This window comes from Nansenia antarctica (genome assembly GCF_963989245.1).
Source record: "Nansenia antarctica genome assembly, chromosome: 3".
Lineage (NCBI taxonomy): Eukaryota > Metazoa > Chordata > Actinopteri > Argentiniformes > Microstomatidae > Nansenia > Nansenia antarctica.
In genome coordinates, this window is record NC_137688.1 from 78761909 (window position 1) to 78906087 (window position 144179).

Here is a 144179-nt window from a genome sequence, read left to right on the forward strand (position 1 = left end):
CTAACAATGATGAAAGGCATCAGTCCGACATTACTCGACAGAGACGCCACCCATTGCCTGTGGATAACGGTGATGGCAGACTTGATTAGAAATGATCACCTTAATTATTAGCTAAGGACTTTGCAAAGCTTGATTGTAGTCTGGCGTTGGTGTTAGTCTGGTCGAAAAGCAGGTTTAACTTTAGGCCTGTTAGAGCGTCCTCCTGAGGGGACATGCTTGCAAATGTTTGGTAGAGACTGGATTATCTAATAGAAGGATGAGCCCCAGGTGTATACTAATTGACGCTCTTGGCGCAGAGGGAGTCTTGGTTACGTTTAGGATCATGTCACATTTCACACCTGTATCTGATTTAACAAGAGACCAGCTTATCGTCATCACACATCATATTTCTGCTAACTGTCAGCAATGCTCATGGCCTTAGTTTCTAGTGAGCATCACAAAACACCTAACAAAGAAGAACCATCCACACACAACAATAAATAACAGAAATATAATTAAAATACTCAGCTAGGATCTAATGCGTATGATGTGTCGCTTCACTATCACATTTTATTCTGGGTTTTAGAGATATGACCCGGTAGGGCGTTTGATTCAACCATAGCTCTATACAGCACTGCACGTTGTTTTGACTGGTGGCATGTCTGGTGGGGTGTGTGTGTCCATCAGAGCTGAGTGTAAGCTGCCTATACAAACAGACAGGGGTTTTCAGAACATTCATATTTTTTACAGAAAGGGTGGGTTTCTTTAACACTCCCTGACCTTATAGCAGAGTGAGATTATGCAGGAAGGATTGTTAATATTCACCAGGTACCGACACATGGCCCTTGACGTCCACAGTGTTCCCAGCCCCCCTCTCCTATTGGCTGTGTGGTGGTCCTATTGTAATGAGAGGAGCAGAAGTCAGTAGGACATAACCATGAGTTATTAATACTTCTTACAAACTACCTCCAGGGGTCTTCAGAGCACCTCACTGCCTCGGTAGCCATCTCTCTCTGGAACCAGGCTCTGACATACAAGGAGTACACAGCTATCGCCATCTATACTTCAGAGTACTCTGCTCTTTCATTTGGACTATTCTCCAGGCTGTCAAATCGCATGCATGTCAACAGTTGCAGATCCTAATTGACTTGGCTTACAATTAATCCTTCCAATAACACAATACAAAGCAGAGTCTCGTGTGGTACCACAGAGTCCGAGACATAGTACTCCCAATTCTGAGCACTTAAGTCTCTTCTTTTTTTTCAAATGCCTACGGTAGATGCTGAGATTGTGCTGCTGTGTGACAGTTCACCAAACCAGCCCTGATGAAGATACAGAGCACCTCCCCGGTCCAATTCCTTATCCCCGCAGCACAGAGGATATACCTTCAGAGAGGGCCCTTTAATCCTGTGTCCCCTCGTCAGCGCATCGGTTCAGCGGCGTACCGGCGTGCCTCAGCCACCTCCGGCAGGCAGACCCCCCTCTCCCTCCCCTCCCTCCCTGTCCCCCTACGGAGGGGCCTACACATGTCTGTTAGTGATCAAGCCGGAGATCTGAGGGTCTCTCCTCTCTCTCCGGGGCCGTGCCTCCTGGAGGGGTGGCCAAGCGCCACTCTTGCTCATTTAACTTCCAGCGTTGAAGAGCATTTGCATAAAGCTGCGTGAGACCCGGCACACTTGAAGTGCCTCTTCATCTCCCCTCTGCCATTAATTAGATATAGCACAATACCGAAGCTCTCCTCTCGAAAGTGGTGTCAGGGGGGGGGCTCTCAGAGCAGGCTTAAAGTTGCCTGCACATGCACTCAGATGGGGAGAGAGAAAGAGAAAGAGAGAGAGAGAGAGAGAGAGAAAAAGAGAAAGAGAAAGAGAGAGAGAGAAAGAGAGAAAGACAAAGATGGAGAGAGAGAGAGAGAGAGAGAGAGAGAGAGAGAGAGAGAGAGAGAGAGAGAGAGAGAGACAGAGAGAGAGACAGAGAGATAGAGAGAGGATGGCTCTGCTCGAATACTCTAGCCAGTGCCCAGGCGTTTATTGGGAAATGATTTTGTCTGAAATGGGATTGTCCATGGCTACTCAGTTGGAACAGCACATTTGATATCTGGGCAGGCAGTCCCTGTGACACTGGTGCTCAGTGTTTTGACTGGGGGGACACAAATTGATTCATCAATTAATTTTGTCTTTCAGATGGGAAAGAGGCAGGCAGAATTCAGAGAAAATGTACATGATATTATTTTAATACAAATAAATGACCTATCAAGGGTTTCGGATCATGATCCATCAAGGCTGATGTTGCTAGTGAAAGCTTGGGCTGTGGGGCTATTTGGTGGGGAAGATTTTGCCTTGTTAGCAAGTCTCATGTGTTAGCATGTCTCATCTGTATTAATGCCATGCTGGGGCTTTAATGATGTAATGAAGTATTTGTTTTAGAAGCAGCAGCCAAATGAGATTTACTGGTGGAGGACAGGAACGATAGAGTGTTGCTCTCAATGACTACGTTTACATGCACACCATATTCCGATTAAGGTACATATTCGGGTTATTGTAATATTACGAATAACGTGTATATATGCGCGGTAGCAACTGGAATATTCCGTTTACATGTTAGTTGTCAAAAGAATCTCTGGCCACATGGAACCGCGTATTCAGGTACACTGGGCATGCGCGTAGCCTACTGGTAGACCCAGAAAATGGTTAAAATATAATTGAGACAGTACCGTAAAATAATAGAAATTCATTAACGTTCATTCATTCGGTAGTATCGTCAACTCCCGATCAATCTCCACTCCACTTGCATTACGTCTGCATCTCCAGATATGGCATGTATACGTTATTCATCCGTGTAAATGTAGGTTGTATAAAAAGAGCTGATGCATAATAAACGTGATAATTGTTGAAGGGCCTCTGGCAGCTAAGCTGTTTCTAAGAGGATAAATAATATCACAGCACTGGTTTATGGCCTGTAGTAACTTTTGCTGTGATATGATGGGACAATTTCTATTTTGGGGGTGTGGCTTAGCGATAGGTCTATTTACGTTGGGACTGTGAACTACCCCCACGTCGTGTCATGTCCGATTTGTTTTGTATTGTTGTTTTGCTACATATTAAAATCCTGAATGAAAGGGATACCCTGCCATCAAACGCTTGGGCTCTTCTACCCCATGCTGACAACACGGTGGAACAAGCCACTAGCCGGAAAGCCATACCCCTGCTACCTACCTACCTGGGTGCTGTCATATAACCCTGAGCTAGCTTACACACCTGCTGCCACCTACCTGGGTGTTGTCATGGTGACCAGTGCTAGTGAACTTGCGAACAACACGCTCACTCGAAGGGGTCAAAAAGTTAAAGTGAAACTTATTGTGTCAACAATATCTAGTTTTCGTTTTTTTTTTCATAACACCAACTTGAAGTTTTAAAGTTACAGTAAACAGTTTAACGATCACTAAATACTTAATAATTTGTGGATTGGATTCACTGTTCTCGTTTGTCGGAGGCTACCGGTAAGTGATAATGACAATGATAAGGACACGATAATTGTTAACACACTTTCGATTTAGGACGTGTTCAAAAGCAATAACTGTGTGTTCACCTAGTTATGTGTAGTTATCTGTTTTTAGCATGTCGATGTTCTCTCAGCATGTTGTGATGTTATTAAAATACAGTTTAGACGTTCATAGCGATGTGTTTTGTTAGCCGCTAGCTGTTAGCAGCGTTCGTAGCTGTGGTTGCGTTTAGTCACTTTTCTCCCATTCAGTGTTTGAGGTGTACCAACATTCAAATACGCCTGTCGTGTTACATTTTTCTCCGATTACAGAAAGAAAGAAAAAACGACAGAAAAATTACTTTAGCTACTGGTTGCACATTTCACTGTCAGCAGCTATTATAACCCTGAGCTAGCCTACACACATGTGTCAGGCCTCTGTGTGGGAAGGATCTCTTTGATTTCAGTGTACATGCAGAGCTGTTGAGTCGTGACACTAGTGCAGTGTTCTTGGTCGTTAGCTAGCTAGCTGTGTATTGATTGTAAGTCGCTTTGGAATAAGGCGTCTGCTAAATGCCAAAAATTTAAATGTAAAAATGTAGCTAGCAAGATGGAGCACAGTCTGAAGCCAATGTGTTTATTTATTTTGGTTCAGGGTGATTTTCTCCGCTATTTGATTTGAGGTGTACCAACATTCAAATAAGCATATCTTCAACTATGTATGTTTCAATGTATGACAGACACATAAAGAACAGAAAAATGACCTTGCCGACTTGGTCCACCTTTCTTTTTTGAACCCCCGCTGGCCACATGTCAAGGTGTCCTTGGGCAAGACACTGAACCCCAAATTGCTTCCAATGAGCGGGCCGGCTCCTTGCATGGTAGCTTGCCGCCATTGGTGTGTCACTTCAGTGTCAGTGACTTGGTAAAAATGTAATTGCATGTGTGCGTGCCCCCTCGCCCACAGTATTTTACTCAATATGCGCAAAATTAAATGTTGAAATAGCAGTAATACCACGTATTACCATTTTAGGGGGGGATGCCATCCCCCCTCAACTCGAGTGCTGGATAGAAGTCAGGACTGCCCCCGTATCACGCAGCACGTCGGCGCACGCGACGGAGTATATTAGGATGAGGTGTTTGACTGTTTTTCTTCATGCTGTTAAAATACAGCCCTGTGTCTGCCTGCCTGCCTGCCCAGGGCTGCCTGCTTGGTTAATTGATTGATTGTCCAGTATGTGCTCACATCTCTCCGCCTTGCTCTCGTTGCTCGCCCAATCAGTCAGGCGCCTTGTTCGGCAGGACAGCGGCACTGCATTAAAGCACCATTAGTGCTGCTGGCCTCTCCCGGGTCAACGGCTCAGCAAGCCCACGGTAGAGACCCACAGGTTCTCTGCTGACCTGCTGGAAGCCCCATAGTAAACCCAGAAATGTTGATTCTTATTTACTTTTATGATTTGAAATGTTATCTATAGGCATAGGCCTAGTGGATGAAATTCAACTGCCCAACATGCAACTCTTAGCAACCAAGTTGAATTTCATCCACTAGGCCTATGGATAACATAAAAGTTCATAAGAATCACCATTTCTGGGCATAAAAGTTCATAAGAATCACCATTTCTGGGCATAAAAGTTCATAAGAATCACCATTTCTTGGGTCCAAGAAATTTCCAGTGAGCCGTGAGCTTGCATTCATCTGCGGAACACCTTTTGGCATTTATTATTCTTGAAAAGCCCACATTTCTATCCTGGTGAGGTTCATGTTTTCTTTGTTTGGCACCTAATGGAAATGTGTTGAAGTGTTCATATTTGGACCATGATTTGGTCCGAATCCACAGGTCCAGTGGTCAGTGGTGTAGCGCAGTGTTTCCTGCCACAGGCCTGTGTTGGTCAGCAGCTGCCAGGGCTGTGTGTCCGTCTGTCTCCACCTCATGCCTGTGGGCAGCTGTCTGGAGGGTGTCTGAGCCATGAAAAACCTCGTCACTCATAAAGACTTCCTATAAATCAGCCTCCCATGGGTCCTAAGGAATGCAGGACATGCTGTAAAAGGCATTCCTCTAAGCCTGTTAATTCACAACAGACTTGGCCTGCTGCAGTGGCCCCTGCATGGCCGTGTGATGAGACGCAGTCGAACATGTATATTATCTCCACTAATAACACCATGTGTCGTCTGTAGACTGAGCGTTATGGGTTATGTACAGTATGTTAATGAAACATTAGGGGTGCCAAATAGTTTCCTAACTCCTTGAATTATTAGGCTAGTATTTTTTTTTAAATGCTTGTGCTGTTTAACATCTTGGGGCCCACCTGTTTAATGAAGCTGTAGATAGTTTCTCTAGACTGAAGGTCTGAGCTGAGACTGGGCCTATGTGTCTCACAGGGGGTGATGGGAAACGTCAGGCTGACAGATGTGGGAGACTCGGAGGAAGGGGGCAGTCGGCGTCTGTCTGTTTGCCCGTCCGAGGGAGATCTGAGGGTGAGAGGGGTTTCTCAGAGCTGGATTTTTCATTTTATTCAGTCTGTTGTTTGCTCAAATTTCCTTTGAGACCAGTATTGTAACAGCATTGCAGTGTTTGAATCTGACGATGAACAATGCCGTTTTATAGAAATTATTCCTGTTGAATTCTGTTGAACTGGAATTCAATCCCATGATATCTATGACTCCCCCCCCCCCTCCCCCCTAATCTACATTTATTACAGTGGAAGTCAGTATTATACCAAAATATTTCTCATTCAATTAGCATTACCAACACATTGAGGTGTTGCGATTCTCTCTTTAACCTCTCACTCTGTGTCTGGTAAGACTGTGTATCGTATCCTAAGGCTATTTTTCCCCCCCTTCCCTTCTCTGAGCGAATAAGGAATTCCAGTGGCAAAAGCAATCAAAAACTTCAGATCAAACGTATCCTCGGCTGAATTAACTGCCAGAATAAAACCATGTGTTCCTCCTGCTAACACTCAGCGCCTTGTCCCTAGACCTCTCTCCATTCAACCACTGTGTTTTATGTGGTCTCCGCAGCCTTCTCCTTTGAGTAAATCTGCCACTGTTCATTTTGGAGAACATGCATGGCTAACATTAGCAACTGCTCTCTATGTGTCTGGTGTTTCTCATCTGTTTTTGGAGATAATTAATATTGTGTCCATGCTGATCATAGCGAGGGTACGGCGGGGTCAGAGGGAGCTATTTCAAAGCCATAATAATTACCTTGAAAGACACCTGGTGTCTTTTCAATGTCCTACTACATGATCCGAGAAAAATGCATTGTTGGCAAGGGATAGCATTCGGCTTCAAAGAATAAAGTTTGCTCCTGCATTATTTAAGCAATCAACACTCATATACTTTGAAGATTTAAGGAGGACTGGAAAATAACAGTCCAGGCTCTGGTGAACGCACTGCAGTCTGCCTTCAGTGTATCACAGAGAGGGATGGTACGTTTTCATGTCAATGGGAATTAAGGGATACTGTAAGTAGATGGCCTGAGTGAATAAAAAAATGGTCGAATATTCACTTATGTGCAGGGATATAACTCAATAAGCCCGTTTTTTTGGTCACTTCAGTTAGTGATGGTGCATTGGTGGGACCCGACCCACCCTGGGTACGTACACTTTACCAGGCTGCCCTCGAAAAGGCGGTTCAGGACCCTGGCCGCTAAGACTAACAGACTGAAGAACAGCTTCTACCACAGGGCCGTCCAGGCCCTAAACACAGCAAAGACCTAAGTTCTGGGCCCTGGACAGTCTGGACGGATTGTATGGCAGCTGCTGGACTGAAAAAATCAGGTGTAGTGCTGAGGCACAAACATGTACATTTCAAGCCTGCAAACTGTGACACTTTAAATAACGTGAAACAATACTATTGTGCAATATGACAACCCTAGTCGTCTATCTGTACAGTATAGTACAGTGGATTGTGTACATAGCCTTTATTTATGTAAACCAGCTCCTTCCCTTCTTGTGATTTTTTTTAAAAAGTTTTTTTTTTCCCCCTTTCCTAACACCAGGGGAGCCACCCCTCCTAAATTTCGTTGTTTGGTACCTGTACTGTAGCAATGACAATAAAGTCCATTTATTCATTCATTCATTCATTCATTGGAGCGCAAAAGTGAAGTAACACTTCACTAACACAGTAATTTTCAGATCCTCTGAGAACATGCTTTCAAATGACTCACCACACAGCACTTTAGTAAAAAAAACAACAACAACAACATTATTGTATTTCATACAAATGTACAAAAGGTATAGGCTATGCATATACAGCACAACAAAGTTGCATTGTAGTGTACAAAAGAGACAGCTTTAATTCCTAGCATGGTATCTTAGAATCAATGGCATTATAGGGCTGTTCCTTTACCCTTTTCACTGAAAAAAAAAATCATTTTTGACTCCTCGTAATCCATCATTGCGAGTAATGGAAATCTCATACCCAGAATATGTATCAAGTATTTGCATATCCATTTGAAATAGATCTCTAATTCCAGTCACAATGCACGTCACCGAGACCCGACACAGAAATGTCACTGTTAATCTCAATAGTCGAACTTAAAGTAACAGACACGTAAGACAATGGCTCATAGAAGACAGTGAAAGTAAACCTGACATGACTAAATAGATTAAAACGATTTCTGAGTCTAACATTGAATTCATTTTCTCCAATACATTTTGGCAGTCTCACTGACAAAAAAAACTCCTGCACAGATGAACGAGTTTTGAATAATCAAATCCTTTAGATCAAGTAATTCACATCATTTACAGATCAGATTTTGTGGTATATGTATTTAAATAACTAAATAATGATAGGACATTCCAAATAGGTGCTATATCATTCAACATTGCTGTGTTTTATTATGAGTTAGGTCATATGCTCATGCATATGCTTCGGCTTAGCCAGGCACTTGGTACATTTTGTTTTACTGCAGAACTCTAGACACAATCTCATGTACAACATTAGAAAACAATTGTGCTGTGGTTTTTCAATCTTATCTACTCATCTTAGGCAAAAATATGGCTTTTCAATAGATTAGGAAATTGCCATCTTAAATCCTTGACAAATAATACCGTATAGTATAATTAATAGGAAGTAAACACAAAAAAACATAGAGGTGTTTTGGCATGAACGGTGACGAGTTCTTTTAAAATGTAATGTTCTTTATGTTCAGGTGAGTGGTCACGTGCTGAGCAATTCACCGGTCAGGTCTTCAACACCTCCGCAACACAGTTACCTCTCCTCTTCCGGCTCACACCCGTTGAACATGTGGCTGCCTAAGACCTCAAGTTAAGGAACTTGCTCTCCTCCGCCAGAGCTGACAGCAGGGAGCTCATGTCTCCGATGGCCATGTTGCCGACCCCTCCCAGGGGCACTGACGGCACCGTGACTGAGTTGCGTGGGGTGGTGAGCCGGGAGGAGGTCTGGGAGAGACTCTGGGAGAGGATGCCGGGGCTGAGGGTTCCTGACAGGAGGCTGGAGTGGTCTCCGTCGTCCAGCACCGTGTCGAAGTCTATCTGGGGCTGCTCCGCCATGTGAGAGGAGGAGTCCCCGCTGCTGGACACCTGGTTGGTCCCGGCCCCAGGGGAGGCCATGGTGCTCTCAGTGCCGCCTGTGACACACTGGGGAACATTCACCGTTGGAGACATTAGCAAGTTGAATTTACTGTCGGGGTCAAACACGTGAACCCGTCCGGTGTAGAGCATGGTATCGTCCTCCATGTCGCCGTGATGACAATGATGATGGCCCATATCCGGAGATGTTTTGGCTATTGCCTCTGAGTTGCCGAAGCTTAGGTTGACGTTGAACTGAGGAGGCCTCTGCATTGTCGTCGTCCCAGAACGATGTCTGCTTACAGATCTGGGGGCTGCGGGTATCCTGGGCTGCATGAAGACTTGATTTCCATTTTGAATGGAATGCTGCGATGCCATATTATAGTTCTGTCGATTTGAGATTGCTTGTGAAGAATCTCCACTGCTGTCCTCATATTTGAGTTGCAATGTTTGATTAGTTTCAGGCTCTTGTGTTCTCGTCCTGTTATCCTGCATGTCAACAGTCTGCATGGTCTGCATTTTGCTGTTGGGACTCAACATACTCACATTGTTGCCCCCTGTCATGTTACTGCAGGAGGACCGCTGATGGGCGTTACCGTTAGCGTCAGAAAGACGGCCCTGGTTGAACCCATACTCTAGCCTCACTTGTTCATTGAGGTTCATGGGCTGCTGAAGTCTCTGTTGCTGGACACAGTTCGTCCTGACGCCTGTGTTCTGCTGCACGTGTCTCTGCTGGGCAGCATGTGCTAGGTTCTGACTCATTTGTGCAATTTTTTGGTTTGAGTTCAGATTTTGGAAAGAGCCAAAGTTTTGTTTTTGTTGGACCACACCGAGGTTCTCTCTGACAAACTGCTGCTTGGTTTGCATTAGAGGGGCTTCAACAGTCCCTGAACTGACCTCGTTCCACTGGACGGGCATGTTGCTCTTGCTCGTCCTGGGCAAGGTGCGAAACTCGGGCTTCTTGCCCGGGCTCATGTTACAAGGAGGCAGACCCTGTACCGATGGGTTCATGTTGGCATCCACAACAGCCGTCCTTCGCTGGTGGCGATACTGCTGTCCCTGGGGGTTCATGTGTTCAAGGAAACCCGCTTGTGCTTGTCGGTTGTGCGTCGAACGGTTCGCATCTTGGGCTGTCTCTCCGGTGTGATAGGAGAAGTACTGCCCGGGCAGTACTTTGTCAGGCAGCACCGTGCGCTCTTCGGTTCTGTGACCGCTCATGTCGGCGGCCATGTTCTCCATGGCCACGTTCTCGGAGATGCTGGGCGGCCGAGGTCCGTAGGTGTAGCGCTGGAGGGCCGGGTGGCAGGGCCCTGCCACAGAGCCAGAGGGGGGCTGGGGGTGCATGCTGCCCAGGCTGTTGTACCGCTGCGCCTGGGCCAGGCACAGGGGGTCCATAGCCGGCCTCCTCACAGGGTCACTGGCCCGACGGGGGATACCGGAGGGCACCTCGTGGGGCATCATACTGCGGGCAGCGGGGTAGCCTGTGTCACTGCAGCGTCTGGGCAGGGACGGGGCGTTACAGGGGTAGCCGGAGGAGGAAGACTGCTGGGAGGGGTCGCCATAGAGGGCCATGCGGGTCTTGAGACTCATGCGCTCCATGTTCGGCAGCGGGGTGGGCGGCGCCCCTCCAGTCGCGGCGGCGTACCTGGCCTTGAGGCAGTAGTGCTGGGCGGGGGTGAGGCTGAGCGGCCCCCCTCCTCCAGCCACATCACCACACGGGCTGGCCTCGCTGGAGCGGCGCGACAGGTCGGCGGAGATGGGGTCGTAGGAGTCGGCCGAGCTGACGTTGTTGTTGTCACGGCAGCCGTTGAGCTGGGAGGCCTGGCTGGAGCGGCGGCTGGAGGAGCAGGGGGAGATGCCTGAGGAGCGGCGGCTGAGGGTGTAGGCGGAGCTGGCCGTGCTGGCGGTGCTGTCTCGACGGTCACACCACTGGTTCAACACCGTCATCGTCGTCTTAACGGGGCGCGGCTCGCCCAGGCCTGGACTGGGGAACAATCGCCCACCGATGTTTGAACTCTCCAGAAGGGACCCTGAAGTACAGGAGGAGTCACGTTAGACCAGAGTATTAGCAGTATACAGCCGTTTGTACTGAATGTTTCATTGACACATTGGCTGTTTAATTTAAGAACTACACATTATATGTTTTATACCATCAAATTGTATGTGACAGCGGCTGGTGAAAGGGGGGAACAAGTCGGCAACCAATCATGACTTTTAGTTAATTTTAAGATCACAACACACACTCGCTAGTCAAGCCAAAATATAATATTATAATATTATTGCAATGCAATGGATTCGGTGAGTAATCCCCACTGCTACCTAGTAACTATACTACTAGTTAACTATAACACTACATTGTTAGCAGGCTCACAAAACAAGCTGTGCTAGTTGACTAGCGAGTGTGTCATTGATTTTCAACAACCCTGAAATGTATTTACATTTCTCGAAATAAAAAAAGTCAGAAGATTAAATCACCAGCAGTGGTCACATAATACAACGTCCCTTTGTCTGTCTTTATGTGTTATGCTTGTATACAAAAAAAAGATAAACCCACAATAAAGATAATATTCGAAAATAATAATATCATACCAAGATGGAAACCCAGTAAACAAAAAGTCCAAAAGACGTCCTCAGGGAAGCCGGAATGTGGGTTCAGATATGGCTATGGACTACAGAAAGACGTCACCTGGACGTCCTAGAAAGACGTCACCTGAACCCACAATCCGGCTTCCCTGAGGACGTCTTTTGGACTCTTTGTTTACTGGGAAGTATGATTACATGCAGTGCTGTTTTGTGAAAGCAAAGTGCCTCTGGACTCACTGCTGGCTGGTATGGGAGGCAGCCTGAAGCTCTGGCCTGGAGGTGCCGGGTCGGCCCAGAAGCAGGAGTCCCTCACGGTCATCAGTGTCTCCTTCTTCAGGTGTTCAAGTCTGTGGCTGGTGCTCAGGTGTTTGCGCAGGCGGAGGCCGACGGCCACAGTCCCCCCGGGGGCCCCTGAGTCCACCGTGGGAGGGTCCTCCAGGGCCGACAGGTCCCCCAGGCTGCCCCCGCTGTACACGGCCATCTCTACTCCACTGTCATTGTTGGTGGCACTGCCAAGTGGTGACGGCTCGCTGCTACATGACGACTGACCACCAGGGCTGGACTGATACATCTAGAGGAAGAGAGGGAAAACACAGCCGTGTTTACACACAGTCTGAAACTGGTACAGATCCAACCCGTAGGATATTTATTACAAAAAAACTCCATAAGATTCTTCGTCATTCTTATGGTTAACATTGTACATTTGTACATGTTTGGCTTTATATGTGAATACTCAATTTGGATATGTATGTGTCCCTTATATGTATACATTCATGTGGTCATTTGAATTTTTTAATAATGTATGACATACATATATATGCATAGGGGTGTAGCAGTGCTAACCCTAACCCTATTACATATATATGTATATACTGTACACATAGGGGTGACTTATATGCTGTTATTACAAGAAAATGCTTTATGCAATTATTACAAGAAAATGCTTTATGCAATTATTACAATAAAAAAATATTTTTGGACAAAGGGAACTAGTAAACAAAACACTTACTTATCATATGGATTTCATAGTATTTTTTCTTTTTTAAATACTGAAAAAAACCACTACATTTTGGATTGGAGCTTTGACGAATGTAATCTGTTTTGGAACATACTATAGCTACTCAAACTTATCCAACTGTGTATGATACCACCAGATAACTATTCAGAGCATAATGTAACTAAAATGGAATTCAAGGAAGTGGAACTGAATTCAGCAGAAATGTAAATAAATTCAACCCATTTAGAAGGCTTTACCAGATATTTAAGCTTCTTAAAAACCTCTTCCACTTCTCATGGCAAACAATGTTCATACTATTTAGAGAAGAACTTGATTTGAATGTTAATGTGAGAGGGTTTCTACCCTTGTGGCCTTTACACTCAAGAATGCCTAATCAGTATGTTTTGATACCAAACAAAATAGAGGTGCAAGCTTCACTAAGAGTAGAGTGGTAAAACTCCTAAATAAACATGGTCGGGGAGAAGGGGTTCAGAAGTCCGAAAAGAACACCTCAAACTGCCCCAAAATACCCCTAACACCCAAATCACTGCAGACTCAACCAGAATAACCCATTGCTAAATTCAAATGCTTAAACTGTCCCAGACGAAGCCCAAAAAAACCACACACAGACACAGACAATTAATTACTCCAAACAGCCAAACTTAAAACTATACAGCAGAGTCAAACTACCTCATCATGGGGTTGCAAAGGTGCGGAATGCTTCCGGCAAATGTTAGAATGAATATCTATTACCGGTATATGATTGTTACCGGCCACACATGTACAACTACATAACATGGGATAGTTCAATATGACTTATTGTGCAATGACAAGACAAAAATCTCACTCGCTTGGCTAAATTTTAATCTCTGCAAAACTATATCCATCCCTGCTTACAGGTTCCATATCCAACATTTAGGAATGTTATTCTATTTTCACAACTCCTTTTCATGTGGGAGACCTTACATGTATTGCATATGTTTATTATAAAATTATAATTATAACTGTTCTGTATGTCTACAAATTGCTCAACGCGTATAATATACACGATGAGCAATTTGTAGACATACAGAACATTTAATACCATGAATATAAAATGCATATTATATCAGACATGACTACAAGCCACCATGCATTTTATATGCCATATGCATTACTTGTAAGTTCAATGTAAAATATATATGTTTCCTAAAGATGTTTTATTAAACATTTCCATATCCGAATCGAACTGGGAGAAAGTAGAACAGTGCTAACAAGCAGATGAAAATCATGCAGGGTTTTATTCCCCAACATAATTGTCAATAATACGTGTTGGGGAGCTACTGTACAGATTATAGCTCTCTTAGACAGTTTGTGAATAAAAAATGTGCACAATGAAAAGCATGCTTGAATACATGGAAACAGACTGGGCTAGTAATCTGTTGCTGTTAAATTGTTAGGTCCGACTCCCTCTTTAATACCACCCCCGAGAACTGGTCATAGGTGAACAGGAAACTAACCTCCACAGTTGTCAACCGCACGTTTCCATGTGTATCGCTAATTCTCTTTTATTTCATCTCAGTTTGGTCAAGATTCCCCAGTGATTGTCAAAGTAAGCCAGGTTAAGTGGCTGACAATGTATGACTTGTATTGTATCACCACAGCGTTCTTCATGAATCATGTATGTGTCTGGTGGGTTTACAAAGGAAACAACTGACTAACAAGGTGAGCTGTCTCTTTGGATCAGAACCATCTCCCAAGCCTACCGGTGACACATATATTCTCCCCCAACGAGACCTTAAAAGCTGTTTTGATCACAGCATGATCATTGGCACTATTTGTTCAGCGCACAAAAACAGTCCCACGGTTTGAATATTAATCCATTAATGGCTTTTTATCATAGTCGGGCAGAGATTTCTGTTAGATCTCCCCGCCACTGTGGAGTTGAACTGAAGGCCTAGAGAAGGAGGAGGAGTTGGGGGAGGGGGGGGTCGTCCTCAGGGGAGGGGATGGTGCTCAGAGTACTAGAGTGGCTCATACCTGTCCAAATATTTGAGAAAGTCCATAACAGAGTCTCCCATTACACATGTAGAGAAAAGTATGAAGAGTAATATGTGACAGCAGCTGGTGAAACCGGGAACAAGTCGGCAGTCGATCAAATGTTCAGACTTTTATTCAGAAAAATGTTAATACTTTTCAACGTTGTTGAAAATCAATGACACAGCTAGTTTTGTGAGCCTGCTAACAATGTAAAGTAGTGTTATAGTTAACTAGGTTGTAGGGGGGGATTACTCACCAAATCCATTGCACTGCAATATTTTCCTTGACTAGCGAGTGTGTCATTGATTTTCAACAACGTAGAAATGTATTTACATTTTTCAGAATAAAAGTCTGAACAATTTGATTGGTTGCCGACTTGTTCCCGGTAATTAAAACCGTAATCTACTGTAAATGTATATGTTTATCAGAATACTTAAATTGAGATAAAAACCCAGTGTTCCCTGGTTTTACATGACCATGCAGTACATGATGATATGGAGGGATGTTAATTATGAAACGGTGTTTGATGATTGAAGCTGTGCTCACCTTAGTAATGTCTGTCCTTAAGGAAGGTTTGAAGGAAAGAGAAATCAATACATTCAAGCAGCAGGCAGAGAGTGTTATAGGAAGGGACAGAGACAAGGCTTGTTAATGTAGCTAAGATTTGCATGCTATTGTTAGTATGGACTCAATGGACAGTTACTGTAATATTCTTTGAAATACAAATCAAATTGTATATCTGATAGCACCCATCACCATTCAGCAAACTATCAGTGTTTCCTGAAATGTGTATTTTTCCTTGACATTTCTCCTACTCGATGTAACCATTGTCGGCTCATTCCCAGTAAACAAAGAGTCCAAAAGACGTCCTCAGGGAAGCCGGAATGTGGGTTCAGATGACGTCTTTCTAGGACGTCCAGGTGACGTCTTTCTGTAGTCCATAAGACGTCCTAGAAAGACGTCATCTGAACCCACATTCCGGCTTCCCTGAGGACATCTTTGGGACTCTTTGTTTCCTGGGTTGGTAACCCAACGACATAACCCAACCCTCTTACCACAGAGTGTTCTGTCTTTATAGACTTGACCTGCAGGTAGTCTTCCATGCCTCTAGGGGGGCTGTGGGCCTCCCTCCTGTCCTCCGTCCCACGGCTGCTCTTCTTGGAGTTGGCCTCGTTCTCGCCGTTCTCCTTGGGCGCCTGCGGTCTCGGGGGCAGGTCGCTCCGCTGCTTCTTGGTGACGTGGGCGTCGGGGCCGTGGACGGTCTTCACGTGCTTCCTGAGAGAGCTGGGGTCCGTGTAGCGCTTGGTGCACCCCGGGATCTTACACACGTAGGGTTTCTGTGGAAATAAATACCTTTTTATATAGATACATATATACAGGGTTTCCGCACTGGTCTTAAAAAGCCGTAAAGTCTAAAATCCAGCAATCCAGTCCATAAGGCCTAAAAAGGTCCCAAATATCAGTTCTAAAAACGAGGTGCTAGGTCTTAAAAAATTAGATCCTGCATGGAAATCAGTCCGACCACATCTATTTACGCGGAAATGAATCAAGCTGGAACCAAAAAAATGTCAAATCCCTAATTTCATCACCTCGAGAATGACAAAAAGCTATCATATGGTGTCGCTAATAGGTCTAAAATTATATTCAAAGAGGTCTAAAAAGGTCCTTGACTTGTTGAAACCCGTAGGAACCCTGTATATATATATATATATATATATATATATATATATATATATATACTGTATATATTGTGTGTGTGTGTGTATATTATATAATATATATATAAATGTTGTAACATTGAAATGGATGATTTGGAATTAGAGTTGCATTCCCTCCTACTTACTCAGATTAGCTGTGACTTGCTGTTGTTGTAAATATGCAATTAGAGGTATAAATTATGTATGGAAACAAGTGACATGCTGATTGCCTCTACAGTATCACTATGAATCATGGGACCCGGTAATAAAGTTAGAGTTACTGTTGGAACTATGGGATGTTATGATCCCCCACACCTTTGCTCATCGGGCTGATGGATGGTCTGAGGCTGGAAATGGTTCCAGGTTTAATTTTGTATTCATGAGCTGCAGGTGGTCCCCCTCCAAGCGGGGATGCGCGCTTGATTCTCACTAATGCATTGTGGGCTGCTGTGCTCATTAGTTCCGTACCTCATTATTTACTTACACACACACACACACACACACACACACACACACAGAGACACACACACAGACAGACACAAACGCATACATGGGCACGCACACACACAGAGACACACACACACACACAGACAGACACAAACGCATACGGGCATGCACGGGCACACACACACACACACACACACACACCCAGACAGACAGACACAAACGCATACACGGGCACGCACGGGGGCACACACACACACACACACACACACACACACACACACACACACACACACAGTACACATCCCTGGTTATTGGGACAAGGATGGGCGTCTAAGAACAATCACCATGCGTGATGAGAAAAAAAAAGCTCTTTCATCTGGTTTCTGCTTGTAACATTTGGCAGATAAGTCAGCCAATGGCGAACTCAAGACGCATTTGATTGTTTTTAGTTTATCGAAGCCACAATACTTTGGCCTCGGTGCTTACCTCACTGTAAGTCACAAAAGATAGTAGTAGTAGTTTTGCCTTGGAGGATGTCTGAGAGAATTTCTAATGGAGTGTATAAGTGAGTCTGTGTGAAGTCCTGGCAGCAGACAGCTGCAGCGCAGCGTCGGCGCGGTATGAGGGATGGTGAAAGGCCGTACCTCGTTGGAGTGGGTACGGTTCTGGTGCTTGGCACGGTCTGAGGCGTTGGAGAAGGCTTTGTTGCATCCCTCATGATCACACACATAAGGCTTCTCTCCTGTGTGAGACCTCAGGTGGGTCTTGAGATTCTCTAGACGGGAATAGGCCTTTGAGCAACCCTCAAACTGCAAGAGAGAAGAAGAAACACACACAAACACACACACACACACACACACACACACACACACACACACACACACACACACACACAAAAAGAACAAGCAGTCAGATACAGGATCGTTTCCAACATTTTACTGCTACAATATATGAAGACATAATTCTGAAGAGTAACAGCTTTTTCACTTAAGCAGATATTAATACTCTTTCATACATTTGCTTATGATTTTGTTAATCATTTTAAAGCTGATATAGCTCTGTAAAGATGATCTACTAAATAATTATAGTGTAATGGACAATACATTTAGAAAAACTCTCTGTATGTATTACAGCTTGAAAAGAGGAAATACTTAAGTGTTTCCCCTGAGGGATTCATTGTACAGTAATTTAATAATTTTGCCATTTAGCAGACGCTTTTATCCAAAGCGACTTACAATTACGAATTACAGGGACATTCCCCCTGGAGTAACTGAGGGCTAAGTGCCTTACCCAAGGGCACACTAGTAGTGGTGTGGCTTCAGGCGGGATTTGAACTCACAACCTTCCGATCCCAAGTCCAACTCACTATCCACTAGACCACCACTACCCCTATAGTAGATGCCGTAGGTGTAAGTAAGGACCCATGACTCAATGTCTAATCTATAAAGTCAAAACTGACACTCAGACCCAACCAATGAGAGCTTTTCACATACTTAATTTAAAAAAAAAAAAATATAATAATAACAATAATAATAATACAAAATCATAATAAAAATACTCATAATCCAAAAATATGTTCTGCCTAAAGGCAATATGTGTTGCCTTTAACTAGACTGATACTAGTAGCAGCCATAGCTACTACATGTATCCATGTACACAATTCAATACTGTGCTCGACAAAAAGCTCACCACCACCAGATGAATGTTTATGTTTAGAGTAATAATAATAGACTTTTCCCCTTTCCCGCGGGGGATACGTATGTGTTTGTGAGTGTGTGTGTGTGTGTGTGTGTGTGTACAGTATTGAGTGTTAAGAGAGACGAATGCTCCGTGGAGAGCCCTGAGTGTGGCCATCCGTTACTTACTGTGCACTTGTGTGGCTTCTCCCCAGTGTGCCTGCGCATGTGAACCACCAGCATGTACTGGGCCTTGAAGGGCTTCTGCTCCCGCGAGCACTCCTCCCAGTGGCACACAAACTCCTTCTTCTCCCCATGGATGTGGTCATTATTGATGTGCTGCAGACACACACACACACACACAAAGAGAGAGTAAGTCCCTATCTGGAGCCCTGCTGCCTGGAAGAATACAGGTTCCCCTGGAGGTCTCTGAGGTCATCACACGCAAGTCTCTGAGGTTGTCGACAGTACATTGTCTTTGTGACATAGGCAGTCATTGTGTGTGTTGTTGTTGTTTTTCACAGTGTTCGCATCCTGCTTAAAGAACATTAACATTGAAAGTGGGAGACATCCCCTCTCTAATAGGGGGCTTGTATAGTCTCAGGTTGGAACAGAGTAACAGAGCATCCATGAGTAATGTCTTCAATCCAGGTTTTGTTGTTTACTTTCCGTTTTTCAGATATGAACAAAAGTAAATAAGCAAGTAAAACTTTATTTCTATAGCGCCCTTCACAGCACGAATGCACAGGGTGCTTTACATCAAAAATAAGGGATGAAAACAAACATCGTCAAAAGAGGACAAAAATAGAGGAACACACCCCAAAAAGACAACATAAACAGAACATAAACAGGAACATCAGATGGCTATAGGTGACTACCGGCCTGCCTAAACAGCGGAGTCTTTAATTGACGTTTAAAAATGAGTTCTGGACATGATTGTGGTTTTTGGTGGGCTCAATTTGGTGGTTTGTGGCAATGGGTCTGTTGTGTTTGACAAATGGGTTCCTCACGAGAAGGATTCTCTGGTTAGAAAATTAAGCTCAAATCAATTCTCAGGCAAATCTTTGGTTTGGAACACTTTACACATTTCAAACTCTTATCCAAGATTGATTTGGTATCCCTCTGGCGTAGCCAAGGGCGGATGGGCTTCAACAAATATCGTGCAATTGAAAGCATCCTCTCATTAGAGCTGTAGTGTTGGAGTGCACAGTACCACTCAGAGGATGTGTGTGTTCGGATTACCCAAACACCACTGTTTCCTGAGATCACTTAATTACCACAATTGCTATAAACGGTCTAAAAAAATACCCTACGGATATCAGGCACATGAACAAGTAACCAACTGCTCAGGTTTCAATGCAGCAGCTGAAGCTCTTTTTTTCTTATTACCTTATTCACTATTGGGATATGCACTCATTTCGTTGTTTGGTACCTGTACTGTAGCAATGACAATAAAGTCCATTCATTCATTCATTCATTCATTCATTCATTCCTGCGTTCCCTATTTGCTGAAACCCCGTTCAATCACACCTGGAACAGATCGGGAGCACTTTGAATGGCTGATCCCGCCCACGTCCAGCCTAGAAAGGGCATTAGGCTTTCTGACACTCGTTTAATTCTGCGAACCACCTCTTCAGGTCAGTGCAGTCATCACAGAGGAGAAGGGATGGAGCTACTCAGCCAAGGAGACCTCCACGGGAGGGAGGAAGTTCCAGTCTACTGACTCTACATCAGCCAAATCCAGGTGGCCGTAGCCAGGCCTGATCATTGTGGAGGTGAGGGGCTTATCCCAAGTGGACTGTACCAGGGTTAAGCAGTCTGGGAACATAGGCATGCACACACACGCACGGATGGGGCTTCATCCACTGAGGAGAGACCAGCCAGCCTAGTCGTGGGTGGGGGGTGGCGCAGGAAGCTCAACATTGATCGCTTCCAAGAATGTGAGAAGTGTTGAAAACACAAAGGAGCAAAACTCAACTTTTCTTTTCCCTTAGTGTAGGAAAATACTGAGATGGTGGTGTACATAAAGAAAGCTCACCCACTCATCAGCTAGCAGCAAAACTAACGAGGCACCCGAAAGGCATGAGAGAAAGTAGCTAGGCTAGTGACTAATTCTCTTGTTGACGAACCAAACTAGAAATCACTTTTATTGTAAAGAGTGAAGCCTTCGCGTGAAGTGATGAGGATTCTTAAGAGGAAGGGTAAGCACCCTAACGCCCTGAGGAAGGCTGTTCACTTTCCAGTGCAACAGATCAGCTAGGTAGCTAGGTTCTGTCGGAACACTGCAGACGTGCTTGCCAATAAGCAAGTGAAAAGCGTAAAGAATGAAATGGCCGCGCAATCGGCTAGGTTGAAGCCAGCAATGAAAAGAGCTCCCGGTCTGTTCCAGGTGGGATTGAACAGTTATTGTTTTTCGCGAATAGGTAAGGCAGGAATGCATATCTTATAGTGACGAACTGAGTCGACTGAAAGAGAACAAGTAGTTATTTATCATGAACCTAAACCATCCCAGCCTGTCATTAGGAGGGATTTCCAAGAGCAACACACATTCAGCGGTGTGTCATTTAATGAAAATCCAACCCAAATGAGCCCCTTGTGACCGAATGAAACAATAAGGGTCGATATAATGGAGGCCATAGCTTTAGAGGTCAAAGCTGCCAGTGTAACAGTGGCCTCCAACCACTGAGTACTTGCTAACACTAGAACAGCCATGGGTGGGGTCATTTGATCCTGTGAGTAACTTTTCTTTAAATATCTTTGCACTTGATCAAATTTCCAGACCCTCCTTTCATGACTTTTCCTAGATATGTGCGTTATACCACCCCAGTATCCTTACATTCTCAAAATCACATCAGGATAAGCTAGTATAATGCTATTTTGCAGTTTTTCTGTGTAGGAGGCAGGCTAATTTACAAGGCGGCCAACTAGTGGTCGTTGTGTGTAAGTAGCAGCTTCCCATTGTAAAGGCTATGGTCATTTGACCCCCTCATTTGGCTCTTATAGTAGGTAAAAAAGGCACAGCTGTTCTAGTGTTAAAAGCTTGATTCGTGGTTTCCAGACCGACAACGTTCGCTGGTATGTGTATGGCTCGACACGACTGTACAGTAGCTCCTACGACGGCTCTAAATAGCAAAACTGGGAGCAAGATCAGAGGATTGTAATACACGACAGAGCCACACACACAGCAGGTACGTGTCAGGTCACCTCCCCCTCCTCCCTCCTCCCTCCTCCCTGTCATCGGAGGTGACAGCCCCTGTCCCCGGCCCCTCCTTACATGGACCAGCTGGTCCTGGGTGTCGTACTCCTTGTAGCAGGCCTCCCAGTGGCAGTTTGTCTCATACACCACCTCGGGCTCCTGCTTGCATTCATCTTTATCCAAGTCCTCCTTCAGGTCCAGCATCCCACCCAGATGGTCCTGTGTGGGGAAAGAGAGTACACATCAACACACAGAGAATATTGATTTTAAAAAATCCATAATAATACAGTAGTAGTATATTAGTATATAGCATACAGTAGTATATTGCTGCTGTTGAAATTACAGTTTTTCTGCACCTCCACCTTGGTATTCTTATCAACTTTAACATAAAACATTTTTTTTCCCAATTTAAAATCCCTCTATAATGTGGGATCGGACATGGATGTGCCCCTTTCAAAGCGCTGGCATATACAAGCCTGATCTGAATAGAGCAGATTGACGTGGAGAAACAGCATTGTGAGTGTCGATCGTACAAAGACAAGGGGTAGCAGGAAGGGAGGGATTCACACGTGAGGCTGAGTCTGAGCCTGTTCTCAGGCTGCGGGCCTGCGGGCGGTTTTGATGTGCAGCCTGTCCTCCTGCTTTCCTGCGCCTTGCAGTGCCTTGCCTCCACACACCCCCAACGTGCTGACTGCAGCATGTTTATCTCTGCCCCGTGCGCTATCTTCATCAATTCTACTGGCCCCAAGACGACTGCACGCGCCGCCATCCCCATGCATCAAGCCCAAACCTGCCTCTGAATCGGAGAGGAGCCGCAAATTTGTCAAAAGACAGAGAATGAGGCAGGAAGAGGAGGAGAGGAAGAAGAGGGGGAAAATGCACTCAGATGACAATAACGGCCGGCCAATATTTCATTAAAATGAAGTGCTCTGGCACAGTTTACAGTGGCCAGGGAAGGGAGGAACGAATGGTTGCAAAGCTCTTATCACATGGAGTTTTTCTTTCAGCCGTTGCTGAGAAGGGGGTCAGGGGACTACCAGGGCTCCCTGGTGTGTGTGTCATGCCATTGATCAGGACCCGGTATTTGGGGAAGAATTACTCTTTTGTGGATAAGAGGATACGTAGGAAGTTGTGTTTTTTTTGGTTCGGTCCAAAAGGATTTATCTTTCTCTTGTTATGACCTTATCAAAGCCTTACCGATGAGCAGGGAGACACAGGCCTCAGCCCATCCACCTCCGTCTTCACCTTTGACCTCTTGCTGATCATGGGATTCACTGTGCTACTGACCGCCGAATCCCCGCTCGGGTTCTGGAATGGAGAAGAAGAAAGGAGAAGGAGAGGAGTTAAAAAAAGGACCATGTTGTGTCGTTGCTCCAAGTCTGACAGCCAGAGCCATATTTCAGAGGTGACCCACCACAGAGACTTAACAGTTTAGGGTTTCTCTGAAGTGTGTGTGGAGAACATGAAAACACCACATTAACAGAGTGTGCACAGGACTACACTATAAACCTCCTGTGACTCTGGGAGACACCGGGGAGAAGGGAGGAGGCCAACTTCACTGGCTGGCTATGTGCACAATGTGCTGACTGGTGTGTGGGATTGTGTGGCTTGTGAGAATGAGGTATTCATATCTCCAGTGCTATCACTCATGCACAAGTTTACCTTCAGTGGGTCAATTCAGTGAAGAGTATTGTAATAAATTCCCTGGCAGACACACCGCAAACACAAACATGACCACCCACATGATGTAGGCCTATACAGTGGCTGAAGGAAGGGGACAGTTAATGTTAAAAGTTGAAAACATCAGTGGAGCCTGATGGAGGTAGAAATCAGAGGACGGGCTCCTTATAGTCTAATGCTATGGAATGGAATGAGGAACGGTACTATTATCAAACCCAACACGTATCTAAACCACTGGGAACCATCTCCTGTGAGCACTTAAACACACAGAGGGAAATTGTACGGTTTGTTTTTTGTCGTTTGATCAGTTGATCCCACTCAATCCCTTCCCAGAGGTCCGATGGGCAGGCCTCACCTTAGCGTGGGAGTCGTTGTGGGCGGAGGGGGGCAGGACAGAGAGGCCCAGGGCAGGCTGGCGGCTGGAGAAGGTCGGTGAGGGCTGGATGAGGGGAGGGGTGTGGTTGAATGCGCTCAGACCCCTCTGCTGGGACAGGATGTGCTGGTAGGCCATTGGGTTGATGTGGTGGGGGAAGGTGAACGACGGGCTGGGTGGAGAGAATCAAAGTAAGTAAGTAAAACTTTATTTCTATAGGGCCCGTCTCAGCACGGATGCACAGGGTGCTTTACATCACAAATAAGGGATAAAATGGGTAACATGAGAGGCGCAATCAAACATCGTCGAAAGAGATTAAAAACTAAAACGGAGGAACACCCCAAAGGGACAACATTAACAGAACATAAACAGGAACATAAGATGGCTATAGGTGACTAACAGCCTGCCTAAACAGGTGAGTCTTTCATTGAAATTAAATTAAATTTAAAATGAGTTCTGAGGGAGCGGCTCTCAGGTCAATCACATGAGAGACATGTCACTCCGTCTAATGTAGTACATTACAAACTGCCCCTTTCAACCCAATATGTTCCCTTCAGTGACACGTCAACATCTGTTTATTTTCGTTTATTCTTTTAATTTAACTTTAATGCCAGGGGTGACTTTATTCACCAAAAATGCATACATTATGATGCTTCATTTTGTAGCGTAGCCAATCAAAATATTGTTGCTAGGTAAACACCACATAAAACACTTGGCACTCTAGGTGGTGAGTGTTCTGGAATTCTTTGGCAGTTGGTGATTTAATGAGTTTACTGTGTGTTATGGACCAGTATCATATCCTTGCTAAGGCTACAGCAGTTATTCCAACAACTGTGTCATACCTGTCAACATTGGGATTTGAAAATAAGGGATATTTCCCCCCAAATAAGGGAAAATAACGGATTTTAAAACGGCGATAATCGAGGCTGCGTTCGTAAATACGCTCTGGAAATCTGATCAGCACTCATGGAATGCCTCTTGTCCAATCAAATTACTTGGTCCCTTTATGACGTTGCTCCTCGTGTGCGTTCCGGCGCTCTCAGAGAAAAATTACGAACGCAGCCCAAGAAACGAACGGAGACAAGTCAACTCCGACATGGATGTCGCGATTGTGCGCATGCGCCAACGTTTAACAGGTGCCTACCATTCACATCTTAACATATTCCAAAAATGTGTTAAATTATAGAATAATATATAATAGGTTAAAAATACAGGAGATTTACGGGAACATATTTAAACGGGAGCACAGCGGGAAAGAAAGGTAAAATAAGGGAGAATCCCGGGAAAAAACGGGAGGGTTGACAGGTATGGAGGGTTGACAGGTATGGACTGTGACAGGTATGGACTGTTGACAGGTACGGACTGTGGAGGGTTGACAGGTATGGACTGTGACAGGTATGGACTGTTGACAGGTACGGACTGTGGAGGGTTGACAGGTATGGACTGTGACAGGTATGGACTGTGTACAGGTATGGACTGTTGACAGGTACGGACTGTGTACCTGATGCCTCCAACGGAGAGGTGCCCGTAGGAGCTGCTGGCTGCCGAGCTGGAGCGGGAGTTGTTGATGTAGGCCACCAGGGAGTTGGGCGACGTGCGGATCATAGTCTGCAGGTCGATGCTGGCGTCTGAGAGGGGCGAGATGGAGAGAGCTCTCTTCCTGTTCAGCCTGGGGGCAAGTCTGGGGCTGGAGAACCGGGACACTGTGGAGCACACACACACACACACACACACACACACACACACACACACACACACTTTATTTCAAACTAATTCAGATAACGCTTCTCCTCTTAGCGTATTGTGCCTCCATCTCTCGTTGTCCTACGACAGGTGGCGTCGTTCTTACACAACATTCGGAGCCTCGACCATCAGTGCAGACAATGTCTCCCTGATCACATGATCTTTTTCTTTTCTTTTAAATTATGTTTTTAGGGCATTTCTGCTTTATTGGGATACAGACAGTAGAAGGTGACAGGAAGGATGGGTGAGAGTGTGGAGGGGTGACATGGCAGGACAGGTCGATGGCCAGAATCGAACCAGGGACCCTGCGATTACGTCCGCCCTAATCACACACTCTTTAACTGTTATCAGTTCATCCATTCATGGGTTAGGGTTAGTCTTACTCCAAGACAAGTTAACAGCACAACTCTCCCTGGGGGGGGGGACCCATTTACCCACTGAGATTATGAATGTTTGGCAACTTTAAAACAAATAATTTCATACAGCCGAAATCTATGGAGTCACTCTGAGCTGCCTGGTGGTGTCATTTCCCATCCTGCCCAGCGCTGTGCTATTTCGAGAGCCACAGATTCTGGTGGAGGAGCGCTCCGACCCGGGACCCGGTGATTGATGCTCACGCAGCCTCCCTCCGACACTCAAACCCCCTGGAAATAGAACAGCCCTATCAATAAGTGCTCAAGATTGATTCCCAGCTAATACAGTAAACAATTTGTATGAGGTGATGAGAACTGTGGCTGGCAGGAGATATTGTGCTGTAAGAAAACCCCATCTCTCTCTCTCTGTCTCTCTCTCTCTCTCTCTCTCTCTCTCTCTCTCTCTCTCTCTCTCTGTGTCTCTGTCTCTGTCTCTCTCTCTCTCTCTCTCTCTCTCTCTGTCTCCCTGTCTCTCTCTCTCTCTGTCTCTCTCTCTCTCTCTCTCTCTGTCTCTCTCTCTCTCTCTCTCTCTCTCTCTCTCTCTCCCTCTCTCTCTCTCTCTCTCTCTCTCTCTCTCTCTCTCTCTCTCTCTCTCTCTCAGAGGAGGGAAGGCATCCACTGGATTGTGCAAGATGGAAATGAATAGAAAAAAAAACGTCTTCAACAATCCTCAAATTCCTTTAATGTGCCCCAGTGGCACACATTTAGAATGTATGATGACCTAGAATTATAATAAATCGGGAAACAAATGTCTCCTGAATGAGAGAACGTACGTCGTTGAGTCTGGTAGCGTTGGCATCTTTCCCATGGTGACCTCATTTAGATTCAGATACAGAAGAATCAATCCCTCCCCAATGATGGTGGTATAATTACTTAGATAAAAATCTCACTGTCAAGGGTTGTACTTCACATTGTTAAATGAGGGCAATTTAGAACATTGATTTCAAGTTAAAAGTAATTTATGCAGAGTGTTTTTGATACCTCTTGTTGTTTTAATGTACATTTGTTTAATACAAGGTTGTATTTTGTTTAATTACATGGTGGATATACACCCACCGAATACTTTATTAGGAACACTATACTAATACTGGGTAGGGCTTCCCTTTGCTCTCAAAACTCTCAATTCTTTGTGCCATTGATTCCACAAGATGTTGTAAACATTCCTTTGAGATTCTGCTCTATGGTGACATGATTGCATCATGCGATTCCTGCTGATTTCTCAGGTGTACTTCCAAGCTGTGAATCTCCCATCCTACCCCATCCCAAAGGTGTTCTACTGGATTCAGATCCGGTGACTGGGAAGGCCACTGAAGAACACTGAACTCGTTGTCATGTTCATGAAACTGGTTTGAGATGACTTTTGCTTTGTGACATGGTGCATCATCATGCTGGAAGTAGCCATTAGAAGATGGGTACATTGTGGCCATGAAGGGACGCATATGGTCAGCAACAATACTCAAGTAGGCTGTGGCATTCAAGCGCTGATTGATTGCTGTTAACGGGCCCAAAGTGTGCCAAGAAAACATTCCCCGCACCATTACACCACCTAATAAAGTGTTCAGTGAGTGTATAATACACATAATATATGTATTTGGAATTCATTAAAAAAAAGCCCTATAACATATCATTTAGTACCAGGGACCTACCAGTTGTGGGGGAAAATGAAAAGAAGAACCATTGTTGTATAATTTCACTATTACACTACTTTATTCCATACTTAGATATATTATTCTATCCTGTAATGCGATGTGTAACCTGGAGTTTATCTAGGCTATTTCTGGGATGAGTAAGGCCACAGCCTGGGGGTGAGTTAGGCCACAGCCTGGGGGTGAGATAGGCCACAGCCTGGGGGTGAGTTAGGCCACAGCCTGGGGGTGAGATAGGCCACAGCCTGGGGGTGAGATAGGCCACAGCCTGGGGGTGAGTTAGGCCACAGCCTGGGGGTGAGATAGGCCACAGCCTGGGGGTGAGATAGGCCACAGCCTGGGGGTGAGTTACACCACAGCCTGGGGGTGAGTTACACCACAGCCTGGGGGTGAGATAGGCCACAGCCTGGGGGTGAGTTAGACCACAGCCTGGGGGTGAGATAGGCCACAGCCTGGGGGTGAGTTAGGCCACAGCCTGGGGGTGAGTTAGGTCACAGCCTGGGGGTGAGATAGGCCACAGCCTGGGGGTGAGTTACACCACAGCCTGGGGGTGAGATAGGCCACAGCCTGGGGGTGAGTTAGGCCACAGCCTGGGGGTGAGTTAGGCCACAGCCTGGGGGTGAGATAGGCCACAGCCTGGGGGTGAGATAGACCACAGCCTGGGGGTGAGATAGGCCACAGCCTGGGGGTGAGTTAGGCCACAGCCTGGGGGAGAGTTAGGCCACAGCCTGGGGGTGAGTTAGGTCACAGCCTGGGGGTGAGATAGGCCACAGCTTGGGGGAGAGTTAGGCCACAGCCTGGGGGTGAGTTAGGTCACAGCCTGGGGGTGAGATAGGCCACAGCTTGGGGGTGAGTTAGACCACAGCCTGGGGGTGAGTTAGACCACAGCTTGGGGGTGAGTTAGGCTACAGCCTGGGGGTGAGTTAGGTCACAGCCTGGGGGTGAGTTAGGCCACAGCCTGGGGGTGAGTTAGGCCACAGCCTGGGGGTGAGTTACACCACAGCCTGGGGGTGAGTTACACCACAGCCTGGGGGTGAGTTAGGCCACAGCCTGGGGGTGAGTTAGGTCACAGCCTGGGGGTGAGATAGGCCACTGCCTGGGGGTGAGTTAGGCCACAGCCTGGGGGTGAGTTACACCACAGCCTGGGGGTGAGTTAGGCCACAGCCTGGGGGTGAGATAGGCCACAGCCTGGGGGTGAGTTAGGCCACAGCCTGGGGGTGAGATAGACCACAGCCTGGGGGTGAGTTAGGCCACAGCCTGGGGGTGAGTTAGGCCACAGCCTGGGGGTGAGTTACACCACAGCCTGGGGGTGAGTTAGGCCACAGCCTGGGGGTGAGTTAGACCACAGCCTGGGGGTGAGTTAGGCCACAGCCTGGGGGTGAGTTAGGCCACAGCCTGGGGGTGAGTTACACCACAGCCTGGGGGTGAGATAGGCCACAGCCTGGGGGCGAGTTAGGCCACAGCCTGGGGGTGAGTTAGGCCACAGCCTGGGGTTGTGAGTGTGTCAGCGGGAGGCAGGGCAGCCAGCCAGTTGCTGCGGGGCTCAACAGGTGCTAAACATTAGCTGCGGTGGCCATGGAGCCAGAGCAGCAGCGAGGCATGTCATCATCTTTATGATGAACCACTGAGGGTCATAACTAAAGGTTGCCTCTGGCAACCGGACAAGGTCCGTAACGGCTCTATCACATGTGGTGCCAACAGCAGCAGCTTTACTGCATCCCTCTCCGCCTCCGCCTCTGGATTTCTGGAACCTCTGGCTGCTGCTGCTGTCACAGACCCGCTCTGGCTCCTCCTGCTTCGATGCTTCCAGGACCAAGGAGCTGACGGATCGCTGTCGTCGTCGGAGTTATTCTTTCCAAAACAGTCCCACATCATCCACATGTGCTCAGTGTCTCAGTACTGCAGAACACACTTTCTAAAACGTTCCGGGGACATACAAATATGGACTTCAGATGACGTAACACATATTTCTCAAATAGACTAGCCAACGCTTCGGGAATATAGTATCTTAAAATAAATTTCCCATGAGCTGGTAAAGACATTGAGCATGGGAAAGGGGGGGGGGGGCTTGGGAGGATGTGTACGGTATGTCTAATTTTAGGTAGTTAACTCATGCTCAACGCTAACTCAAGGTCTTCCGGGTAAAAAAAGCTGAGGCGAAATTTAAAGCTAAGTATTTGCATTGCGTTATTGGCTGTGTTTCAGTGACTGGGACGAGCCATTAAAAAAATGGCAGCCTTATTTTTCTCTGTTACTCTCTCACCTCTAGGGAGATGTGTTTATTAATGTGCCACTTCCCTTGATAAATGAGGAAATGGAAAAGCCCAGGCTGGCTCTCACCTCGCCTCCTGGTTTCCCCCAGTGATTTATGTCAGCAGGCAGCGGCGGCAACAGCAGCAACAGCAGCAGAAGCAGAAGCAGCATCCGGGGCTACGGGGCTGTGGACTCGGACACACCTCCTCCACTGGCCCTGAGTGTGGCCATGGCACAGTCAGGCCTGCCTCCTTGCTCTGGCCTTCACTGGGCCCCAGAATGAGAATAGTGCTATCTGCCCGATCCTCCTGGGCAGTTTTTTTTTTTTTTTTTTTAAACCGTGTTAAAGGATGAGAGAGGTTGTGTCCATCGGGTTATACACCCACCCACTTCCCTTCCCTGCTAACCCACACTGACCAACGTCATCCATCCATCGCTGAATCCATTCTAGGGGGACTGGAGTGATCTTTCCAGTGCCTCTTCTGAGCATAAGTGTGTAACCCGGGTTGTTCAGGCTGTTTCATTTAGGGGTTGTGAGCAGTACTCAAGTTGTAAAAGAAATTCAGGGGGGATGGTGGATTTGATCATATGGGGACAATTTTAGCATCCCCACAGCGTCAGTGACTTCAGTATCAGTGACTTGGTAAAAATGTCATTGCATGTGTGCGTGCCCCCTGCCTCGCCCACAGTATTTTACTCAATATGCACGAAACTAAATGTTGAAATAGCAGTAATACCACGTTCATTGATAAAATGACATAAGGGATGGAAAGGGGGGATGGCAGTTTTAGAAGAGGGATGATTTTTACTGTTTTTATTTTAGGGGGGATGCCATCCCCTTCATCCCCCCTTATGGAGGAAGCAGTGGCAAGTAACACCTTCCTGTTGAGTCGAGACTTGCCTGTGAGCCGCCACCCCGTGACGGATGGCGAAGATGTCCCTCCGTGTCTGATTACAGAGCGAGAATCAATCCACCATTATCTCCATCGCCTGCCTCTCTATCTGTGTCCTTAACTCCTGCCACTTCGCCTGCGTAAATGTCATCCAGTGACAGGAGACTCTATCCGCTACAGAACAAAATGACACTGTTGTTGTTTTTCTTCATATACTGTACTTTCAAGTGAAACTGACTGCATGCTAAGAAGCCGTCCTCGATTCAGTAAATGTCAGTTTCTGAAACTGTCAGTTATGTAACAGGGTTTCCGCGCTGGTCTTAAAAAGTCTTGAAGTCTAAAATCTAGGTATTAAAAATGAGATTAGCTAGGAAATCAGTCCGACCACATCTATTTACGCGGAAATTAATCAAGCTGGAACCAAGAAAATGCCTTTTTTGTCTGTATGGCAGTGAAATCCCTAATTTCATCACCTCAAGGATGACAAAAAGCTATCACATGGTGTTGCGAATAGGTCTAAAATTCTATTCAAAGAGGTCTAAAAAGATGTGGGTGGTTTCATGCAGGTACAGTAGGTGTCAATGGTAATGAATGAAAAAACACAGGGCTTGATAGATGATGCTTCAGTCCTGGTATTCATCGTAACACCATCCCTCCCTCCATAATCCCTCTCTTCCTCGCTGCCCTTTTAAGGTGAGAGGAAGTAGAGGATGAATGTCGGCATTCATTACATTAAACACACCTCTGACCCGATGTCTACGCTCAAAGAACAATCTCTTACACGAAATGTCATCTTGGTACAATCACTCTTGTTGTTTATGGAAAAGTCCTGGCAAAGACTTGAGAAATAAATACTGCACATACTGCCGTTACCTGGGGATCCCTCCGTTTGAAGTCGTTTTGAATAAAACATGTATCCAACCCTTTTATATGTTGCTAGTGCTGATCTCAGTTTCGTCATTCACCTGGGGTTATCTCAAAACAATCCCTAAGTTACAGACTTCTCCACTGAAAGCTACAGTCAATGCAATGATGCAACAGAAAGCTCACTGCCCCCTACAGTGGGGGGGGAAATAAGTATTCAACACATCAACAACTTTTTAATTCATCGTATTTCTATTGACGCTATTCACATGAAATGTAGACCAGGCATTGGTATTAACTCAATAAAACTACACAGCTAAAGAAATTGTAACACTCTAACCCATAAAAGTAGAGTGGAATGACACAGGAAAAAAGTATTGAACACAGTAGGAAAAAGCTTTCAACCAGCTTTTCCTGCAAGAGACATCTCATGATGGGTAGAGGCAAAGAGCTCTCCCAAGACCTTCGCAACAAGACTGTTGAGCAGCATAGTAACGGCTCTGGTTACCAACGGATTTCTAAATTCCTAAATGTTCCTATAAGCACCATTGGGGCCTTTATCCGCAAGAGGAAGGAACATCACTCGACCATCAACCGGCCACGGACAGGAGCTCCTCGCAAGATATCAGACTGGGCAGTCAGAAAGTTAGTCAGAAGAGTAGGCCCAGAGCCCAGGACCACCCGAGCAAGGCTCCAGAAAGACCTGGAAGCAGCGTGTACAGTTGTCACAAAGAAAACAACAGGCAATGCACTCCTCCGCCACAGTCTCCATTCGCCATCACCCTGGAAGACTCTCATTACTGAAGAAAAGGCATGTTGAAGCTCGTTTGTAGTTTGCTACAGAACATTTGGAGAAGCCTGTAGATTACTGGGAGAATGTAGTCTGGATGAGACGAAAATCGGACTTTTCAGCAACAATCCGAAGCGCCATGTTTGGAGGGGAAATGGCTCTGCATATGATCCTAAAAATGCCATACCTACAGTGAAGTTCGGAGGGGGAAGCATCATGATACGGGGCTGTTTAAAATCCAAATTATCGAAGGCAAGATGAATGGAGCCATGTACTGGGAAATTCTCGAGAAGAATCTGTTCTGCCATCCACCAGGATCATGAGGATGAGATGCGGGTGGATCATCCATCAAAACAATGATCCAAAACAAAAGAGACTCTCAATTGGTTCAAGAGGAAGAAAATAAATGTGTTGGACTGGCCTCGTCAATTGCCAGACTTAAATCCAATAGAACATTTGTGGAAGGAACTGAAGATCAAGACTCACCAGCGGGTCCCCTGGAATCTTCAAGATATAAAAACTGTCTGTGTTGAAGAATGGGCCAAAATCCCACTCGATCACTGTGAGAGATTAGTTATTTCATACAGGAAGCGTCTTGAAGCTGTCATTGGAAACAAAGGCTTCTCCACCGAGCATTAAATACATTTCAGTTAACGTGTTCAATACTTATTTCCTCTGTCATTCCCCTTTATTGCACATAACTTTTTTTTATGGATGTAAGTGTTATAATTTCTTTAGCTGTGTAGTTTTATTGAGTTAATACCAATGTCTGGTCTAAATCTCAGCTATACAGCCCCAATTTGCTCCCGCTAAAGAGTGCTGCACAACACTATGTTTCATTGGGCATAACCGCTAAGTTGGTTTTGTTATTCAGCAAAGTTTCAGTTAGCATAGAGGCAGACGGTAGGCCTCCTGCAATGAGTGGGTGGGGATAACGACAGACGACAGCTGCTGCTGTTATAATCAAATAAGCGTAAACTTTCGCCTATGGTTAACCCTTGAATGTGGAACATCATAGGTGTTTGAATATTCCAACTCCCCCTGGCACACCACAAAAAACTCCTATTTACCGCCTCAACTACATTGATGCAGTTTGTGTTGGCCGGGACAGATGCACTTTGCGGTGACTTTACCAAAGTGGTCTTTGCACATGGTTTTAGTGTTTTGCACAGCGCTCTTTAGTGGAAGTAAATGGGGGACCATCGGCTACTTGGCCCCTGTCTCTAGTTGTCCCACAGTCACTTACCATCCACGGGGGTGATGTATTCAGGCAGGTGGGCGGCTCCGGCCCCCTGCATGAGCAGGTCTCCGTAGGGGTTGCGATGGCTGGCCATCAGGTGGTAGTACTCGGCAGGACTGGCTCCGGGAGAGGGCGGGGGAGGCAGGCCAAACAGGCCACGCTCTTTCAAGTGTTCATGGGCCACTGTGGGGGGGAGGAAGGAGTCAGGAGTGAGAATGAGTGAAGCAGAGACGGCGTTAGCCCTGGGCACCCGAATGTTTTTCTGAATAGACCCGGATCAATCTCCGGATCTTGGGAAAATAAATGAAATAAATTGCAATCTACCGCATCGGCATCGATTTAGCACATCGCCGTTGTTTAGCAACCACCCGTTAATCACCCCCCCACCCACCCCCCCGCCAACGAAATGTGGGCTGGGCTAAGCCCCGATGTTTCGAGATCCTAACAACGGGTCTGAGGACATTCCAGACTGACGGGCTGCGCTGCGACGTGACGACACAGAGACATGGATGCGGGACAAGAGGAACGGGAGAGAGAGAGAGAGAGAGAGAGGGCCAATGATGTGCAACGGGGCGTGTCGGCGCTCCTGGAGAGATAAAGGCGAAAGGAGAGTGGGGCCTCCGCATTCCTGCGTTTCCTCTGCCTCATAAACAAAGTCGTGGAGATGCCTTTCTCTCTCTCTCTCTCTCTCTCTTTCTCTCCTCTCTCTCTCTCTCTCTCTTTGAAAACACAGACATGTAGTTTCCAGAGTGGACAGGCAGGCCCTATGTCCTACAGTAGTAGTGGTGCTCCGGTGTTAACATCTGCACCCTCTAAACTGCTTTTAAAAGTGTCAGTAGCAATAAAGAGTGAGATATCCATTCGTTTTAACACGGCCTGCCGTTGTATGGCAGTCTGTCCCGGGGCATGTAACGCTCTATCTGCCCCTGTAGGCGGTTTGGGAGAGGAAACGTCTGCTCTGGTTAAGGTCGGGGTGGAGAGGAACAACCTGCCTCCCCTCTGCCCCCGCCGAGTCACCTCCTTCAGCGTAAGTGATCTCTCCGACACAATTAGGCTGCGCTGCTGTTAGAAAAGAACAGGCATCTGCTTGTGCTGGCTTCATAGCAGCAGAACACAGACCTTCTTTCTCTCTCCATCTCTCTCTCTCTCTCAAGGCCAATGCACACAGCGTGCGATTTCTGTTGCGCGTCAACATTCCATTTTGAAGTTTGAATGGAAGTCTATGAGAACATCGCATTTCAACACACACGGCCCCGATTTTAATCGCACGGCGAAAATTCGATTCCATTCATTTTGAATGGGACAAAGCACACGGCGTGCGAGTTTTGTCGCACTGTCAAATTTGTGCTTTTTCCCATTCAAAATGAATGGAATCGAATTTTCGCCGTGCGATTAAAATCGGGGCCGTGTGTGTTGAAATGCGATGTTCTCATAGACTTCCATTCAAACTTCAAAATGGAATGTTGACGCGCAACAGAAATCGCACGCTGTGTGCAGAGCCCTTCAGTGTCACTCTCTCTCTCTCTCTCTCTCTCTCTCTCTCTCTCTCTCTCTCTCTCTCTTTCCCAAGGATCACTTGACCACTTAGATGGAGTCATAAAATAAGGCTAAAATAAGGAGCATGCCATTGCCTATAGAAGCAGATAACGGGAAGTTGAGTCTTTGTTTAATCAAAAAAATAAATAATTGGGGGGGGGAGAATGTGAATGAGGAGTGTAACACAGCAGAGTGCACACCCAGAGGAGCCCTCTCTCAATGCTAATGTCATTGTTGGAGCCAAAAAGCTTTATATTATTGTTTATGAAAAACCTTTCTTGAATGGTATTTTGAAAGTGGTACTTTGGCCCAGCTATCTATGAGATGGATCATTTGATGTAAAACAGAAACAGCAAGAAGAAACAGCAGCCGATCCTCTATCCACCTCGGTTACGTCGTTCCAATACAGTGTTAATAATAATAATAATAATAATAATAATAATAATAATAATAATACTAAAAATATTAAATAATAATTCATTATATTTATAAAGCGCTTTTCAGGGACTCAAAGACGCTGTGTGCTAGCAACAACGTGTTGTTGTCACGCCACTGTGTGCTAGCTAGCCAGCGATAATGATAAAGTCATTTGTTTTACTTTCATGTATCCAATCACATTGAGGAAAGGACCACGATTCCAAATTCACAAACAAAAAGCCAGACAACGACACGGTGATCCTGTCTTAAATGTCCCTTGAAAAGGGTCACCTAGTCACCATACATAAAACAAAATGGCCTATCTCTACTCAATGAAAACCCAAGGCCTTCTTCTCTCTACCTATTTGCATTCCCTTAACCTAAAATAGCCTCCATCTTTTCTCTTTCACATAGCTTTATCACTGCGGGATCTCCAGCACGCTGCTTATTTAACTTTAAAGGCACAGGCACATTACTGTTGACAGACTGTAAAAGGTGATTTATTTCCCATTCTGGCTGCTCGCCTCTGCCTGTTATTGTAATTCAGCTCTGAAGAAAGACTTGTCATCACGTCCGGGGTAGATTTGGGGAATTCTGTTGGCCTGCTTTTTCTTTTATCAATTTCCGTAGCTTTCCAAGAACCCCTTCGAGTACCGTACGCCTGGGACCAGAGGTCAAAGCGTCCCATAGTGCAATCTATGGCATGTTAGGCCAATTCACACATTGCCGTAGTTTGTAGGTGTCTAACCTAATCTGTATGCTCACACTCACAGACATGCTACTACTCCCTGCTAGTGACTGTGACTGTTTACTTTATATTCACTACCGCAAATCCCCACCACCACACCACCTTGAAAACGATCACACCCCTGCATCCCTTTGGATCATGAGAGGGAGAGAGAGAGAGAGAGAGAGAGAGAGAGAGAGAGAGAGAGAGAGAGAGAGAGAGAGAGAGAGAGAGAGAGAGAGAGAGAGAGAGAGAGAGAGAGAGAGAGAGAGAGAGAGAGAGACCGACCTCGATTTCGAGGCGAGACGATTTCCTATTTCTTATGTTCAATATCCAAGTGTGTGGATGGTGGTGGGTAGAGGATGTCAACGTAGTGTTAGCAGGTTTACGTGCGGTCGGTAACTCACGGTCTGCAGGGCTGAGTCCTCTTGCGGCTGAGATCATGGAGAGGGTGGGGCTGCCGTGCATGGTCCTGAGGTAGTGCTCCATGTGGGGGTTGACGTAGGGGTGGGGGGCGCTGAAGGGGGACTCCCCTGTGACAGCGGTGTGGGGGGACAGACGGATCAGAGAGATGTCTGAGATGACCGGGCTGCCCGCTAGTCCTATAGGCCTGGAAGGGGGGAGAGAGAGAGAGAGGGAGGGAGGGGGGGGAGAGAGAGAGAGAGAGAGAGGGGGCGGAGAGAGAGGGGGGGGAGAGTGAGAGGGGGGGGGAGAGTGAGAGGGGGAGAGAGAGGGGGGGGAGAGAGAGAGAGAGAGAGAGAGAGGGGGCGGAGAGAGAGGGGGAGAGAGAGGGGGGGGGGAGAGAGAGGGAGAGGGGGGGGAGAGAGAGGCAGAGGCAGAGAGAGAGATGGTGGAGGAGAAGAGAACATTCACTTAACACAGCCTAGTAGCAATACTTAAAACACTGTGGCACATAACACTGAAAAGAAAGACTAAAATGAAAACAAAAGGGCCCCTTTACTTGACTCACCCTGTCTCAAAATCTGTATTGCCAATGACTGCATGGCCTAAGCTACAGTTATCTCTACTGAACCGCGGTGCCATGCAAAACAGAGCACTGGTTCACACACACACACACACACACACACACACACACACACACACACACACACACACACACACCACACACACGTATCTAAGTATCTAAGACTACTACTAAAACTCTGCAGGCAAGTGAATCAGGTCTGAGCCTGAAGTAATTAATCAGTGAATCTGATATGATGATGTCTCCTTTCCTCTGTTATCGTAGACTGTGATGGAAAAAAAAAACGAGATCATGTCTAATACCGTTCCTCAGTATCTCTGGCTTTGATCTGGATATGAGTTGTGACTGGATATGAGTTGTGACTGGATATGAGTTGCGAAGGTCTCCGGTGAGACGGGGTCACCCAGTCGTACAGACAGGGTGGGCGGACCCTTCCTATGGCACGCAACCATGTAATGAGATTACACATCCCCCAGGCATTACCTAGTGACTCACTCGTTTTACCTCAAGTTACCTCATCCGCCGAGAAAATAGACTGTAACACACACCTCCAAAGTTCCTCATAGAGTCATCGCAGGGTTAAGAACGTTATATTATATTAGTATTTGGCAGCCGGAAGGCTCAATCCCTCCACATGAGAGTTTGGCGGCTGAAAACCCTGTAGCCAGTTTGAACAGGTTCCTGACATTGTTTGCTTTTGCCCCAGACACGGCTGGCTCTTTGAAGATGCCCAGCTTGTGTGTGTGTGTGTGTGATATGAGGTCGGATCTGGAGAGGAACCTCGAAGGCATGTCAATGAGAGGTGTGTGCCTCAGCGGTCGCCCGAAAAGACTGACAATAGGAGACAGTCCGTTTCCTACGACCTGCTTTTCATTCAGCACCTCGCTCCAGACACCTCCACCAGAGTCTCCAGACTCTCTACTGTACCTAACGGCCTATTATTGACCCCATACAGGAGTCTAAAAGTACAATAGTGACAACACTACTTCCTAAAAAAAGAACAGTCCTAGCCGTTTTTAAACCGTAATATTTTCCCCATTTTAGCCCAGAAATAATCAGCCACACTCTCGTCATCAAGAGCGGACTGAAGTGGAGTGAACGATAAGACAATCAACCTGAATCATGTATTGTTCCAAAACAAAAAATTGCAATAACACTTGCAGTAAGTAACCTCTTGACTACTGAAGTAAGATGAGGTTTGTTGGGAGTGAAAATCCCTTAGCAGACAGTTGGCCAGTGTGTCTGCGAGTGTGGAGAGGTGGTTCTGAGACCCAGCGTGACCCAGTCCAGGTTGACCTCAATCTCTGATTTATCCCCACTGTCTCTGGTGGGGTCAGTCTGCGCGTGACCCCAAGTCCACTCCATTTCAAGTAAATGCCTCCGGATTACAAGGTTCGTGCCAACTTTCTGCCACGAGGCCTAGCATCTGGAGGACCATAAAGGGCTCTCTGTCTGGAGACTGAGAGGAAACAGACATCCCAGTGAGGCTGAAGCGCACCTCACAGCATTACACAGCAACTTTACGTGTCCTCCTGATAACACGGACTGGCACCTAAATGCTCTGATCTGTCTACCTAGTTTATAGAAGAGTCCACTCTCCTCAGCCTCTGACTCTGACCACAGACATCTCTCCAGCGGCCTTCCTGTCAGACACCAATGAGGCTACAGGTTGGGGGAGAGCACTGTGACTGACATACAATAGTTGCGTCATTTAGGAAAAAGCGCTATGGTTTGATATACAACACACTGAATATTGATGATTCTGTTAACACAGTAGACCTTTATCAAGTCAATATTGAAGTCACTCGTTGAAGTCACTGTTATAAACCCTATAAACCCCAGTTTAGCCGTGTTTCACAAAAGTCTTCGTAGCTCAGGTGTGAGCTGTGCCCTCCAGCTTCACTTTGGCAATACACCACAAACATAGAACTTCACACATCAACAATACACCACAAACATAGAACTTCACACATCAACAATACACCACAAACATAGAACTTCACACATCAACAATACACCACAAACATAGAACTTCACACATCAACAATACACCACAAACATAGAACTAACACGTTTAAATATGGCAGATTCCAAGATGTAGGTCTTTGCAAGCAAAACAAAAACTTTTAGGCTACACATAAAAAAAAAAAACTCTTAAATGTTTTTACTTAAACATGGACGTCTGAACATGTTGACTTATTGTGTGGCATATTGATAAAAATGCTGCTTCTTTTTACAGCACAGCATTAAGTCAACATGTTGTATTTAGTGCTTTGTGTATGCCTACATTTTGAATCGTGAACTGTAACAAAGCAAATCATCATCAACATGATTATGATAGCCCACTCTGTGATAGCATTTCTTTAATTTTTTAAAACAAAAGCTTACATTGAAATTGCATTGAAAGTGCACTCCTCAATGTCGACATAGACACACATTTCTTATAGGAACTGGTCCAATGTCAGTCTTCTGTATTAAGGTCAGAATTTCAGTGGTGAGAGCAGCTTGTCTGGCCTATCAACTAGGCATTGATCGATACATATTCCTATCCACTTCAAGACGAAATTCACAAATGTGTGAGTTACGAGGTGGTTTGGGAAACACTTGCCAGACTACATTGCATGTTAGCTAAGTTCTTGGTGAAGCGGTTTGTGAAACTCAAAAGATCCATTGTTATCGGGAAACTCCCCCCATTATTACTTTGTGGCTATGTTATCCAATGTCAGTGGTATTCACAGTGATTAAACTACAATACATCCATAGAAACATAATTCATGGGTCGATAAACACTACACTACACTAAATATTTCCTATTCAATGACTCAACACATAAAACAATGGGCTTATTATTTTGCAGTGCTATAGCACGAGATGCATCATAGGCGAAACAAACATTTTGTTCCGATCAGAGATACTGATCTGATGGACTCTGCATTATTAACACTTAATCAGCCGTGAGTAAAACAAATGTTTATATCTTTGCACTCGATCAAATTTCAGGACCCTCCTTTCATGACTTTTCCTAGATATGTGTGTTCTACCACCCAGTATCCTTACATTTTCAAAATCACATCAGGATAAGCTAGTATAAAGCTATTTTGCAGTTTTTCTGTATAGGAATCAGGCTAATTTACAAGCGGACAACTAGTGGTCGTTGTGTGTAAATAGCAGCTTTTCATTGAAAAGTTAGTAGGTAAAAAGGCACAGCTGTTCTAGTGTTAATAGTCATGCTGTTCTAGTGTTACTAGTCATGCAGTCCACGAAATGCTTTGCTCAAACAAACCCCATCCATGAAGAAGAGTACACCTAAAACAACCCATGATGCTTAGCACCTAAATAAGTAATATTTAGCAATATTAAAAAAAATTAAGTCCTGCCTGTGGAAAGTGTTTTTCATTACAATGCAGGGTTTCAAACAGTGGTGTTTGGTGCCACGCAGGCAGAGACCAGGCAGGCAGTGGGTTTCTCACGACCCAGGACAGGACAAGACAGGACAGGACAGGACAGGACAGGACAGGACAGGACAGGACAGGACAGGACAGGACAGGACAGGACAGGACAGGACAAGACAGGACAGGACAGGACTGGACTGGACAGGACAGGACTGGACTGGACAGGACAGGACAGGACTGGACTGGACAGGACTGGACAGGACTGGACAGGACAGGACAGCATCATCCTCTCATAGCCTTCAGATCATCATATTTGGTGTGTGTGTGTGTGTGTGTGTGTGTATGCGTATGTCTGAATAGAACAGAACTGAACAGAACTGAACTGAACTGAACAAGGGCTACTGCCTTACTAAGGGGCCATACCAACATCATCCTCTCATAGCCTTCAGATCCTCATATTTGGTGTGTGTGTGTGTGTGTGTGTGTGTGTGTGTGTGTGTGTGTGTGTGTGTGTGTCTGTCTGGCATGTCCATGCGCAGGGCTGGTCGGCGACACTAGAGATGAATTACAGTGTGACACAGTCTCGTCTGTACCTCTGGGGTAGAGCTCTGATTTAGATAAATCACATCGTCCGCAACAGCGCTAGAATAAACTCCTCCTGTACGTTTCTGGGCATGCAACATGATATGGATGGCTTGGGCTCAAATTTAACAGGCAATATGTTTGCACTCCTCCCTATGCAGAGAGAGAAAGAAATGACCTACATCCAAACAAACAGTTCATTGGATTGAGTTTGAAACTGTAACTTAATGACAATATAGGCATTTCTGAACCTATGGACAGCAGTTCTTCTTGACTCTGGTCCGCTCAGCATGTGGATCCACCGCCACACTATGCTCCAACCGGCCACCCTGTGCAGTAACAATATCTGTACTGTAAATTGTTCGAACATCACCTAATGGACCTATCACTAAACCACACCCCCTTTGAAAACTCGGACAAACAAACAACGCTTCACTGACAGTGACTGACCGACCGTGACTGAATTACATTCAATCAAATCAAATTTTATTTGTATAGCGCATGACTTACAATGGCGGGAGTTGGCAAATTTCTGATTTCTGATTTACCACAACAAGTAATAGACATGTTTTTTAAAGATGACAAGAATATTTTGTCTAGAAGGTTTTCACCATAGCGAGTTGTTTGTCAGAGTTCTGCCTGTAGTGACTTTTGCTGTGATATGATTGGACAATTTCTATTTTGGGGCGTGGCTTAGCGATAGGTCCATTGTTGTGTTGAACAATTAGATGATATTTGAACAATCTACAGTACATCTTGTTCCTGCACAGATTCTGTATAACCCTAGAAACTGTCTTTATAAGTAAGGCGTGAAAACGTCCACTTTTTGAAGACTACAATGTGGCCATTTTTTAAAAAAATGTTCATCTTAATTGGGGAAAATGCGGTTATAATCATAACATCAGCAATCTCTCTGAATCGTCATCGGCTGGAAATCGGACGCACGCTAGTTATGCTAGCAGGCCTAAGATCGGCGGTTCGAGCCCCGGCTGGCCACATGTTGAAGTGTCCTTGGGCAAGACACAATCGAACAGATTCTTTCCAGAGTAAAAACTTTAGATGACGCTACCGATGGTTCCGAATGCCCTGATTGGTCACAGTGGTCACAGTGCAGTGTATAGCCAGTGTCACATGTCCGTCCGTGTGGGTGGCTGATGGCTCCAAGCCCGCTGCCTCTCCTCCTGTTCAGAGACGTGAAGACAGAGGGGGCTAACCCCAACGCGCTCCGTCTGAGGAGGAGGAGGAGGAGGAGGAGGAGGCGCTGTGGCTCAGGACTGCTGTCATCTGCTACGCCGGGTAACAAAAACAAGCTGTCCTCCTCCACACAGTGGGGAAAAACCCAGCTTCCCGGTGCCGCGGTTTTTATGACAGCTTTGACAAAATAACCAGCACCCTCATTATGTTATATGCAAACAATGATAAAGGGGACTGTGCGGAGATGTCATGTTAGACAATCAAGGAAGAGACCTCTGACTCGACGCCACGAGTGTATAATAAAGTGCGGCAGCTCCCGACAAATGACACCACACTTAATTTGCCGGGCAATGTTCCTGTAATTAGATGAATTTGGCGCAGGCAGAGGAAACGACAGTTAGATCAAGGTCTTGATGAATTAGGGGTCCACTGTCAAGATCAAATCACATTAATCAAGGTAGCCGAGTACAGAGACAGGTTTGTTCTCCCCCTGCTTCCCTGCTCCTGTGATGAATAGCCCTGCTTCGGCTAGGCACACAGTATGTATCACCATCAAATCTGTGAATTTAAATGTAAGAGCACTGTTTCCAGAATTTTATTATTTTTTTTACTAGCGTTTTTTTTTTTTTTTTTAGATGAAGGTAACTTTGTCACAGAAAACTCTAAAAACATTCAATTTCTTTTTTTCTTCTTTTTTTAAGTGTGCCATGTACATGACAATCCCAGTGACCAGGCTAATTATCCAACGACCCACCCAGTTAACTAGCGTTGAGCCGCACTGCATCAGTGACCTTTGTACTGTGAGAGTTTAATTATTGTGTTAGCCTGGGGCGACAGATTAGCTTCACTGTAACACATTAATGAATATAAAGGGCTGTTGTAGGTTGTATGTGCTGTATGTAATGTGTGATGGATCCCAGCACTGCAGAGTACTAATGGAAAGAGGATGTCTATTGGCCACAGGCCTCTGGGTTCAATACAAGCCAAAAAGCAAAGCTGTCCCACATAATAAAACACCAGGAACTAGAGATGTGAGGGGATACATGTTATCATTCTCTGTAACTGACATTGGCTATTCGTTTTCGCTTTTAGAGAATATGTTTCATCTGTCTTTAATATTAAGCTGGCTAACACGTTCCCTCTCATCATCGTACGCCCTGGACGGTTGCCCTACTGGCGTGAGTCTGTGGTCTTACGAGTTAGAAAGTCAGTGTTGTTCAGCCAACAGTTTGAATGTGAAATCCTGGTTTACACCTGAAGCCTTCGCTCCTGCTGTGCAGAAGGTTTGAAAGACACACATAGGAATATCGCTTACTCACGTATGAAATGACGGATGTGAAGTGTGAGAAGTGAATCAACTCTCACCATCGCCATGGAGTGTTTTGTTATATTTAAAATAATACTTAGGTCATAAGTTAGACATTTGTTGGACCAACTCATAAAGATAATACAGTTGATCAGTCTTTGCCTTTATAATGTATACAGTATCTATCATTGACCAATGATAACTGCTATGAAATGACGGATGTAAAGTGTGAGAAGTGAATCAACTCTCACCATCGCCATCGAGTGTTTTCTTATATTTAAAATAATACTTAGGTCATAAGTTGGACATTGTTGGACCAACTCATTAAGATAATACAGTTGATCAGTCTTTGCCTTTATAATGGATAGTACAGTATCTATCATTGACCAATTGAAACAGGAAGTGGATGTGTGAATGTAAGCTGGGGGACTTACCCATGCATGGCATGGAGAGCGTGAGGCTCATAGTGGTATCTTCCTTCGTGGTGACGCATGTCGATCGGGATGGGTGTGTGGAACGTCGGGAATATCTGGTGAGGGGCTGCAGAATAGAGAGAAGGGGAGAGGAAGAGAGAAAAAAAGACATTTAAAAAAAAAAGAAGAAAAAAAAGCTTGGCTTTCAAAAATAAATTTCAAAGGCGAAAGGGCTTACAATAAAGCAACATGAATTTCAGAGCAAGCTGAGCAGTTTGGTGTAAACTATTGGCACTATCACACAAGAGAAGTGGACTAAATTAATAATCAAAGTCATCCAAAGAAATCCTACATCTTGCACATAAAAGATATCCAACTGGGCTTTTGACAAAGACCTGCAGCTAGACAAGTCTTTGAACTAGGCGAGATGATGGACTGTATGAAAGAAAGCTGCCGCCCGACGCAAACTGGAGCTGGCAGCATTGGGAAAAGCCTTCTTCTTCCTCTCCTCACCACCTTCCCATCCCAACAGCCCCCTCCCGGCCTCAGGACGACCAGCGGCACTAGAGACAGCACAGACAACAACAGCAGCACTGCCAAGCCTTTCACACACGCATTCAATCACTCCCATGCACCGCACGTAAACAAACAATGGCACACTCTAATTCCCGAAATGCCACAAAAATGATTGAGCAATTATTATGGATTACTATGGATTTTAGGCCATCAGTGTGAGGGCCGGATGAAACACAAAAGGTGCCTCTGCTGTTTTAGTAATTGGAAGCTTTTTTTTGTGGTTGTTTTTATTTGTGACAACAAGTGATCAAAATTAGTGTTTTCCTATCATAAAACCTTTTGGGGGCTCTTGATATCTTATGAAAAACAACAGCTCTTCGTTTTTGTTGTGATAACAAGAAACCACAGCTGATGTTTGAAGCCTCTTTTACTGCCATATAAAACGATTTTTTGGGGGTCGACTCTTAACTGTTTTTTGTTTCTCATTAGATGTTTTTATTTGTTCTTGTTACTCTGCCTTTCTTTTTCTCCTGGATACGTTCCACGAAGAACATTAACTCTCTCTCTCCCAACTTGTTTATCAAAGTGCTTGTCATGAACTGGGAACATTTCCATCCCTTACAGTTTTCGACCCTTTTAATTGTAAACTTGTGTAACATTTTTTTTTTTTGCTTGCTTGCTTGGAAGGAGAAGAGAGAAATGCCAGCTGATCTCTGGATCATATTAAAATTCTTTGGTCGTCATGCGCACCAGCGGGAGTCAGGGGTGACCTGGGAGCAGGTCAGCAGAGAGGTCAGACCCACGGATCATTATCTGTACCTGCCATGCACAGGAGGGCCTCGGAGGCCCAGCGGAGAGGACCTGTGTGAGTCAGCATTCCAAGGCCATTGCTCTCACTCTGCGCCTGACAACATGATGGACAGGCCCCCTGTCCCTGAGGCCAGGAAATGGCCCCATTCCAGTGGGTCTGCACAATGCCACAGAGCCTGATTTAAGAGGGCTTATTTCAGGGTATATATATGTGCTTGGTCTCAAGATGGCCGGACGGACGTTTTAGCCTCTCCTTTCTGTCTGAGCTACATTTAGTTTACGGGAGGAGAGATGCAAGCGTGTTCAGTTGGTGAAAAATCCAAGCCGTTTCTCCATTTTGGACTTTCAACGAGAAAGGTTATAGCTCTTCCGTGACCGAGCGCAAAGTGACTTAGTTTCCAGTTAAAGCAGCATATTGACAGGGTTGTGTTTTTTTGGGGTGTAAAAGCTGTGTGTGACTCATGCTTAGGTTAGGTCATATTATTATTTCCCAGTTCAAGTGTTTGTCATGGAAAAAGACCCCAGGCTTGTGTTTAATTGAACCTAAAACATCATAAAGCACACCTGACATTGAAGACTCCAGCAGCACCGCAATAATGCTCTGCAGCTGTTTGTAACACAACATGGACAACGGAGCATGGCTATAGCTAACTCCATCTCCCCTCTGTGTCCATATCCCTGTCTACTCCATGCTGCAGTGGTCCTATCTGAACCAGCTGACCGGCCTCTGTGCGTGGGGCAGGAGGACATTCTTGGCGGTGATGCCTTGTCACCAGTATAATAGCCCTCTGTGTGACTGCATAGGGTGGCTGAGTGGGGGCAAACCAAACAGCCCCATTCACAGGGCAGCTCAAGTTAATGCACCATTAATAATGGTTGGGTGCATTATCAGAGGGGATAATGGGGTGGGGTGGGGGTAGAGGGGTTAGAGAGAGGGGGGGCGGGGGGGTAGAGAGGGGCTCAAGAAGGTCTGACAGAACTAGGTCACCAAAACATGACAGAGAAGATGAACTCCTGACAACACTGGATCTATTTACATTTATGACAACACTGGATCTATTTACATTTATGACAACACTGGATCTATTTACATTTATGAGAAGTGAGATAAAAGGGGCAATCTGGGATGTGAACTTTTACACATGGGGTAGTGGTGGTCTAGTGGATAGTGAGTTGGACTTGTGATTGTGAGTTCAAATCCCGCCTGAAGCCACACCACTACTAGTGTGCCCTTGAGTAAGGCACTTAGCCCTCAGTTACTCCAGGGGGAATGTCCCTGTAATTCGTAATTGTAAGTCGCTTTGGATTAAAAGCGTCTGCTAAATGGCAAAATTATTATTAAATTATTAAATTATTAAAATTAAAATTATTAAAATTACATGAATGATATACAGCCATTTATTCTTGAAGAATAGATAGATAGATAGATAGATATACAGACAGATAGATAGACAGTATAATCGTGTTTTTCTCCGTTGTTTGTAAAACTTTTTTTAACAACACTGTATAGCTTCACAAGTATCATTTTGATCTTACGGATGGTCAGTCCTTACAAATCCATACCTCTGTCTATGAATTTGAGAGTGGTTACATTTCTCCAGCTCCATCCCTCAGCTGCTCACCCAAAAGCCTGGTGGGGTGACCGCTTTGTTGTTGTTGTCTGTTATTCTGGTATTCCCCAGGCCTATATTTCTCTTGTGTAAAAAAAAGACAGGGAACCTAGAGGCTGCAGGCGGGCACCAGTCAGCACAGCCCCATCCCCCCAGCCCCAGCCCCAGCCCTTACACCCCAGCCCCAGCCCTTACACCCCAGCCCCAGCCCTTACACCCCAGCCCCAGCCCCAGCCCTTACACCCCAGCCCCAGCCCCAGCCCCAGCCTCAGACCCAGCCAAACACAGTACCAGCCACAGCGGCCGTTGGGGGGATTTGACCGAGCAGGCTTGTTCTATCACCCAGACAGCCCCATTGTTCACACACCACGGGAAGAACAAAAGGCGAGCGCTCTGGAGAGTTCAAGAGGCACGTTTACCTGATTCACTGGGCCCAATCCCCCCTGGGCAAAGCAGTGTTGGAATGTCCCGCTTAGGCCCTCAGATCTATTAGTCTTTGGGTGATAACATTTGTTTTCACATCTGGCGCAACATAGCAGCAAGGCCCCCTCACTTTTTCATAGTCACCCCCTCCTCCACACATGCAGAAACTCTGGGTGCTCTCATGAGACCGTACCACTGCCTGGGTTTTGCTGGAGGACTTAAGATAGAAAATTGATGGTGGGAAAATGAAGACTTAAAAAGCGTGTGAATGAGATGCATCTGTCTGAGTGGGTTAACTCTCCAGTGTCATGGTGCTTAAGTTACCTTCTTTTTTTTTTTTTTTTTTTTTTTACTGCATTTGACTCTGAGGTCATGTTCTCACATGAAAGTCTGAATCCGGACCCGGAGCAAGTGGATGAGTTTGCAACATTGTTGCATAATTTCTCTGATTTGCGTTCTTACAGCCCTTTGTGTAAACGAAGTAACATACGCAATCGAAGCAACAGACGTGGTAGTCGATTGGTCCTAAAAATTTAAAATTGCCCGTTCGTCCCGCTCTTATCCAGATCAACACTCCTAAACTCCGATTCAAGTGAAGCAAATGTTCTAGTGAGAACACACCCTATGTCTTTCGTGCAGGGATATTTCCACAGTTATGGCCCTTTCTGTGTCTGTCTTCAGGTGAAAACACATGGAACTTATATCAGGTGTTGACAGTCCTATTGCTTATATATATTTATTTATATATATATATATATATATATGAATTGAAAGGTAAACAGAAACCCTACTCATGTGTCTGAACGGACTTCAGAGGCTCCTTCTCGGAGGAAGTGCTCGATGGCAGTAACGATATCCTTAGAGGCGAGACCTCGCCTGTCAAATTAAAACAGCTTTCTGTCTTACTTACAGAATGACGGGAAATTAGACTTAGACAGGAAATTCCAGCAGAATAAGCTGGCCTGCGTCCCAACTACACAACGAAACGGCAACTTCTCCACGCGAGGCCTCGCGCACGCTGCACTGCATCCTGGGAAATGACAGGGAGAGACCCAACCGTTTCTGGCTTCTGGAGCCCTCAGTTGCCTGTCGCTAACACAGGCCCCGCTGCTAATGACGAAGACGTTTTCCTGATGGAGAGAGGATACCTGATTCCACTGCTTCAAATCACCATCCTTTTATGTAGAAATGCTGCTAATTCAGTTGCTATAGCTGTGTAGTAACATTGTAATTTGTTGTAATGTGTGTGTGTGTGTGTGTGTGTGTGTGTGTGTGTGTGTGTGTGGGGGGGGGGTTATCAGCATTTGTCAGCTGGGCTTAGGCCACCTACTAATAACCTCCATGCATCACAGTGCTGAAGGTGAGAACGCGGCGGTTGGCATTAACAAACGGAGCGAGGCGCGGCAGGCTGAGGGGCCTCCGCGGCACCCCCCACGACAAGCGCCGTGTTGTTAGCATGCTGTTTGTGTAATTTAGGTACTTAAGACTGCAAGGGTCCCAAAGAGTGATTACACCGCGGAGTAATCACCCACCTCACTAGCGCCCTGATTTATCGCCCCCTCGTTTAATAGCACTGCTTAACACACAGGTTTGTCGAGATTAAGTAATTACCTTAAACCAAAAGTTTATTATCTTTAAGACTGGCCAATGATAAAAGGTAGGCTGTCGAGAGAGAACCAAGGAAGAGGTGTACCCCGGTGAATGAGAGTGCTAATTAAAATACAATGAATTAAATTGGTGCAACTGCGGCTGTCACCGTGCTCCCTGGCTAACATTCATATTACCCCACTGGCACCCTTCCTAGGAGGCAGCTGGGATTACGCTTCGCTGAAGGGTACCAGCTGAACGGGGGAAATGACTCCAATGGCTCGTCAGTAAATTAAAAACAAGGACCGAGTTCCAGTCAGAGAAGGGAGAGGAGAGAGGCTTCCGGTATGATGGTGGAGTGAGTAGACACGTTATTTTCAACCTCTCTCAACTCGGCATAAAATAAATAAGCCCTCAGAAATCATATCTCAACAAATAAATTCAAGTTAATATAGAAGGGAACTAATAAAGAGGTCGGTTAGACAAAGAAATATCGAGCCAAAAGGTGATTCGGGTTCTGACAAGAGTGCGGGAACACGAGGAGAGAAACAGGGGACGGGTTCAGAGCCAGCTACCCTAAACCAACTTATTGACTTGCTAGCACCCATAGTCAAAAAAGGGAGAGGAGAAAAAAAAAGAAGACTTATATCTACCTAAAAAGAACCCCTGAAAACAATTCACTGTTTTACACATTAGCTCTGAGCAACCCCACTGCTGGTGTTAGGGTCAGGTTCCCTGATAAGAGCAACCCAGCGCTCGTGTTAGACGAGGCCGTCGAGGTTCCTTGATAAGAGTCGACGATCTCAACGATGTAAGAATGAAGGGAGAAACACAATGGAGAAAAAAAAAAACTAAAAACAAAGCCTGGGACTGTTTTTGAATGGTGCGCAATTCTTTTCTTCTCCTCCTCCTCATTGTATACGCCCCCAGAGCAGTGATTGATGGTTCACACGCAGAAATAGCCAGAATGTCCTGCTTCGCGCCTCCTGACGCTCCTCTCCTGCTCACGAGAGACCTATTCCTCTAACACACCGAAATAGAACGGTAGTCTAACGGCCCTGTCGTAAGCACTCTTACAAGCCTCCCATCTGACTCCACAGGAAACTGCCTGTGACCTGTCAGGTAAAATGTGCCCACTACTCCTACGGTATTGGCGACATAGAGTCAGAGTCAGAATCTCACTGTACAAAAGTACACAAGAGTACAATTCTGTGGCTTTGGTTCCTCAACATTGGCATTGTAGCTGAAAAAAAAAACAGACTAAAATAATAATAATAATAATAATAATAATAATACTTATTATTATTATTATTATTATTATTATTATTTAAGTCGTTTTTTCCCAATTATTTCAATTATTATTATTATTATTATTATTATTATTATTATTATTATTATTATTATTATTATTATTATTATAAGTAACGTAAGCAAAAATAAGTAACCCTACATTGATGAAGTCATAAAGTGATGGTTTTACAGTGGCTTCCACTGACACTGTAGAGTTCCAACTGTGTCCCACAAGTACCACTGTATTTGTATTAGAAACAGGAGGTGTGTGTCTATATTTATATCACCGTCCCCTGACCCGACTGGAGCGCCGCCGTTCTGACTTCATCTCTGGCTTTGCTTGATGTGGCACTTCACCGCCGGAGGTGATGTAAAACAGACTCCCCCGCTAGCTTCCAGGGATGTTTAAAAAGTAGCTCCAAGTCTTCCCAAAATGGGCTGCTCCACTTCAGCTAAGCTCATCAAACAGCCTCCGCTCTGTGGCCAAACTCTGTGGCCACATTCAGAGTGGTAGTGTGTGACGGGACACACAGCTCTTATTTCAATCCAAAGGACTAAAGCTCAACTCTGTGAATGCATGCGTATGAGCCTATTGGCCTGGCTCTTGTCCTTCTCCCTTGTCCTCTGACCTCTCTGGCTTAGCTTATCCAAACCCCTGGCCCTCCGTACAAAGAACTGTTTCAGGTCCTTCAGAATGACCGGGCACATGCAGCACTATCTCCATTAAAGAGAGGTGTGGTCAGGAGAAAGACGGAGAGGGGGAATTCAGAGTCTAATCCTCATTGAAGTCCGTCAGATCGCCCCCACAGCAAATACGGGGGGGTTGCGGTCAGAGCTGTGGCGTCGAAACACGGCGTACACAGCTGAGCAGTCCGTCAACCGGCTCTGGACGAAAACCATCTCAACCAGAGGAGAGACCATCTCAGCCAGAGGAGAGACCAGCTCAGCCAGAGGAGAGACCCGCTCAGCCAGAGACTTTCTTATAAAAGCGAAACGAGTAACAGCTGCCGGGTGTGTCTCCCTCCCTTTACGTTTGGATCTCTGTGTCTTTGCAGGGGGGCTTCCCAGCTGGAAACCCTCTCCTTGACTGTCTGCTTGGGGGCCCTCAAATTTGTCTCGAAATGCCTTACATCCAGTACGCTATTCTAAATTGTCTTGCTCCTCATAAAAGCATGACTTCTCTGTTTTCTCTCTTTCAATTTTCCATCCCAGGCCAGCTGTGCTCTCTGTGTTTCCGAACATAAATAACACAATGACAGCAAGACCCGTATCCCTGGGCCTGGTTTAGCTTACAGCTTACAGACTGTAAAGCAGATTTTTTTTAAGCTTTCAGTTATTCTGATAACATCGATACAGCAACACAACATTGAAAACCACCTTTTTCTAAAAACATCCACTATTGTTTATATGAACAAATATTACATTGATGCTTTCCAAAGTATCTTCTTATTTGCGCAAATAAAACAACAGTCAACAGGACTGACTTATCTTAAAGTCTCTAGTAAAACTTCTCAGTTCAAAAGTAGAGAGTATGGCTACACTGCATGTTCCCTCAGAGTGGAGCGGTGTGTCGCTGCTGGCTGCCCCAGTGCTGAGCAGACGTGGCAGGAGGCCTCCTGTGGTCCTGACTGGACCATACATCACTGCCTGACCCCGGCACTCCACTGCCTTCCTTCCCCTCACAGGCCGCTTTGCCCCAAGCAGCAGCAGGCCACACAGTGCTGCAGAGCACCGCTCAGCCTGGAGGACATCTTCACTCTCAGACCCTGGGAGCCAGGGAGGGAACTCCTCAGAAGCAGCTAGGCGGCATCGTTTCAACTGCAACATTCTGGAGCCACAGTCCACAAGAAGGACGAGAGCATCGAGGTAACCCATCAACAGCTGCATGTCTATGACTTGTCTATGTCATCAGGATGGAGAAGTACGGTACACACTGCCTGGCTGAGCTTTGCTCACACACCACTCAAAGTCCCTCTAACATGCTAGCAAACACCGCTGGGGCGGCTGTGGCGCAGGAGGTAGAGCTGGCGTCTTAAGATCGCAAGGTTGGCAGATCGGCGGTTCGAGCCCCGGCTGGCCACATGTCGAAGTGTCCTTGGGCAAGACACTGAACCCCAAATTGCTCCCAATGAGTGGGCCGGCGCCTTGCATGGTAGCTTGCCGCCATTGGTGTGTGAATGTGTGTGTGAATGGGTGAATGAGAGGCCGTTGTAAAGCGCTTTGGAATAAGGTGCTATATAAGTCAGTCCATTTACCATTTACCATTGGACAAACCAGTCCACAACTTGCAACAATAAGCAATAAGTCCCCTCAGCAAAGTGTAGTATTGATCTTGGGCTGGTCGAGGGGTTTGGACAGGTCTTCATAAAGACTGCAGGGACTCCACGAGCCTCTCCGGCAACTTCTCTCCTACACATCCCCAATGGGCCACCTTTGACCCCCACAATTCAGCGGCTGAATACCAATGGCAGATGCACAAAAGCAGGCAAACAGTGCTGTGTGTAATGATAAAGTGCTTAGTGGGGAAAAGAGCTGCCCACACAATGGTAGCCGAGTACACAATTAAACCCTGACTCCAACCTCTCATCCCAGGGAGGAAGATCCACACAGATCTCAATGACTCACAATCACATATGGGATCTTTAAAAAAATAAAATAAAAAGAAAACGATGAAAATGTTGCATATAGCAAGATGTATTTAAAGAGGTATCATGCATTACATAATTATACCCACGATGAAATTGCTTAATAGCAAAGAAAATGGATATACGAACAGAGCTAATGCTTTCTGACCCTATTCTAGTCTGTGTCTGGCCTGGTTTGGTGGCTAATTAGCTTGTACACACTCAAGCAAGGACATGAAGACAAAGCGTGTTACACCAACAATTAGTCTAGTCTGAGAACCGTTGCCCTACTAAGAAAGGCACTGTAGAACCAGTGGTAACATTTCCTGATCACAGTTGAGCAATAATAGGAATAGTGGCAGCAGCTGGTGTAAGCGGAAACAAGTCGGCAACCCGTTCCCGCTTTCACCAGCTGCTGTCACACATGTAAATCATCATAGACAGAAAAAAATGCTAAATTTCACTGCCGAGAATTGAAAATAAAGAGACATTTCCTTCTAACACTGTGCATGGTAGCTTAATGACACAAGCTCTTTTTTCTTTTCTTTTTTTTTAAATAGTGTAGGTTTACCCATTAAGACCCACATTGTTAGTCATCAGACTCTGCTGCTTGTAACGTTCCAGAGCCAGGGTACCAGGGTAGAGACTCCTAATTGCAGAGTTGAGTTCAGAGGCTCCAGTAATTGAACAGAGGAATCCCCTTGGTTGTGATTATGAGAGGCTGATCCATGGGGCCCGCTGGGCAGGGGGAGGGCCGTGAAACCTGACATCCCACCAGAGACTCAGAGGAGAGAGCCAGAGACCTGTGCTGTGCTGGGCCCACTGCAAAAACGTCAGCTCTCAAAAAACAAGACAGAAAGCAATAAAATAGAGGAAATATTAGGCTTAAAATAAGCAAAATCATCTGCCAACAGGACAGGAAAATAATATATCTTAAAACTAGTGCAGTCATATAAAGAACAATAAAGAACAATAAAGACCATTCATTCATTCATTCAACAAGCAATATTGCCTTTTTTAAGATTTAAGATATTTCCACTTACTTAGATTAACTTTTTTTGCAGTGCCTTATCACTTATCATCAGCTCTACTTCTAGTAAGAGAGTAGATGGGTTATCAGCTATGATAGAGTTTTACTGTCCATGAGACGTGTCACTCAGAGCATGTCAGCGTAGGAAATTAACGTTTCCAGGGCACTGGAATTCATAGATTCGATTAGAAAAAACGTAATCTATAAAACTTTCTAATGTTTCGGGTCAATTGGCAAAAAACACTTTGGCTACAACCAACATGTACCGGTAGGCTAAATGTACATTATTGTTATTCAGTTTCCTTAATGTGCGAGCTTTAGAGATGGTGGACTTCTCTGTTTGTAGAAATGACCCCATTAGTGATCACAACTTTGCACAAAGGGTTGACTTGAGGCAGCATACACCTTCAAGTGCCGCAGACCTCACAGCGCCGTCAGGGGCGGGCGCAAGTCGCAACGCTGCAGACGGACGGCTCTCTCATATTTAGTGGCCTCGAGCCCAACTCAATCTGTTTTTTGACGTTTTGACGGTCGAGTGACTCGGCTCAGCTGGAGAAGAGAGTTATGTTGGCATCATTTTCTAGTGCTGCCAACGATGGTTGTGCGGAGAGTAAACCGCTCCATCACCAACGACTAACTTCATGTGGCCAAACTACCTCAGGTAACTGCCTGACTATCAAATTGAGAAGAAGAGGGGAGAGGGCTTGATTACGATTCGAGATATGTTATGGGTACACTGGAAGGCAATAGGTGTTTTGTCCATGACACAAATATCTGTTTATCAGTTGAAATAGCCTGCTATCTGTCTATTGGTTGTTGACGATATTTCTTATATTCTTAGCTTTCTTATATAAATCATTGTAAATGTGTCACTTTGAAGTTGGGGGGAGCACATGGACTAAGTCTGGATAGCTTCTCATACAAAGGAGTTTTTTTATTAAGGCTGGCTAATGGGGAGATATTTACTTCAGATATTTCTTATATTCTTAGCTTTCTTATATAAAGCTTCTACTTAATTCTTTGAAAGTATTCCAAAGAAATTGGGGATGTGAGTAGAGTGGAGCATGAGTGGAGCAGACGTCATGTGACCTGAGTGTGAGCATGTATTAAAAACACAGCAACGTCAGCCTTCTCTCCCGTTCCAATATCACTCACATCAACAAGCTCAGGTCCTGATCCACAATTTGAATCTTTCAACTTTTTCTACGACTAAAAGCAAGCCCACAGTGTTTCTTCTGGAAGTTATTTTTGTGCGTAGTTGTGCTTTGTCACTCTAACTGTAAGATTTGTTTTATTTAAATGTTTTATTGTGTTTCAAACTATTGTACGGTTGTAAATTGTATATTCTGAATAACTCAGTCTCTGTTGAATGCAAGCAAGAATTAAACAAATTCAAACTCAAACTCTGATATTACGTACAGAGACCTGGAATTCCCTAACTGGCTTCTGGCCCACATACAAGATGCGTCTTTCACTTTCAAAGCCAAAACACTTGCCAAAGAAGAGAGGTCTCTAACTCTACTATATTCTCAACACATTGTTGAAGTAATCTGAACGGCTGCCATGTCATTACTGAAAATAGATCAATCACTATTTACGCCCTTCTCACCCCCTGCCCCCCCCCCCCCCTTCCCTAGCCGTACCTTGGGTAAAGCCTTGCCACTTCACTCAAGTGCCACTGGGTATTTTGATTTCTTCCAAGCCTGTATTTCCAACTCAATGGCAGTTCCTTCCCATCCTGTCCCATCCTGTCCCATCCTGGGCCTGTTTTAGGAGACTGATGATGGGGGATCGAGTGTAGCACTGGGGGGGAGGAGATGGGGCAGTCCAAAGTGAAAGTACAAAGGCCCTCATTCAGAGGCCTTTTGTAAGCTAGAAGGGAAGAGATGTCTTCTACTAGAGGCGATGATCACCTTATGGAGACCCAATTTTTTGTCAGTTCCACTGAATCCACATTCAGTAGAGAACACAGCCCTACTGGGAACAATCGACATTGTGAAGGATGACTTCCAACACTGCCATGGGGGGGGGGGGGGGGGGGGGTTATATTATAACAAGTATTTTAGAAAGTTGGAATTTATTTATAAGTACTGTATCTATGCTATGACGTAATCATTGTAATCATTGTAAATGTGTCACTTTGAAGTTGGGGGGAGCACATGGACTAAGTCTGGATAGCTTCTCATACAAAGGAGCTTTTTTATTACGGCTGGCTAATGGGGAGATATTTACTTCAGTGTCTTTATGAGGGAAAATATTCCTCAATACGGTTTATGTTAAATTAGAGAATTGCACTGGCTTAATAGTGTTTAACAGTTGGCATTGGCCAGTGATGACGTGTAGCTGGGTCAGGTTTAACAGAAACACGTTACTCCTAACAGTAGTGGCACACTGGAAGACTCACACTTTGGCTGTGCTGTTAATATCTGTAACAACCTGGTCACTTGTAACAATTTATAATTAACAGACTAATACACTGCAGTATTTCTGTCCTCAATTGTGCTTTGATTTCCATGTTAAACTAAAGCAGTCATAACTAGACGTCATTGCTAATCTCCAGCTGCTAATCTCCAGATGCTAACAAGGCAATTAGTCTGTCTCCTTTTATTTAAAAATAATAATAATATATATAGATATATAGATATAGATATAGATATATATAATAAAGCAGAAATGCCCCCAAAATATATTTAAACAAAAATAATAATAATAAATTAACCTTTTTTAATAAAAAAAACGTATTAAGATATAGTATATTATTTTATTCTTGTTATTTTTGGGCCATTTCTGCTTTATTGGTATAGAGACAGTAGAGGTTAACAGGCAGGATGGGGGAGAGAGAGGAGGGATGACATGCAAGAGCTGGAAACTTTCAATCAGATTTTTTGCCTATCTTGAAAGGTGTGCCGCAGGGTTCTATATTAGGCCCAATCCTCTTCACTCTGTACATAAATGATATTGCCTCCGCACTAAAAAAACTGCCAAACTCATTTTTATGCTGACAATACGATGGTCTACTCTACTGTGTAGCAGATTCAGTACAACTGGCCACTGAAAACTGCAGCTTGCGTTCTTCAAGAAGCACTACTCAAGCTTAAACTGGTTCTGAACGCTGGTAAAACTAAATTAATGTTATTTAGGAATACCAAAAAGATTGATCATGATGGTCTATGTATTAACCACAGTTTGAGAGAGTCTCAGAGTACAAGTATCTTGGTATCTGGATTGATCATAAACTTCAATTTAAGTATCATATTGATAACCTTGTCAGCAAGCTGCGTCAGAAGGTTGGCTTTTTGTACAGAAACAAATCCTGTTTTCCTTTGTCGTACAGAAAAATAATTGTGGAAGCAACTTTCCTGTCTGTCTTGGACGATGGTGATGTGATCTATAGACATGCTGCGTCTTCAACGCTAAAGCCACTTGACTCAGTCTATCACTCTGCCCTCAGATTTGTCACGGGTGCTAACTACAACACTCACCTTTTATATAACATGGTTGGTTGGTCTTCCCTGGAAATGAGGCGTAATAGGCATTGGTATCTGTTTATTTATAAGGCGCTTCTTGGAAATTTGCCACTGTACATTTCTTCACTGTTAAGTCAGAATCTTGGCCCTTACCTCACCCAATCAAATAACTGTCTTACTCTAAAGGTCCCCTGTATGCGTACAGAACATGGAAAGACTGCCTTTTTATTCGCTGCTCCACACTCCTGGAACCTGCTACAAAGCACTTTTAAAATAGACTCTCTCCCATCTATTGGTGAATTCAAGGCAATGACTATGGACCATTGCATATCTATTTGCACCTGCCTTGATTTTTCCTTGTTGAAATGTGTCATTATTATTGTTATTGCTCCTATTGTGTTTTCATGGTTGCACATGGTTGCACTGTATGTATGTTTATGTATTTATTGTGTTGCAATGTATTTGTAAATCCTGTACACTCGGCCGCACCGAAAATGAGGCACTCCCTCTCAGTGGTCCCCGAGTTGAAATAAAGGCTTGAAATGAAATATGTCACGGGCCGGAATCGAACCAGGAACTTTGCGATAATATGCGCATGCAAAGTGTGTTATGCCACTAAGCGCCCGTCAAATAACTTCCTGACATAAAGTTCACAACACTCCTAAAAACTCATGTTTCAAATTAACACAATGGCTTTTCCCCTAACACCTATTCCCTACGGTAATGTCTCAAAAAGAGAATAACTGACAAATGTACAAATTGAGAAAGGAAAAAAAGAAAACCTTAATATCATGAAATATCAAATATCCACGCGATAACTCATCCATTTCATTCCGATGGCGATACAGAGATAGATGGCCTCATAAAACCCACATTTTCCTCTCTGTATGGGGCAAAACCGCATGGGAAGCAGTGGTGGTGTTCCCGCTAACCAGGCTTAAATCCAAACCAAATCACATGTCATTATGATGGACAACTAAAGCAGGGGGATTGAATAGATGTGCGGTCTCATTGTTGATCCAAACTAAACCCCCTGTTCCTCACCCACCCACCCTGCCTCCCGCGGCTCTGCCTCGGCCCGCGCCCCACAGCTTTCTCATGTCTTGCCCTCCCGCCCTTTCTTTCTTTTGTCAGATGAAATTAGAAACGGACCCATGCTGAGTATGGGAAATATTTCCTCATCGAGTCTTTGTGCCAGCCACAACGTATTTGTATCAGCCTGACTGCACAACCTCTTCATAATGATCAAGGCAAGAGGACGGTACCTACGGTATTTATGTTTTTATGAGGGTGAAGGTTTCCGGAGTGTAGGGTCCTCTTATTCATAAGTTGCGTTTAGAGGAAGAAAACAATGCTACATCACAAACCAAACACTGAACCCTCTCACTCCGATGCTGTCTCCCATGACCCAGGCCCCACCCAAGGGTGTCCTCGTGTCCAGAGTTTCTCCTCAATTCTTGGGGACCCCAGGGCAGCATATTCCAGCCTAGCACTAACAACCCTGATTCAACGAATCACGGTGTTCATAGTTGATTGAACCTGATGTGTTAGTGCTGGACTTGAACCGTTTATCATGCCCCTACCATGCAAATGAGGAGTGTTTTACACACGCACACGCACACGCACACGCACACACACGCACGCACACACACAAAGAGCCTCCACACACCCTGCTGAAGCCACAGTGATATATTGGAATGCTCAGTAGTTCTAGATCTGTTCTTTTCTGTCTGGACACAGAGGTCAGTAGCACCTGAGTCAAATCAAATCAAACCAAATCAAACCTAGTAGGTCTGCTGTCCAGTTGACCCCTGCTCAGGGGGGAGGAAGAGCACTATGGCTCACCGTGTGAGACAGTGGAGAGAGAGAGAGAGAGAGAGACTATAGATCCCAGTGTGAGACAGTGGAGAGAGAGAGAGAGACTATAGATCCTAGTGTGAGACAGTGGAGAGACGGCGAGTGCCAACTTTGTCGACTCTGACCGACAGTTTTGTCAAGGCACTGCTTGCTAAGGATGGGTGTTACAGCCGTAGTGTTACAGCCTACACTGCAGCCTGGCAATAAGCCTTTTCTGTTATCAAAACATATGAAACGTATATACGTAAACCCCTCAAAAAAAGTTCGGAAACGTTATTTCGGTCGATTATTCATCCCCTTTAATAATACCAATTGGTACTGTATTTTATATCGTTGGAAAGCCTGATTAGTCACCTTTACAACGAGGCACAACTTGTAAGGATCATGCATTCGTGGAATGAGCAACACAGCTAAACGTGTGGGTAGCGGCCCAAAAATATTTGCCAAAATCCCCATATTCTTCTGCTGGTATTCACTCTCGTTTTGAGTTGCTTGGTGGATTGGATGATTGCATTCTCCCACAGTAATAAGGAAAAAACAACACAATGTTGGCCATTTTTACACTTTATTCATTTGACACTGTCAGGGACCTCAGTAGCATGTGGAAGATCCATACGCAGTCACAACAGCTTCTCACCTCCTCCTCATGCTGATCATTCCTCAACCAGGATTTGCCGCAAGTCAGCCAACATGGTTGCGTTGGTCACTCTGGCACGTACAGCACGCCCAAGCTGATCCCACAAGTGTTCAATTGGGTTGAGGTCTGGATTCACGGCAGGCCATTCCATCCTCTCCACTCCCAAATTCTGGAGGTACTCTGTGATGATCCTGGCTCTGTGGGGGCGAGCGTTGTTATCCTGGAGGATGGAGTTAGGTCCCAGATTCTGGAGATATGGGATCGCCACTGGCCCCAGAATATCATTCCTGTCAATTAGGTGCCATTCAGGTGCCAGTCACACACCTGTGACTGACATACACCTGCCAGCACTTGAAGCTCAAAACGAGAGTGAATACCAACAGAAGAATATTGCATGGGATTTTGGCACATTCTTTTGGGCCGCTACCCACACGTTTAGCTGTGTAACTCATTCCACCAATGCATGATCCTTACAAGTTGTAAAGATGACTAATCAGGCTTTCCAACGATATAAAATACAATACCAATTGGTAATAAAGGGGAGGAAGAATCGACTGAAATAACGTTTCCAAACTTTTTTTGAGGGGTTTATATATACTTGTATAAACTCCCTCTACATACGTTTAGTATATCTGTATAGCACAAGAGTGCACATATATACTGCACATATGGGACCGTCACTTACCCAGGATTGTACTTGGTGGTTACGACTTTAAGATGTATTTGTTCTATCTCCACCGTTTTCATTCTGTGTTCAAGACATATAGGACACATAGTCATGGGTGAAGAGACCCTCAGTTTATGACCGGGGTCGACCGTTAAACATGTGGTGTTTTTATTCCGCGGAAGGCAGATGTGTCTGTGGGCCGCAAGAAAACTTTGGTCAGTCTGGTCTGAGGCTAGACGCCGCGGCCCTTCCCGGTTCCCCACGCCCTGACCTGTTTACACAAGGAGGTACAGCGCTCTCCCAGTCCACACTCGCTCCCCTCACGCTATCCTCCCCCCACCCCCCCCGATCTGTTTATTATTATTGGGGTAATCCGCGGCTCTGTGGCTGCACTGTCAGACAGTGAACTAACATTCTAGGGCTGGGGCTGGATCTCTGACTCACAGCACTGGCTGGAGATCACTGGGGCTCCTGGCTTGGGTGGTGCCATCTTCTTATGTCTTCTAAACCTCTAAAACTCCCTCTCTTTCCCCAGCTGAGGACAGAGGACAGCACCCTGCCCTGGGTCTGTGCTGCAGAGGGCTGGGTCTGGAGGAGGGGGGGACCTGCTCAAATCCCAAAGATGCTGGGGCAAGGAGTAATTTGCAGGCAGGGCTAAACGGGAACATGCTGGGAATGGCATGCTGCTTCTTGAATGAGAAAAAAGGAGGTGGGGGAGTTTGGCTTAATCCCCTAAAGCATCCATATATCGCTCCCAACCTCTCTCCCAACACTTGTAAATCTCCAGGAATGTAGCATGTTGTTTTTGGGCTCAGTGCATGCAAACTCTAATGGCTTTGAGAGATTTATGTCTTCAGACATTGCCCCAAAGCTCACTATTACGTACTTTGGGCTCTGGCAGCACTGGGAATAAAGTGCACCCAATTTTTAAACCGTAAAAAAAATAAAAACATGCTTTTATTTTGATCCTTCTGTGTGATAGGCAGAACAACTTTGCTCTCCATAACAAACATCCTTCTGTCAATCTAGATACGTTCAATACAACTGCAGTGGCTCTGCATTTCCTTCAGTGCAAATTTCGAGGAAGACAAAATGACATACAGTAACTGTCTCTCGGGTATCTGGAGTATCTGGGCCATTCATTTTAAAGCACATTTTTAAAGTTGAGGTCCCTTTAATGACTGGGTCTCAGGCAGTCACAAACAGTTATTGCAAGAAAAAAAGAAAAAAAACATGTGTATATTAAAAGTAAAACGTTTTTTTATCCGGGCAATCAACTTGCCTGCCTATAAATGGACAAAAGAATGAGAAAACACTCTTCTTTCACTTAGTATGTGTAATCTGAAAGGCTCTCCTGGCCAGCCAGTTGCCCCAAGTGAAACTCAAGATAAAAGGAAGAGGGCATCTTGCAAAGCCATCAAGCTAAAATGTTTAAGAGCCGCAGAATTGTATGTGTGCAGAAAAATCCCATTACCACAATGGTTCTGTTTTCTCCGTCAGTACGGGAGTGTTTCCATGTGGGAGAGATGGAGATACGTGGAGGAGACACAACCAGAGAGCTGCTACCAATGACTTGAATGGAACACTGGTTAATAATAATAATAATAATAATAATAATAATACATTAGACTAATATAGCGCTTTTCTAGACACTCAAAGACGCTTAATGGTGCTAATATAATCCACTGAGGACTCTGATAGCTGTGCTGAAGTGTGCTGTTCATTTCTCTGCAATAATAAGCCGAAAACTACATTTTATTTAGTGAATTGTTTTGTGATTAAAATCATCCCCCTCACCCCCATCACATTTTGTAGGCCTTATCCAAGTGTTGATGATGACAGTTATGGTAGCATGCTAAGATCAGAGTCGCCAAGGAGGCCGTTCTGAATGAGAGAGAAAACATGTCTGTGTGGAAGGAAGCGTTAGCCTTCCTCCCATCGTCTGGGGGGGGGGGGGGGGGCTCCTTTCTCCTCCTCCTGCGTCTCAACAAGGCCTGTGAACCCTCCTTGGGAAGGGCCTCATTTAGACAGAGGGGGAGAAAAAAAAGATCTCAGGAAGATTAGTGGCTGTCCTTTTGGAGTAGGGAGGTGGACGCAGAGCTTTTTGGGGCGCATTTTTCTCTGCCAGCGGCCTGACCCCCCGAGTGCTCCCTGCGCAGCTCGTAGACCGCGGCGGCGCTGCGCTTCCAGCCTCCATCAATTACTCACTGTCGCGGCCCAGACTTCACCGAGGTGATAAAGAAACTGTCCTTATCGCTAACACACCTCTCTTAAAACACTATTTACACAGCCAGGCTCCTCTCCATCCATCTACCCCAGGAGCCATTGTCCAGGAGCCTGGGTTACCTGGGTTACCTACCTCGCAATCGAACTCATCTTCTAGTGTAGTGCTGAGGCACAAACATGTACATTTCAAGCCTGCAAACTGCGACACTTTAAATAAATGTGGAATAATACTATTGTGCAATATGACAACCCTAGTCGTCTGTCTGTACAGTATAGTACAGTGGATTGTGTACATAGCCTTTATTTATGTAAACCAGCTCCTTCCCTTCTTGTGATTTCTTTTTTTTCTAAAAGTTTTTTTTTTTCCCTTTCCTAACACCAGGGGAGCCACCCCTCCTAAATTTCGTTGTTTGGTACCTGTACTGTAGCAATGACAATAAAGTCCATTCATTCATAGTCGTCTATACTCTATAACGAGCACCTGGCCAACTCTCCACCTTCACACCGACTCCAACCACTTAAATAGTAACCGTGTTTAGCCGAGCACAGATAGCTACCTATGGTTGTCATGGTAATAATACCACATGTTTATGACCCGAAAAAAAAACCTGGGTAGTAGTGTTAGTCCTCCTCGGCTCGGTACAAGTGAGCAGGCCTGTCCCATTGTTGTGTCCCTGATCTCTCCCTCCCACTCTGCCTCCCTGGGGCTGAGGGATGCTGAGCCCGTTTAGGCCTAGCCCCAGGTCCAGGAGCCAGACTGAGACTGTTTAGGCCTAGCCCCAGGTCCAAGGAGCCAGACTGAGACTGTTTAGGCCTAGCCCCAGGTCCAAGGAGCCAGACTGAGACTGTTGAGGCCTAGCCCCAGGTCCAAGGAGCCAGACTGAGACTGTTTAGGCCTAGCCCCAGGTCCAGGAGCCAGACTGAGACTGTTGAGGCCTAGCCCCAGGTCCAGGAGCCAGACTGAGACTGTTTAGGCCTAGCCCCAGGTCCAAGGAGCCAGGCTGAGACTGTTTAGGCCTAGTCCCAGGTCCAAGGAGCCAGACTGAGGCTGTTTAGGCCTAGCCCCAGGTCCAGGAGCCAGACTGAGACTGTTGAGGCCTAGCCCCAGGTCCAAGGAGCCAGACTGAGACTGTTTAGGCCTAGTCCCAGGTCCAAGAGCCAGACTGAGACTGTTTAGGCCTAGTCCCAGGTCCAAGGAGCCAGACTGAGACTGTTTAGGCCTAGTCCCAGGTCCAAGGGGCCAGACTGAGACTGTTTAGGCCTAGCCCCAGGTCCAGGAGCCAGACTGAGACTGTTTAGGCCTAGTCCCAGGTCCAAGGAGCCAGACTGAGACTGTTTAGGCCTAGCCCCAGGTCCAGGAGCCAGACTGAGACTGTTTAGGCCTAGCCCCAGGTCCAAGGAGCCAGACTGAGACTGTTTAGGCCTAGCCCCAGGTCTAGGAGCCAGACTGAGACTGTTGAGGCCTAGCCCCAGGTCCAAGGAGCCAGACTGAGACTGTTTAGGCCTAGTCCCGGGTCCAGGGGCCAGACTGAGACTGTTTAGGCCTAGCCCCAGGTCCAAGGAGCCAGACTGAGACTGTTTAGGCCTAGCCCCAGGTCCAGGGGCCAGACTGAGACTGTTTAGGCCTAGCCCCAGGTCCAGGTGCCAGACTGAGACTGTTTAGGCCTAGCCCCAGGTCCAGGAGCCAGACTGAGACTGTTTAGGCCTAGGTGCTTACTACTTGACATCTTCTCTACAGGCCGGCTCGACTCAGCAGAAGCAGGCAGGGGGGGAGCAGGGAGGAGCAGGGAGGAGCAGGGAGGAGCAGGGGGGAGCAGGGGGGAGCAGGGGGGAGCAGGGAGGAGCAGGGAGGAGCAGGGAGGAGCAGGGAGGAGCAGGGGGGAGCAGGGAGGAGCAGGGAGGAGCAGGGGGGAGCAGGGAGGAGCAGGGGGGAGCAGGGAGGAGCAGGGAGGAGCAGGGGGGAGCAGGGAGGAGCAGGGAGGAGCAGGGAGGAGCAGGGGGGAGCAGGGAGGAGCAGGGGGGAGCAGGGAGGAGCAGGGAGGAGCAGGGAGGAGCAGGGGGGAGCAGGGAGGAGCAGGGAGGAGCAGGGGGGAGCAGGGAGGAGCAGGGAGGAGCAGGGAGGAGCAGGGGGGAGCAGGGAGGAGCAGGGGGGAGCAGGGAGGAGCAGGGGGGAGCAGGGAGGAGCAGGGAGGAGCAGGGAGGAGCAGGGGGGAGCAGGGAGGAGCAGGGGGGAGCAGGGAGGAGCAGGGAGGAGCAGGGAGGAGCAGGGAGGAGCAGGGGGGAGCAGGGAGGAGCAGGGGGGAGCAGGGAGGAGCAGGGGGGAGCAGGGAGGAGCAGGGAGGAGCAGGGAGGAGCAGGGGGGAGCAGGGAGGAGCAGGGAGGAGCAGGGGGGAGCAGGGAGGAGCAGGGAGGAGCAGGGGGGAGCAGGGAGGAGCAGGGAGGAGCAGGGAGGAGCAGGGAGGAGCAGGGAGGAGCAGGGAGGAGCAGGGAGGAGCAGGGGGGAGCAGGGAGGAGCAGGGAGGAGCAGGGAGGAGCAGGGAGGAGCAGGGGGGAGCAGGGAGGAGCAGGGGGGAGCAGGGGGGAGCAGGGAGGAGAAGGGGCGCTCCCCATCAATCTCCCTCACACATGACAAACTCACTCCCGGCAAGATATGTCATGAGCCACCACAGTCAGTTAATCAAATCATTACCATCACCCACTCAGCTGGCGTAGTTTACAGACATACAGTAGGCAGAGACAACAGAGAGTCACACAATAGCTTAATCCTCTGGAAAAACGTTTTTTGGCGGTTTTTAAACATCTGTTACAGATCTCAATTTCACCAATTATACAAAAACATGACGAATCACATACAGTTAGAAATTGTATAGATTATCTTGCTGGTAAATATTATTTTTTTCCAAATGTGTATTATTCTAATACATAACAAATACTAATATACAGAAATAGTGTTTCTCGACATACATTGTTAAGTGTTATAGAATACGAATCATACGTAGAGTCATTTTAGAAAATCTCAAGTACAATTTCCACAATAGATGATTTCTCTAAATGTCCTCCAAATTATGTGTGGATTCGAAATCATAAAAAGTCCATGAGATCGCATAAAGCCTTCCAGTCTGCCCGGCCTCTCTAACCAGACAGATGCGTGCTGTCAGAGGAAATAGAGGTGCTCATTTAAATTCATTAAGGGGAGCCAGAGCCCCGTGGATGGCGAGGGCAGTGGTGTCCAGATCCAGCAGTAAGCGCTGAAGCCATGTCTCAATAAACGACACGGGCTGCAGTCCAGGAGTCACGGGCCAGCGTTTTTTATAGGGCCGTTTCCATCACACTCCAGCAACATAAAAACAGAGCAGGGAGCAGGGCGCTAGACACAGCAAGAGGAACATCATCAAAAGGACCAGACAGAGCCCCAGAGCACCTGGACCCATTTTAATTGACTCGAGTAGTGTTTTCACTTTTAAACAAAGTGACTCTTACTTGAGTTCATTATATGCACCCCATTTCCATAGACCTTTGGGAACGGGGGGCCTGGGCTGCTAACATAAAATAAATGACCGCTCCATGATAAATGGTTCTATTAGCAATCCAGATTGTTAAACTCTGATATAACAGATCGGAGGGGAGCGGTGGCCCATTCATTTTCCTTTCTGCACACATACAGAGCTGTAAATAGCTTGTTTTTATGTGTAAATAACATATTAAAACTCTGCATTAGCCGTGTCCTTTGATAGAGAGGAAATTGTTGTGAATAAATAAGCTGGGACAGGAGTATAAAACACGGTGGCTGTAATAGCGCTGGCGCCTGCTCTCAGAGGTGGGCATGACTTAGGTGACAAGAATCCTGCAGCCCGTAGTAAACTACACACTGACAATAAAGTGCTGGAACAGGGGCAGTATATTAGAATTGTCTACTTTTCCACGGAGTGTGCTTGGGAATGTGCTTTTGAAGGGACGGTTTTCATGTTTAGGTGAAATATCATCTTGCCCTGAGTTGTCCTCATAGAGCAGTAGTGAAAGCTTCCCTGGTGTCGTGTCAGAGAGTGTTCCCTTGTCAGATAGTGTTCCCAATATGCCCCCCCAAAATATTATTGTTATATTTCAAATTATTGTAAAATAACAATGACACTTACACTTACGACACTGGGTCCTCCAAAGCAGTTTCATGAGGACTAATTATGATGTTATTGACGATACCATGAACCCTAATGGTTGATTACTTTTGCAATCACGGATGGATTACTACTTCAGTAAAGATTGTCAATCATGTTATACTGTTGTTTATCAGCCTTGCCTCAAATGCCCTGTAAAACCACAATTAATAGAGGGGGAACACTATCTGACAAGGGAACACTTTACTGACACGACATCGGCAACTTTTTTGTTCACTGCTAGTAATCACTCCACGGTCGAGGGCCTGTCGAACAAGGGGAGTGCTTGGTTGCTGAAACCCAAACCAAAACATAGTGGCTGTGTGTGAGTCTATGGTGAGGAAATACTTCCGGTTCTCAGCAAATCGATTAAAGAGACTGTCATTGTTTGATTTTCACATTAAAATCCTTTCAAGTGTCACTCGCAAATAAGCTTTGTTTGAAGTCTATCTGAGGAGATGTTGGCATGCAATTTAAACGACGCTAACTTCAGGGTCTGTCAGTATCCTGTCTACTGGAGGAATTGCTGCTAACTGTTATTTAGCCTCTGTGCTGTGGTAGCTAAACAGAGAACAGAGAACTACCGTCCTATGAGGAGTCATATTCAGGTTAAGATGATATTTCACCAAAACCCCCCCCCCAAAAAGGCTGAACCATCCCTTTAAGCTCAAGGACCTTGTCTCTTTCCCCTCCTCTCATACTGCATATTCACTTATCTGTGTCTGGCAACAGGAATAATAATGCATATTACTGTGATAAGTAATTGCTCTGTCTTGGCGTGTTGGCAGACAGCTGAGGCGTTTAGCACTAACGCGGTACACAATAAGCCAGTTCTCTCACATGCTGTTGGACAACATGGGCCTGGTGTGGGAGGGGTGAGAGAGCATGGTGCTTATTTAGATTACACTATGGTGACACTTCATCCTTACGTAATAGGACAGAGGAGAGGGATGCAGGTTCAGAACTACGATATGGCAGTTGTACTCTCGAATACTCTATCTATTGGATGGTAGCGATAATGAAAATGATAATATGTAAAATAAGTCTGATAAGGAAACCATAAGGATGATTTATATCAAACCCTTAAAAGAAAAGAGCTTTATTATTCAATCTTTATTCATTTTTACTTTTAATGTGAAATAGTCATTTAGATTGGCGCTTTTTACTCTACTCACTACAGCGTTCCCAAGCTCTTTCTCTCTATGTTGTATGTAATATACCCGAGTTCAAATAAAGGATATTAATACGAACTAGAATTCACCTCGTGTTCATTGTTCACAAGATCACGTTCATCAGCCGCACAACGTTCTGACCGGGCTGTTCTTCCTGATTTATCTTTGTGAGAGACAGAGATCAAGACAGAGATCCATCATAGATCTCCTCTCTGAAATGGAAACCAGCTGCGCAATGCTGGGCACCCAACTTCCCCTGCCCGTGTAGAGGAACGCCCAGCATCATGTACTGTAATGTGTTCCAGCCACACAGCCAGGTGTGATCACTCAGAGACCCACACCGGGAACCTAGCCCTGGCTCTGGGCTAGCAGGCAGAGCCTCACCCTCACCCTCACCCTCACCCTCATCCTCATCCTCACCCTCACCCTCACCCTCACCCTCACCCTCATCCTCAGCATCATCCTCACCCTCACCCTCACCCTCATCCTCACCCTCATCCTCATACTCATCCTCACCCTCATCCTCATCTTCATCCTCATCCTCACCCTCACTCTCAGCCTCATCCTCATCCTCAGCCTCACCCTCAGCCTCACTCTCAGCCTCATCCTCATCCTCACCCTCACCCTCACCCCCATCCTCACCCTCACCCTCCGCCTCACCCTCATCCTCAGCCTCACCCTCACCCTCATCTTCACCCTCACCCCCATCCTCACCCTCACCCTCCGCCTCACCCTCATCCTCATCCTCATCCTCATCCTCATCCTCACCCTCACCCTCAGCCTCATCCTCACCCTCACTCTCAGCCTCATCCTCACCCTAATCCTCACTCTCAGCCTCACCCTCACCCTCACCCTCACCCTCATCCTCACCCTCACCCTCATCCTCATCCTCACCCTCACCCTCACCCTCAGCCCCACCCTCACCCTCAGCCTCACCCTCACCCTCACCCTCACCCTCACCCTCACCCTCAGCCTCACTCTCATCCTCACCCTCATCCTCAGCCTCATCCTCACCCTCACCCTCAGCCCCACCCTCAGCCTCATCCTCACTCTCATCCTCACCCTCATCCTCAGCCTCATCCTCACCCTCACCCTCACCCTCACCCTCACCCTCAGCCCCACCCTCAGCCTCATCCTCACTCTCATCCTCACCCTCATCCTCAGCCTCATCCTCACCCTCATCCTCACCCTCATCCTCAGCATCATCCTCAGCCTCACCCTCAGCCTCACCCACAGCCTCACCCTCACCCTCACCCTCAGCCTCATCCTCACCCTCATCCTCAGCATCATCCTCAGCCTCATCCTCACCCTCACCCCCATCCTCTCCCTCACCCTCACCCTCACCCTCATCCTCATCCTCACCCTCAGCCCCACCCTCACCCTCACCCTCATCCTCACCCTCATCCTCACCCTCAGCCTCACCCTCATCCTCACCCTCAGCGAGGCAGGCGGTGGCACAGGGGGGCGGGGGGGGGGGGGGCTGGGCCTGGTAATCACAGCAGCTCTCCAGGCGCCTTTGAAAGTTGAATCAACCTTCTTTAAAGCTCCTCTCAGAGGACTTCTCCACAGAAGACGATTGGCCAAATGAAGGCCTTCACCACAGAGAATATTCAAACATGACCAAACCAGAGCATGTGTGTGTAAGTGTGTGTGTGTGTGTGTGTGTGGTGTGTGAAGGGGGGGGGTGAATTGGTTCCATTGAGTATGATTAAATTAGAGGGCTGATCACATAAAGAGATTATGATTTCAAGTCCACGGACGACCAAATGTTTTCTTCATAAACCAAGACTGAGGTCTGAAACGTCAACAAAAAATCCATGGTGCATGCTTCTTATTAAAACCATATTTGAAAGTTCAGTGCCACAAAGATGATTTCAGCAATTGTAGACAACATGAAGAAAAAAAAGCTAGAAATAAAATGACCAGTAGTGAAACGTGACATCAATGAACTACTATTGGTCTAAAGTAAAGGATTACAACACTATCAAAGTTGTTCAGATTTAGTACATGTTCTACAGTGCATACATGTTTGGGTTTTTGTCAAAAAAACCTTCTCTCATCAAGAATTAATCACCATTTCTTTATCATGGCAGGCCACCAAGCTCTTCATTAAACAGTAAAAATGTCACTAAATCACACGTTGTATTAGCATTTCAAAGGTAGCCTTCAATCTGCATCTTTGTCAATCTCTGAAGGACCATGTCGTCCACCACCCTACCAGCCATTTTTACTAATTTATGACTTTTATACTCTGGAGGTAAGAACAAGGTCTTTCAATCTCATTATAGCAGGCTTTCATCACGCATTCACTGACATCTTTAAAACATGCATTCTCTCTGTGTCTCTCCAAAGCTATGGACACACTTAAATGCCATGTAGAAGTCAAAATATGCTAGTTATTAGTACCAGCTCAAATATACTTAACATTGCTTGTGCCAGCCAAATATTTTAATTGGTCAAATTAATGAATTAACCTTAGTTATGCTCCTACAGTTAAGTTCTATGATTCATTCTTGAAATGAGAGAAAGAATTCTGGATTCAGTAAGCTGAAATAACCTCTGTCAAGGCCAGTAATACTGGACTAGTAAAACGTATGTAGAAAATGTAACACGGTTTTAATTGCCATGTGTGTACAGTATGTTAACCTGTTAGGTGCTCTGAACATGCAAAAACAATAAACCTTGGTTTAAAAACGAAAATGTTGTGGGAGTCCCTGGCAGATAGAAAACTCCGACATCACAGAATTACCAGTTTTGTTGCTCCATTCAAAATGCCTCTCTATAATGAACAAATATACAGTCAAAAATAAGGAGAGAAATAAGAAAAAGGGACTACTGCACATTTCACAAGAGTATGAAAATGACTTAAGTTGGCTATTTTTCTGGCATGACATCAGTGTTCAGGCAAAAATGCCCCCATTTTCATCTTTGTTCTTTCTTTAACAATTAATGGAAATTTCTTGATGGCAGGCCACCAAGCTCTTCATTAAACAGTAAAAATGTCACTAAATCACACGTTGTATTAGCATTTCAAAGGTAGCCTTCCATCTGCATCTTTGTCAATCTCTGAAGGACCATGTCGTCCACCACCCTACCAGCCATTTTTACTAATTTATTACTTTTGTACTCTGGAGGTAAGAACAAGGTCTTTCAATCTCATTATAGCAGGCTTTCATCACGCATTCACTGACATCTTTAAAACATGCATTCTCTCTGTGTCTCTCCCTCTATCAGGGGGGGCTGTGAAAGAAGCGCAGTGCTCCTCTTCATTAATTCCAACACAAACACCCATTTTACCTGCCCCCGCCCTTCTCTTCATATTAACCATTAGCCGCAATTATGTCGCCAAACGGGAACCAGGTGTCTTTCTTTACGTGAAGGCTCCCTGTCACAGAGGTGTTGTGAGCATACCTGCTCAGTATTAATGATGCTCTTTTAGAGCCAGCTTACATTACCATTCATATCAGTGCTCTACTGTAAGTCACCTCTGACTGCAGGTGCTTCTGGGTAGCCTTATCAGGGTGGAATGGAGCCAGGAGCATCTCCTCCCAAGACAGCATTTTATCTTTGAAATGTATATTTCATGTGCATGTTCATACCCCCTCTTGCCCTATCCTTCTCTGTTAAGACCGTGGATCGTTTGCGATTGCGAATGTTTCCTTAGAAAACCGAGAAAACCGTGGAAATCAGAGAAGGGTTGTTTTGGGCTGTGAAAGATCATGGCAGAACGTGTACAGTACCTCTCAAGACTGATGAAGGGGAGGGTTTTTTAGGGAGGTCAAGGAAGCCGTTCCCGTCCATTTTGTCTTTCTTCTCGGTAGCAGTCAGTGAAGAAGTCTCCATGGTGGACAGCTGGGACTCTGAGAGAAAGAGGATATGAGGGAGAAAGCGTTAATGTTGTTCATGATACCACATACTGAAGGCGTGTTTCCTCCTTCTGAACATGTAAAAGAAAACAGAGATGTTCTGAAATAATATGCCAATTCATGAAGAGTTTGTTGTCAGTAACACACGATTTTGTTCCTCGATCTCCAAAGAATTTGAGAGGATCTGTACTAGTAATTGCATCTATGAAAGAGGTCTGACCCGGTCAATCATCAGGTATCACACCCTCATCACTGAAGTTTGCTCTCTCATCAGAAACAGAGGCAATGCATAAAGGCACCCTCTGAAACAGCAGGGAGTTTATTAGGTATTAACTATCTTCATTAATATTGTGCGAATTTAAATAAAGATCATGCTATCGAGACGGAAGGACAACAAACTAAATAAAAGATGATACAAATACGTTAGGTCTTAGAGCTCATAGTGAGACTGATTACTTACATTGGAGGAGTAGTGGTGGTCTAGTGGATAGTGAGTTGGACTTGGGATCGGAAGGTTGTGAGTTCAAATCCCGCCTGAAGCCACACCACTACTAGTGTGCCCTTGGGTAAGGCACTTAGCCCTCAGTTACTCCAGGGGGAATGTCCCTGTAATTCGTAATTGTAAGTCGCTTTGGATAAAGGCGTGTGCTAAATGGCAACATTATTATTATTTTATTATTACATTCTCACAACAACACCTTCGGTCTGGCTTTGAGCTGTAGAAAACAACTATATGCATGTTTTCCCCTAACAATTAACACTAGAACAGCCGTGCCTTTTTACCTACTGAAAGAGCCGCCTCGGGGGTCAAACCCCCTCTTTACAATGTAAATCTACTATTTACACACAACGACCACTAGTTGGCCGCTTGTAAATTAGCCTGCTTCCTACACAGAAAAACTGCAAAATAGCTTTATACTAGCTTATCCTGATGTGATTTTGAAAATGTAAGGATACTGGGTGGTAGAACGCACATATCTAGGAAAAGTCATGAAAGGAGGGTCCTGAAATTTGATCGAGTGCAAAGATATAAAAAATGTCTTTACCCCTCATGGCTGAGTAAGTGTTAAAAACATCACTGTCACTTCAGTCAAAGCTGAGGGGGGGTATCCTAAACTATGAGAGGCAGCATAGCGTCAACGGAGCGCGGGCGACCCTGCCCTGTGGCTCTCACTGGCGCTCGTCAATGTGCTCAAACAGCCGTCTAAACGGAGGACGACTTGGCAGCTCATAGTTTGTTTATCTTTGTTGAACCGACAAGATTATCCTTGTTGTAGAGCAAACATGTTGAGGGTTTTGTCCTGAAAGGAAGCCTCGTTCGGGGGCTCCTTTCTTCCCGGAGACCCGTGATTCATGGTCTTGTTTGCTCCCTAGCAGGGGGGCTTAGCATTGCATGTCGTCAACGTTTTATTTCACTGTTGACCTTTTTATCAGCAGTATTTGAACTCATTGTGTGGCTTGGTGAGAATAATACAGCCTTAATAATACAAGAAGGCGTTCTAAAAACACTCGAACTCTCTGGATGATGTAGCCTAGAGTACACAATATGATGACACAGTATAACTATGATGATGGTATAACGTATGATGGTGCCTTGGTTTCAGTGGTCCACTGTAACTTTTGTTAACTTATATGTTACAATGTTTTTAGGCACTGAATGCTATGCGATATGATGCTGTGAGACTGACCATCTTGTTCAATTGTGAAATATGAGCACATATATTTATTTCCAAGATTGAAGCCCTCCCTTTTACAACAGCCATGCCCTTCCCAGCCCAGCCCAGCCCAGCCCAGCCCAGCCCTGCCCAGCCCAGCCTAGCCCAGCCAGGATGTGTGTGTGACCCAGAGCCTGATGGGACAGTACAGGTGTCAGACAACAGCCAGAAGCCAACCAAGGTAAATAAAATGCCATGGCTCCCACTGCTCTAGAGGCTGAGCCTCAAGTATCTCCCCTCCTTTTCCTATGGATTTCTATTTCACTCAGTGATGAGAAGCTAAATCTTTGACATGCATTGGTATTATTGTGCTCACCAATGCCAAATATTGAAATAAAAACAATCTGACCAACCTGTGGAGCCGAAGGAGCTGTCCATTCAAGATGCTATTCTTTACGCAATTGTTTTAGTAGCATTCTTGACAGCCTATTTCATTTTCACAGACCCGAGTCACGAACCCTAGAGTGAACCAGTCAAATAGGCCCGACTGAGACATTTGAAATAGTTAAAGCCGTTTACTGCCATTTGAACAGGGCATGGCGAAGCCTGACAGGCCGTTTGTCTGCTGTCTTTATTGCTGTGATGTCACTGTTAGAGCCAGTCTAGCAGGTGTGGTTGGGGCCCCTAACATTTTTCTACCCTAAGGCACCGAAATACTGTAGTTTGAGCCGGCTGGATATAACGATCTGTTACTAATTCATGACAAACGACTGGATGACTTATTTAAGCATGATCACTAACAATGCAAGGCTTACAGAAAGGTTATTAGTGTGAACAACAACCCCCTGAAACCACTTTTTCCTCTTCGGTCCAGCCTTAGTGTTGAAATCAATTCATGTTTGTTTGTTTTAACCCCACGTCCTTTCCCTGACACCCCCCCCCACCGACTACTGTTCCACAGTTCTGCTTTCAGGAGCACTGAGAGGAATGCAAACAGATATCAAAGAGCAAACAGATATCAAAAGCGCTTTCTTCTTTTAAGCCCGACAGCCTCCCCCTGGTTCTTTTTTCACTCTTAGCTATTGCTATTTTGAATAGGTACATATGCCCCCCTGCGTCTGCAGCCCCCCCCCCCCCTCTAGACCTAGATACAACACAAAATAATGACTTCACACGAAGATGGATCACTGCTCTCACAGTGTTAACCCTTTGCATCTTTTACAAATTATTTTTGTTAGTATACTTATTACATATCTATGGTATAAATGTCATGTAATCGTATGCCATTAAACAAATACTATATCAACATACATCTGGAACGTTACAGTAGGTTAACAAAACATGGTATTATCGGAGAAAATGGCTCCTCATGCACTAAATGTCAGCCATGCGTTGTGTCACTGACTCGCGTGTCTGTGGCCTTTATACATGCTGTCTACAAATGTCGCCCATGACTCAGGTGCAGGTTGACCTACTGCACTTCTGAATCATCCAAGAAATGCTCTCATAAAACTACTTCTGGTCAATACTGTTTCATTTGAAGGTGGGAAAAAAAACACCTAGGTAAGAGAACCAGTGAGATGCGATTCATTTCACAAGGGGGGTCAATTAACCTCTCTGTTTCCTGTGTGTGAGAATGTCATCATTAAGTCATAAAAACATAGCTGGACTTACCGAATGCATAGGATTTAACCACTGTTGAGAGACCGATGGAGAGTTGATCCCCTTTAGTCCTCTATTCATTAACACGTATTTCATTCTACAGTATGAGTAGAGTATTAGCTTCATCAGCTAATAGCATGAGATCACACATGTTTGTAATTGTAAAGACTTCGACTATACACACACACACACACACACACACACACACAGCGCTCTATGGTATCACATGTTTAATGAGCAACATGGATACCCGGGTATATCTCAACTCTGAGTTATTCCGACATGTATGTACTGTATTATTCTTGAGAAAAGGGCCCTGAGACCTAGAATTCAAATGGCCTGCAGTGAGGGGGTATTCCCAGTGTCAGGGAAATTAATGGATCTGTGTTCCAGGTGCAACTCAGCGAGTACCCGAGTGCAGTTTGGCTCATCACAGAGTATTACTTACAACATCCCACCGACCATCACCCTGAATTATTACACAACCACCTGTCAAGCCAAACAAATGAGTCTGACTGAACTCTGAAAGGTCACAGTGAGCTGTAGTAAAACCACAGTCAGTTCCTCCACTCAGCCTCTTTTGCCTGCGACCGAAGAGGCACTTTCTGGAATTTATGGTTAGGCCTACAACGTATGTATTCTCTTTTGAAAAATCGTAACCCTATAAAAAGCAGATGCTAGTTTTAAAATAAGCACAAGTGCTGCTTCGAAAGATGAGAGATGACTCGTAAATGCGGTTCGAAATGCGATGCATTATACGTTTTTCGGTCTGAACTCAGCGCATTGCACGAGCATGACTAACTGGTTCAGTCATTTAGAATAGTGTATAATACAGCACCAGTCAAAAGTTTGGACACACTTTTCCCATTGGGTTGTACTGTACATTGTGGTTGTGGCTTATTTAGTTTTGACACAAGAGCAGATGAGAGCCTCTATGACAACATGGGAGAACTCGAGACATGTCAGAGTGGTGCTGAGGGCCAGTGATGGGGTTCAGCCCCCATGTGTGAGACGGGGGCGGGGGGTGGGGGGGGGTCTGGTGTGTTGGACAGGGCCGGAAAGGCATAAGGTATGGCTACGGTTCAGATCACATCTGCTGCCTGTAAATGTAATATCCCGTGGGTCTCCTCAGGTTCTGCCAATGCCTAACAGATAATCCAGCTTCCAGCCCCAGCATTGAAATTCACAAGAGAAATCCCCTAACTGGAGAACTTATCCTGTCCTTCTGATTCAGCTTGCAGAATGATGTGCCTCTTATGTTGCCAAATAGGATTCAGGAGACAGGGAGGGAAGCTCTTCTCTCAACATGGAACATGACTGCTATCACGAGGACTACACTCATCATCACCCAGACAGTGACTGTTGGGGATCAACATCATGATCCAGAGGCCCAACGGTGTTACAACATAGAAACACTTGGCCTCTGTCCGTTCGTATGTTGCTCATCACACTTTATCGCTAACACCAGTGGGACAATTTTGAAAGGTGTGTGAAGGATGTGTCTTGCCATACAGATGCATACAGCATTTACAGATTTAACCTGATTGGCCGACGTGGGTGGATGATGCATCTTGCCATAGAGATCCGTTGTTAGGAGTTTCAAAGTCTCATGAAGGTAAATTGATAGGTTGTTATCACACAAAAAACGTGGGGGTAAGATGGTACAAAAATTAGACTTTACAACCCAGAGTGCAACTTTAGGCCAACTCATTCTTTTTTTTTCTTGCTCAAATAATACTGTCAAATCCGTGGACTGCCTTCAAATAAATTTAAAATAAAAATAAAAACGTTATAAGAAGCAAGACTGATAATTAATCAGATAAGTACTCCACGTTCCGGTAACTTTCCAGTCATACATTTGAATAACTGTCACCAATTCAGATGAGGGGCACTAGCTCCATAATTCCTGGAGACAACATGTTTACTGTACATGTTTACTGTACACTTGTTTTCCTAGGGTTTGACTCGTCCACACAGACGCCATTGGTTGAGACCATCTCACTCCGGTATGTTCCGGTATGTTCTGTGAGTTCCTAAGCCCATCTTCATGCTGATCTACTGTCATAGACCTAACGTAGAACCTAACTGACGTAGGTTGCGTGTCATACAGCATTTGACAGTCAAGGTTCTAAACGGGTGAGCACGCATCAACCCGATCAGCACCGTGATCTCCCTGTTTAGCTCTACATTAACCTCTTCACCAAGCTCCTGCTTAGAGGAAGCGGTAGCCACGGGGAAACACCCCAACCGGAGAGGTTTCTTCAAACGGCCGTGGGGCTGTGAGGCTGTAACCCGCTCTCTGCTCCAGCAGCCACGGCTGTCAGACAGCAGCAGAGCAGGGCTCACCCGAACTGAGGCCGTACTAATGGGCTCTGACATGTAGAAAAGTCTGACAAGGCTCTGTTCCTGCAGCGTGCGGGAGGCACGACGCCGGTCCCCAGGATGAAGACCGTCTACTCTACGGCCTCCGACAGTCCTTCCCTTCCACGGGGAGTGGCAGGCCTCCACAGGGCCTCACCGGGTCCTGACCCCGAGAGCCTGATTGTGGGAGTGCTTGCGGGGAGGAGAGGAATTGATTGCTAAAGGATAACACATGGCTGCTCGAATACCACATGTAAGACGGGCTCGTCCGCCAGTCTGTCAGTCAGGAATCTGTGGCTTGGCCAAGTTTCAATGATTTTTCAGTTTCATCACTTGGTGTTATGGACCTAATGAAGAACATACACCTCAAGCTTTCAGCTTTGCTGTCTTTGTGGCTGTCGAATGCAGACAAATAAGCTACCAAATCTTGTGTTAGCAGCCTTAATAGCCAAATGATGAGATCTTTCCTTTGTAGAAGTCAAAGACTGTGGCCACTGGCCAGCACCGTTCAAAGTTCACTGGTTCACTGGCACTAGTCACTACTAATATTAAAACAACTCTTTAGATATTTCTACTACTGGTATCATACACTCACTCCCTGTAGTTGTCAAAAGAGTCAGAAAAGATCATCGGCGGGTCCCTTCAGGAATTAATTAACTGATGAATCAAAGCCAAGCCAGTGGAACTATGTGTACACACTACACACCATATTTTATGCTAAGGGGAGCAGCAGTACAGGCCCCTAGGGGCCCCTGGTCCTGAACCTTTGATTTCTAATGTCTCTTAGTGTGTGTGATGTCATGAAATGAAATGGAGCTCTGTTTTCATCATGTGAAGTGTGCGTGATAGCTGGGCTTCTCTGTCCAATGTGGTCGCTTCTATCATCCGTGATCCTTCCTTAAATGAAGAAGCGGCACTATCTGGGACTAAGTAGTAAGGAGTAATAGTAATAGTAATAGTTGACCACTGCATACAGTACACTATATTTTACCAGTGAGAATCTGCAGAGAATAATTAACATTTACTGTATGTGTGTGCACAGGTGTGTGTGTGTGTGTGTGTGAGAGAGAGCGAGAGAGAGAGAGAGCGAGAGAGAGAGAGAGAGAGAGAGAGAGAGAGAGAGCAAGAAAAGCAGAGATGAGAGATAGGCAGTGTAACTGTTCAAAGTGGAGACTGAGTTATGTTTGACACTGTGTGTGAGTGTTGACGTCTATGACTGCTCCTACAGAGATCTTAGATACTAGCACATAATGTTTATGTTAGGTAAGGAAGTGAAATAAACTGAAAGCTTGTAAAGTGTGTTTTGCTTAGAATTACTTATAATGCAAGATACGTATATATAAGTATATAGATAATACAATATCTATATTGTCTTCTTTTTTTCTTTTTTTCTAAAACAAAATATGAATAAAATATGAATATGAAGTCATGAGTGTATTCACTGAAACAGTAAGAGTTTTCACTGAAACAGTGCTCTAGTATATAAATACTAAACACTGATTACAGTGTGCAATGCAGATAAAAAATGATGCTCATTTGAAGCTAAAAATCTCCAGAAAAAGGTTGTTTTGAGCGGAGGCAGAGGTGGTGATGATGAATCCAACATTCGTCCAACATCAGTGCCTTTTTCCCCGAGCCGAGCCAGACACTAGACACAGGCGAGCTGGAGAGGTGAGTAATGCCCTTTTCGTGACGGTGAAAAATCGGAGGATTAACACACAGTTCAAAGCTCTCGCCAACGTTTTTCCTAGAGATTTTGGGGAGGACAACATTTACATGCCCTGACAAAACCACAGAATAACCTCAGACCAGCTGCCATTGTTCTAACATACTTTTCTCTCCTCAACAACCTTCATCTTCAGACTCCTAAGCACAGGACACACTATGAACACGTGATGAACTGTACATTCACCACTGCCATCTGATGTTGAAGTGATGTTTAAAACACTGGATCCATACAGGATACACACAGTAATCCAATCATTGTTTGCGAAAAAAAAACGAAGAAACACACCCGAATCAACAATCAGTGGCTAACGTCACGCATAAAGACTGTAGACCTGTCATCAGAGAGGTGTGGGTTGACAGTGGTTATAGTGGGCGTCTACTCAGTTGAGAGACAGTTACAGTTCATGCCACTGGATGTGGATATACTGTAGCTCTGCTGGGGCGCAGACACACCCTCCAGGGGGGTCCCGCTGTGGTGAGGTGGCTCTCTCTGAGCAAACAACAACATCAGGGCTCTGGTGTGTGAGAAGGACGCGGGAGCTCAGACTGAGGGAGAGGAGGGTTGCAATGTGGTTTGGTTTGATTGTAAGGCCCTTAATAACACTTGGACATCTGATAAAAAATAATCCAGTAGGGCTGTGGAGAACACCATATGGTTTAAGTGTCTGACATTGTCTTCAATAACATAACAATGAATATCAACCCAAAGAAATAGGAGAATCATATTAATATCTCACCACAATTCCCTTTCAACTAGGCAAATAGTTGTGTCATTCGAAGGCAAGATTTGTGCTGAGTTATCTACAGTATCAGTCATGAACACCTTGTTAGGTCTGGCAACAAAGACTAAGGCCCTGAATTAAAAACAACTAACCACTAGAAATGTCTTTGTTCGATGTTTAGATGTATCTAAAGTAAAACTTAGTGTGATTGGACAATGAACATATGGCCTTGATTATATGGCATGTGGTGTCAGCCAAGCTGTCACTATGAGCTTGAGGTATTTCTTCTCTCAGGACAAACCCACAGGAACTGCTTTCTATGCCAGATAGCTTAATTGGTCCAGTGTTCTTGTTTGTGAGTTACAAGACTTTTGAGTGTTCTCAGGGGGGTGTCTTACTCACTTTCATTCACATTTCTCCTGTTCAGCTTCTTCCGGCATGCCAGACTCCACTGGCATCACACTTTTTCAAGCACTTTAGAAAAAGGCCCCATTTTTCAGTATTTGATTTATACAATTTTCCACAGATCTCTAGAGAACAAAATGTTAACTCGATAAAGGGCGACTGGAGCGGATGTGTGAAAATGGGCTCTGCAAAATGGCGCTTGGTGTGATGACATCCCCATCATAGGTCTCAGAGGTTGATCAGATCATTTCTGCACATCTTTTCACTCTCACGCACAATGGAAAATGCACTAAAACTTTTTTTCTAATGCAAATGACACACAACCAGCCGTTCACATGCAAAAACACACTCTGTTTTGATTTGGGGGATAAGAGTGGTCACATTTAAATATTTCTTTGCTCCTTCTGGTCGTATTCTTAATGGTGCACAGTATATTTCAGAGGAATGCTTATCTCCCTATAAACACTCACCTCAAACTAGTTAAGAATAAAGAGAATGGCAAATGCCTTGGCTTATGCTTCATGTTTGGAATTTTAAAAACAACCCCATTTTGAAATAAATATTGTATTCAGTTTCAGATAAAAGTGTGAGGTTATTTGCCTGCATCAGACTGACAGCAAGTTTCTGATAGTTCAATTTAACTAACTTTCATCTCATTCCATGTGTCTGTCTGTTCAATATACGTGCAAGAGATTCATGCAAGAGAACTCAAATGAGAAATATTAATGCATTTAACATTATAGGTGTGTACTATTGACACTATTGCATAAGTATACCCAAATTAGGCCTACAGAATAACTCCATTCATTATGATTGGTGCTAATACATGGCTTTAAAATACGTTTCTTCTTCTATTTGCAAGATAGTGGCAAATATTTAGCTACAATGAACTATTTAATCAATGAAATCTACTTTTTTAAATATCAATAAACATCCCAATACAGCATCATCTTATCTGATCAAGCTCATATAGCCTATGCTTTGCATAAACACCAAGAGAGCACTTGTATGATACGAAATAAAGTTGATCACCAATTACAGCGCATCTGTGTCCAAAATATTTGAAAGACCAATCAAGTCAAGTCAGTTTAGAGCGCACATCATGGCAATGTTCAAGGAATTCCGAAGGAACAGTTATAGTTATATGCAATTGAATTATTTGCAATTGTTTTAAATTACACCTTCTTTTACTTTATGTTATGTCAATACTACACATTTATTTCAAAACGATGACTGCTACATTCAGTAACAACTAACGGAAATATTTACAGAAAATTACTATAAATAATAATCCCTCCTGTAAAATCATTACTTTCTAATAGTGTGCTGTTATTGACATCACATGCATGTTCAGTGTACCTACCTCCCCGGTGGAGTGCGTCAGTCAGTCAGCGCTGTTCTGTGGGACCAACTCACGAACTCTCAATTGAGTTTTGTCCAATAATCTGCGATTCTCAACGCGATAGAAAGATCGAACCGTTAAATCGAACTTTCTCGGTCAAAAAGTAAGAAATAACAAATCCCTTCCAACGTATTAAGGAAATCCATCTAAGGTCCTAGGCTAAGAAACACTTTTTTTTAAAAAACACTAACGTAAGTTCTTCTTCCACTCTCATCAGGGGATCATTCATAAAGTTCAGGAGTTTCTGTTCAGAGCGTCTGTTCAATTTCTGCAATCCATCATAGAGAAGCTAATGAACAACTTTTTTCTCAATCTACACTTTATCCCTTCAAAGAAAGCATTGCAGAGCTGCAAAACATTTCAAGTGGGGTCGAGTCAAAAAGCCAGTTTTATTTAACGCTGGGTTTCTAACAGACGTGTAGTAGCCTATTGAGACTCGAGGCTGATGTGTTTTCAATCCGGTCCCCCTCTCCTCTGTTCCCCTCTGTCTCTGCCCCCCTCTACCCCCCTCTACCTCCCTGCCCCGGCGAGTGGAGCCATTTGCTGTACCAGATGGGCCGGGCTAGGGAAACCAACTGTGAGCATGAAGGAGTTAGGTAAAGTTACATTCATGTATTTTTTTTTGTTTTTTTCAAGTATTTTTATTCAAAAGTTACACAATACAATATGATTAAACATGTTGATTTTTTTTTTGGATTTTTTTACACATTTCTGCCCTAAAGGGCCCTAAAGTTACATTAGCATAGTAATAACATTAAAAAAGGAAAAAGAAAACGTTGTTCACACTGGACAAATGATGTTTGAAAATGATCAGGATTTGTTTAAAGGAATTGTCTCTAAACAAGCAAACAAGTTCGAGGACAATATATACATGCCTCATACATTTAGCTACCTTGGAGATTAGGCTACATTTAATTAGATGATCCTGATGAGGTAGAATTGTAGGCCTAGGACATTTGTATAGGTCAAGCCGGATACAATTAATGTCTTTATTATATGGAATTTACTTTAAAGCATTTGAATTGACTATTACGTTAAAAGCAACCCCCCCCCCCCCCCCCCCGCCCCTAACCCCAATAACCGTCTTGATTTTGGAGTGGAAAAAATAAAATTTACCTGATTGTATTCATTTTCAGTAGGTCTACCATTAATTACACTTACGATAATAACAAACAATTACAATTACAACAAGAACAAAGATGATATTTAGGCCTAGATCATGTGTATTAAACAGTTAATTACCCACTGTTACTTCCCACATGCTATGTGTGTGCATAATATGTCTATGCTGTTATATATCTTTAATTAATCTGTTCACATTTGGCAAATCTTATCCATTAGCAACATGAAGTGGTGTGTGCCCAATGTGATTTAGATTATTTCTAAATGACAAAAGCCCTGTGTTAGTTACTTGTGTTTTTGTTTAACAACATATAAACTGAATCAACACAACGTGCAGACAAATTTCATTGACACCACTCCCATTTCCATTTCATTGCAATGAGATGTTTAATACAGATGTTTTTTCCTAATTCAATGGATCAAATGGTTAATGGTTATGGAATATTTATATGACAGCATTCATGCACTTTCATCAATCTTCAGGTACTGTGTGTTTATAGCATTCTCTTCTCCTTCTGGACCATGGGGAAAGATCATCTCAGGTCCATAATAAAGACCAGTGACCGAGGCTTCAGAAGAACAGTCAGTCTGCCAGTGTTATCTAAGCACTTCACATCTCAGTGTTTGGATCTGTAGAATTATGTTTCGGGAAATACTGAAGATTTATGAGCTGTAACAACATAATACAATTGCAGGAAAAATGTAAGCAATATTTAATTCAACCGGTGCAATTTCATACACAATGATGACATCTAGTGGAGGAATAACCAACTTGCATGGACAACGACAAACATGTTTGTTTTTTTTGATTGATTGAAAACTTTATTAGAAGATTTGCAGAAGTAGGTACATGAAAGTACATATTACATACAAGGTCAACTAACAGGATAAAAACCCAAGAAAGCCACTGGCTTATTTCAATTGGGGTCCTTGATTGAGGTCCTTGTTGAGGTATCAGTGGCAAGAATGATTTTGGATTCAGTGATATAACATTATAGTGTAACATATTACACCAAAGTTGACTGTAGAGTTCTTGCTGACATTGAAGTTACCCCATCAGTCTCCCTCAAAATGATCACGCCAGAAATCATACTAGGCTCTGTTTACATTGTAACTATTTAGCAGACACTTTCATCCAAATACAATTAGAGATTACAGGGACAGTCTCCCTGGAGTAATTTAGGGCTGTGTGCCTTAATTAAGGGCACACTAGTGGTGGTGTCCCCAGGTTGGATTTGACCATGATAACTCATGACCTTCTTATCACCAATCCAACTCAATACCTTCTAGCCCACCACTACTCCCCCGGTCAAAGACAGGAATTTAAATGATTGTGTTCAAAATAAAGACGTGAATTAGGCAGTATTATTCTATGGTTACAACTAGGACCCATGGGCAAATCTGTGTTTTAAGAACTAGGATCAATATTGTCTTAGTAAATATTGTCTTAGTAAATCTTGTCTTAGTAAATCCTCTTCTTATAAAACACTGGCTGTGTTCTACAGTGCACACACATATCCATGTCGGCATGGGTTCGAATCTGGCTCATGCCCTGTTGACATGCCCACTCCTCCTTACGTTCTTGTCTATCTGATATACATATAAGAGTGGGACTGTCCCAAATTACCTTTTGAAAAAGAAACCACTGGCCCTTCCCCCAGATGAGGCAGAGGGGTGTCAGTGTGAGGTTGTGGTGACACACTCAAATCCAGACATACTCATTCTGAGTTCAAGGTTGTGAGATGTCCCCATATGATCTCACACATTATTAAAACAACACCACCACCTGTACTGAGATAGAGCCCACACAACCATACATGTCTGCAGCTGGGGATTTTAATAGCAGAACCATAACTGAATGAGATTTAAAAAAAAATAATATATATATATATATATATATATATATATATATAAACCGAGAGTGAATACCAACAGAAGAATATTGCAGGGGATTTTGACAAAACATTTTGGGCCGCTACCCACACGTTTAGCTGTGTTACTCATTCCATGAATGTATGATCCTTACAAGTTGTACCTCATTGTAAAGGTGACCAATCAGGCTTTCCAACGATATAAAATACAACACCAATTGGTATTATTAAAGGGGAGGAATAATCAACCCCAAAAAAAATAAAAAATAAAATAATGTGATCAGTTTGATCCATAACATATGATGTTCATGTCTTCATTTAATGGCAGTAGAAGTGGAAAATAAGACTGAGCATGCACTGATAAAATATATTATTGTTTAATTTGTTTCTCATGTAATACTTCATTATTACTATCCAACTATCTTGCCATATTGGAGTAATGTTAATCCAGTCCAGAAATATAATTAGAACATCTAGTGAGATAAATCCAATTATACAGACCTTTTATTTTCCAGGAGGTACAGAGGGTTAAGAGTATCCTTATCTGTCTGTCTTTGGTCTCAGAAAAGCTGCCTGGTTAGATTTGTATTTACATTTCAAAATATTGCTTGCAAGTCAATATGTTTTGCATATGAAAGTTATTGTACTTTATTAGAATCTGCTTGCAACCCTCTGCTTGGAACACCCTCCAGAAAGATTTAAACCTGGAAAAACTGATCTCGTACGATGCGTTTAGTGGAATCTTGAAGGACCTTGAACAGGAAAGTACTAGAGAGTGACTGTACTTAACGCAGCCACCTATGCATTCCTGATACTGCCTTATGTTCAATGTTTTATACTGTATGTCTGAAACTTAAATGCATCTGCTTTTTATATGCTGCTCTCTTGGCCAGGTCTCTCTTGGAAAATATATTTTAAACCTCAATGAGTATTCACCCGGTTAAATAAAGGTATATATATATATATATATATATATTTTTTTTTTTATGTTTGGCTCCAGTGTTGAACTGATGTCTCAGGCAAGTCCAAGTGCGTGCAGTCTGAAAACCAGAAAATCCGTTTGTAAATGTCGCCACCTAGTGGTATGAAAAACGTTCACAGATCCCAGTAGCGTATCTGTATAGTGATTTCAAAGACAGACCTTTTTAAACAGTTATATCGTAGATTACATTTACTAAGACAATATTGATCCTAGTTCTTAAAACACAGATTTGCCCATGGGTCCTAGTTGTAACCATAGAATAATACTGCCTAATTCACGTCTTTATTTTGAACAGTTTCAGCTCAGTAGATGACTTTGTGATGACTTTGTCTTTGTGTAGCCTAGTCTTCAGTAACTCTATCCCCTGAACACATGCTAAATGACCTTTCACCTTTAATATCCGCTGTTCTCCCTGTGCCCCCCCCCCCCTGGCAAGTGCGTATTAAATCAGATATGCTGACTGCATGAATAATGCCCCCCTTTTACTTAACCCCTCATTACCTCAAGTTTCCCTTAGTAATTGATTTAGACCCAAGTCTCAGCCTTGTTTGTTTTGAGAGAGCCACACTATTGACCTAAATGCCAGGGGTAGATTAATGCACAGTGGAGAACCACAGTACAATCTGGTGTTGGAGTGTTGCTTCACAAGGGTGGGATGGATAGAATGACATCACTGTGAAAACAGGATGTGGAGGAGTGAAAGCTCCTGAAGGTATATTTATATATATATATATATATATATATATATATGGAGATGGTTCAAGGAGACAGGGAACACACTGCTCACAACTGCTGCAGTCAAGTTCATTTAGTTCTGCCCTTATTTGGAAAGAAATAAGAGTATATAGTTCTTACAGAGTATGTATGTTTCTTATTGAATGTAGAGAGAGCTGTGTGGATTCCCTAGTAGTTATAGGTGTGTTCATTTTAATGGGAGCTTAACGTTAGTCTAGTTCTGAACAAGATGAATGTAATTTCATGGTCATGGTATTTCCTTAGGCAAGGAAGTCAACCACAATAATCCGGACTGGGACAACAATATGTCCTCTGCTGCTGTCAGGTATTGAGTAGCTGTCAAGTCCTATGTTCCCACAGACACATCCCATAGGGTACTGTCTGACTGTCTGCTGGCACTGGACCAGAGCTCCCACTCTGAGGGACAGACAACTCCACCAACCAGCTCGAACAACAAAGCCCCACCAACCCAGCCCTCTGTGAGGGACAGAAGCAGCAAGGAATATTCAGCATATATTCTCCTACTTTCTCTATACTTACATTTACATTTTGAGCATTTAGCTGACTGTGGCTTACAACAAATACATTTGACTTGAAGTAAGTTTCAAGTCAGTGAATAATCTATCCAACAGTCATCGCAAGAGAAGGTCATCTATGGCCTGGCCAGGGGCCAGTGGCAGTCATAATGGTAGAAGAAGGAAGAATTCATTTGTTTATTTATTAAAAATTACAGTAGAGAAACTGTACAGGGGGATAGAGGTTTCAGTAGGGACAGCCTCATAGGAGCCAACGGACCCCGATGGGCATCCGAAGTGATATAAAGAGTTTACCTCGATCAATTCTCTTCATCGATATCAAAAAAAAAATCACAATTTTGCATGCTATACGATGCCACAATTTTTTTCCCGAGACGGTAAACACGGCCTAAGTCACATCCAGTTTTCTCCAACTGGAGAATGTGTCATGTCCGGTTTCAACGCCGAAATTCCATACCATTGGTCGGCCAACCCAAAAAAATCCCCCCCCCCCCCAAAAAAAAGAAAAGAAATCTGATACATGAGAAAGGTCAAAGGTCAAAGATGGTGCCAAAATATCTCCAAATGGCCTAAACATATAGGTGTCCGCCTAAACATACCTGTACTAAAACAGGTACAAAGTTGCATTTGCTCACATTACTAGCATCGACTTTGGCACAAGTACTAATAAGACCCTGGAGTACTGATTCCTAGATGATTTGGGCTTCGTTATCAGGTTTCCAAGGTGATATTCACTGTAAAAGCTGTTTATTTTTTAGGCGGAGACTGAATTTGAGATGTTTTATAATGTTCTAGCTCTATTTGCTCTGACACAGTAACATATATTTTGATTCTGACACTTCTACAGCCACCCCACAGGTTTTAGCTTTCATTTGATAACAATATCATTATGAAGGCCCTTGTGATTGTGGAGATATTCTATATTCACTGTGGGCATGTCATTTCGAGCAGAAAACCAGAAAAATTGGTTGGTGTAGCCTACATCAGTACAATAATAATGTATTTAAAATAATGGGGCAGGCACACAAATATTTGATGATATTCTAGTATCTCAAGTTTCATTTGTAAGTACTTACTGATAACAAATAAATATAAAACAAAATAAATATCTAGCACGTCAGTTTTTTTGGAAGGACAATAGCTGTGTAAATAGAAGATTGATGAAGAAGAAGTTCTGTCCATTTGACGTTGATGGACGGCTGGCAAAGATTCATCATACAGCTCAGCATAAGCCGAGACAACTACAGTACAATCAACTTTTCGGTCTCCTGAATTTCTGTCAAGTAGTAACTTGGGTGAGTAGAACCAATATTTCTCAAATGGATCTCCGGTTGGATAACAATTAGACTGAAGTCATCACTTGATCGGCCTTCGCACTGAGGAGTTCACAGTCACTTAAATAATATCCTGCCAGATTCAACAATTTTCATCACTCCCTACTTTGCTCATGCACTATCCCGTCATGCACTGCACATCAGCCCGTGTGCCTTACATAGAAAATGGACGGAGGCCCTTTTCATGCTGTATAGATATCACAGTCACGGCAGTTGTCTTCTCGCCTACTGCTGGTCCCAGTAGAACAGCTCATGCAACCGTCTGAAGGTCTTTGTGACCTCGAAGTGACCAATACCTGGGGGTCCAAGATGTGCCTCCAGCACCTTCTCAATGAGCTTCTTGGGTATCACTACTTGCCAACCGGGTTCTCCTGTTGCAGGCTCCTGCCAGTACCTCTTCAAGACTCTTGGAGCTCTAATTCTGGCCACTGACACCATAAACCACTGATGGTAGTGGACCTTCTTCTTCTTCCCAGGGTGGTCGGTATCCTTCGTCCACTCAACCCACGACCATCCTCAGGTCTGGATTCTCCAGCCCAGCCTAGCCTACCTGTCTCTCCGGCTCTCTGAAGAACAGGAGCCACTTAACACTAGAACAGCCATGAGTGTCTTGTGAGTAAAGAAAAAGTTTATATCTTTGCACTCAATCAAATTTCAGGACCCTCCTCTCATGACTTGTCCTTGATATGTGCGTTCTATCACCCAGTATCCTTACATTTTCTAAATCACATCAGGATAAGCTAATATAAAGCTATTTTGCAATTTTCTGTGTAGGAAGCAGGCTCCTGGTTTGGCCACCACTCTTAGCGAGTATCCTACGATACAAAGAGGGGAGAGGAGGGTAACCAGAAGGTGAACATTGGTGAACATTGGTGGGAGTGGGCCGATCCCTGACAGCTGCAAATTGTCCTGCTTGGTCATGATCTTCGCTTGGCTTACTCTCAACCGAAGGAAGGAGTCCTCTTTCTGCATACAGTTGCACTTCCCTGGTTGGAGCTTCAGGCCAACTTTTTGTAGGTTCCCCAATGCTGGGCAGGCAGGGTGGTGGGGAGGCAAGGAGGAACATACTGGGTAGAGGCCAGTGCATTGAACCAGTGATATAGCTCCAACATCGGTGACTGGAACAGAAGCTGAAGGTGGGTTTGCCTCCCTGAACACCTGCCTGCTTTCTGCTAGGTTGTGGGCCGAGGGGTGGAGTTAGAGAAGGCTTCAGCCGTAGGGTCCAGGGACGTGGGCGTGTGGAGGAGGGAGGAGTTCACAGCTTCACTGGTGCATTGCGGTTTGAAGGCGTCTTCATCTGAGCATGAAGGCCGATGACTTTTTCAGCAATCAGGGTGCACTTGTTGCATACAAAAGTCTTATTGTGGCGGGGCGGCTGTGGCGCAGGAGGTAGAGCCGGCGTCTAATGATCGCAAGGTTGGCAGATCTGCGGTTCGAGCCCTGGCTGGCCACATGTCGAAGTGTCCTTGGACAAGAAACTTAACCCCAAATTGCTCCCAATGAGCGAGCCAGCGCCTTGCATGGTAGCTTGCCGCCATTGGTGTGTGAATGTGTGTGTGTGAATGGGTGAATGAGAGGCCGTTGTAAAGCGCTTTGGAATAAGGCAGTCCCATTTACCATTTATTGTAATCCTCTTCAGCTATGACTTAAAAACATTTCGCAGAGCTCACATCTAACAGAGGGGGACTGAGGCTTGACTAATCCCACTTCTTAAGCACCAGTGTAACATTATGGGTCCACTCCCTGTGCTAGCTATTGAATGAGGAGGCGGTAGGTCAAGTAAACTTGAGACCCAGATTTTAATGCCCTTGAATTACAAACTAATAATGGGTTGGAGAGTGGACTGTGGACTATCCAAAACAAAAAAGCTGTGCTACCGTACTAGCGTACTCATTAACAGCTGTCTGAGGCGCATCTTCAGAATCAGGTGGCCGGACAAAATCAGCAACAAGGAGCTGTGGCAGAGAGGGAGCCAGGAGTCAGTAGAGAGCCAGATCCGGAGAAGGAAGTGGGGAATGGATTGGCCACGCCTTACGTAATCCAGCAGATACCACCACCGGGCCCTGACTTGGAATCCCCAGGGGAAGCGGAAGAGGGGAAGGCCCAAAAACAGCTGGAGGCGACGGGACACGGAGGCAGAGCTGAAAAGGCATGGTACCAGCTGGGGAGAGACGGAGAAGATAGCCCAAAGCCGTGCTGGATGGAGAAGAGTCGTCAATGGCCTATGCTCCACTGGGGCCTAAGTAAGTAAGCGTACTACTAAAACAGTGGTCACTGATAACTTCAGTAGGTCGAGTGTCTCTTTGGATCTCAAATCGGGGTCTCCTTCGTTCCCATGGTCCCAACCCAGTATTGTCACGGTTCCATCTGGACACTAGGGGGCGGCAGAGACCGCCTCATGAACTGATAGCCACAAAGGTTCACCCTACTGTTTAATTAAGACTGTTCTATTTAAATGGTGTGTTTTTTGTACTTAGTGTGGTAGGTTCAGTCTTGTCAGAGGTTAGTTTTCTAATGATCCTTTAAGTCTTTGTAAAGATTCTTTAGTGTCCTGGTTTCTTGGGTTGAGACCTATTCTCTAGTTTGTTCTGTCTACCCTGTGGATTATTTCTAGTGAAGTGGCATTTGCCTTTCAACTTCCCTTGTCTGGTCTCCACTCTGCACCTGGGTCCTACACCACAAAACCTCACAAGTATGGAGTTACATAGCTGCACTGTAATGTAATATCTGCAAATATAACCCCTCTGTTACAAATACAGATTAACATTTAAGCCTTCGACTCTTTCTCTCTTCACAGGTTTGTGCACCATTCTTCTACGACAGTACACTTTCATCACTTTTGTCAGTTATGCAGCAACAGCAAACAATACCAATCGTACATACAGTTGAAGTCGGACGTTTATAGCCAAATACATGTAAACTTTGTTTTTCACAATTCCTGACATTTTATCCTAATAAACAGTCCCTGTCTTAGGTCACTTAGGGTCACTACTTTTTAGGTAAAGAATGTGAAATGTCAGAATAGTAGTAGAGAGAAAGATTTATTTCAGCTTTTATTTCTTTCATCACATTCCCAGTGGGTCAGAAGTTTGAATACACTTTGTCTATTTGGTAGCATTGCCATAATTGTTTAACTTGGGTCAAACGTTTCGGGTAGCCTTCCACACGCATCCCACATTAGGTTGGTGGAATTGTGGCCCCTTCATCCTGACAGAACTGGTGTAACTGAGTCAGGTTTGTAAACACACTTTTTCAGTTCTGTCCACATATTTTCTATAGGATTGATGCCATCTATGTTGTGAAGTCCCTCCTGCAACAAAGCACCCCCATAACATGATGCTGCCACCCCTGTGCTTCGCGGTTGAGATGGTGTTCTTCGGCTTGCAAGCCTCCCCTTTTTCCTCAAAACATAACGATGGTCATTATGGCCAATAAGTTCAATTTGTGTTTCATCAAAACAGGAAACCTCTCCAAAAAGTAAGATATTTTGTCCCCATGTGCAGTTGCAAACCGTAGCCTGGCTTTTTAATGTCAGTTTTGGAGCTTTTTACATTTACATTTTTTGGCATTTAGCAGACGCCTTATTCCAAAGCGACTTACAATCAATACATTTGACTAAGCAAGTGAATCATCAATCCACCAGTCGTAGCAGGAAGAGTAATCTAGCTCAGGCCCGGGATCATTGGCAGTCTCAGTGATAGAAGGATTTTATTTTATTTTTTTAAATATATAGACACTGGAGAACAGAGAAACAGTACAAGGGGGGCAGTAGAAGTCATAGGGGACACAGTAAAGGGGAAAAGCGGGTGTCTCAGGAGTCGCACTGCTGGGGGGTAGTAGATGTCTCAGGAGGAGCAGTTAAGGTGTAACCTGAAGAGAGCAATGTTTACTTGCCTTTCAGGTTATGTCGATATAGGACTTGTTTTCCTGTGGCTATGGATACTTTTGTACTTGTTTCCTCCAGCATCATTACAAGGTCCTTTGCTGTTGCTCTGGGATTGATTTGTACCAAAGTACGTTCATCTCTAGGACACAGAACGGCGCGAAATCCTCCCCGAGCCGAGGTGGTGAAACAGGCGTGGGAAGAAGTAGCAGCGGCCGTGTTTGAAAACGTGCATGAAAAGTCTAGCGCCTAAGAACTTTTCAAACCACTTCTTAGTGCTGCGCAAAGTCAGATCGCATAATAGCAGGGGCGCCTAACGCACTTCATTAACATATGAACACTCCCACAATGAGTAATATATGCACGGGAGTCTTACGTCTTATGTGTGGGCGCCTAGGGATACCTGCATAATAGCAGTAGCGCGTATGAAGCGCATAATAAGGGTGGCGGTAGGTCTTAACCTGGCGGTGCGTCTTAATTAAGACTTAAGACGGCAAGTTAAGAAGTGCATAATAGGGCCCAGAACGTGTCTCCTTCCTGAGCGGTGTAACAGCTGTGTGGTCCCATGGTGTTTATGCTTTTGTTTTTGCAGATGAACGTGGTATCTTCCGGCATTTGGAAATTGCTCCCAAGGATGAACCTTGATATTTTTTTTCTCATATATATATATGATTGATATGATATGATTATATTGATATATTGATTTCAACGGTAGGATATGAAGTCCAATTATAGGATAATTGATGCCTGATTGCTCATAAGCGACATCTGCTGGTGGAATGACTGCCGTTGTATTGCATTATGCATTGGACACACAGCTCTTAATTTGGCAGTTTAATAGATCAAGGAGCAGCAAATGTGACTGTATTGAAAAGCACACCCTAGGCATTTTCTATTTCTATTTTCTGCGGGTTTGTCATTGGGCATGGCTTTGTCAGTCAATTTGGCTTTGTCAAGTAATTTAAGAAAATGCTTCATGGTCGACTAGTAATGCCTTCAGGTTGGAGACCACTCTACATTGTCTATGATTTCGGACTCCTAGCGTCAAATAGGATGTGTATGGTAACCACCAAACACTGGAGTGTTTTCTTTCATGCTGCTGCTGCAGGGCTGTTCCTTCCCATGTGCTTTTACAGCATGTCGGAGCACTTGTCTCAGTCCACTGCGTCCGTGTGCTATCTCTCTGAACACGGGTGACAACCCGACAATGCGTCTCACCGTCGTCGTGGTGACTGACCGTGGGACGCCACACTGAGCAGACGAAAGGGGAAGTCACACTCAAGTGATCAGCTTGTATCAGATGTAGATGAATGTCAAGTGGGTAGGTGAGGGTCTCGTGGTGCTCCCGTCACATCACCACAGGCAGTCCCTCCATAAACCCACACCAAATCTGCTCCATAAACCCACACCAAATCGCTAGGCCTGTCGAGAGCCACTGCGTTTCCTCCTCTCTTTTCTCCTCCAGGCTTAGGGCCTGCTGCCTAACTGCCTGCCTCACCATTCATTCAATGAGTGTTCATTTTGTCCTGCAAAGGGGAGAACATTCAGAAAAGCAATAAATGCCTCATTGTGTCTTAATTATGCAATTAAAGGTTTCCCTGCATTGAGTAAGGCCCTCTCTCTCCAACATCAATACGCAGCTAATTTGTTGGGGGCAGGCAGAACTTGAATCGCAGCATTTGACCGAGGTTGTTTTAGGATGGGAAATTCTGTGTCGTTGTTAGCGCCATTGTGTGAAGTTAGCGCATGGTGGGCGCCCGGCTCGGAGGGCCGCGGCCTGAATGGTGCGAGGCACCGCTAGAGAACAGGGGAGAGAAAAGGGATTAGACCCCGAGTGATAAAGACAGGTCTGGATCATTGTCCTCGGCCGGGGGGAAACGCCTTCCACACAGCAGTGGGACATCTTCCGCTGCTCATTGTGAGAGCCGCGGCGCAGGTCCTGAGAGGCTTAGGGAGCCCGGGAATCCTTTTGGTGCAGAGTTAACCCCCTGACGTCCCTCCACAGACACACCGGCTCCCAGGAACCTTTCCTGTAACAACACATTTTGGCTACAGCTGTTTAATGTTTTAATTAATACTGATGTAATACTCATTTAATGTAATAGTCATTTACAGTTTTTCCCAATTGCTAAAACACAAAAGCCAATTCTCTAAACCAAAATGACCAGTTCTCTAAACACATTTAATAAAACTAGCTCCCATTTGCCAAAACCATAAACACATTTCACATGAAGACACAATTCACAAAACACAATCCTCCTTTTCTCATAAATCTAAACACATTTTGTCTTGCTAAAACACAAGTTGCAAAAAACTCTTACGTAATTCTCAAATTAAAGCTCATGTGATGCAAAATGCTTGCTACAGTCAGCAAAATTTGAACACAATGAACACACCTGGCTTCAGTCATTAAACATAACGACTCAAAATGTAAAACACTTGTTGCAAATGATTGTGGTGTGTGTGTGTGTGTGTGTGTGTGTGTGTGTGTGTGTGTGTGTGTGTGTGTGTGGTATAGTTCCATAAATAAATAAAAATACATCACACCCTGAACATTGTTTTCAGTGAGTATTGTTGTGTGTAATGGATCCTCTGTAGTGTTTGCATTGAGTTGTGATACAGTACAGTAGTGTACATGTTACGGTACATGTGGGAATACGGTACATGTGGGAAAACTAGGGTTAGGATTAGGGGTAGGGTTAGGGTTAGGGTTAGGGTTAGACATGCCAGCATGTACCAAGTCACCCTAGCACCTAACCCTAACCCTAGTTTTCCCACATGTACCGTAACATACCGTACATACTGTATTTTCTGTAGATTTACATACTGTTCATATGAAACACACACATCTATGAATGCCCAATACTCTACAGTGATATATTCTGAGAACAGATACTGTAAGGTTTCTAAAAATGTGCTTTGGCAGTTGTGAAAAAAAAGAACATTCTCACACACTGAACATTGTGTTTTCAGTTGTTTTGTTGTAGTCTGTAATGATGCTTATAGTGTTTACATTTGTGCAGGCTTTGAGCAGCTGTTTTGGTGTGAAAGTTTGAGTTTTGAAGAGTGAAGGTGTGGTTTTGATTATGTAGCTTTAGAAAAGTGTGTTGTGTTTAGAGTTTTGGGAAAATGGAGGAAAGTTTTGTGAAATGTGTTTTAGCAATTGAGAAAAACTGTAATACTGAAAAAGACAAGACCAGACAACAAATACACCAACACGCAAACAGACAAATATCCCATGTGCTCACATATCACAGGCTGTAAAATAAAGGTTTACAAGAACTCTTTGCTGTAAATGTTTTGCCGTGGTAACTAACAAGGGAGATTGTGCCTTTACATCTCAGTGTGAGTGTTATTGCATATGTCGGTACTGCATAGGGAGACAAGTTGATGCAACACAGAAAGAAAAAGAGATCAAAAACAATGAAAAAAACCAACAACTCATCTAGCACTCTATTAGACCATGACAGCAAACTAGAATTGGTACATTTCATGCACTTTGAAGAAAAAGATTTGGCATTCTGTTGAATCTTGAGAGTTGTGTCCTTGTTCTGTGCCTTACTGACTTTTCTGAGGATTTGTGCAGGCTAAGTTGATTAGTTAAGGATCTTGGTTTGAGGCCCTCCCTCAGCTAGCCTAGAGCTTATGTTCTTGACCACCAGTGAAGACGCTACCACAAGGACGTTCTGAAACTTTAACCACCTTGAGGTCTTCAAAGGACACCGTTAGACATTTGGATTGAAACAGGATCGATTCAGTTATATTCATCAGTAATATTTGGTGGTTATGGTTGTATTAAGTCAGGGCTGGTCACGGGCCAAAGAAGAGTTCATCTGTGGGCATCTAAAAGTTAAAAAGAGAACTAAGTTAGTAGTGGGGGTGGTTCAGATAATAAAAATAAAATAAAATAATAAAAGACATTATTCAATGCTTTCGGATAGAGCTTTAATTGTTATCTTCCCATTTCAAAGCTGATCTGTCCATTAAAAGTGGGCGGCTGTGGCGCAGAAGGTAGAGCTGCCGTCTAATGATCGCAACGTTGGCAGATCGGCGGTTCGAGCCCCGGCTGGCCACATGTCGAAGTGTCCTTGGGCAAGACACTGAACCCCAAATTGCTCCCAGTGAGCGAGCCGGCGCCTTGCATGGTAGCTTGCCGCCATTGGTGTGTGAATGTGTGTGTGATTGGGGGAATGAGAAAAGCGTTGTAAAGTGCTTTAGATAAAGGCGCTATATAACTGCAGTCCATTTAAGTGCAGTCTGATTGGACCTTCCCGCGGCCTGGTTCTGTCCCATGGGCCGTATCTTTGACACCCTGTATTAAGCCATAGTTGTTTTGAGCCGATATAAACTGACACTAGAGAGCACTAATGAGCCATTGGATGTCATTAGCCTCAGCTCCACTCTGCCAACCAGAAGACATTGAACTTGAGATCTTCTGTCTTCTGGTCTAGAAATGATGGTGTGTTGATGAGATTTGTTGAAGTTATACATCCATGTGGACTTCGATTGAGTTTAGGGTCCTTGCTCCCTGTAATGTAACTACATATAAATCAAATGGTTTTCAAATTGTATTCAAATATATACCGTACAGTGTGTGTGTGTGTGTGTGTGTGTGTGTGTGTGTGTGTGTGCGTGCGTGCGTGTGTGTGTGTGTGTGTGTGTGCGTGTGTGCGTGTGTGTGTGTGTGTGTGTGCGTGTGTGTGTGTCAGTGTGTGTGTTAGAGAGAGGGAGAGAAAGAGAGGGAGGGAGTGAAAGAGACTTGATCGTTAACCTCTTGGGTCATCATGGTTGAAACCGAACCACATTATTGTTCCTAGAACTGCGTTTTTTCTCCCGTAGCCCTGAAAGGACCACTACAGTTCCTCTTGTTAGTAATCGGCTTGAATGCACAATGATCTGTGTCTCCCCCAGGTGCCTGTGTACCAGGGGTACCCAACCGACCTAAATAGGGATCATTGTGCACCTCCAGAGTGATGTTTTTGAGACCCCTATGACTAAACAAATTGCTCCATGACCCCAGCGCCCCCATACTTACTTGTGACAGGTGTATAAATTACAGCCCCGGCCTCCCCACCCAGCCGATTACACGCTGCACTCTGGGCCTCTTTGTGAAGTGTTCCCCGACATGAGAGTGTCTAACCTTTGACCCCTCTTCTCATATGGGTCCTCTCCCCTGGACGTGCCCATCAGGGCCCCCAAACCTGCCCTGTCCAACAGCCTGATTTATTCTCCACACACTCACAGTGCTCAATGACTCCCTGACCTCCACATTGTGCTGGATGAGGAGGCAAAGGGGACAGCCTTCACTCCAGGCCAAATTACTGGCCAGGACAGGTAAAGGTCAGGACAGGCAAAATATCATGTATCACACACACATTTATCACTGGCCAGGGAATAAGGTGGAAACCTGGGTTGTTTCCCATCTGGGGGAGTGTGATGAATAGTGAGAGAGAGAGAGAGAGAGAGAGAGAGAGAGAGAGAGAGAGAGAGAGAGAGAGAGAGAGAGAGAGAGAGAGAGAGAGAGAGAGAGAGAGAGAGAGAGAGAGAGAGAGAGAGAGAGAGAGAGAGAGAGAGAGAGAGAGAGAGAGGGGAGAGAGATAAAGAAGGATATTTTTAATCACCAGCAAATGGCTCTCGAAGGAGATACTAGCTACTAGGTAGTAGCATCTGATACTACTCCTGTAGGTTGTTAAAGTTGATGATATTAATGTTGTGATAAATCAGTGGCCTATGACTCGGGTGAGTAGATCCCAAAGGCTCACCCCCCCCCCCCCTCCCCATGTATACGTTTTGTACGTGTGGAGAGGCATGTAGGGCAGGGGGTGGGGCACAGGCGACCCAGCTATAGTATCATCAGCACAGTGGAGTGCGAGTGGGAGTGGGACAGTGGCGAGCCAACAGAGGCGTGACCTCCCGTAAGGCTGGGACTGATGCTTAGACACCCATCACACTGTGCTCATCAGTGTCTGTCACAATGGCTTGGCAGCGTGGCCTGTCACAACCTATTAACACACTCGCCCACTCTCTCTCTCTCTATCTCTCTCTCGCTCTCTCTCTCTCTCTTTCTGTATTGTATTGTAACGGATATGAATATATCGGAGTAAGGAATTGTGTGTCATACTTTCCCTTAGTGTACTGTATCACGCCGTTCGCAAATGAGCAGCTCTTGTGAAGCCTCCTCCACACACACACACACACACACACACACACACACACACGCACACGCACACTTTACCACGGGTGCCCGTTCTTCTCTCAGCTGCTGATATTTCAATCAGCCTTTGTTTACTTGGCACCATTTGTGGCCTTGCGAGATCAATGGCGGCGCCTCCCTTTGTTAGTGCTGTGAAATGGCTGGAGGAGGAATGTGAGAAGGGAAGGAGGGGAGTGAAGGGAAAGGTGAGAGCGGAGGGACATCCCGTACGCAGTTCCCCTTTTGTCCCCTGGCAGCTCCAGTCCCATGGAGTAGGACTCTGAGACCAGAGGACAGATAAAACAGCCTAACTAATCACGGGCTCCCTCCCTCCCTCACCCCTGTCTCACCTCTGGTAACCCCTGGTAACGTCTGGGTCTCTTTCAGTTCAGACTTGGTTCGACCCCTCACTATGGGACATGCACTCTATACCTATTCGCTGAAGACCCCCTATTCAATCATGCCTGCGAGAACCTGTGACATTTGCAAGCAGGTAGCCACGCCTACTGCTCTAGCCAATAAAGGCGGCTTTAATTACTCCCATTTTGTCCTTTCCACTAGGGGTGTGCTGAATACTCATAAAAAATGTAACCCGTTACGGATTTTGGGCATTTTATGGATACCAGTATCATCCGATCATGGTCAGGTATTATCTGTAATCAGAGAGGATTCCTTTCAATCGAAAAAATAAGTATGCCATTGGGTAAGCTGTCTGTAAACCAATGAAAATCCTATGAGTCTCCAGGGGCGTAAAGTTGTCCCTACGGTTTCAGCTCGACATTCAAAAAGAACATTGAAGAATTTGGTTCAACAGTTTTCACCTTGTTCTAAACTGCTTCTATCTGAGTTAGCATGCTAACACAAGAAAGTCAATAGCTAGCTTAGTGCCTGCAATTCCACAGAATTAGCTAGCTTTGAAAAAACATTTATTTTCCTTCCCTTATGGAGGAAATATAGACAATCGTTCAGAGGAAGGTTATCTAGTTTGGTGTTCATAGTTCTTGGACTACTTGAGCCCTCACTAGTTCAACATGATTCCTAGCTGGCTACTGTTTGCTATGTCTCTTGTGTGAGTTTCGGCTAACCACTTGGAAAGTCTTTGAACGACTTGAGCATGCGGCTAATCTACGCTTGCACGAACAGAGCTAGCACCCTCTCCTATGCTACTTATTGTGCTCAGACAATTGGCACACTAGCTGTCTTTCTGCCATCTTAGTGAAGCTTAACTGTACTATTTTGTTATGTGTACGAGTGCTACATATCTCTCATGTGAGATTTCCTACCTGAACCAAGAAACGGCACCCCAAGGTAGTCTGCCTGAATGGATGTGGTCATGCCTTGTGGAAGCCGGACTTTCACAAAGTCTGTCTACCGTGCCATGGTTTATTTCATGCATGGAACACTATTCTGGAGTCTACGAGGGGAAGGCAAGGCGCAACTCCTCTGGAGATGGCCCCGTCGACTCTTCCTTTGTTGTTGAGCCCCCCCCCCCCCTTGAGTCCCGCTCTTCTAAGGCTCACAATGAAGTTGAATGAGGAGGAAGCTGGCAGCGAGGCTAGAGATATCTGGCTGTGCCTCACAGAGTTCTCCGAAGAGGATGGAAATGTCATCTCTGAACTAGACACCCTCTTTTATGCCTTACAGCCACTTGCAGGGACATGGGAGGTGAAGGATGTGGTGCCTTATAGGTCAGACTCAGCTGGGCTATTTGGGATCCCCTTGGCTGGAAAGACAATGAGGTCTCCTCCCTCCTCAAGATCAAGCCCCTGGGGTCTGTTGGTTAGGAAGTCTAGGATCCAGTTGCAGAGGGAAGTGCTGAAACCAAGGTCTCTGAGTTTGGTGACCAGCTTGGAGGGGATGATGGTGTTGAATGCTGAGCTGAAATCAATGAACAGCATCCTAGTGTAGGTGTTGCTTGTGTCGAGGTGGGTCAGTGCCTTGGAGATAGTTTAGGGGGAAGATGAGCTTTTAGGTGGGCCAGGAGCACATTCTCGAGGCACTTCATGGTGCCGGACGTGACCGCAACAGGGCGGTAGTCCTTCAGATTATTTGGCACCGGCACGATGGTTGTTGCCTTGATGCACTTGTGGACAACTGCCTGCACCAGTGACAGGTTGTAAATGTCAGTGAAAACCGGGGTCAGCGGTCTAGCTCCTATCCTGAGCACCCAGCCAGGGATGCCGTCAGGGCCTGCAGCTTTTTGAACATCCACATTGCTCAGTTGGTAGAAGATCTCATCTTCAGAGAGCGTGAGTGGCTTGGTGGGGCTCGGCTTTGGTGGCTGTTTCTTTGTTGTCCCGGTCGAAGCGAGCGTAACGAGTGGTTGAGCTGGTTGAGCTTGTCGAGTAGGAACGCGGTGCTGGTGGGAGGGATTCTGCATTTTGGGGTTTGTAGTCTGATGGTCTGGATGCCTCATTTGAATTGAATGGGAAAGTGTGTCCAAACCTTTTACTGGTACTCTATGACAGGGTCAGAGTTGCTCTTTAAGTGGTCCTCAAACCGCAGTTTGTGGTTAAGCTTGGCCTCCTTGATGCCCCAGACTAGCCCTGGCTGAGCTAGAGGCCTCTGTGTCACCTATGTCAGCAGTGAACGGACCTCTCTCTTCATCCAAGGTTTCTGGTTGGGGAAGGTTCTTACCTTGTCGGTGGTGACTCTGTCAGCACATGTCTTGACGTAATCCATAACGGAAGAGGTGTACAGATCAAGGCCCGTGTGGTGGTCCAAAGTGGCCTGAGCTTTGAGCAGGGGCCAGTCCTTGGTGTGAAGCAGTTGCTGCAGTTTAGAACTAGCTTCCTCTGTGCAGGTTTTAACCGCCGGTTTCAAACGTTTGATTAGTGGTGTGTACTTGGGGAGTAGGAACAAAGCGATGTGGTCAGATTGTCCTAGTTGGGGGAGGGGAATGGCTTTGTAGTCCTCAGCAATATTCGTATAAACATGGTCTAGATTTTTGTCTCCTCTGATGGGGTAGAAGACATGCAGGTGGAATTTTGGGTGTACAGTCCTCAGATTACAGTGGTTGAAATCCCCTGAAATAATGAAAGCACCCTCTGGGTGTGCAGTTTGTTGGTTGCTAATGGCAACATGCAGCTCTTTCATTGCTAGCTTAGCATTAGCAACTGGGGGGGATGTAGGCAGTGCTAATGATGATGGGGGCAGCTGTGGCACAGGAAGTAGAGCCAGTGTCTAATGACAGCAAGGTCGGCAGATCGGCGTTTCGAACACCGGCTGGCCACATATCGAGGTGTCCTTGGGCAAGACACTGAACCCCAAATTGCTCCCAATGAGCAGGGCCGGTGCCTTGCATGCATCCATTCAGGCAGGTTGCAGGGCTCGCCTACTTGGTGCGGTATCTTCTGCATCTCGTCGAAACCAGAGCCTAGATGTCTCCTGCGGGAGAACACAGAGACACATTGGTTATTAAGGAGGTTGGCACACACACACACACACACACTAGAGCGGTAGCGGGGGCCAACAACTAAAAGAGTAAATTCTGCCTAGAGAGAAAAAATATTTATTTTTCAGAATAAAAGTTAGAACAGTGCCGTCACATTTTGTACTAGCTGTATTCAACGAGTCACTTAGTTAGTTGACTGTCAAAGTGCTTGCCGTAGCCCACACACAGTACCTAGCTATTCCTCAGGTTATAATAATAACCTGAGGAATTATCATCAAGCTGGCAAGGGTTCTTACAAAGAATTGCGAGCTCAAAGACCAGCTACAGACCTTCTCTTGTTAGCCTGAGTGAACGATTGAATAGGGTTCTTCATCAAAACGTACACAAGAGTGCATGTCCTATAGTGAGGGGTCAAACTGGGTCAACTGATAGAGAGCACATTAATGTCTGCAAAAAGCAGAAATATTAGGCATGTCTGACCTGCACAGTGTTTGTCTTATTCTGTACGACTGGGTGCGGCTGAACTTTAAATGATGGCCTCTTTCTACATTCCAGCATCTCCTCTGAAATGTCATCCAATAAAGTGGACTGCACATGTTTGTGTAAGAGGGAGAGCAACATCATATCATCCACCTGGAGGTCTGCAAAAGCAACACAGACAGGAAAAGTGTCTGTCTACTCTCTGGCTCATATCTTCGCCCCAGACAATGTTTTCCTTCCCACAATTCTACACAGACTCCGTAGATCAAGGCATTTCCTTATAACCCTACTGACATCTCAACCAGCTTTCATTAAACTGATATTGCAAAGCCCTCTGTTGGTCGTTACTATATATACCATAATTCAGCTGTATTACCAGAGCACTTTGTTTCAAGGTCATTTCACTACAGGTCTGGAATTCCTACGGCAATATCGAAGGAAATGAGACTGGAGTTGAAAAAGGTTATACCCGGTGAGGCTCTAAATTCTTCTGCCTTTTATCGCTGGTATATTCGCTGGTTGATCTAACTCAGACATCTCTGGTGCAGGCGAAGAGTTACAAAGAGAAAATCAATGTCAAGAGGAGGGCTCTCTGTAAATTGAGAGGAGGCATGCTATTTGCTCTATCTCAGAGGCTGCCCTGCTCACTATCTCCATGGGTCTGTGGAGGGGGTAGAGGAGGGAAGGGGTCAGCAGGTTCCCTTTTGTTTTCCTCTCTTCCCACATGGCGGTGATGATGAATCCCACTCACACGGCCCTTCTCTGGCCCTCTTTGAAGTTCATGGCAGGCGGTGGGCGAGCCTTTTCTCAGACGGATGCACTTGATGACAAGAGGCACCCCCGTGTTTATAACACAGCTCTGACATGTCATAAAAGTCTGGCCCTGCCTGTGTCGCATAAATAAGCTACCCATTCTCAAGATGCCGCGGAGGTTTGGTTCCGCATCAACAGTTTTTCATAAAAGTTGTCTGATATCACTGGCGGGATATGCGGGCTCGTAGCGCAGGGTTACTTTAGGAATGAGAAGTTAGCGCTCTACAGATCACCAGCCACTTCAGAAAGGTCAAAACTCAAAGCGATGTAACACTTTGAATTCTTAATTATTTCGATGATGTTGTGAAAACTGGACCTATTAATCTTGCAGACACATTTTTTTTGTCTGCAAGAAAAGCACAACAATGTTGTCTTCTAATGCTTTATACTGTCTTTACATTTTTAGCAGTTTAAATGCCTTTAAACAAACAAAAGCGCGCAAACAATACAGTAAGTGTTTGAGCTTTAGTGCTTGCATCTAAAGTTCAGTGAATTGTCTGTTAAAAAGGTCTGTTTGAAAAGCAACACTACAGAATGAAAAAGTACAGTATACCTTTACAGGAACAAGGGAAGCACTTTGTTCTTTCATATACCTAGAGCCTGACTGGACAGGAGCTAGCCTCACAGCAGAGCCACTGTGCTAGAGCCACTGCTGCCAGTGCACCACTCCTCCCTTCCACCCATCCTTTGTGCTGCTGCCTGGCAGGCTCAAGTCCATGTCCAAGGCTAGGGGGGTTTGGGGACGGAGTGGCGAGGTGAGGTGAGTGGAAACCAAACAGGACACGGCAGCGAGTAACCTGAGAGTAGTGAACCCTAAGTAAGTAACTGATTTGTTTTTTCCTGACAATGCTGCAAAGACCTCACTCTATATTAACCTGATAGTGGTGACCCTGGGCAGCGAGCCGTGTCCAAAGGAAATCTGGTCGTACCCGGCAGACTCCCCCAGAGTAGAGCAGAGCAGAGCAGGGGGGGTTATCAGGCCATCTCTGGCCCCTCTCCAGCCCACTCTAGGTCTGCTTGACCCCTCAGCCCCCCCCGGCCTCTCTCATGTGCCGCTGTTTGTGTGTTTGCTGAGCACTCACCATGGCAGTTTGAGCCCATCCCCTATTTGGTGTGTGTGTGTGTGTGTGTGTGTGTGTCTGTGTGTGTGTGTGTGTGTGTGTTTGTGGGGGGGGGGAGGATGATGCTGTCCAGGGCATCTGTAAGACATATGCAGTTGCTGATGTTTTTAGGAGTTGGTGCTGAGAAAGATAAAGGATCTGAGATTCCAGAGATTCTATCTGTTCTAGACGCAGAGTCTTCCTCTGACCTGCCCTTGACACCAGGTACTCCCCTGATATCCCGCTGGGAAACTGTTTGCATTTGTTTTTATGTGTCTTAATTCATTTTTTATGGCCTTTCCTCTCCCCCTGCTCCTTCTGCTCCTTTTTACCGAAGCCGACTCTCACAGCCTCCCTGAAAACTACCGGAATTGGCGAACGTCGGAAATGTTCTTACAGAACCTCCCAGGAGGCTCGACAAAATTCACAGACTGGCTTGTCAAAATGTTGACGCTAAAGTACAAATGTGCTTCCCCAATGTGACTTTAAAAGGGAAACATGTGTCTGAGGGTGAAAAAAAGATGAGGTGATGTATAAATGCAGATGCACTTAGCTCTCTCCAACTCAGGATATGAATGGGTGAGATAAGAATGTGGAGTATTTGGCCGTGGATCTTATAAACCCAGACTGTAAACAGTGTGGGTGTGAGCAGGCCATGTGGATGCCCGGGGGGGGAACTGGGGGGCTGGGGGGCCCACCCTTGTGGAGAGCCCACCCCCTCTGGTCTCCAGGTTTACGGAGGCGGGCCGAGGCCCTTCCTCGCTGCCAGCTGCAGGCATTCCTCTCATTACTGCCTGTCATCCGGCACCTCTTAAACTGGACGGGCCATAGCTGGGCAGCACGCCTGGGCCCCAACCCTACTTAACCAGGCTTTGCACTTCACAGGTACATAGGGGGAAGTTTCCTACCACCACTCACCCCATGGATCATTTTTAAACGACTTGACTAGGAATTAGATTGTGCTCAATTAGATCACCGAGAGATCTCAAGTCTTTGTTGAAAGTAAGTTGCTTCACGTTGTTAGCGACTAGCGAGCGACATCCTATCAGGGTGTCCTGCGGGTTTTTAGCTCCACCACAGGGCCGACGGTGTCCCGCGGTCTTGGTGGAGATTGAAGAGAGGCCGTTGGCCCCGAGGTGTTGATTCGTCTCTATGTTTCAAACACGTGTTCATGTCGGTGTTCAGTTTTGCGTGTTTTCACAATCTATTGCACTTGACACGTTGAGATTTGGACATCACCAGGTACAGTCACTCTCAACATCACCAGGTACAGTCACTCTCAACATCACCAGGTACAGAGTCACTCTCAACATCACCAGGTACAGTCACTCTCAACATCACCAGGTACAGTCACTCTCAACGTCACCAGGTACAGTCACTCTCAACGTCACCAGGTACAGTCACTCTCAACGTCACACTGGCTATGTCACGGTTCTTTGAGGGGACAGTTCCAATTCCAGGAGGACAAGACATGTATAAACAACAGTATAGCAGTGTTTTTTGTGGCAGAGGGTATGCAGTGGGGTTATTGTGTGCTAAGCTACCCATGTACAGTATCTGCACCTATTATACCCTGCAAGCTTAAGAATAGTAGGAATCTGTAGGAATCCCATTAACACATTAACAGCCGTGCCTTTTTACCTATTAAAAGAGCCACCTCGGGGGTCAAATGACCCCCTTTTTACAATGCTCAAGCTGCTATTTACACACAACGACCACTAGTTGGCCGTCTTGTAAATTAGCCTGCTTCCTACACAGAAAAACTGCAAAATAGCTTTATACTAGCTTATCCTGATGTGATTTTGAAAATATAAGGATACTGGGTGGTAGAACACACATATTTAGGAAAAGTCATGAAAGGAGGGTCCTGAAATTTGATCCAGTGCAAAGATGTAAAAAGAAAATGACTCACAGGGTCAAATGACCCCACCCATGGCTGTTCTAGTGTCAAAGCACTACCATAGTCTAGACTGGCAGATCTACAGGCACAAAACACCAGCATGTTTTGTGTATTGCCGCCTCATTGTCAACCAAGTAAACACTGATTAAGTCATAATCCCTCTGGAAATGTGACAGTTCAGTGAAGCATAAATCTGTTCCTAAGCCACACAACATCAGTTGTGTTGTGAATTGTAAAACTGTAAGATCAGATAATATTCAGTGTTATTCCAAACATGCTGACAAGATCCCAGATGAGCAGCAGGGGCCATTTTATTGCCACGAACTTGCCGAACATATTCTGCAACTCGATGACCAAGTGTGAGCATGGATGGGTTTGTAGAACACACAAACACTGATACTAACAAACAACACAAACATCCCAAACAAGCCATGTGCAAAAGGTACTTGTGTATGCGCCCAGCGTGTTAAGCTAATACTTATATTATTAGTGTAATACTTATATCCCCCCCCCCAAAAAAAATACATTATTACGGTACATGTGGGAATACGGTACATGTGGGAAAACTAGGGTTAGGGTTAGGTGCTATGTCCACTTGGTACATGCTGGCATGTCTAACCCTACCCCTAACCATACCCCTAACCCTAACCCTACCCCCAATCCTAACCCTAACCTTAACCGTAGCACCCTAGCACCTAACCCTAACCCTAGTTTTCCCACATGTACCGTTTTCCCACATGTACCGTAACATAATATCACTATAGTAGTAGGCTATAATTACTTTGTATTTATTTATGTGGTATTACTGGCCAATCTGTTTATATTTGAGTGACAGAATAAGCCTTACAAACAGGCTTTAGTTTTTATCTTGAAATATTCTGTGCTGCATATCATGTATTGTATACTGTTTGTTGTGATATGGTAACACAAGACTCAGTACTCAATTGTTTCGGTCAAGTGGGAAGCTGGATGAATTACACTGTAGCCTGCCAACATGTTTTTTGTTTGGATTGACATAACGTTAGGCTACAGAGAAAGGCATCTTTACGTTTTTATTTTACTTATGATTTGCAAACTAGTCCATGATGCTATTTATAATTTTTAGGTTGTTTAATATTAACTATTGCATTGTTTTGACTCTTGAAATGAAGCACCATTGTGTTTATAGTTTTTTATTTAATGTATTAATACTTAATATTTTAACATTTATAAAATAGTTTAATATTTATATTTAATTGTTGTGTTTCCTTGTGGCAGAGAGGGTGGCTATTATGACAAAGATCCCCTAAAAGACCTTAGAGTCACACAGGAAACACTTCTACTGATCCGCAAATGAACACCTTCTGCACTCGAAATCGCCTTTAACATCAAGGAATTCAGAGGAGAGCTCGCTAAGTTATTAGCGAGTCAACAAGGACACTTATCCAGCTTTTATTAGGCAAATGAAAGGTTTTCCCCCTTAAAGGCAGGGTCTTTAATCACTGCCACCGTCTGTGGTAGAGATTGGGCCGTAGGAGAGCTGCTAAAGCAGATACAGTTAAGATCCTCCCAGGGATTAGTGGTGAAGAGCGTCTGCTGCCAGAGTCCCAGGGCCTGGCTGTGATTAACCGGACAGGGGCCTTCTGCCTCCCTCCTCCCAGCCAGCACCAAGAAACACGGAGGGACACTGGAGGAAGTGGTCACAACACAGGGGCACTAATGAAACGCCCTCTCGAATTCACAAGTGTGTCATGGGTAGAGAAAACCAGCAGCTTATCTACAGATCCTATTGTGAGACAACAATAGGAGAAGGGGTTGCTACTTGGCTGTTAGGAGCCATCTTTTTTTGTTTGTCCATCAGCCTTTTACAAGGAAATATGGAGGTGGGCCCCAATTGACCTCTGCTGTTGGTAGCTCAGCCCTGTGGAAAAGCATGTGGCCATTTTGTACTTGTAAACACTTTGCCTAGTCTTCACAGAAGCATGTTTATAAGAAAGACAAAAGCCCAACTGAATCGACCTGCATGGAAACCTCTCAGAAATGGGAGCAATGTACCTTGCAGTGACATAAGAATGACCTCACTGCTGACATGCATTTAGTACCGTGTGCACTTTGGTTACATTCATGTTTTGAAAGTAACTCACCGAGAGGTGTAATGTGGCTGAACTGTGACAGAGCTCTGTCCAGGCAAGGGGATTTGAAACAGCCGCCCAGTTTCACACCAGACTTGTTGTAAATGGTGGAAAATCAAGTGTCAACAATCCATCAGGACATGTCAGTGAGATGGTACAGTCGCCCAGAGGGTCGTCAAACAAGGGTGTTTTGGGTAAACTCCCTGCTGTTACAGGACCGTAAGTCGTAGCCAATCAATGTTGTCTCACCCACTCTCAAATCTAGCAGGATTATTATTTCGCCCACGAGAACGACGTGGCATGTACATTAGGATACAATGTGTTTATGGATCCTGTCAAGAACCTAAACGCTACTTTGAGTAACCATGACTATATTCGTACTGTAGTCTTCTTTTCAAGAACGTTCATCTCCAACAGGAATCATCTCTCGTACTTGGAGACTACAGTACGAATATAGTCATGGTTACTCAAACATGGGTACTCTACTTAATGTGTATCGAAAAAGATCTGAGTATGAAATAAGGTCATTGTTCTTCCGTGAATGTGCAAATAATCCTGCGTTGCGTTATCTCTTGTGTCGTGAACCACGATAGTATTTGAGGGCAACCCTAATGGAGTCCAGCTGTTTCCTTCTGGATCTGGAACAGTCGTATAGGAGAGCTGCTCTCTTGAAGACAAATTGGATCTGGTTGATCCCATATATCACTGCTCCTACTCTCTGGATGTAGTCTGCGGCCGTGGTCTCTCCCCTGCCTGCGCCCACACACCAGTGGTAACAGGAAATTGACCACAGCTTTGAACAAACGATCAGAAGGGCATTTCTTCCATCAGTTTGAGATCACGAGTTCAGAGCCACATTGGTTTTGATGACGGGTGATAACTTTTGATGAGGGCAGCGCGATTCTCATGGTACCGAAACATGTGGTGAGATGAAGTCTGAACCCTACTTGAACTCCTGGCCCTGCGGTCAGGATGTGAATCATAAGCATGTGTTCGGTTATAGAGGGTTAAGGGATGTGGTGATGTTTCTGGGGTATGTTTGCAATAAGGATGTGTATGGATGCATCTAGTTTTTAAAGACATTGATGGGGACTGGGGCGTTTTGGACAGTTCTCTCATTGACTGAAGGCGTCCACATATCCATTAAGATATTGGAAGCTAACTATACAGGTTCAGAGATGTTTGGGCAGGCCATGCCAGTTAGTGTATATTCTCTCCTTATCTAGCCTTGTGCCTTTATAAGAGGTGTGTGTGTGTATCCATGGGGATGTTGTGGCTGACAGACACAGGCAGTAGAGTGTAATCTTTCTCCCTACTATGGCTGTGACATCAGAGGTTGGTTTGTTCTGTCTGGGCCAAGCGTGTCATCAGACTTTGCCTCTCCTTAAAATAAACAGTACTTAGCCTCACTTTGCCAGTAATGTGGAAATGGACTGTAGCAATTCCCTGAAGTCATTAATTGTATATTAAGACATTGATTCATGTGGGAATCACTCTCTTCAGAGATCTAATCTTGTTGTTGTTCTTCTATCAACGTCGTATCGTCATCACACCTCCCTTGCAGTCAGCGGTTCCACTCTTCTGGTTGGTTCTACTTTTCTATCAGTTGTCTATTTAATGCACCTATCGCTAAGCCACGCCCCAAAATAGAAATTGTCCAATCATATCACAGCAAAAGTCACTACAGGCAGAAAACTCGGACAAACAACTCGCTAATATCTCATGGTGAAAAGCTTCCAGACAAAATATTCTTGTCATCTTTAAAAAAAAACATTTCTATTACTTGCTGTGGTAAATCAGAAATCAGAAATTTGCCAACTCCCGCCATTGTAAGTCATTGAATGTCATTCAGTCACGGTCGGTCAGTCAGTCACTGTCAGTGAAGCGTTGTTTGTTTGTCCGAGTTTTCAAAGGGGGCGTGGCTTAGCGATAGGTCCATTCAATCATAATTCCCGCCTTTTGGTCCATGAAATGAGGTCCTGTAATACTCAGCCTGCCATGCAGACAGCTGGTGTGTCTGATCCGCACAGATTGGTTTTAGTGGCACTAATAAAGCTGATTAGCTGAGTGACTGGAGTCCCACTAACCTGACACAGACACCGTCGCCCTCACGATCCCTGGCATGCTGTGTGTGTGTGTGTGTGTGTGTGTGTGTGTGTGTGTGTGTGTGTGTGTGTGTGTGTGTTTGTTGGTGTGTGTGTGTGTATGTGTGTGTGTGTGTGTGCGTGCGTGCGTGCGTGTGAGTGTGTGTATGTGTGCACGTCACACTCCCTCAGACACTTTCACAACCGAGAGATGGCCTGGCCGGCACGCTCATCCTGGCATTTATAATTTAACCCTGGTCTGTGTGTTAAATAAGCATCAAGACATCTCAGTGGTGTCACTAACACACGAGCAAATGGTGTCATGACTTAAGTAAGCTCTTAGCATGACCGGCTCGATCTCTGTATCCAATAGGTGAAGACTCTCAGAAATGTTTTCTCAATAAGAAAAAGGAAAGGAAGGAAGACCTGCTTTATATTCAATTAACTGATTTATTTCCACTGGAAGGTGGTGTGTGGTGAGAGATAGAAAGGATGAGATATAGTGTGTGCATCTCTCCCTGGGAGATGAGTGCGCTACATGGGGAGCATGGGTAATGTCCTCAACAGCCCTGCAGGTACTGCAAGGCCCTGTACTAACATTCAGATGAATGGAGCAGATGTAAGATGTACTCTACTCTACTGTACTATACTAGTCCAGACAGAGGAGATACTCTGGTACTGTACTATACTCTAGTCTAGACAGAGGAGATACTCTAGTACTCTATACTCTAGTCTAGACAGAGGATATACACTAGTACTCTATACTCTAGTCTAGACAGAGGAGGTGATCTGGTACTGTACTATACTCTAGTCTAGACAGAGGAGGTGATCTGGTACTGTACTATACTCGTCTAGACAAAGGAGGTGATCTGGTACTGTACTATACTAGTCCAGACAGAGGAGATACTCTAGTACTCTATACTCTAGTCTAGACAGAGGAGATATTCTGGTACTGTACTATACTCTAGTCTAGACAGAGGAGGTGATCTGGTATTGTGGTAACATGTATTTAGGAAGGAACAAAGCCTGAACTATAGGACGCCAGGGAGGACTGAGTACAATGACAAGGCTGTAGTGTAAACAACTAAAGAGCTGTTCAATATTTAATGCTGGTTTCCTCTCTCAAATGTCAAAAGAGCCCCCAGAGTAAACGAGGCAACCCTACGAAAATAAACATCCACTCTCTGTTCCCCTTCAAAGGACGGTGTTGACCCTCCTATCAGATATCTTGATATGGAGAACCAGTCTGCGATGGCCCATAGGATAACAGTTTGGGTAAAGGATTAAGAGTAAGAGAAGAAGGAGGGAAAGTTACTGTTTTAAATGTCACAGAGAGCAAATCCCTGAGAGTGCTGCTTCCAGTGAAGTGGGGGTATGATGATCATGTTAGGAGATGGTTTAGTGTGAGAACATAGTGTGAGAGTAAGGCTGTTGTAAGGGGAAGTCGGAAACAGGTTATTAGTGATCAGCGGTGTGTCAGATGCTGCTATTAAATTTGAATTTATTACTCTGTAATAACAAATGTACTGTCTGTAAACCCATACACACATTTTTTCGCTTTCCTGATTGATAGCAGACTAAAAACAAATTTTCCATCGCTGGAAATGAAATCTTCTTCTCTTTTTTTGATGGAATGGAATAAAGTCATAAGGGAGCATCCTAGACAAAGTTTACATGTTATCATTGTTTCTTTTTCCTAACTTTTTACAAATGGCTCGAGGGAAGCGAGATTGTCCTGGCACCGAACCACAGTGCGAGGCCGGGGATCCAGTATCCTGTCGTTACAGGGGAAAATCAACCTCTGGGCTATCTACAGTGCCTTTTATTGTGTACTGTTCCACCGAAGCCACCTCTCCTAAAGATAGAGTTAAAAGCACCCGATAGTCCACACGATTAAATTACTTTGTATCAATCATTCCATCACAAAGTGTTCAATTGTATGCCTCTGAGGCTTTCAACGTGAACAAAGCTCCCTACAGTTGAACTGTACATGGTGTAAAGCTGTACTGTGGACTATTTTTTGTTATGTGCTCTCTGGACTGTGAAAGCAATCTGACATCAAAGAGAAGCCATGCTGGTGGTAACACAATGCTGCATCAGTGACGCGACGACTCTAAAGGTGTGTTTTGTGTTCTGGTCCCCCCACCTCCACCCCCTAGTGATGTAACTGTGTTTCTGGGTCCGCTGCCACTACTGCGTATTCAAGTGACAAAAGTGCTCTGTGAGCACAAGGCTCTGAGGTAGCATTTCACTACAGAGAGATAATTACTACTCCGTCGTTAGATTAATTACTGATTTACAGTGACAAAGGCCTCTGTGGGAAGTTGATAGATGATAGTGTGTTATGTCGGAGAGCATGCCTTGTGCTATTGATGCTGGGAGCTGTCAGCAGGTGTAATTGTGAAGAGGGTTGCAATGACACAGATGAAGCTGTAGCTATGACAACTGTACTGTAAAATGTACTGTAAATCTCTCCCTGGTTCTGACAGATTTGAGATGTCGTTGAATTTGGGTATGAAAAGACTAGAGTGTCTAAATTCGACAATAAGAAAACAATTGAGAGGATTTATGGGACCACTGAGATTTCGATTCAACAAAAAGACAATGAACTGGGAGTGGTTGGTATTGTGGCTCACATCCTCCATTCTCTAATGACCTTATTGGATCACAAATCATTTTCACATGCCACGATCCACCTCTGTACCTGTCACTAACAGGAACAAAACATAACTATATTGTTTAGTGTCTTTTTGTAGTTGTATAGTCTATTGTGCCGTTGTCCATGCTCAAACAGAAGGTTTTATAAAGCGTAAAAGAGATAGACCATCATTTTTGAAATAGCAGATTTTCTACATACTAGAAAGGCATGTTACAGTATACATGACATTGTGTTCAGGGCTTGGCCAATTTAAGTGTATTCTATTAATAATCTGCTGCGTACAGTAGCTGAAGCCATTACATGCCTAATTCTGATGTGTGCAGTGGAAACATTTCGTGAGATTAGAATGATAAGGTTCTATCTCCGTTTAGGGGAGTTCAGAGATATTGAGCGTCAAAGTTTTTACATTCCATTATGTTTTATGAGATAGAACCTTTGTATTTTATTAATTACTAACTAAAAAATGTAAACATTTAAAAGATAACACCACACAGGCATTAATAAACACCTAATGGATCAGATTATGTAAAAAACTCAATTTTGACCAAAAATGGAGATAGAACCTTATCATTCTAATGTCACGATTTACTGCTGGTTTGAGCTGTCCTCCAGAATTCCATCTTATTAGGGACGCTTAGGTGGCATAGCGGGTTAAGCGTCGGCCATTTAACCGCAGGGTTCCTGGTTCAATTCTGGCCGCAGACATATCCTGCATGTCATCCCTTCTCTCTCTCTCTCTCACCCATCCTTCCTGTCTAAATCTCTACTGTATCTGTCAATAAAAGGACAAATATGAGTGGGACTGCCCCACTCAGATTATTATAAAAGAAATTACACCTTATCCACACACAAAGTCTGCTAATCAGGATTTAGCTGTCTTTCTGGGACATCGATGAATTTGATACATGATTACCATGTGATAAGATTTTAATGGCTTAATGTAGCAGCTATTAATCTGATAAGATGTGTCTTTGCGCTGGTTCACTGTTGGGGAGCACCTATTTAATTAATCCTCAGTGTGTTTTTTTCCACAGCCCGCTCTAACGCGCATGCTTCACAATCCAGCCTTGTGATCATTACCCAAAACAGTCTCTCATAACTCAGAACTGTCTTACTGATCTTACCTCTGAGATGAGAGGAAATAAGAGGGCAAAGGATCTACAGTACGTAACATACGTAATAATTCAATTAAGAAGAACAGATCATCTAGAATCTAGATAAACAAACAAACAGAATGTCAGTGAATTAGCTCCCACACATTGTGCAGACAGCATGATCTAGGGGTCTTAGTAAGATAGTTAATATTGAGTTGAAGAGATCACACATTTGTGCTAATGTTTGTTGATTGTGTAAGAAGTGGCAGTGTGTTTAGCGTGTCATATCATTGGGTAAAAGTTTTTAGGGGGAGAAAATAATGGTGTTTTGGAGTCTTTGTCTTCTGAAATAGATTTCTCAATGAAATTACATTATGCCTGCTGTATAAAGTATATTAGCTATATATCTCCCACTAGATAATCAAAATATATAGTTTCTAATATATAGACACATTTGATCAAATATCCAGAATGTTAGAATGTAAGTAGTATTGAATATAAAGGTCTATTGACATACTGTTCTGATAGAGCTGATGAGAGGAGAGGAAGGAGAGGAGGGATAGGGGCTCAGGGGGGGACCCAAGCACCCTCTCGTCCCCCCCTCTCGTCCCCCCTCTCTTTGGTGAGATAAAGGCCTGCGTGCAGGCAAGTCGCTGCAGGCCCCACAAAAGCCTATAATACCGATTTAGTATTTCAATCCTGTGGCACATTTCTGTATGCTTTGACAGGTCAACAACCATGCAGCAATCTGTTCCCCAAAGATTTGTTTTCCTCAACTTAAATCGCTTATTACCATGAGGGAGGAGGAGGAGGAGGAGGAGGAGGAGGAGGAGGAGGAGGCAGCACTGCACCCGGGAACCAGTATGAGCTGGATAATTATATTCACTGTCCTGGTACCCTGAATAAAGGAGGAACTCTCCTTAACATATTTCGATAACAGACTCTGATAAATCATGAACAATTGGATGGATATGAATCGGATTCTTTCCATTATGAGTTCCAACATTTTTGGGTAAACCTCTTTTGAGAGGCGCTATAATGATTCAGTATTGTGTGTACGAGGTTTAACGCCTCTCTCTAGGAACGTTGGTCATGCCTTTCCCCTACAGATTGTTCAGATATTGTATGAGAGAACCAGGTAGTTCCTCTATGACAGGGATCATCTATCTGCCAGTGATCCCTGCGCCGTGTGTTACTGGACGCTGTCACACAGAGCGGCCATGAGGACACGGCATAAGGACATGGCACGCTGAGGAGCAGGTTGGATGAACTCAGCTCCGAGGTAACGGTTGTTCCAGGTACTGGGGGAACAACTGCATTCCCATTCCCGGCCCGCTCTCTAAGTGAAAGCCCTTCGCTTCAAGCCCGCTACACAAGCTGAACAAACAAACAAGAAGTAAGCAATGAGTAAATGACCCTAAGCCTGCACAAGACGTCCGGGTCGGTAAATCCCATTGGCCATCAGCTCTCACTACAACATTGATCTCTGGGTTACTGGGAGTCTCTGTAAAGCGCATTAGCTCTCCTTAGCTCTCCAAGTACGTTGTTGGATGTGCCGGTGTTCAAGTGATTGTTGTTGAAGAGTTTTTGTGCTCTTGGTTTTGTTCAACTGTGACTCAGAGAATTTTGAAGGCTTGAATTTGCATTTCTAGAGTGATGGACCATGATGCCTGATCCCCAGGGCATTGCTAACAGGAAATTATACATTTTCCCCGCTTGTCTTCTGTTTTCCACCTTGAAGGGGTGCAACTTAGTCCCGTGCTGTCCCCCCTGTGTTAAACCCCTGGAGAGAGCATCTTCAGATATTAAATGATTGAATACGACACAATATTTTGTATTTCGTGCATTTTATTTGTAGAGAAAGACGAAATATTGACCTCCGGGCGACATTAATCTTACACAAAGATGAAAGAAAGTTGAAAGTTAAAAACATTCCATTCCCAGTTCTAGTCAGGAGGAGCTGTAATATACAATTCCCTGATTTGTTTTTCATTGACTTCTCTCTACCTAATGCCTAGATATGAATGAAAATGAGATTAAAACAGAGGCTCAGCAATTAAGCATCTTTACTGCCCTTGGTTTCCTAAGCCCTCCGTTTACCTCTCTTTTCCTCCCATCCGCTCCCCACAGAAGGACCCATGAAACCCCGGCTATTCCCACCTGCAGAGAGTAATATCCTAAGTCCATCTTAGTGTGCTTCCCAAAAGCTTTGGGCCAACAGATGGTTCCTCAAATCCCCCTGCTTTCCTCCCAGCTTGAACATGTGTTTGTGAGATCTTGCCCTAAAATCTGATATGTTTTGCCGTGCTAGGAAGCCTCGCCTTGCATCCTTGCGTTCTTGTGGTTTGGTTTGGTTCATTGCCTCCAGTGGAGGTAAAAGTATCGAGACGCCAAGTCCAAAATCTCTCTCCCCTCTTATCCCTCCCTCCCGTCCTCTCTTACGCATGTACATCAATGTCCGGAAAGAATTTTTCTATTTCAGAGAAAAAGGTTGTGTGAAAAAAAAGAGAGAAGTTGACAGTCGTGAAACAAAGCAGACCGTCTCGGTGGAGAGTGGTTTGTGGCAGGTCTATGCCTTCTTTTAGGATTTCCATATGTGTTCTCTTGACAACTGAAAAGAGCAGTAGGGGCCATGAGGGGCAGTCAGGGGCCATGATATCACATTGGGACTGATTCCAGCCTGCCAACATTTTCCCTTTGTCTCCAATTATGATAATCTGAAATCCTGGCTCCATGGAACCTGCCGGTGTCTGTGGAAATTCCCAGCAGACACTCTCTGCAATTTGCCCTGAGACACCTCCAGCATTCCTCCTCTCTTTATGTGGAGGGTATATTACAGTAGACCTGATGGTTCTGGCTCTGCCGACTACAATACTGCGACTGTACTGTAACAGTACGGTATGTTTATCTTGTTCTGCCGTGTTCGTGTTGCTCTGATGGTCATGCAGTTCAGTTGTTGGTCCAGTTGTCATATGTGATGGACCGTAGTGTTAGCCTCTAAACCAGGGATCAGCGGAGGACAAGAGCCTCAGTGTGCCGACGGTGGCTCCATGGGACCACAGAGAGAAGAATGATTGTGTTGTATGGCCGGTCTTAATGGCTTGTGATTAAGGAGCACACCAGGTTGATAATAACAGGGTTCAATGACGACATCATCCTGCCACTCAAACTGGTGGGGGCCATGAATGCTGTCATTGTCCTAACCCAGACTCAAGGTTTCTAGGTCAGAAGATACATATTTATGTGACTGAAAGGATTTAGAGAGACCAAAAAAAGCAATTATTTACTCGTCGGCTTTCACTTCATGGACTGTGTTGTGTGGTTGTGTTAGGGTGTTAGTTCTGCATTGATACACCGACATAAGACGCCATGTGATTCCCCCCCCCTCCATCATCGCTGGTTGTCATTCCGTTGTTGTTTTTTCCCTCGGATCCTTCCTTCTGCTGTTCATCGCGAGCTTTCTCATTGGCCTTTGCACCCATCGGAATCAAAACCACCCTTATGGAATTTGTCTTTAACCGATCCACAGGCGTAACGTTACCGGACTGTCAACAGCGTGTGGTCAAAGACCACATGGCCCCCGCGTGTTGCTATCTGGATCTATTTCCGTGCACGGGGCCTTGCGTGAAAAGCAATACAGTGGAATCAGTAGCGTGAAGAAGACACCGCAGGTGTTCTCAGCTGCTAATTCCCCACACCTGTGAGGGCACAGGGGCATCGACACCCTACCCGCCTTTTCTCCAGCACCTGTCAGCAGGTCAGGCTTTTCAAAAGAACCTGCTATCCCTCCCAACGGCTCAACAACAGCCATTGTTGTCACAGCCCACCTATTGAAAGTAGGGCGGGGGACCCATCATTAATAAAGGACTGCTGTCAGTGTGCAGGGCTCAGCGCTCTGTTTGCACCCCCACAATCGACTCCACCGCATCTCTTTCAGGGGAGAGGAAGGAAGGGAGTTCCATAAAGGAATTCAAAAACGATATTGACATTTTTTTGCACAATCGTGGCGAAGGGGTGCGAGAGAGGGGGCACAGATGGCGTGGCAAAGGGAAGGGCGGTAAACACGCCTCGCTCCTCGCCGCTCGGGAGGAGGTGTTATCATTTTTGCTAAAGCCCCGCTGAGGATGAGGCAACATGTTGCGCTCCGTGGGGTGCCACGTCCGCTGAGAAGCAATTTTGTTTTTCCTCCCCGACGCGCCCGGGCCGCACGACTTACGCATGACCTTTTGTGTGAGCCTCGCCACAGAGCAGTGTCAGAGATCCTCCAAAAGGCAAAGCTGTCAAAAACGGTTACGTCCATGTAATTTGGCACGAAACTTCCACTACTTTGGAATTTCAAGGCCGGCCCCAGTGTGCTGTGTGAATGCATGTGCCTGTCATTAGATGCTGTTTATTGTCCACAAGGGGTCAAAGGGATGAGATTGGGGGTTTACTGCTTGAGTGAACAGGTCCACGGCTGATGGTGATGGGAAGACAGCGGGGGGCCACTCCGATGACGTGTGTGTGTGTTGGCCAAACTGTTCCTGCGTGCTGCAGGAGTGCATTAACAGGATGACCTAAAGAGCCCACACAATCAGGCAGGCTGCATTATCCTGCTCCCAGGAATATGCTCTGGTCATGCAATGCCCCTCTCACAGCATTCTATAGCCCCCCTTTAGTGTGCTAGTTCATTGGGAGCTCATGGTGTACATTATACAGCTCCAGCCAACCCTTTATTGCTATTGTGTGTTTGTGTGTTTGTGTGTGTGTGTGTGTGTGTGTGTGTGCGTGTGTGTGTGCGCAAGCCTGGTGCTTGTGTGTGTGTGTGTGTGTGTGTGTGTGTGTGTCAATGTGTGTGTGCATGTGTGTGCGCAAGCCTGGTGCTTGTGTGTGTGTGTGTGTGTGCCTGTGCGTGCGTGTGTGCTGGTGCATGCGCGTGTGCGTGTGTGTGTGTGTGTGTGTGTCAATGTGTGTGGGCGTGTGTGTGTGCGCAAGCCTGGTGACTGTGTGTGTGTGTGTGTGTGTGTGTGTGTGCGCAAGCCTGGTGCTTCTGTGTGTGTGCGTGTGCGTGCGTGTGTGCTGGTGCACGTGTGTGTCGGTGTGGGTGGGTGGGTGTGTGTGTGGGTGTGATTGTGGGTGTGGTTGTTATTGGCTGGATGGTTCTGACTGTCATCCTCACCTCAGCTTAGAGTGCTTAGAGGTTGTTTGTGGTCAGTGTCCTCATTTGGCCTTGCTGCAGGGCTGTGTGCTCCGCTGCCCCCTGAGAAGACAGGACATACGGAGACTCTGCAGCACTTAGTGGTGAAGTCTCTTCCCACTGTCCCCCTCACTGTCTTTACTACACCACACGACCACTACATACCTCTCTGTATGTCTACACTACAGTATGTAGTGTACGCTAATTTGGCCATGGGATAGATTGATATGGAAATGATAATGGTTTCTATTCTGTCGGTATTAGTGTTCTCACAAAGAAACGGGGTTGTGAATGTCTTCGGTCAAAAGATGTCAATGGATGAAACGTGTATCACTGGAATATGAATGATGGATCACTTATTGTCATGCACATACGTGGAAGAATTCATCTTCAGATCATCATCATTTTTGATTTATCATACGAAATATGTTCAAGGATAAATTATTTTGAATAAAATATTGTTTGGGCGCTCGGCCTTTCTTTTGTCAAAACCATAAAGAGCACGAGGATGATGTTGAAAGAAGTGAGCTTTAAAGGCATCTGCTCTGGATTTGCCCGACCGGCCCTGCCAAGTCCCCCACTTTCTCACTCTCACCAAACTGTCACCGCCCTGGACTGCCAATTTTTTTGTAATAAATTGGCAGATAATAGGCATGGCCGGTAGCCATTGTTTTGCTAGGGTAAAGTGTTTAAAATTAATTTAACTGCTGAGGCCTGAGAATACATTTCATATTATGCATGTCAGAGATGTACAACGGCCCCATTCGCAAAAAAATGGATTGGGTATCATGCCAAAACTCTGTAATCAAGGTCTCTCGCAGAGCCTGTATGGCAGACAAAGGGCTCTACACAATCCCAGGCGTTAGCTATGCATGCTTTTCAGTTGCCGTGGCTAAGGGGGGTGTGTGCCATGCAGGAACGACATGCATGCGCACTTTGTTTTATTGCTCCTCTCACAGATGCTTTTTTGTTCACATTTTCAAGCTTTGTCAATTCTACTCTTCTTCTCTTTCTGCCTCTCTACACCAGAGAGAAAGTGAGAGATGCCTCTTAGAAAGCTCTGTTAACTCAATTGTTGACTTACTTTGGGATAGGCGGCTCTGGTTGGATAAAGAGCTGGCTAAGCTGCAGACTTGGAGTGGTGACCAGGCAGTGGACGTAGAGAGGAAACAGGTGGTCAGTTGGCCCGTGTCCCTCCTGTATCAAGTTGTTGTGGTGACACAACAAGACACACACATATATGTGTCTAATTGACTGCCGTCGTTGATATTTGTTTACAGTATCATTCCTCATTTAAGACCGCATGCCAGGTCCCTGCACAGACCCCAATTGAACTCTCTGTCAGAGGACGGTGTCAGACAGGGAATCAGGCATGTTCATCTAGGTGTTTGCTAGCTGTTTGAATCAGGCATGTTCATCTAGGTGTTTGCTAGCTGTTTGAATCAGGCATGTTAGCAGGCATGATAACTATGAGATAACTGAGTTAAATCAATGCCCAAGTTAGGTGGGCCATCACAAATTACAATTTATATGAACTATCCTGAATTGCATTTGACATTTGATGTTTCCTTATATGTATATATATATGTTACGGTACATGTGGGAATACGGTACATGTGGGAAAACTAGGGTTAGGGTTAGGTGCTAGGGTGCTAGGGTTAAGGTTAGGGTTAGGGTTAGGGGTAGGGTTAGGTTTAGGGTTAAGGTTAGAGTTAGGGTTAGACATGCCAGCATGTACCAAGTCTCCCTAGCACCTAACCCTAACCCTAGTTTTCCCACATGTACCGTATTCCCACATGTACCGTAACATATATATATATATATATATATATATATATATATATAACAACTTTTCTTAGTTCACAGTTTTTGTGAGCTCTGTGTAGGTTGTTTTTTAGTTATTTATTCCGCTATCAATGTCAGTGAAGGTTTGGGTGAGCTGTATAGAGCATCTTGTCTACTGTGCAATGGTCTGTAGTCACGGTCAGTTTATCTTTTTGTTTGGAGTATATGATAATGCTGGCTGGACGGAACAATACAGCTAATAATGTATAGGAAGGTCGTGGGAAAAGCGCAGTCTTGCCAATTAGTGTGATAGTGGTGATTAACCCTTGCTATTCCACATTGTATAGACCTTCCCAGTAATGGGGATGGGATTCATAATAGATACTCAATGTTTAGGGACCTGTTTGGCGGGAACATACACAGAGGCTGCATTCAAGTTAACCTTTTTCTTTTCTTAAAACAGAATTTGAACCTGTAATCCAGTAGATGTTTTGTTTTTATTGTCATTAGTGGTTGTTGTCATGAGTTAATAGGAGGCATACAATTCACAAAGACATTTTGTTTTAAAACAATCTCTGAGTCAAGATATCTCGCTTTGAGTGCCCTGACGTTCCAAATTGTTGAGTAAATTCCTACAATTAATTATTTGTTGGAGTGAATTCCTACAACTCCCAAGATGCTCCTCTTCCTCCCGTGCCAGGTGCTTCTTTTTTAAACAGCGCTACTGCGTGCTGCTCACTGGGAACCACTGGTGTAGTAGAGCAGGGTCAGAGGTCAACATATTTGGAGTAAAGTATGGAGGATGGATGTAAACCGTTCAGATAATGTTAGGAGGCGGCATACCTTTCTCTGGCCTCTGATTGGTTGTTGCCTAACAACGCCGCCTGCGTTTTTGAAGAAAAAAAACCAGTCCTGGATTATATTTTGTCAAGTCACGCTGTGAGCTAGAACGACTTTGCAGAGGGTCTCGTCAACTTGTCGTCTTCCATTGACAATGAACGAATTAACCACACGTCGTTTTGTAGCATCGCATTACATGACCCCATGTCTGTACGTATAGCTTCAGAGGTCAACATTCACGACAGGTCACATGTGCATCGTCAGGGGTTTAGGGGCCCATAAGAGAGATGCACATTAAGTGAGATAATTTAATTGCTCCCGTCGTAAACTTTCTTTCATGTTTCTTTGCCCACATTAAAATGAAACAATCCTTTTACATTCACATTTATAGTTTCAGAACACAAGATTGTTTCTCTCTTTCCACACCATTGGTTTCTGTGCTACATTTGATCTCCTGTTTGTGAGGGAATTGATTTATTAGGAATGACCCCTTGACATATGATATCTCGTTTTCGAGGGGGTCCTAAACGTTTGTGTTTTATTGATTCATACTAAGAGAAGTGCACATCTAAATAGTCAACTAGGAGATTTTCTTTTTCCACAAATACTTTTCATTTACCTTTAACTTGTTGCTAATCACTGCGTTATCTGAACGATTCGTGTCAATTATTCTTCCCTTCAGGAAGGTTGAGGTAGTTTGTATTTTATTTTTTTGCTGTACAGTGAAGTTGTAATATAATTTGTATTTCCTCACTCATTCTCATTGTCGTTGTACATTTTTAACATTTGTAATTTAGCAAACACATTATTGTATAGAGCATGATTACTTTTTGTGGCAAGTCACATGGAATATTAAATGGTTTAGACAAGTGTACGTACATTTAATGTTTTATGTTTGTTCCAACTACATGAGCTGTATCTGTAGGAGGCCTTGGGAGACATTACTGTAATTGGCCACCTGCAAAAATGTTTTGTCTTTCTACCTTTTTCTCATGCATAGACTACTGTTGCTTCTCGGAATAGTAGCGAGATAAGTTCATGGTAACGCCATACTTTTATTTGAAAATGCTGATGATAATGGAACGTCAATTCGCCTGCTAAATCCTCTCTATCCCTGCATACAACCTCCCCTACCCCTAACCATCTCCCCTCCCCAATGAATTATTATTATTAATTATTATTATTATTATGGTAACCCTGACACAACTTTCTGCCTAAATATAGATAGGGTGTGAGGAGGTTCCCATGGGAAGGAGCGCAGTAAACGGCCTTCTGTCCATTGATGTGTCTGAGTGAGACAGTCAACAATATTTGCTCATATGCACAAATGCCCAGGAGCGAGAGCGAGAGAGAGAGAGAGAGAGAGACAGACAGACAGAGAGAGAGAGACAGAGAGAGAGAGAGACAGAGAGAGAGAGAGAGACAGAGAGAGAGACAGAGAGAGAGAAAGACAGAGAGAGAGAGAGACAGAGAGAGAGAGAGAGACAGAGAGAGACAGAGAGAGAGAGAGAGAGAGAGACAGACAGAGAGAGAGAGAGACAGAGAGAGAGAGAGACAGAGAGAGAAAGAGAGACAGAGAGAGAGAGAGAGAGAGAGAGAGACAGAGAGACAGAGAGAGGGAGAGAGAGAGAGAGACAGAGAGAGAGAGAGACAGAGAGAGAGAGAGCTTAGAAGTGGTAGATCAGCTCTCCCCAGCTCCCGCCCATGACAGCAGCAGCTGCCTCTGCACTCCAGCCCCTCCAGAGTAGTATTTGCATGATGAAGTGTTCAGTCGAGACACAAACCTCAAAGACTGTTACAATGTGTAGAACACTTTGTTAATGTTTTGCAAATCATTCCCCAATATCCAGATAATTGCTGAGGAAGTGGGGAGAGAGTCATCTGTACTTCATAGTAAGCAGGCCTATAAACCCAGCCCTTTACTGTGGGATTCCTTTCATCATGGGTTTTGTCTGCCAAGAGTCAGCTGGGACTTAAACAAAGCAAGTAGAGTCCTCTCATACTGTATATATGCAGAGCTCTAGAGTCTTACATTTCTGCTAGACTGCATCCAGACATTGGCTCCTTTGACCAGTCACAGAAGTGGGTTTGTGTATGAGGGCTGTAGAACTTGAGCCTGGTGTTGGTGGACATCCAGTCTGTAATGGTTTTGGGCCAGGGGTTAAGCTGAAGCCTAACGTCTTAGTGCCAGGGTAATTATGTATCCATTAAATGGTTGGTTGCATGCGTAGAATGTTGGGGTTGTGACCCTTGTTGACCTCGCCACTGAACGAACTATAGAGCTTGGAGGGATCAGAAAGAAATCCCAAAGCCAACAGTGCCAAGATAATTGACTGACTGTACAGATTTGATGACAAACACAATAAAAACATGCACTGTGAACTTGACCAAATATAGATGATTTACAGTGAATCCGTCTAAGAGAAGGTTTATCATAACTACACTAGGAATGAGTTAGTTAAACTCTCCAAAGCAAAAGGGATGAAAATCAACTGGACACTGAAGCCTGATAAAACATATTTTTATTTTATGACATTTGTGAATGTAGATAAATTATATTTGAATATCAAACATGGACCTACCTACCTCACCCCTCTCCTCCTTGCCTCTTAACTCCCCGGAGACTCTAGACCACCCTTTAAACCATAATGACCCTCCCTGCTCATATGACCCTTAATGGTCACTAAAAGAGTTTGAGGTCAAGCTGGTCAGCTGTGGCACCTGCATGTTAACATAGATTACACTAAAAGGGCCGTCTGCAGGGGACCAGCTTGGAAATCACTAAATTAATTTGTGATTTTATGGAGGACTATTGAAGCCAAGTATTAAATGGTAACTTGACAAGATTTACCTGATTTACCAGAACGAACAGGGAAACTAAACTATTTTCTTCAAGTGTAAAAGGATTGAACTGTAATGGGTGTAGGTTTTTTTTTAAAATAGAAAAACAAGCCTGGTTGTAGTGTTAGAGCAGCTTTTCTTTATTCAGCGCGTTGATAAAGGGCTTTGTGTATAAGGAGGCTATCAGATACTTGAGGTCAGCCACCATGGCTGCAATGAGGTGGTTTCAAAGCCTCCCTGTCCTCCGTGTCCACGCTCTCTGTCTCCATGTGAGAGACACCACACAGCCAGCCTGGAGATGGCTTTTAAAAGCCCAGATTACAGTAGCGCAGGAATACACATCCTTTTATTCTCGTTTGTCTCCTTTTCAATCACATACAACTGCTCTGCTCAGCACGCTGGGCCCTCCATGCACGAGCTTGTCAGCTTTTCAATAGCCTTTGTCTCCCCAGGATTCAAACAAGATAGGCTGCCATTGACTCCTCTGTTCCTCTCCCTTGAGAAATATTTCACCTGTCACACAATGAAGAATCGTTCGGATCACCAATGTAAAAATCCACTTTTGGGGGTTTAAATGGAATGAATGATTTGAGGTTCAAAAAGTCTTTGCCGAGCCAAAGGCAGACATCTCCTTTCATCTGGAGATGTACATTTGTAGACACCGTGATTTGCATAGTCTTTCAGGTTTCAGTTTAGGAGTTGGGGAGGCTGAAATCCTGTGGGGTTACAATAATCTATTGTAAACCCGTTTTGAACTACAAACTAAGCTGCCTGTCAGGTTCCCTGATGTGTATTCTAGATGAACAAATCAGTGTTGGAATAGATGGGGTAAACTCTCTCCAAGGGTAGTAGGAGACTTGTGACATTATGTTTTAGATCCATTTTAGTTTTCTCTCTTGAAAGCATCGTGACAATTGACTACTGGTTTACAATTGTGCAAATATCCCTAGGTCTTGTCTTGTAGGCTCTCTGTTTGAGAGTCTTGGTTGATCGATCTTTACAATGGGATATTCCCATTCCCAAGAGACCAGTTGTCCTTGAACTTAAACAAAAGGAGTGTTCACTGTGATGAACGGCTAGCTAGACAAAGGGAACCAGGCCGCAGTAGTCGGTTGGTGTCAACAGCAGTGGTTTGCTGTTTAGTCAATGTTTGCTGTACCTTCCAACCCAGGGCACACTGGCCTTCTGCACCTGTCTGTGAACATGTTTTACCTGCCACCACCAGCCCCTCACCCACGATATTCCTAGTGACCTAAAGAAACACTGACAGCTGTTCTAATCAGCCTGGCACATTTAAGCATGAATGATCCAAACACAGACATTAAGCATTTCTAGAACACATCTCTCCATGGATACAATCCATGGCATGGACCAGTCTAGTAGCCTTGACTATGATGGATGAATTAAGTATGTCCACTATGGACATTTCCCAAGCCCTGTGTCTTCTCTGTGCTGTAAGCGGAGGGCTAGGGCTCTGGGACAGGAGACCTAATTAATAATGTTTGTGTGGCCCATTGTAAGCAGGGTTGGTAAGGTCAATAACTTAAAGGTAATCGTAAAGGGAGTTTTGGAAAAAGCCTTGAAAATGCATAAATTATGTAAATATGTCTATTGCTTGTTGGTCTTGTGTCCCTCATTCAGAGGATTCTGTGAGAAACTAAGAGTTGTTCTCTAACAACTTGATTTTAGATAATAGATCTGTTTATTGTTTCAGCTACAAACTAAGAGGGACTTCATAATTAGTCCCCCACAGAAACATTCTTATTTGGCTAATATAAATGGTTATTGACTAATTTCCTATTCACTAACTTTTATCAGAAAAGTAATCTCAACTATACTAAAAGTACAACGTGATGTCATTATAATTTGGACAATATTGTATGTAAAGTATCGCTAAAGATGTGTATGTGTATACTGTTTCAGAATCAGTATTAGGCATTCACTTTGAGTGTTTAGGTTTATGATTAGGGTTATGCACTATCTTTGAGTAGTTAGTGGGAGGGTTAGGGATAGGTTTGGACATTACCTTTGAGTGGTTAGGCTTAGTTAGTTAGTTAGTTAGTTAGTTAGTTAGTTAGTTAGTTAGGTATCTATGTTGTCAGGTTAAGGTATTAGCAAACATTAGTATTAGCAACAAAAAAACAAAAAGCACTTTTGTCAAAATTGCCACAAAGCCGAACCTGCAACATTCAAGTTACAAGTCTTGGTTATTATGTCCTCCCCCACCCTCACCCCCAATATACCTCTTAGCAAAGCAATATTGCATTTGTTGCTTCCAGCCTGTTGACGTTGCCTGCCGAGAGGTGGATTCGTAAAAACGTGTCTTTATAAAGTCAGGGACACTGCTTTACGTAGGATGCCGTACGAAACTATTGATGAGTTCTGGCTGAAAAGTAATATAACAGATGCCAAGCAGATCCTTACTTTCTATCCAACAATCAAACTGTTCATGTATTCTTGGTTGTTCTGACAACTTCCAAGACTAATGGGGAGAAAGGTGGCAAGGGTTTCTTGTTTTGGTAAACAGTTTGTATGTCCGTGCGTCACTGCTGGTCGGCAGTAGGTCCTTGTGAGGTTAATGATGATCCCAGGGCCAGCAGGGCTGCTGCACAGAGGCCAGGGCACGTACACAGAAGGGGGCTCCGGCCTTTACACACAAACTCATGCAACAAAGCGCCAGGCCATGTTGTGGTTGACTACAATCGTTCAAGAGAGAGGTTTTTGGATCAGTAAGTACCAAAAAAGGAGGGGATTGAAAGGAGCGAGGAGCTGAAGGGTGTCCTGTGAGTCGTGACCTTTGTTCCGGAACCTTCCGAGGGGCTTATGTTCTCTGGCTTCTCTCATAACAATCAGAGAAGCAGCAGAAGGGCCTCCTTCTCCTCCGTCCTGTCGGGTTTTTTCCCCTCTCCAGGTTTCACCTCGCACTGGGCAAAATGCCCAGCATTGTGAATGTAGCACAACATATAGGTCCTTTAACCAACCTACGAGGTTGTAATTGACTAATCTTGGCTCTCCCCTGGGACAAGGGGAATTCCTAAATGATGAATTAGATAACTGGTTAATTGATTCTTGTATTGATGTTCTTGTTAAGGAGTCAAGTGAAAAGCACAACGGCATGTCAACAGTCGTCAACTTGGCTGCCTACACCAGTAATGGAAGTCGCAGGGCTATTGCTATTGCTCTTGACAGAACTAAGCACAGAGAAAGTGCACTGGAACGATTCCAATACAGTAAAGGCATCTTAGATCTCCATTAAAGTGGTGTTACTGCAGTCCATATGTTATTTATTTTCCTTCTTCTTTTTCTTTCTCTCAAGTGCCACATTTTGCAATTCAATGGTGTTTGACTGATATTGATATTTAAACAGATGTTTAAAATGTAGACAATTATTGAGAGGTTCAGGGTACAGTACTTGATTTGATTTATGTGCCAGAATATGAAAACAGTTTTATGTTATTTCATATCTTGAAAAAATACATTAAATAACAATAAATGTATATATTCAACGATAACCTAGTCCCAAGGCTATTGCGCAGAAGGTGGTATTGTTAACAGCAGTAGTGCAAAGGGTAAAGAGTGATCACATTGACCAGGGGTGTGCAACCAGCAGTAGTGCAAAGGCTAAATTGGTTTGTTCACAGTGTCCGGCAGGGGGGGGGGGGGGGTTGTTAATCAGAGTGACAGCTCTGTGAAAGAAGCTGTTCTGTAGCCTGATGGTACGGGACCTGAGGATCCTGTACTTGCTGAGTCTCTTATATGGTAGGGGTTCAAACAGGCCTTGGTTGGGGCGCGAGGTATCCTTGATGATGCTTGCTGCCCTCCACCGACACCGGGCTGCCTGGAGGGATTCGATGGTAGGGGGTTTGTTGCCTAAGATGCGCTGGGCGGTTTTCACCACCCTTCCGGTTGGACACAGTGCAGTTGTCGTACCACACTGTGATGCAGTTGGTGAGGACGCTCTCAATGGTGCAGCGGTAGAAGTTGGTCAGGATCTCTGGGAGACAGCTGGGCTTTCTTCGATCTCCTCAGGAAGTATAGGCGCTGCTGTGTATAGGCACTGCTTTGCCTTTTTGACCGAGGAAGAGGAGTTAGGGATCCAAGAGAGGTCCTCGGAGATGTGGACACGCAGGACCTTGAAGCTGGGGACACGCTCCACCTCCATCTCATTGATGGAAATGCAATTTCTAAGTCATATTTATCAAAATCCAGAATGTGGCTTTAATGAAAATGCTGCTATTTAAACATCGGCCATGTTTGACCTGAAACCTATATAGCATATTCAATTGTTACCTAATGATGAAATAATTGGTCAGAAATCGGTCTTTCCTGAAATACAACACTGCCTCTTCAAGCCCTCAGTCAGACTTCAGCCAGCCGGTGTGTCTATCTTGCTTGTGCAGCACTAACACACATGTAAGCTAGAAAAAACTATAAAAACGTTTTTCATTTTCTTAATCAGGTCCTTTCCATATAGAAATCTAAACTAACTCAGAGTTAGAATTTTCTGCCTTTCTCTGCTTTCAGCGTTCACGTTTCAGCTGCTGTGCTACTACCCAGACAGCACATATACGTTGGCACTGTGTAGGCTTAATATTGACAGTTTGAAAGTTTAGTTTGTACATTCTTAATGTGTGATTTCCAGCTGATCTGTCATCTATAATTACTCCAAGACATTTATTTTCATAAACTCTTTCAATTTCCATTCCATCTATTTGTGGTTCATTTTGCAATGACCGAATATCATTATTTTTGTCTTACTTTTAATGATAGTTTAATGATCATTTGTTTCTATCAAACCATATTTTTAGGGTTCACCCATTTCTGTAGTGATGTCCTCACTCAAGTAGTTGTTTTAAATGATCCCCAGAACAGAACATTTGTATCATCTGCAAATAATATCATCTTCAGTAGCTTTGATAGCAATATTGAACATTGCTCGTGAGGAATTATTTTCCTAACCCACGGGAAATCAAAGTTATTAACCCGCAAAAAGTGGGTTTTGCCCGCAAAAAGTGCCTTTTGCCCGTCAGGTGGGCGTTTCCACTATGCTGTGACGTCACATGAAAGCTATGAATAGCATCAGCAAAATGCATCACATTGACAGTGGGATGATATAAAAACGTTGTGAATTTGTCTATGATGATCCATACATCGAACTAATGTACTGGAGTGTCACAATGTCAATACTGTGATGTCACAATAACGAAGGGCAGCTAGTGGAGAGGAATCATGAGAGATGATCGCACCTATGTGCTCCGTTTTGTGATGTTACCTTGTTATAAGTTTGGGGTTCTTCTAACTTGGTTGGCTTATGGAGACTTATTGTCATTTATAAGGGGTTTGCGTTGTGTCTCAGGTGTCCGTGCTCTGGCAGATTGCAGTCTTGTTAAAGGCTGTCTGAAGCTCAACACACGTGGAGAGAGAACAATGTCCTGCATCTCTATTTGTGGAACGCCATTGGATTATTTATGTTTACACATTTCTCCTAGTTCTGATGTAGCGACAACATAACCGTTGGTTGGCAAAGGAGCGGCTAGAGATTTCAAGACACACTTTTCCTGATGTATTACAGACGGAAGCCCTCTGAGAAGATCTCCATGCTTTTATGGAACTTAAGTGCATCAGAAATGTGTCATATGGAATGGAATGGAATGGAATGGACTTTTATTTGGAATGGAATGGACTTTATTTGTCATTGCTACAGTACAGGTACCAAACAACGAAATTTAGGAGGGGTGGCTCCCCTGGTGTTAGGAAAGGGAAAAAAAACACATTTAGAAAAAGAATAAAAAACAAGAAGGTAAGGAGCTGGTTTACATAAATAAAGGCTATGTACACAATCCACTGTACTATACTGCACAGATAGTCAACTAGGGTTGTCATATTGCACAAAAGTATTTTTTCACGTTATTTAAAGTGTCACAGTTTTCAGGCTTGAAATGTACATGTTTGTGCCTCAGCACTAGCTGCCATACAATCCGTCCGGACTGTCCTGGGCCCAGAACTTAGGCCTTTGCTGTGTTCAGGGCCTTGACGGCCCTGTGGTAGAAGCAGTTCTTCAGTCTGTTTGTCTTAGCGGCCGGGGTCCTGTACCTCCTTTTCGAGGGCAGCCTGATAAAGTGTACGTGCCCAGGGTGGGTCGGGTCCCTGGAGATCTTGGAGGCCTTCCTGAGACAGCGTGTGTTGTACAGCTCTTCCAGAGAGGGGAGGGGGGCGCCGGTGATCTTCTGTGCTGTTCTCACGACTCTCTGTAGCGCGTTTCTCTCCGCTGTTGTGCAGCTGTAGAACCAGTTGCAGATGCCGTAGGTGAGGATGCTCTCCACTGCGCCGCGGTAGAAGGCCACCAGTATCTCCTGCTTGTTGTGTTCTTTCCTGAGGCATCTCAGGGTGTATAGCCGCTGTTGTGCCCTCTTGATGGTGCCTTTTGTGTTGTCCTTCCAGGCCAGGTCATCCCGCATGTGATGTCCCAGGAATCGGAGGGTTGAGACTCTCTCCACGCTCTCTCCGTCGATGAGCAGGGGCTGGATCTCGGTCTTTTTCCTCCTGAAGTCTACGATGAATTCCTGGGTCTTTGACAGGCAGCAGGTTGTTAACCTTGCACAGCTTGCTCAGTTGCTCTACCTCATCCCTGTACGCCGCCTCGTCCCCCCCCGAGATACATCCCACCACGGTGGTGTCGTCTGCAAACTTTACGATGTAGTTGCTGGGGTGGACGGGGGTGAAGTCGTGGGTGTAGAGGTTGTAGAGGATGGGGCTTAGCACGCAGCCCTGGGGGGACCCAGTGCTGAGGCTGAGGGCTGTGGAGGTGTGGGGGCCCACCCGCACCCTCTGGGGGCGGTCGGTCAGGAAGTCCTTGATCCACGCACATATAGAGTGTGATAGACCCAGGTCTAGTAGTTTGATCACTAGCCTGTCTGGAAGGATGGTGTTGAAGGCGGAGCTGAAGTCCACGAAGAGCAGTCTCGCGTAGCTGTTTCCCCTCTCCAGGTGGGATAGAGTGGCGTGGAGAGTCGTCGCTATGGCGTCCTCTGTGGACCTGTGGGCTCTGTAGGCGAACTGGTATGGATCCAGGTTGGGCGGGAGGCGTGTGAGTATGTGGGCCCGGACTAGTTTCTCGAAGCACTTCATGATGATTGGTGTGAGTGCCACCGGGCGGTAGTTGTTTAGGCAGCTCACCGTGCTTTTCTTCGGGACTGGGATGATGGTTGAGGTTTATAGACAATAGACAATAACCACATCGGTTTGATCCATGTTGCTGTTCTGGTGACTCACACTGAAGCAATACGCTCCCCTAATCAGTGGCTCAACTTGATGAAAATAATAACTAGAAGATAATAATAATAATAATAATAATAATAATAATAATAAATCATTTAATTTGGGGCCCATATGGGATGCATATACTTCACCCATGCTTTAGGACAGCCAGATCAGAAAATGATTTATAACCATATTGACAATAATTTATCTTTTTTCCCCCCGTCTTTAATCACGTTTGTATTGCCTAATAGTTTTGGCTAGCATAGAGAAGGAAACCCCCAAAAAAAGTATCAAAGTGTTTGAAAACCCATGCGTAGACTTGAGAGCAGAGGGACATTTAAAAAACAATTTAAAAACCTTCTTATGGGTTATCTGACCTAGCAACAATCTGCTAAGACAGCCACAGTAAACAATACGATACAGTCATGTAGTGTGCATTGTAGGACAGAGAATGACTGCCCCAATCTATCCTCTGTTTTGGCCCACTCCCTCTCACGCCCTTCCACCTTGACCCTGGATTCTCTAAACACTAAACACTGAAACATTTGGCTAAGGGCTCTTGACTGACAGTCACCAAGGACTGATCCCTCTACTTGACCAACACCCTTGACTAATTTTAGGGAAGAGTCTTATTTCACATGTTGTTTTCTCTCTGATTTGTTCCCTGCATGGGACCAGCACCTCCAACCCAAAAGTCCATTGGACATGCAGACTCACATCTGGCCAGGCCGTGCTGGGGTGGCCTTCATGTCAACACCACAATTAGTTACAAATATTGAGCCTATTGGCATATAAAGTGTTCATTCTGTTTGTCAGATTTGAGCTGAATTTACATCCCTGTTTGAATGTTGGTGCAGTATATGGAAGTAACTTGGAAATCTTCATCAAAGACTTCATCAAAATAGTTTTCTATGAAGCTGAATGGTATTGAAATATACATGTTTATATATGGCCACTACAACTAGCGTTTACATTAATTTTATGAACAGTGAAAATCTTGTTTTCACCCAAAACCTAGCTAACCTAAATTAATAGTTAACAAAATCAATTCCTTTTTTACTTCTGAAGGTCCTAAAAGTCATCCATTCAGGCAGTAAGTAGATAAACCTGCTATTGTCATTACAGGAATCAGAAAAGAGACGATCATTAAAAGACATGTTTGCACTCTGCTGTGTCAAACCAATGGGGAGAGAGGATCAAAGACATTGTGGATCTCTTAAAAAGCTGTAAAGTCTGAAATCCAGCAATCCAATTTATATGGCCTAAAAAGGTCTCAAATTTCAGTTATTCGGTCGAAACATGCTAGGTCTTAAAAATTAGATCCTGCAAGGAAATCAGTCCGACCACATTTATTTACGCGGAAATGAATCAAGCTGGAACCCAAAAAATGCCAATTTGCTTCCTTTTTTGTCTGTATGGCAGTGAAATCCCTAATTTCATCACCCCGAGAATGACAAAAAGCTATCATATGGTGTCGCGAATAGGTCTAAAATTAAGCTCTAAAAAGTCTTACATTTGACTTGTTGAAACTTGTAGGAACCCTGTGTAAGGACAGTCACCTGAGTGAGAACGATCGCTGGACATTTTCCCTCTTCTCCCAAACATGGCAGTTGGGCACCATTTGAACTACCAATGATCAAATATGCTGCTGTCAACACCCCAGGGCTCCCGAATGGGAACTGGACCAGAAAGGCAGAAATGTGGGGAGGGGTTGTGACTGTATTCAAACCCACCCAGGGAACGGGAGGTGGACTGCTCCACATACACACAGCATGATGGGGAGCTCTCATGGTTGACAGTTCGAATGAACCGAGGAGACCTTGTATAGCCTACCTATTACAAACATGAAGGCTCTCTCGGTTTGCAACGAGAGCAGCAACGAGAGCCTAACGATCAACTGCCTCATTGTTTGATACCCCAGAATCCACCCACAGTCTCTCCCACGGAGTGAAACGCCACGTACCACCTTCTTTTTTTGAAACAGAAATCAATCACAGTCCCTGATCACAATAAAGTGTCAGCGTGTCTTCCATTCGGCGGCGGTCATGGTGGACGTGAACCGTTTAGCCTGTCCCCGACTCGCTGTCAGGGCTGCATACGAGTGGTGTCGGAAGCCCTAACAGGCGTGGAGAAGGCACCTGATGTGTCCAGTCTCCCCGCTGTCCACTCCCAGTCGCTGGGACTGACGCAGATTGACTTGACATGCCCGGGGCCCGCGGCGAGGCTCCCCGCACCACTGACCCCTAGGCCGCTTATTCAATCAGGGGACAGTGCCAAAGACAGGCACCACGCAGCGCTGTGGAGAAAGATCCCCGAGGCTCTGTCATCCTGCCCAGCCCCCCCCAGCCCCCCTAACCCCCCTCCCAGCCCCCCTAACCCCCCTCCCAGCCCCTACCCAGTGGCACACAGGGGTCCCAGTCGTGTCACATCACTCTCCATGGCCCTGCTCCAGTGTAGGATGATGAATGGACACTGGCTGCTATACATCTTTACTTGTCAAGAACACAGGTTCTCTTAACACCCTGGCTGGCCCTATACGTACGTATATGGGCCTGGTATGCATACATTCTCTGTTAGCCATTAGGTTATTCTTTTTTTTTATTACACCATTCCATGTGTTTGAATTTTTTCTCTTACCTCCTCACATCAAACAGAGTGTGAGTTGAATGAAAGATGGTACATGATTTAAGTGTATGTAAGATAAAACAGATGTAGTTGGGTGGTGGGAACATTTATCTTGTCTGAATTCTTCTTTTGTCTCCGTGGCAGGTGCTTCTAATCCTGTTGTCAGAAGAGCAGTGGACGAGATGTTGGGACAAGCCCGTAGAAACGAGCCTGGCTTTGCATCTTTACTGCGTCAGTTAAAACTGTTGCAAAGTGAAGGACATATTTGTCATATGGACAGTATGTATGCACAGTTTGTTGTCAAAATAGCCCCCTTCAGATAGCATGACTGATTCACAGTCTCTCTGTCTTATTATGCAGCCAACTTAACTTGACTTGGATGAACTTCATAAACATTGCAGGATTCACTATGTTAGAACTAAACTGTGAGGTATTCCCATAGGATGACACCGGCACGGCGGCACACTTGGATACATGGATGTCCTTTGATGACACATTTATTGTCTGCATGTTGTTCGGAAGGAGGAAGGGGGGAAATGGATTTGTTTCAGGCACTTTTGTTATCATGCCCTCATAGAGCGCGGATGGATAAAAGTAACACAATTAAGTAACACAAATTATCACTTAAGCACAATTCACAATGAGATTCATTGATTTAGCCCCTAGGGTCATGCAATGACCTTAAAATGATGGACCAATCTTCTTTTGTATGAAAAGGGATCCTCACAATGAAAACTATTATCGATCCAGCACATTGAAGAATCTATCGCCAACAGTCAACAAACGATTTGTGAATCGTGGATTTTAGAATGTCTAAGAAAGCACACTTTTTACTGTGACCAGCTGAGTTAGAAAAACGGGAAAGGGTTTTCATGCTGTAACCTGATTTGGAGCCGCTGATTAAAATAGGGATGTATTTTGGGGAGGAGGGCTGCTGCTTTATTTTGGAGTCGTCCTGGTGGCCTGCATGTTCTGCCTCAGGTCTCCAATAACCCAATTTCAGTTGACTTTGCTTGTCCAGGGAGAGCAGTCGCCCTGGGCCATGGAGTGGGATAATTCAAGGAGCACAATGAAGTCAAACATAACCCACACTTGCACACATATATACACCCACACACAGACACACACGCACACACACACACACACACACAGACCCACACGCACACACACACACACACACATGCACACGCGCCCACACACACACACACAAACACAAACACACACGCACACGCACGCGCACATACACACACACACACACACACACACACTTGCTTGAGTGAGCTAATTCCGCTCATTTTAGGGGCTTTGCAATCACAATATCTAGTTCATGATCGATTCAGAATAACTCTATCCTGATTTGCAACCTAGAATTTTTGTATTTTTACTATCATCGAAATGTACAAATGTTTCATATTTAAAAGCCTGTGCTATTGTTTAATGAAAAATAATATACAGGATCAAAATCGAACAACTTTTTAAAAACATGGAGAGGTAATACATGGTTATTTTTCAAGCAGCATATACAGTGTATGTCCAACACATATCCTTGAAGCCTCCGTAGACAGATGCAAGCCAGATAAACTAACAATGTGCCATTGACCTCGACAAGGTGACATGAATAAGTCTATTGTGGCCTTGTTTATTGTCTTTGTAGGTTTGGGTTTCATTGTGAACGTCCTTAACTGTTCTACTGTAGTCCAACATTGACTCTGGTGGAGTGGATGACTGTCGCCCTGTTAACATGGAGGCTGAGGAACCTTGATAGAACTGAAATTAACTAAACAAGCTCCCTGCTGCTTCCTGATTATTGAACCAAATGCTGCCTAATTGCTTTATGGCTGTTTAAACAACACAATTAGTGTGTGTGTGTGTGTGTGTGTGTGTGTGTGTGTGTGTGTGTGTGTGTGTGTGTGTGTGTGTGTGTGTGTGTGTGTGTGGAGAGTACTCAAATCTCGAGCTAACAGAATATTCCAATGTCATTTAGTTTAATAACAAACCTGTATCATTTTCACACGGATGTTATGTGGAAGGGTGGCATGACGAGAGAACTGTAAACGCACTCCCTCTAGGAATGCAAATGACTGATGTCAAGGGGTACCATGTGTACCGCATCTGACAGGATTCTGTTTATTGATTCATAATATAAAAAGAAGGAGGCAGTGAAGCATGTCTGCAGCGCACCATTCTGCCTGCGCCTCACCCCCTTAAGTGATTTCTGCATTAATTGTTTGTCAATATTGATTGATATCTTGATTAATTTGCAGGCGGCGTAGGACCAGGTGCTGAGTGTGTGGAGATTGGAGGCAGTGTGCTGTGAGCTTCATGCTTTATTAGGGGCTGAGACGGGCTCAGTTGGAGCAGTAAGCCATTGTTTGACTTGGCACGGCTTAGAGCTCCCTGGGGTCCCTGCCATAAAAGGTTCTGTTAGTTGCCCGAGTGCTTATTGTACAAAAAAAATTGTCCCTCAAAAAAAATTAGCATAGAAGAATGCAAAATGCATAATGTTGGGCAAATGACAGCTGCTTAGCTGAAACAAAGGCAGCAAAATGGCTTTTGGTGTGCTTCCCTTCTCATGGAAATGAACCTTCGCTTGCCTTTAAGGGGAAGAGATATCTATGTATGTGTTCATGCTAATGTGTATGAATCTTTATGCTATACTGTATTTGATTATGTATTATCTTCTTCGTTTACATATCTAGCTATATGTCTGTCTATATGTCTGTCTGTCTCAGCCTGTCTGTCTGCCTGTCTGCCTGTCTGTCTGTCTGTCTGTCTGTCTGTCTGTCTGTGTAGTTAGTGTAAAGCTAACAAAAAAAGGAGCTGCTGTCGGATGCATTATTTAAGAATCATTGATCATTCCCATGTTTCTGGTAACTACAAACTAGTCTTGGAATGTTTTACCTTCTAACAGACTTTGAAGAAAACTTTGAAATAGAACTTCAGCTCTTGAAGATTCCAGGCACTTTCAAAAAAATAAAATAAAATAAATAACCTGTCTTACTTCATGAATCGGAGGTAATGAGTGTTTTTTTGCCTGAAACATGTCACTTGAAAAGGTAACGGCATGTATTCATCCAGACAGCATTCCAGAGAGGTCTGTGAAAAGCTCTGACACGTCTCCAATAATCCAGACTGGCCATCAGTGTTTAGTATGCTAATGTATTCTTGCTCTAATTCAAAGCTGGCTGCAGAAACAAAAACAAAAAAAAAGTGAGCAGTGCTGTGATTGTGAGAGGATCAGGTTTCAGCGTCGGGCCAAATGACTGGAGGATTAATCACAGGACACGTGGGTGACATGGCGGGGCGTTCAGAGCTGTCAATATGAGGTATCTTCAACCTCCCCCCCCAGAGCTCTCCTCAGCAGGGCTTTCCCTCCAGGTTAGGATTGTGGTGCGTAATGCGCAAAAGTAGGAAGGCCGCCTAGTTTGTGTTGATTGAGAAATAACTTCCCTGTTGAAATGAGTATATTAGACTTCCAGATGGGTGCTAGTATAGTGTGTGCCTATCAAGCCTCTCAGAGGGGTAATGTTTAGCATTCGATACAGTTTAATCATGCGTTACTTTAAAATAACTCAATTTCAACCGTTTTCTTAACCGACATAGCATTTGATCAGAATACATGACCATTCTTTTATTCATGTATTATTTTATGTTTTTTAATACATGAACTTTCAGTGACATCTTATTTAAAGATAAGGTAACATTCGAAAAAGAATTAGCCCAGTCGTCCACATGAAAAATATCTATCAATATTGGGCCGATTATCATAACAATATATCTTTATGCAGCTCAGGGATGTTGTCCGTCAGAGGGCAGAAAAGATGGGCAGCGTTTCCTTCATGGTCTTTGAACAGTGAGCTGGCGCTGCAGGCCCATTCTTCCATTGTTCCCCCAGCAAAGTGCCACTTGCTTGGTATTCCCAGCACAGACTGGTCTAAACTTTGGCCTTCACGATGTGCATTCGGAATCCAGCCCACTTGCTAGACCAATTCTCTCCCTGAGAGTCTTCCAACTCAATTTCAGTCTATTCCTTCCTACCCCTCCCCTTTCCACTTCACTCCCTCCTAAACTGTGTACATTATCACTACGGGACGGATAGCCTCGTATTCAGTGCTTTTGAATTACGGCTATGTTACATTATTTTGTGTTTCTAACTTGTCCGAGTGTGTAGTTATCGCTGTAACACGAAAGCAGAAAATCCCCTCATTTGTCATGCTGTAAGTGTTGATGTTGAAATGGCTCATTCACACACTTCACTTACTGTCTGCTTCCTTAGTAGTCACCTAAAATACTAGAATTATGTTGTGGGCTGTGTAATATTTCATTCCTGCTACGGGAAAAAATACTGAGTCTGTTGGTTTTTTGGTTTAGAAGTCCTTGGGAATCATCAAAGACATGAGAGAGGCTTCTCACCTGTTTTCTCATGAAATGATCCCTTTCATATCAGCAGCGCAGCTGGTTTCTGTACTCCTGCTGTTGATTAGAAGGCTGGGAATGAAAAGGCCTTTCTTACAATATCATTGCAAGAGCAGATTCTGATGATATATATATATATATATATTTCTTTTTTTACATGACATCTGTCCAAAGTGTTTTTGCTTAAACCTCTTGGGTCTGTTAATAATAATAATAATAATAATAATAATAATTAATTGTATTTAGCGCTTTTCCGGGGCTCAAAGACGCTGACAATATGGGAAAAACGGAAAACAGAGAAACAACAAGTAACAGTGTAATAACATGAGCACATAGAACACAGAGTTAACGAACAGGGAACAATTAACGCTAACGTTAACATTAACGTTAAGCATGCTTATCTTCCTTTCCGCTTACTTTTACATCGGCATTTATGTTTTTAAGAAACATTTAGCTGATTCCTTTTGTATATTACGCTATCTTTTCGTATATTACGGTATCTTTTCATAATTTCCTTTAAAGAGGTATTCTAAAAGCATAGGGAACAATATTTATAATTCCACTGGTCTGCTTTAATGTTGGACCCTGCCTTCAATCTGCTTGTATAGAGATCACAGGAAGTGTTGTGAACGGTGTGGGTCGTTTGGATAGGTTGGCCGATGATGGTGTGGAGTATGAATGCTCCAGCCCTTCATACTGAGCTGGACACAGAGTTGAGATGGACAGTGTTTGGCTGTGCTGATGGATGAGTGATGGCCATGGCTGCTGCGAGAGACAGTGGCTCTGTGTGCTGGATCCTGCCAGCAGAGCACACACACTGCAGCCGCTATGTTCAGGCCCCATGGGGGGCCTTGGGGGGGCCGTGGGGCCCCAGAGCCCCATACAAATCTCTCAATTGTGTTCCTCAACACACACACCCGAAACAGGCTACACGATTCTTATCAGGCCCCCTGACTAATAACACGCTCTTAAAACATACATTCACAGACCCCGTATAGCCGGCTCCCTAGCTCACACTGATCACATCTTAATGGTTTTTATCTGTCCATATCGTAGGAGTTACGGGGGCGGCGAGAGAGCAGCCCTGCTGCAAGCAGAGAAAGAGAAAGACGACCCCTCGGTTTCAGAAGCCCATGCCAATATTTGTTCAAGTTCCCTCAACTGAGATCTCAGCCTGGCTGAAATTTGTATGAACACAAGCTGCGAGTGATGTCATTCATTGAGCCGGGTTTGAATCCAGTAATGAATTGTGAATGGGGAACAGATTAGAAGCAACTCCTTTAATAGCTGGCTTCTTGAATCGTTGCCATCTCTCCTGGAGAATGGTGTGTAGCGTTCTTTATTCCACACATGTTAGCACGTGCAATTACCGGGTCAGTCAGTAATCAAAACGCCCAGAAACAAGGGAGGTTAAATTAGTACATGAGATGTTGGCTGAACCATTTCTGGCCACCATTGTGAGCAATTAGTTATGCAAATACTATACATATAAGATAGGTCTGTGCCAATAACCAGTTGGACTTATTGCAAAGCATATACGCCGACCATGTAAAGAACATAAGACCGCTGAGATCCGTTGTGTACAGCGCCTCTCAATCTATCATTTTGATCATTTTGATGACATCTGTTCTGTGCACATACAGTATCTCATGATAACAGCTAAATTGTTGTTTGTTGGCCAGCATTGGTCAATTTATCCGCTGTTTTTGCTCTGTCTACTGCCATTCAGTTTGTGTATAACTGAAAGTAAGGAATACACACATTCGGTGCATCATGTGACTTGATTGCCTGACTTTTGAGGAATCCCGAGGAACACTATCCTGGTCTTTAATCTTTAAAGTCTTTTAAGTCAACTTTTTAGTAAATAACTGTGGGCGAGCTTAAACAAATAAGGCATAGTTCTCAGCTATTCAGGAACTGAGCTCATAAGTGTAGCTTTAAAGAAGACCATTTCATGGTGAAATCCTTGTAAGACGATAATAGCATTTCATATTCCCACACAAGTTTATTTAAGCCCCTTAATCGTATGTGTTATACAATCTTTCGGTGACTGCCTGCTTAACTGATGAAGTCACTCATACCAGGAGATTAGTGAACTGTGAGGCCTTGACCTCAAAATAGCAGGGCGCTCTGCCGCTGACCCCTACGAACGAGCGTCGAGGTGGCACGTAGTGTAGGATTCGGTTGATCTGCAATACCTAACACGCGGACTAACCTCATGGACTAACCTCAACACATACACAACATGTCTTGTTGTGTACTGTTTCTCACTATACCAAGGAATCAGGAATGTGGAGTTAATCTTCAGGTGTTTTGAGCCAAATTCCATCAGTCTTTTTTCTTCGACAGGCCCTGCACCCCTGGTACAACAACAACAACCCAGTGTGTGCCGACTCCCCAGCTCCCCAGCTCCCCAGCTCCGCCCGTACATCAGGCATGGCTCTGCATGACACGGGAATTGCTGCCCCCCTAAATGCTGAGGCAATCAGCAGCTCAATCAGGCCCTGGTCGTACAATGGGAACCGGCGCTCTCAACACATGTGCACAGGAGCACCCTCGGGGCCCCAAATCTCTGGAACTAATGAGAGTGAATATGTGGCCCAGAAGTATGTGCCCTGGGGAGATAGCAGCAGTAGCAACACTGGGACCCAAGCACCCTAGAAAAGAGAGCAAAATCAGAGGAAAATGCACTCCTCCTGAGTCCTGAAACATTAACTCTTTAACTCCCGCCTGTCCGGGGGGAGGAACCTGCCAAGACCTGCCCAGGCAAAGGCAGTCTCTCCTGGGCTCTCCTTCTGGGGGAATGCTGCTGTGCATTCTGCCAAGGGCACGTGGCGAAAGGGAACATTCTAGATGCCACACTTGTGTGTCTGTGCTCTAATGTTGATGTGAGCATGCAGGAGCATCTGACCTGATTATGGGAGGTAATGGGTAATCTTTTTTTTGCGGTTTCTGACATTTCTTTCCCCCCATTCAATTGTTGTAAATTATTTAAATGCAACATTCTGGGGGAGAATAATTATTAACTGGAAGGTACTAGAAGGAAACAAACGGTAGCAAACTGTGCTTTACCCAACATGCTCTGACCTAGATTTCCTGCATACAGGCTTTGACAATAGAAACTTCGCAAACATACTTTGTGTTGGTCAAGGTCTACAGAAGATAAATGTAGCTTATCTGATCAGTGTAGTGTATGTTTTAATCATGACAAAATGTGAGTGTTTTAGTTTTTTTATCCCTGTTGAGCCCAGTGCAGGTGACTTTAAGATGCATACTCTTTATATGCAAGTCATTGTGATACCCGTTCTTAGTTTGTCTCTCTCTGACCTAGAAAAGGGGATCAGCATCTGCCTTAATCAGGAAGAGGTCAGTTACTGTATATTTATGAATGACTCTCATTATTGAGCGAGCTGATCTTCTTCTATGAGAAATGTTTTCAGCTAACTGTTCATTCCAAACCTTTGGACGGTTCCCATGAATATTTATAGGACGAGCAGAACGTCATTCTCATGAGCTCAGAGCAATATGAATATTCTAATGAGGCGAGGCAGTCTTCACTCCCAACAAGCGTCCAGCATGAATATTCATGAGGGGAAGATGCTGCTGTGTGCTTGGTAACGGCAGCCCAGTGTGGGGGTCAGTCAGCCTCAGTGGTCCAATAGTAGCATCACACCATCTGGAACCGTTAGAAGCACAATGTTCCCCGCTTGTTCTGAAAGGAAAAGGACATGCTCCGAGTCTCGAGAGTGAACCGAGATTTTGATGGTTAGAACGTGGACCATTACATGTAGCTGACCTCCTTTTCCACCTGCCACAAAGTTGTCAAGGATCTGTGTCCTTGCTCTCAGTATCATGTCTGTATTGATTTCATTATTGCTTTGAGTTTCCAGTAAATAGGAAACTACCCAAAATATGTTTTGGTCTTTCAATCATTCTTTCGGTTCCTTATTGTTGGATAATAACGAGTGCTTCAGAACAAGGACCGGTGTAGAAACAGCCTCCAAAGGTCATCCGTCGGGTCCATCTTGGGCTCTGACCATGTGCCTTAAACAGGACAAGTGTTTTACCTACCACAGGCTGCTGTTGTGGTGGACTGGCAGGTTATTTTCAGAGGTGAAGACATTCTGTCCATGACTCATCCTCTCCTTATCGTATCGAGCTTCTCTCAAAGTATCCCTCCGCTAAGTGTTTGGAGCGGGTGGCTAAGGGCCTGGCGCTTCTCCTCCGGAGACCTTGTGCTGTGTTGAAGTGGAATGCTTTGAGTCTGACTCAAGAGGCATGCCACTGAGAACGGATGATGGAAGGAAGCTATGAATAACAACTGGATCATTTTGTGTGAATGCCGTTTCAAAGCCGCTCTGTATGGCAGTTGGCCAACGTCTAGTAAATTACTGAGTGGATGCCGTTGTTGTATTACTTTCATTAGGCTGTAATGTACACAGTCTGTACAGGATGTTGTGTGACCTGTATGTATCTGTATAACAGAGAGTCTTGTCTGAAAACATAATTGAATCATCATTCGTCAAAGTTGAATCTTATCTAATCTAATCTAAAACATCGTTCAGCAACGGTAGAGGAGAAGAGAACTGATCATGTGGTAATGAAACTCAAATAAATATCCAGTACATGTTGAGGAATCATGTGTTGATGCCCTGGGTAAAAGTATCTGGAGATGTACATATTTTGATAGCTAAAGTGGAACATTCTTGTCATTCTCTGCAATAAACTGATGAGAACTAGAGCCACAAAGTGGTGACGCCCATGTACTTTCGCCTCCAACGACTGTTACTCTGTCTCTTCGAGAAAAGTCAATGCACTCTGGTATTTCTGTCTTGTGATTGCCCTCTTGTTTGATATTTTCCTTCACTAGAAACAATGCTTAAAATAATAAAGGACTATTGAATATTATGCTGTCGTTTTTTTATTAGAAACCTTTAAAGTACTTTTTTTTAAGGTTCTCAAATTCTTTCACAGAGTTGGATAAGAAATGTCACATACATAAACCTATACATCTGCCTTTAAAT

The 144179-nt window shown here is 44.7% G+C and overlaps 1 protein-coding gene across 1 annotated transcript; it reads right to left on the minus strand.

The window, feature by feature from the left end:
* Positions 1-8715: 8715 nt before the first annotated feature.
* On the minus strand, positions 8716-71963 carry LOC308154451 (zinc finger protein GLI2-like; the record flags this gene model as incomplete). Its single annotated transcript, XM_080527611.1, has 13 exons — positions 8716-11021; positions 11812-12145; positions 15646-15927; positions 17379-17543; positions 18600-18749; positions 21685-21825; positions 22804-22914; positions 23642-23831; positions 25161-25362; positions 33508-33684; positions 36589-36791; positions 44075-44180; positions 71861-71963. The coding sequence occupies 13 exons, from the start codon at positions 71961-71963 to the stop codon at positions 8716-8718; spliced, it is 4470 nt and encodes a 1489-aa protein (XP_080383737.1).
* Between the last annotated feature and the right edge of the window lie 72216 nt (positions 71964-144179).